The sequence below is a fragment of the Carcharhinus amblyrhynchos genome, chromosome 6 (genome assembly GCF_965287045.1).
Source record: "Carcharhinus amblyrhynchos chromosome 6, sCarAmb.v2.hapA, whole genome shotgun sequence".
NCBI lineage: Eukaryota > Metazoa > Chordata > Chondrichthyes > Carcharhiniformes > Carcharhinidae > Carcharhinus > Carcharhinus amblyrhynchos.
In genome coordinates this window covers 68,954,980-69,092,116 of record NC_137329.1, presented here as the reverse complement: position 1 = coordinate 69,092,116, position 137,137 = coordinate 68,954,980, and the positions used below count along the sequence as shown (strand labels likewise).

General features: G+C 43.3%; 2 protein-coding genes across 4 annotated transcripts; both read left to right on the top strand.

The window, feature by feature from the left end:
- Window positions 1-19,074: 19,074 nt before the first annotated feature.
- On the top strand, window positions 19,075-106,679 carry ddx11 (DEAD/H (Asp-Glu-Ala-Asp/His) box helicase 11). Of its 3 annotated transcripts, none has more exons than XM_080190595.1 (27): window positions 19,075-19,170; window positions 20,019-20,162; window positions 27,084-27,326; window positions 29,090-29,176; window positions 34,994-35,151; window positions 36,529-36,571; window positions 37,361-37,468; window positions 39,694-39,781; window positions 42,811-43,022; window positions 45,383-45,535; window positions 49,457-49,503; window positions 55,546-55,625; window positions 56,381-56,425; window positions 58,606-58,673; window positions 60,648-60,686; window positions 62,401-62,530; window positions 63,466-63,600; window positions 67,658-67,770; window positions 74,218-74,290; window positions 77,901-78,004; window positions 82,051-82,200; window positions 85,973-86,041; window positions 92,169-92,269; window positions 98,985-99,069; window positions 102,269-102,344; window positions 102,930-103,084; window positions 103,313-106,679. In XM_080190595.1, the coding sequence occupies exons 2-27, from the start codon at window positions 20,022-20,024 to the stop codon at window positions 103,352-103,354; spliced, it is 2,745 nt and encodes a 914-aa protein (XP_080046721.1). In that variant the 5' UTR covers window positions 19,075-19,170; window positions 20,019-20,021; the 3' UTR covers window positions 103,355-106,679. The 3 variants fall into 3 exon arrangements, with proteins under 3 accessions (XP_080046721.1, XP_080046723.1, XP_080046722.1); XM_080190596.1 differs by lacking the exon at window positions 19,075-19,170 and adding an exon at window positions 19,194-19,230; XM_080190597.1 differs by lacking the exon at window positions 82,051-82,200.
- Window positions 106,680-125,012: 18,333 nt separating this feature from the next.
- LOC145344352 (polycystin family receptor for egg jelly-like) lies at window positions 125,013-132,803 on the top strand. The gene has a single exon (XM_080191481.1). The coding sequence runs from the start codon at window positions 125,013-125,015 to the stop codon at window positions 132,801-132,803; it is 7,791 nt and encodes a 2,596-aa protein (XP_080047607.1).
- Window positions 132,804-137,137: the final 4,334 nt, after the last annotated feature.

Sequence of the window (137,137 nt, the reverse complement as noted above, 5' to 3'; positions counted from 1 at the left end):
GTCAGTCATGAATGCTGTGTCTGAATATCTTTCGAGCACTGACATCAGACCTGAGTCGAGGGAAATCTTTTCAGTACAGATTAGACTGTGAGACAAACCACAAAACACAAAGGGCCTATATTTTCCAGACTTTAGAAGAATGAATGGTGATCTCCATGAAACATACAAGATCCTGAAAGAGAATGCTGGATAAACTCAACAGGTCTGGCAGCATCTGTGAAGAGAAAAACAGAGTAAATGTTTTCAAGTCCATTTACCGTTCTACAGAACTGAATAGGAATAGAAATGTGATGAATTATATATTTTGAGGGGGAGGGCAGCATGCAAAATAGAAAGGTAGGGACAGGTCAGAGCTAAGGAGAGATTGACAAGATATCAAGGGCATGAAACATGTTAATGGTGTCATTTGGGACTGAAAAGTTTTAATAGTGGCAAAGATAGGATAGCAGAACTTGTAGGTAGGAGAATAGAGGGCAGTGCTCAGTGGGTGCAAACCCTCCCTGTGGGGGAGGGGATAGTGGGGGACAAGCCAGCAGAACCAAATAACAAAAAACAATATGAACTTGAAATGTTAACAGTGTTTCTCAGATGTCACCAGGCCAACCTATTTTATCCAGCATTTTCTGTTTATATTTCAGATTTCCAGTATCACAGTTTTTTGTTTCTATTTAAGACTCCAAAAAATCATGACAAGTACACAGAAGCCAGAATTGTCCGGTTGTGCCAAAATTCGATGGACTTTTGGCTAGCCCTCCGGAAGATCCCATCACAGCGGGGAAGAAAATCCCAGCCAAGGAGGTTGCTCCCCCTGGCTGGGGATTTTAGAACAGGGGGGGCACAGTCTCAGGATAAAGGGGTTGATTATTGAAATGAGGGAAAAAAGAATTGTGAATCTTTGGAATTCTTTAGCCCAGAGAGGTATGGATGCTCCATCGTTGAGTTTACTTAAGGATGGAGTCTCCCAGGGAATCAAAGGAAATGGGTAGCAGGTAGGAAGGAGGAGTTGAAGTCAAAAATCAACCATGATCAAATTGAATGTGGAGCAGGTTTCTCTGGGTGTGGCCTACTCTTGCTTCTATTTCTTATGTTCTTAAGTAAGCTGGGAAATTTTAATTGCTAATGCGCCCTTGTGTAAGGTTAAACTAAGCTCCATGGTTTGAACAGATGAAGCTCCTCTTGGAAAGAAAGGGCCAATGTTCAGGATTGGAGTCTTCTCATTAACAAATTCACATACAGATACTCAGACATCCCTCAGTGAAATAGAATAACTGAGCAATATTCCTGTGGTGGATGAGGACACCACTGTGACTGATGTTCTCCCTTCCTGAAAGTGCAGATATTGTTAGGATCTGAGAGCAAAGATCCTGTATCTTTCACAAATCATCTTTATACGCATGTAAAGCAAGAGAACAGCTTACATTTAGAAAAAAATTATAACATTTTTACGTTAAAGAAAGAGATAGGAAACTGAAGATGGGGAAAGAAATGGTAAAGAGAAGGAGGAATGGGCGGGTGGAATTCCTGAGGGTGGGACAAAGGCAGCTGAAGGCTCTCTTATCTCTGGCAGAAGAATGGCTGAGAGATTCTCAGTGGGCCAAAGGGCAGGTGAAGAAATGTAATGCTAGAGGAAGTTGCGGTGAGGTCATGGATCATTTCTAGACAAAATTGCTGAAATATAAATTCAATATGTTGGCGGATGGGGAAGCAAAGGAAATCAGGTCAGTGAGATGGGCAAACAGAACCTAGTTCAAGAGACAGTATGGGTAGCAGAGTTGAGAATGAATCAGTGATTATAGCCATAAACCTCCTCCCACAATATGGTCAGGGTGCCAGATACTTCCTGTGTGGCAGCAATTTCTTCCAAGCTAGAATATGCTGCTTCTCTACCAAATGCTGATCACATTGAACACCTCTGTTCTGTGGCTCATAGCTTTGTATAATTCAATACCTCTTTCCCTCGCTCAGATATTTCTATCGTTAGCCTTTAAGTAAATTTTAAGGAAATTCAGAGCGAACTTGAAGCACAAGATCATATCTTTCTGTTTTCCAATATCTATCCTTAACATTGATTTTCACCACTTCAGATTTCAATACTGGGTGCTGGTCATGTAAGGTGAATGTGCCAGCATTTTCAAGTGGGTGGGCAAAAATAGACCAGATATAAACACCCTGTACTTCCCCACAAGTCTTTCTGAGCTCACCAAGTTTCCAGAATGAGAGATTTCCACCACAATCAGTGAGATGTTTTTCTTATTATTATTGAATTGATTAATTTAGCAATTTCTGCATTCAAGTTCTGTTTTAATAACACAACGTTTGCCCAGATTGATGGCATATCCTTGGGATCAACACTCGGTCCAGCGCTCATAATATGTTTGTTGATTCCCTCAAGAAATGCATTTTTGGTGGAGTGTGCCCTAATATCCTATCCTGTGCATATTTTGTATATGTAGAGGATACGTTTGTAATCTTTGACCCTGTGGCCAAATGTAAGGCTACATCCCATGCTGAAATTCACCTTAGAGGTGGAACTGATACCCTACCTTTCCTTGACATGCCACTTGAGAAATCCATGAAAGTGTCTCCCCTATTATCTACTACAAATCTACCTGCACTGGTCAATATGCACATTGAGATTTGTATAGCTCCACATGCTATAAGAATGCCCTCATTGGCAATCTTGTAAATACTGCCTGAGCCACTTGTTTATCTTACAAGCTCAATGCAGAAATAAAGAAGCATCCAAAGACTTGATGCAGGAAACCGTGACTGTCACTGTCTCCAACTCGCCCCATGTGGAGTCAAACTCAAGTTCTTCCATCTCTCTCCTTCAAATCCACCCAGAATTACACGCATCTACAGCAGACAACATTCCTCGGGCTACTGTTCTCACTGTATCCTGAGAGCCACAGTCAGTGTTGTGCACCACCAAATACACATACTCAACATCTCTCTCCAGCAGCACTGACTCACCCTTTCTCAAAGCTGTCCTTTTCTCTACTTTCATTCCATTATTCATCTCATCTGATTCCTTAACAAGAAATTTATTCTCTTTCTTTTGGGAGTTAAGGAATGCAACTCCAACAACACATCCATACTATCAGCAGATCAGAAATCCCAAGGCATATTGTGAAGTCAGACAAAACCCCAACAATTTTTGTTTTTTGGCATAAATGTGAGAATATGATGCTTCACTCCAGGCATGATTCTACTGACAAACTCGGAAGATTTTTTATAAAAACAAGCCTTATTTATAACACAGTTTGAATATACCTGAAACAAAATGTAACAATTTAACTTCTGACTGTTGAACAATTTTTGAACATGCAAAGAAACAAATTCTTAACTTCTAACTTTACGGGCGCCTGGTGGTTAACACTGTTGCCTCATAACGCCAGGATTCCAGGTTCAATTCCAGCCTCGGGTCACGACCTGTGTGGGATTTGCACATTCACCCTGTGTCTGTGTGGGTTCCCTCTTGGTGCTCCAGTTTCCACCCACAGCCCAAAAGTAAGCAGGTTAAGTTGATTGGCCATTTTAAATTGATCCTAATGTCAGGGGGATTAGCAGGGCAAATGCGTGGGGTTACGGGAGTGTAAAGCCAGAGAGGGATTGTGGTCGGTACAGACTTGATGGGCTGAATGGCCTCCTTCTGTACTGTAGGGATTCTAACTTGTTACTGGCCAGTTCCACTTAAGCAAAATTTATCTTACAGACTTAAAAATAATTAGAAAATCCAGGCATACTTGCTTTGACTTGGGTTAACAGCACTGGAGCTTATAGAAAGCTTCTGGAGAGACTGCAAGAGAGAGAGGGACTCTTCTGTTTGCCAGCTGCAGGCAGTTAAACGAAAATGAGACAATTTTTCCCTATGAACCAAGCCCCCCTTTTTTAGTAAAACGTGACTCTGTCCCTGTATACCCAACTCACCGTATTATTTAAAAAAAAACTCCTTTAAGATTTCTGCTAAATAGACATGTCAATGGCTAAAATAATTAATCATCCTGCTCTCTCAGCATCTGCTGCATTCTTGCCACACGAACTGACAACTGGTGACAAATCACTGCCTTTTAAAGCAGTAGCCCTTAAACATCAAATGTATTAGTAGCATAGTATCATCGCAATAGCAGCACCAGTCCAGGATCCTCCACCTATTCCCATCTCTTAGACCCGGTGCATGTTGTGCCCATCCCCTTTCTACATCCTGTTTGCCATCTGTTTTTCTTTACCACTGTTTCCCCTTCCCCTATCCCACCACACAAGGGCTATCAGTTATCTGTTCCACATTGTCCTTTTTCACTCTGCTTACCTTTGTTTTGCCATTTACACATTCTGATTTCTTAATGTGCCACTGTCAGAACCCTTCTTAGCCATGATGAGCACCAGTTACAATTCATTTGTCTTACTGTCTATAACACCTTGGTTAATCTCTCCTGTCTCCACCAACCAATGGTTCTCAAACCAACCTCTACTGCTCTTCCCCGAGACCCCCAAACAGTATAAATTTCACCTTATTTCTAGTTCTCTTTAGCTCTGACAAAGGGTCATCTAAGCAGGAAACATTAGCTCTATTCTCTGTCAGAGCATTTTCCAGCATTTTCTGCTTTAGTTTCAAATTCCAGCATCCACAGTAATTTTCTTTTATCTTAAGTTTATTCTAGTATTGTGCAAACTTTCAAATTGACCAAAGCCACCACTTTCAGACCTGAAAAGTGCCTGGACTATCTTGACTGCCCTGGAAAGGCACGGTAGCACAGTGGTTAGCACTGCTGCTTCACTGCTCCAGGGACCTGGATTCGATTCCCGGCTCGGGTCACTGACTGTGTGGAGTTTGCACATTCTCCTCATGTCTGCATGGGTTTCCTCCGAGTGCTCCGGTTTCCTCCCACAGTCCAAAGATGTGCAGGTTAGGATGATTGGCCATGATAAAATTGCCCTTAGTGTCCTGAGATATATAGGTTAGAGGAATTAGCAGGTGAAATATGTAGGGATATGGGGGTAGGACCTGGGTGGGATTGTGTTCGGTGTAGACTCGATGGCCAAAGGGCCTCTTTCTGCACTGTAGGGTTCTATGGTATTGAAAAAAATGTGGACAATAGGTTAAGCAAGTTGCTCTACATTACTACTAAGCATTAGCTATGAGTAGTATTTTCTACTAACAGGGTGTTACCACCCATCCAATAAGATATTCTCCTTACCACATAATTGAACAACTTCATGTATGAATTTCAGTAGTGGGGCAATGCCAGGTAAATGGCTGATCAAATCAAACAGCATGTTCTACAGGTGCTTGTAATAGGCAGAATACAGACTGTACCACACTCAAACAGCCCATGCTTGGAAAACCCAAAATATTGCAGATGCAATTCCACAATTGGATAGCACTCACGGAACAATTCTGAATGTGCTAATAGCTAAAGTAAAAACAATTTAAGATTATAAATTGAGTTTCGAATGTGGCCTATTTGCACTTGCCTGATGTGACATAAGAGGCCTTTTCTCTGCAAACAAAAGGAAGATATCCAAGCCTTGCACCTTTTTTGAATTATCTGGGAGCTCATAGTTCTCTTTTGCTTTCTTCATGGTAACATTTTGGTGAATCAGAGTTGACTTACCAATGAATCAACATGGTCTTGTCCAGTGATATAACTGGTTATGATTGTTTGAAACTTGGCATTCTAGTGTTTGTCCTAATGAGTGCAAGATAAAAAAACTTCAGCAACATGTTTCTCTTTTCAACAATATTCAAGATGTTTAATTTTGACAAAGAGAATTAAACAATGTGTTAATTCATTAGCCATTGAGGGAAACAAACTACTGTTAGCATGTTAATTACCATTAATCTAGGTAGAAATATACTTTGGATTTTAAAAACACAGAGGTAAACTCTCTGTGGAAAAATAGTCAAGGAAACCCACAGCTTTACTGAAACTTACCATATGCAGAATATGGTGCCCAGCCAACTAACCGAGCACAGAGAGGAACAAGGGGCTGGACTCATGACCTACTGAATCCCGCTTTCAGGGGTTCACCTAGGACCATAAGACATAGGAGCAGAATTAGGCCACTTGGCCCATCGAGTCTGCTCCACCATTCAATCAAGGCTGATATTTCTTTCATCCCCATTCTCCTGCCTTTTCCCCATAATCCCTGATCCTTTTATTAATCAAGAACCTATCTATCTCTTTCTTAAAGACACTGAATGACCTGGCCTTCACAGCCTTCTGCGGCAAAGAGTTCCACAGATTCACCATTCTCTGACTGAAGAAATTCCTCCTCATCTCTGTTTTAAAGGATCATCCCTTCAGCCTTTGATTCTAGTTATTCCTACCACTGGAAACATCCTCTCCACATCCACTCTGTCCAAGCCTCGCAGTATCCTGTAAGTTTCAATAACGTGCCCTCTCATTCTTCTAAACTCCAACGAATACAGACCCTCAACGACAAGCTCTTCATGTCAGGGATCATACTTGTGAACCTCCTCTGGACTCTTTTGAAGGCCAGCACATCCTTCCTTATTTATGGGGTCCAAAACTTCTCACAATATTTACAATACTGTAAAACGATCAGCCCTAACTTTCATCTCCTGTTGGGCTGTAACCCCACACATTTACCGTAGCTTACACACCTAACCAATACATTGTTTGAAACTAAGGGGCAATTTAGCAAAGCTAATCCACTTAACCTGCAGTTATCTGGTTAGATCCTCTATTATTCTACTAGTTGCAAGGGTTCTTAAGGATATGGCTTCAGGGAATCAGATGGATATATCAACGATGGTGAGCAAATATTGATTTGCATTTTGTCTTCCCGCCAACAGCCCGACACAATGGATTAGGACCTTGTGAAAAGATTCTTTAAATGCTGGAGTAGAGAGCATTTCGATTATTGCTCGCTGTTTCCCTATTCCCTTCAGGAGAACAGTGACCACGACACCACACAATCCTGCCACAGCAATCTCTGCAAGACGTGTCGGATCATCGACACTGATGCCATTATCTCATATGGGAACACCATCCACCAGGTACATACCCTTGTGACTCGGCCAACATTGTCTACCTGATATGCTGCAGGAAAGGATGTCCTGAGGCATGACACATTGGGGAGACCATGCAGATGTTATGACAACGGATGAATGAACACCACTCAACAATCACCAGACAGGAATGTTCTCTTCATGTCGGGGAACACTTCAGCAGTCACGGGCATTCAGCCTCTGATCTTCAGATAAGCATTCTCCAAGGCGGCCTTCACAACACATGATAACGTAGAATCACCGAGCAAAAACTACAGCCAAGTTTTGCACACACCAGGTTGGCCTCAACCAGGATCTTGGGTTTATGGCACACTATCTGTAACCCCCATGACTTGCCTGGACTTGCAAAATCTCACTAACTATCCTGGCTTGAGACAATTCACACCTCTTTAATCTGTGCTTAACCCTCTCTCCACTCCCATTGTCTCTACCTGTAAAGACTTGATTACCTGTAAAGACTCGCATTCCAACCATTAACTTGTAAGCTGAGTCATGTCTACGTATGCCCTGTTTGTGAACACAACTCTTCACTCACCTGAAGACGAAGCAACACTCCAAAAGCTTCTGCTACCAAATAAACCTGTTGGACTTTAACCTGGTGTTGTGAGACTTCTTACTGTCCCTATCACCTGACAGAGGTAACAATATTGACAAAAGGTGACTATATAAGAACATAAGAAATAGGAGCAGGAGTAGGCCAACTAGCCCTTCGAGCCTGCCCCGCCATTCAATAAGATCATGGCTGATCTGTCATGGCTCAGTTCCACATTCCCGCCCTCTCCCCATAACCCTTAATCCCCTCTCTCATCAAAAACCCATCAACCCGCGTCTTAAAAATATTTAGCGAGGCAGCCTCCACCACTTCAATGGGCAGAGAATTCCAGAGATTCACCACCCTTTGAGTGAAGAAGTTCCTCCTCAACTCTGTTCTAAACCACCCCCCCCTTTATCTTGAGGCTATGCCCCCTAGTCCTACTATCCTTTCTGAGCGGGAAGAGTCTCTCCACCTCTATCCTATCCATCCCATTCATCATCTTATACGTCTCAATGAGATCTCCCCTCATTCTTCTAAACTCTAACGAGTACAAGCCTAATCTATTCAGCCTCTCCTCATAGCTCAACCCCCTCAACTCCGGCATCAGCCTAGTAAACCTCCTTTGCACTCCCTCCAAGGCCAAAATATCCTTGCGTAAGTACAGCGCCCAAAACTGCACACAGTACTCCAGCTGCGGCCTCACCAATGCCCTATACAGCCGCAGCAAGACCTCCCTACTTCTATATTCAATCCCCCTCGCGATGAAGGCCAGCATCCCATTCGCCTACCTGACCACCTGCTGCACCTGCAAGCTGGGTTTTTGCGACTCATGCACAAGGACCCCGAGGTCCCTCTGCACCGTCGCCTGCTGCAGTTTTTCTCCACGTAAGTAATAATCCTTCCTACCATTATTCCTACCAAAGTGAACCACCTCACACTTGCCAACATTAAATTCCATTTGCCATTTCCTGGCCCATTCGCCCAGCCTATCTAGATCCTTCTGTAGACTCTCCCCACCCTCCGCACAATTTGCGTTTCCACCAATTTTGGTGTCATCAGCAAATTTCGACACCCTACACTCGGTTCCCTCCTCCAGATCATCTATATAAATGGTAAATAGCTGAGGCCCCAGCACCGACCCCTGGGGCACTCCACTAGTCACCATCCGCCAATCCGAATAGCACCCATTGACCCCCACTCTCTGCCTCCTATTTGACAACCAGTCCTCTATCCACGCTAACACCCTACCCCCAACTCCATGCCCCCTGACCTTCTGCAATAACCTCTTGTGAGACACCTTGTCAAACGCCTTCTGAAAATCAAGAAAGACCACATCCACCGGCTCTCCTCTATCCACCGCCCTAGACACATTCTCATAGAACTCCAGTAAATTTGTCAGACACGACTTCCCTTTAACGAAACCGTGCTGCGTCTGCTCTATCAAGCAGTTCCCCTCAAGATGCCTCGCTATTTCCTCCTTGATGACGGATTCTAACATTTTACCTACAACAGACGTTAAACTAACAGGCCTATAATTCCCCGCCTTTTGCCTGGCACCCTTCTTAAACAACGGTGTAACATTAGCCGTTTTCCAATCTTCCGGCACTTCCCCAGAATCCAGCGACGTCTGGAAAATAACCACCAAGGCATCCACTATCACCTCCGCCATTTCTTTCAGGACCCACGGATGCATTCCATCCGGTCCTGGGGACTTGTCCACAATCAGCCCCTCCAGTCTGTCGAGCACCACCTCTCTAGTAACAGTAATGTCATCGAGACCCTCCAGTCCTACCACCTTTCCATCTCTAACACCCGGCAAATTATTCACGTCCTCCTCCGTGAAGACCGAAACAAAAAAGTTATTCAAGACCTCAGCCATATCCCCATCCCCTACCACTAAGTCCCCCTTCTCATCCTCTAAGGGACCAATGTTCACCCTAGCCAGCCTCTTCCTTTTTATATATTTATAAAAACTCTTGCTATCCTTTTTTATTTTAAGCGCTAGCCCAGCTTCATAGTTTCTCCTACCCTTCTTTGTCAACTTCTTTGTCAATCTTTGTTGACATTTAAACCTCTCCCAATCCTCTTCTCGCCCACTACTCTTAGCTACTCTAAACGCCTCCGCTTTTAATTTAACACTTTCCTTCACCTCCTTCGTTATCCATGGCTTATTACCTCTCCTCCTACGGTCCTTTTTGACCATCGGAATAAATTTCTGCTGAGCACCAAGAAAGATCTCCTTAAAATCCTTCACTGCTCCTCAGCAGACCTACCTTCCAACGCGCTCCCCCAGTCCACATTCGCCAATTCTTCTCTCATCCTACCGTACTCTCCTCTGTTCAAACAAAGGACGCGTGTCTGGGAACCCACTTTCTCTTCCTCCATCTGCACCAGAAACTCCACCATACAATGATCACTCTCCCCAAGAGGATCTTTCACCGCAAGTTTTCTAATTCTACCTGCCTCATTACATAGCACCAGATCCAAGATAGCTCGCTCCCTCGTCGGCTCCAACACACGCTGTTCCAGGAAACTATCCCGGCAGCATTCCAAGAACTCCTCCTCGAGCCCACCGCATCCAACATGGGTCGACCAATCAATATGCAGATTGAAATCCCCCATAACTACGGCCGTCCCATTCCTGCACGCCGCACTTATTTGCGCGTTAACAGCCCGCCCCACCTCCAGATCATTATTGGGGGGCCTATAGACGACACCCACCAATGTCTTCCTCCCTTTGCTGTTCCTAATCTCTACCCACAACGATTCCACGTTCTGCTCCTTGGCTCCAATATCATCCCTTGCTACCACCCTGATGCTATCTTCAATCAGCAGAGCTACGCCCCCCCACTTTTCCCTCCTGCCTATCCTTCCTAAACACTTGATCCCCCTGGACATTCAGCTCCTAGTCCCATCTTTGTGTACTCTGGGCCAATAAAACTGTCTTTGGATTTTGTCTTAGGATTTCTTTATTCCGATTTGTCCCCTTAATGGAATGTCATGAAATACCCTCAGAACCTTTTTCACGTACTCGGAAAGTAATACAATTTTGTGTACTTCTGTCCATTGGCCTCTGCACTAACACGTGGTGAGTCACTTTCACACTAATACATGGTAACATTCAACATGCACTGAGTTTCCAATGCTGAGTTAGCTATCTAATAGAGATTTTTAAAATTTATTTATCCAATTCAATCAAATCAAATCCAATTCAGAGTCTCAACAAGTGAGACATTCCCATATGGAGTTACTCTAATTTACCCGAAAGCTAGTGAGTTTACTATCAAATAAATCGATTAGTCTCAACAAGTGAGACATTCCCATATGGAGTTACTCTAATTTTCAGACACTCTGCAGCAATTCAATCAACCTCTGAAGTAAACACATCAGTCTCTTTCTCTGTGTCTGCCTCATTCTCATTTAGCTTGCTGTAAATGGTATTTAATAATTTGATCCCACTGGCCTCATTCTGGGTTCACAACTCCTCCCACTCTTGTCTTAACTGATGAGCCTGTGATCGCCTCACTTTTCAATTCGGAAATGCCTCTGGATGGTCAATTTGGAATTTCTCTGTGGCTGGATTTGCTACCAGCTGTTCGGCTAGAGTGGGCATCACTAGCATCTGTGATCCTGCTATATCATTCTCTAGAATGAATTGAGTGTCTGAAATAGGCAAGGTTTCCACCACGCCTCATGACTTCCCCTAAGTTCAAGCTACTTTTTAAAACTCAATTTTACTAAAGGAATTTCACCCATTTCCATCTGAATGTTGCTGACCAGTATCTTTTCCTTCATCCTTTCTGGACAACAAACATCTTGATCCCAGAGACTAAATTGCACTTCTATCTCACAAAATTTTCTAGTCTTTTCGGTGCAAGTACACATGTCTGCCACCTGCTGGTCACTGTCCCTGTACAGATACACACAGTTTGGTCCCTATGATCTGCCCTTCCCCTTGTGCACTAATCCAACTGACTTGACTTGTTCTCTAGTGTCAAAACTAATTTTTCCCTGTTCTGAGATTGAGAACACCAACGAAGTGACTGTTTAATCTCCAGCACTGTGCTTTTGTGGGCCCAGTTTATTACAATGAAATCATCTAACTTTTTACATCTTTCTGGCCTCTACAGTAGACTCAGCTTTATTTTGAGGTGAGGCCTCACTGATATTTCTGACCTTACTTGCCTGACTGTATTTTCTCGCAGCTACCCACTTAAATGTTTCTCCGATTTAAAAAAGGGTCTAAAGAAAGGCTTTGGTTTATGGACCAGCTCAAAGTTTCCTGCAAGCTCCACAACTTGTCTAGAAGTTCTAACTTTCTGTTCCTCAACTTGAGTTTGAATCATTGTAGGTAATTAATCTTTAAATTCCTCCAACTGAATTATCTCTCTAAGGGCTTCTGAGATTTCTGCTATTTATAATGCATGTATCCATCTATCAAATAACTTTGTTTAGCCTTTTCAAATTCAATGCAACTCTGTCCAAACCGTTTTCTTACAGCTCAAAACTTTTGTCTGTAAGCCTGTTGTATGAAGAAAGGGAAATGCTGTCAAAGCTGTTTAGTATGTGCTCGATAGCATCTCTTTTTCAGCAGTACACAGGATCTATATTGCTAAACAACTATAAATAGAAGCTCTCTGCTTCAAATTTCTAAACATTAAATTCCATCGAGTGTGTTCAAGTGCAGTTTTCTCAATTCTTATCACAATTTACCATGATCTCCCCAACAAATTTGTTGTTTGCAAACTTAGATTTCTGTTCCCTTCATTTGTAAGTCCAGATCTTGGATATACAAATGAGAGTAGCTGCAGAACTGATTGTGTGAAATTGCTTTTCGACAAAGTGACATTGAGTATACTTTGCCATTATTTCATTGGCTGAAAAAAGTGGTTTTGCAATGTCTGTGGGGTGTGGAGACGCAAGAGAAAAACTAGCCTTTCTTTTAAAACCCCAACAGATATATCTTTCAATCTGAAAGAAAACATTATTGCACCTTCTGTGTTCCACCTCCCTGGCATGCCCCTGTTCATTTGAACATTTTCCTTTAATGTCATATGTCATCTTTACCACAAGACCACAATATGTGGCACCTTGGCAAATACATTTTTGAAAATAAATATGCCACATCCGCTGCATTTTCTTTAAGTATTCTTTGTTATTGTTATAACAAATTCTGAATGAGTAAATGTCAGATTTGGTTTAGTAATATCACAGTCACTTCACAGAGTCATTGAGGTTTATAGCATAGAAACAGGCCCTCCGGCCCAACTTGTCTATGCAGCCCTGTTTCAAACCTCTAAGCTAGTCCAATTGTCTGCATTTGACCCATATCCTCTGTAGCCATCTTACCCATGTAACTGTCTAAATGCCTTTTAAAAGACAAAATTATACCCACAGCTACTAATACCTGTCATAGCTTGTTCCACTCACCACCCTCTGCGTGAAAAAAATTGCCCCTCTGAACCCTTTTGTATCTCTCCCCTCTCACCTTAAACCTATGCCCTCTAGTTTTAGACTCCCCTACCTTTGGGAAAAGATATTGAATATCTACTTTGTCTATGCCTCTCATTATTTTACAGACTTCTATAAGATCACCCCTCAGCCTTCTACACTCCAGAGAGAAAGGTCCTAGTCTATCCAGCCTTTCCTTATAACTCAAATCATCAAGTCCCAGTAGCATCCTAGTAAATCTTTTCTGCACTCTTTCTAATTTAATAATATTCTTTCTATAATAGGGTGACCAGAACTGTACACAATATTCCAAATGTGGCCTTACCAATGTCTTGTATAACTTCAACGAGACGTTCTAGCTCCTGTATTCAATGTTGTGACCAATGAAACCAAGCATGCTGAATGCCTTCTTCACCACTCTGTCCACCTGTGACTCCACTTTTAAGGAGCTATGAACCTGTACCCCTAGATCTCTTTGTTCTGTAACTCTCCCCAACGCCTTACCATTAACTAGTCCTGCCCTGGTCCAATCTACCAAAATGCATCACTTCGCATTTATCTAATGCGGCACGGTAGCACAGTGGTTAGCTGCTTCACAGCTCCAGGGACCTGGGTTCAATTCCTGGCTTGGGTCACTGTCTGTGTGGAGTTTGCACATTCTCCTCATGTCTGCGTGGGTTTTCTCAGGGTGCTCCGGTTTCCTCCCACAGTCCAAAGATGTGCGGGTTAGGTTGATTGGCCATGCTAAAATTGCCCCTTAGTGTCCTGAGATGCGTAGGTTAGAGGGATTAGTGGGTAAAATATGTAGGGATATGGGGGTGGGGCCTGGGTGGGATTGTGGTCAGTGCAGACTCGAAGGGCCGAACTGCCTCTTTCTGTACTGTAGGGTTTCTATGATTTCTATGACAAACTCCATTTGCCATTCGTCAGCCCACTAGCCCAATTGACAAAGATCCCGTTGAAATCCAAGATAACCTTCGTCACTGTCCACTATGCCACCGATCTTGGTGTCATCTGCAAAATTACTATCCATGCCTACTAAATTCTCATCCAAATCATTAATATAAATGACAAATAACAGTGGAACTAGCACTAATCCCTGAGGCACACTGCTGGTCACAGGCCTCCAGTTTGAAAACCCTCTATAACTACCCTCTGGCTTCTGTCATCAAGTCAATTTTGAATCCATTCAGCTACCTCACCCTGGATCCCGTGAGATTTAACGCTTTGCAACAATCTACGATGCGGTTCCTTGTCAAAGGCCTTGCTAAAGTCCATGTAGACAACATCAACTGCGCTGCCCTCATCTACGTTCTTGGTTACCCCTTCAAAAACCTCAAACAAATTTGTGAGACATGATTTTCCACTCACAAAGCCATGCTGACTGTCCCTAATCAATCCTTGTTGTCCCTAATCAGTCCTAAATGCCTGTTGATCCTATCTCTCAAGATACCTTCCAACAACTTACCTACCACAGATATGAGACTCACTGGTCTGTAATTCTCAGGCTTTTCCCTGCAGCCCTTTTTAAACAAAGGCACATTTTCCACTGTCCAATCTTCAGGCATCTCACCTGTGACTATCAATGCTTCAAATATCTCTGCTAGGGGACCTGCAATTTTCTCCCTAGCCTCCCACAAAGTCCTAGGATACAGAGTACCCTTCGTCGTCCAGTACTTCCCCAAAGTGGAGAAACTATGACATCTCCTTCAGAGTCTTCAACATGTCATTGATGAAGATGAACATCTCACCAAGGCCATCCCCACACTCCCACTTTTTGCCTTCAAACAACTGCACAACCTCAAACAGACCATTGTTCACAGCAAACTGGTGTTGTCAGAGTTTTTACACAGCAAACTACCCAGCCTTCAGGAGCACAGTGACCACAACACCACACAACCCTGCCACAGCAAACTCTGTGAGACATGTCGGATCATCAACACGGATGCCATCATCTCACATGAGAACACCAACCACCAGGTAAACGGCACATACTCTTGAAACTCAGCCAACATTGTCTACCTGATACACTGAAAGAAATGATGTCCCAAGGCATGGTACATTGGGGAGACCATGCAGACACTACGACAACGGATGAATGAACACCGCTCAACAATCACCAGCCAAGACTGTTCCCTTCCTGTTGGCAAGCACTTCAGCAGTCATGGGCAGTTGGCCTCTGATTTTTGGGTAAACGTTTTCCAAGGCGGCCTTCACGACATATGACAGCGCAGAGTCGCTGAGCAGAAACTGATAGCCAAGTTCCGCACACATGAGGGTGGCCTCAACCGGGATCTTGGGTTCATGTCACACTATCTGTAACCCCCATGACTTGCCTGGGCTTGCAACATCTCAATTACTGTCCTGTCTGGAAACAATACACATCTCTTTAACCTAAGCTTAATGCTATCTCCACTCACATTGTCTGCACCTTTAAGAATTGATCAGCTGTAAAGACATGCATTCTAATCCATTCTGTAAACTGTGTGTGCCTTTATATGTCCTGTTTGTGATCAGAACTCTCCACTCATCTGATGAAGGGGCAAACCCCGAAAGCTAGTGGGTTTACTATCAAATAAACTTGTTGGACTTTAACCAACAAATACAGGTCAACTCCTCATTCACCTTTTCTGTGGAATCTTGCAATGTACAAAATGGATAGCATGTCTGCTGACATGACTACAGTCACCTTACTCCACATCAGTGAAAAGGCTGTTATGAAAAAGAACTATTATAAGAGAGACAGGACAGAGAGCTGGCAGAAATACTAATTATTTTACTATTTGCCAGAGAACAGGTAGACATAACACTGAATGCTGAGATGAGCATGTTTAAAATCCAAAAAAGGCAATGTGCTGAATAAACTGGTCAAACTCAAAAAGAATAAAACCTCTGCATCAGATGGATTGAATTCACATATTTCAGAAGAATCTAGAGAAAGAGTCATTAATAATTCATATTTAATAATTCATGAAACAATGTATAGTACCAGAGGACTGGCAGAGCGCTAGCCTAATTCCAATACTTAGGAAGGGGATAGGATATCTGGGGATTTAAGGACTGTTCAGGTTCACATTGGTGATAGGAAAGATAATAGAATCCCTACTAAAGGAGAGAATAGGAGAACATTTTGAAGCAAAAAAACTAATAATAGTCAACATGGAGCTCAAAAGAGAAAATCCTGATTGATCAACCTTATGAATTTTTTGAATAGGTAACAAAGAGAGTTGACAATGGTAATGTAGATGCAATGTATCTGGATTTTCCAAAATACACCATAATAGATTAATGAATAAAATCATAGAATGTGAAGATAGGAGACACGTGACAAAATTAATAGTGTGGGACACGAGAACTGAGCTCTGAAGGAGGTTGTCCAGGGGACCAAGAAAATTAGACATCAGTAGTTGCACCTCCCTGTGAACTAGCTGTATATATGAAATAGGCAGCGCAGTCAAAAGATGGATGTTTCACTATAATCTATCATCAGGACATAGCTGAATGTCCTTGCTAACAGCACCAAAACTGTAATAATGACACAATTAAGTGACCCTTGTCTGAACGGACATTCTATCCAACTATCACCAAAGATTATGACATTATCAATGGGACACAATTAAATAACTATTGAATTGGGCCCATCTCTTTGTATCATATGTAAATAAATTTACCAATGTGCATGACTAGAAACAATTATCTTTACTAGAAGTTGTAAGACACGCCCTATAAAAATGGTTGACTGTACACAATAGAGAAGAGCAGACTGAATAAGCCTTGGGAATTCTCCAGTTCTCTCCTTGTCGATAAGAAGACAATAAAGGATCCATCACTCATGAACGCTGCGTCTGAATATCTTTTTAGCTCTGATAACTGTAAGCTGGCTTCAAGGTAGAAAGCAGAGAATGTGAAGTACACCAAATTGGGAAGAAGTGGGATGCTCATTGATAGCAATGAATTACAGGAGGACATTAATAAGCTTGCAGAATGGATAAGTAATTTCAAAATTAAGTTCAGCACAGATAAATGTGAGGTTGTACATTTTGGTAGGAATAGGAAAGTCACTTATTAACTGAAAAGTATAAGTCTAGATGGGGTAGAGGAACACAGAGGGATCTCTGAATACAAAATACATCCATTATTAAGATAAAAAGCACAACATTGTGGATGCTGGAATCTGAAACAAAAACAGAAAATGCTGAAAAATCTCAGGTCTGACAGAATCTGTGGAGAGAGAATGTTGTCTCTATTTTTTTCTCCACAGATGCTGTCAGATCTACTGAGATTTTCCAGCATTTTCTGTTTTTGGTTTCAATCACTAAGAGGAGCACCATAGGTTAACAATGTCATAAAAAAAAACTAGGCTTTATCTCTAGAGGGATAGGATTTGAAAGTCAGAAAGTGAAGTGAACCCTGCATCAAATTTTGATTACAGCATTGTTGTTAGGAAACAAATTGCACCCTGGTTATGGATATCCACTTTCAATAAAATACAACAGAGACCCCACAGCCAGGAACAAATCTACCAAAAACACTGTAAAGCTAGAATCAGCAAATAGAAAACACACAGACACTGAAAGTGAACATCTAGTAACTACAGTATTCAAACCATCAAAGACCAGGGAGTGATATTCATAATCCATAGATAGGGACTACAGCAACACCCACTGTTTCCATGAACACTGCCCACATGATCCACCAGTGAGTGAAAAAAATTATCTACAGAATAAAGAATGCTCATCGGATGAGAACATGGAGGTCCAACTTCAAATACTCTAGGTTGAATATTAATGTATCTTTGGAGCCCTTTTGATTCAGGCTGCAAGGACAATTATCAGTTTCAGTAGGTCAGTAAGGTGTGACCTGTACTACTGTACCTGGCCTAATCATTTCCCAATAAACCTGAATGTGTGAACTAGCACCACTACATGAGGCCAGACCATCTCCAGATCAAAACTTGAGAATGTACACTATTGTATTAACCAAAACGGTTGCAAGAGGTGTAAAGTGTGTAAACCCTACAGGAATATACAAATAATTAGGAGTTTTTGGCACTTGGGGAAGCATCAGAGTAAGACCAGAGTGAGAAAATGCTGGAAAATCTCAGGTCTGGCAGTAAGGAGAGAAAACAGCTGACAGTGAGTCCAGATGACCCTTTGACAAAGCTAAAAAGGCACAGAAAGTGGAAGATATTTACACTACAGGGTGAGGGAATGAAAGATGAGTCATAGCCACAGAAACCAGAGAAAAACACTGCTAATGGCTGTCCACAGACAGAATAAAGGGTGAGAATGGCCAAAAACCTGTATTGCCTTCCTACTAGTGTAATAAAGCTAACTTGATTGCAGAACCATGGTTCTGGGTGTGAAGTGAATTTTGCTTCTTTCATTCCCACCAACAGCACATACACCCCATTACCACTGGTTGCTCCAGTTCATAGAATCATTGAAACCTTATAGTGCAGAAAGAGGCCATTTGGCTCATCAAGTCTGCACCAACTACAATCCCACCCAGGCCCTATCCCTATATATTTACCTGCTAATCCCTCTAATCTACGCATCTCAGGACCAAAAGGCAACTTTTTTTAGCATTGCCAATCAACCTAACCCGCATGTCTTTCGGACTGTGGGAGGAAACCCTGCAAACATGGGGACAATATACAAACTCCACACACAGTAAAAAGTCTGACAACACAAACTTTCCACACAAGCACTGACCCAAACCATAAATTGAACCCAGGTCCCTGGCGCTGTGACGCAGCAGCGCTGAGCTACCGTGCCGCCCGTCTCACCATCCCACTGCCATTGGCTGCTCCAGAAAATCCTCTCACTGCCATTGGTTGCTGCCTGTGGCAGAAGTGTGTTCTGATTGGCTACTTGTCTGGACTATTCCGATTGGCTAATCTTGAAAAGGCGAACTATGATTGGTCAATTGTAATGAGGCGGGCTCTCTGTCCTAACGATGATTGGTTTCGGGACGGAAGATGTGATTGGTTCCTTCCCACCCTGCCGGCCGCTGATTGGTCAGGCGTTACTATCACTCACCCTGAGGAAGCCCCGCCTCTGTCGCGCGCTCTTTGAAGCAGCGGAGCCAGGCCCAAGCCGGGACCTCGAGTAATCTATCAACCGACCCAGGTCCGGCACACAGCAAGGTGAGCTACTGCTGACGGCCTGTGTCCTCGGGTTGACACAATAATACGCTCTGCTGACAGGTCAGGAGGGAAGAGACACCCCTTCTTCATTGGTGGATCTCAGTATTGAGGAGTGGATCACTTTGGGGTGAAATTCATTGAATGGATCTCCGTATTAAGGAGCAGATCTCATTGGGATGGATAATATTGAGGATGCATTTGATCGAGTAGAACGACTTGTGAAAGCTGGATCTCTTCGTTGATGGTACAGTTGAAGAAGTGGATCTCTACAGGAACAGCCATTATTGAAGGGTCGATCCAATGATTTGGATCTCCTTATTGATTGGCTGAATTTCCCTTTGAAAGGAGGATCTCCTTCATGATAGGCTGGATCTCCTTATAGAAACATAGCAACTAGAAGCCAGAATAAGCCATTTGGTGCTTCGAGCCTGCTCCACCATTCATCTTGATCATGGCTGATTATCAAATTCAATATCCTGATCGCCCTTCCTCCCATATCGCTTGATCCCGTTCATCCCAATAGCTATATCTAATTTATTCTTGAAATCAGACGTTTTGGCCTCAACTACATTCAGTTATTGATTGGCTGGATCTTGAGGGGCTGGATCGCCTTGTGAGGAATGGGTCACCTTATTGGGGATAAATCTGCTTAATGAAGGGTAGATCACATGGGATGAATCTGCTGCTTAATGCAAGGATCAATTAATTTATTTCATGACTTATTGTGTGTGATTTGAACTTGCAAATGTAACTAATCCAGAGCCATTACCAGCGAGCCATTGTCACCAAACTTAAGTTGGCAATTGTCATTTAACAGTTACTGCACAGTCTGTCTATCTCCCTTATAGAATATGGCTGAAGAAAAGTTGCAAGCTTCCTCTCGATTTCCATTTCCCTTTAAACCCTACTCTATTCAGGAGGAATTCATGACTGCATTATACAATGTGCTTGAAGCTGGGAAGATTGGAATATTTGAGAGTCCCACTGGAACGGTATGTTTCAATTTTATGTCAATTACAGATAAGGTTATCTCTAATCACTTGTGTTGTTTTCTGCATTTATCTCTCTTGCCTCTCCCAGTGGGGCATCATGTTGGTATAGTAGTTAGCATTGCTGCCTTACAGAAACAGGGATCCGGATTCAATTCCAGCCTTAGGTGACTGTCTTGTGTGGAGCACATCCCTTTGGGTGCTCTGGTTTCCTCCCACAGTCCAGTAACGTGCAGGTTAGGTTGATTGGTCAAGTTAAATTGATGCTTAGGCCGCGATCTTATCATTTCGTTCTGTCGGCCGATGGGTGCAATGAACCGGTAAGATCATGCGAGACATGAAATCAGGCGCAAACTGGATATCTGGTGAGTTTGTAACATTTAATCCACATAAATATAGGATTTAAATATTACAAGTGAGCTTGGGTCAGAATCGCCTGGGCTCACTTGCCTCAATCTGGAAGACTAACCAGCATGTCTTCCAGATTGTGGGAGGAAACCGGAGCACCAGGAGGAAACCCATGCAGATACCAGGAGATTGTGCAGACTCCACACAGACAGTGACCCAAGTCGGGAATCAAACCCAGGTCCCTGGAGCTGTGAGGTCACCATGACATGTCTCCTTGATGGGGATCATATATGATCCTCACCGTCAAGAACCTTAGGACCATGGGGTCATTGTGGGGGTTGCTCCTTGGGCAGTGCCAAGGGGGTGAGGCTGAGGGGGCAGGGCCAACTGGATGAGATGTCAATCAAGTGAGGTGCTTTGTCTTGGATTGTGTCGAGCTTCTTGAGCTGCACTCATCCAGGCACGTGGAGAGTATTCCATCACACTCCTGACGTTTGTCTTGTAAATGGTATACAGGGTTGGAGGAATCAGCAGATGAGTTACTCTGCTGAATTCCCTGTCTCTATCCTGCTCTTGTAGCCACTATTTTAGTCATTGGTCCAGTTAACCCCATGATGTTGATAATGGTAGATTCAGCATTGATAATACAGTTAAACATCAAGAGATATCTAGATTTATTATTGGAGATAGTCATTGCCTGGCATTTACCACTTGTCAGCCAAAAAGTTAAAGTTTATTTCATTATTAGTACATGTAAGGCTTACATTAACGCCAGTAAAATCACTGTGAAATTCCTCTTAAAAGAGGCCACACTCTGGTGTCTGTTCAGGTCAATGCACCTAACCAGCATGTCTTCCAGATTGTGGGAGGAAACCTGAGCACCAGGAGCAAACCCATGCAGATACCAGGAGATTGTGCAGACTCTACACAGACAGTGACCCAAGTCGGGAATCAAACCCAGGTCCCTGGAGCTGTGAGGCAGCTGTGCTAACCACTGTGCTACCCACGTGATATAGCGTCATTGAGCTTTATAGTACAGAAAGATGTGCTTATTGTGTCTCTGTCAGCCATTAAAAACACTTATCTATTTTAATCCTATGTTGCAGCACTTGATCTATAGCCTTGTATGCTGTGGCATTAGTGCTCATCTAAATGCTTCTTGATTGTTATGATTTCCACCTCTACCGATCTTTCAAGACAGTGAGTTCCAGATTCCCGTCAGCTTCTGAGTGAAAAATATTTTCCTCGAATCCTCTCTGAATCTCCTGTTTCTTACTTTAAGGGTTGCACAGTGGCAAAAGTGTTCACACTGCTGCTTCACAGTGGCAGGGACCCAGGTTCAATTCCAGCCTTGGGTGACTGTGTGGTGTTTGCACATTCTTTCCGTGTCTGTATGGGTTTCTTCTGGGTGCTCCACTTTCCTCCCGCAGTTCAAAGATGTGTAGGTTAGAGGGATTAGCTATCTAAGTGGTAAAATGTGGGATAGGGTGGGGGTACAATACTCTGTCAGAGAGTCTGTGTAGATTCAGTGGGCCAAATGGCCTCCTTATGCATTGTAGTGATTCTATGATTAAATCTCTGCCTATTCTCCCTGGTTATTGGCCCTCTACTAATGGGGAAAAGTTTCTTCTGATCTAGCCTAACTATGTCCCTAATAATTTCGTACCCTTCAATCGCTCCTCTTTGCTCCAAGAAAAGCAACCCCAGCCTAACTGTCTTCTCTTCAAAGCTGAAATGCTCCAGCCCAGGCTACACACAAGACACGAGCTGTGGCTTAACAAGCGTTTTATACAGTTCCATCATAACTTCCCTGCTTTTATATTCCATTTCTGGGCTAATAAAGGCAGGTGTTCCTTTTGCATTTTTACCACCTATCTACCTATCCGATCTATGGACAAGTTCTCTCTGGTTCTCTGTACTTCCTAGAATCTCACCTTTTCTCCTTGCTATTTACCACGTCATCAATTTTCATGTCACCTTTGAAATTACTGATCATATCCCCCCACATTCATGTCTAGATCTTTAATGTACACTACAAACTTCAAGGGACTTGGCACCGATCGCTGCGGAACATCACTGGACACAGTCACAAAAACAACCTCCTCCCTTTGCCTCCTACTCCTAAACCAATCTTAGATCCAATTTGCCGAATTGCCCTGGATCCCATGGATTCTTCCCTTCTTGATCAGTCTCCTATGCGGGACCTTGTCAAAGGTCTTAATGAAGTCCATGTAGACTACATTAACTGCACTGCCGTCATCTACACATGTCATCACCTCCTTGAAAAATTCAGTCAAATTTGTAAAACATTATTTCCCCCTGACAAAGCCATGCTGATTATTCCTGTTTTATCCTGCCTATCCAAGTGGACATTAATTCTGTCCCTCTGAATATTTTCCAATAATTTCCCTACCCCTGAAGTTAGACTCACTGATCTGTAATTATCTGGTTTATCCCTACTTCCCTTCTTGAATAGTGGTACCCCATTAGCTGCCCTCCAGTCCTCTGACACATCTCCTGTGGCCAGCGAGTTTTTGAAAATTAGCTACAGATCTCCTGCAGTCTCCTCCCTTGTCTCACACGTTGAACATAAAAAAACTACAGCACAAACAGGCCCTTTGGCCCACAAGTTGCCTATACAGCAGCCAAGGATCCATCTTGCCTGGGCCTGCGGATTTATCCATTTTTAAACCTAGTAAAGCTGTTAATACTTCCTCCCTCTTGATGCTAATCTGTTGAATTATATCACAGCCTGATTTCTACACCCACATTGCCCTTCTCCATATTGAACACTATATTTAATTAATATTTAATACTATATTTATTAATACTATATTTAATTAATACCACTCCTAGGTTTTCTGACTCTACACACAAATTGCCTTTGGTCCTTAGAGGGCCGTACTGTTTCCTTGGTTACCCTCTTGCTCTTAATATACTTATAAAACACCATAGGATTTTTTCTTTACCTGCCGGTGTTTTGTCTTGCCCTTTCGTCATTCTTCCATTTTGTTTTTAAGCACCTTCTGCACTGTCTATATTCCTCTAAGGCATCCACTGATTTGAGGCCTGTTTATCTAACATGAGCCTTCTTTTTCTCCTTATCCAATCCTGCGCATCCCTTTACATCAAGGGTTCTCTGGACTTTTTGGTGTTACCCTTTACCTTTCCAGGGACTATGTTGACCCTGTGAACTCTCTCTTTCATTTTTGAATGACTCCCATTGCTCTGATGTGGATTTTCCTACAAGTAGCTGCTCCCACTTTGTGACCATAGAATCATAAAATCATAGAAACTCTGCAGTGCAGAAAGAGGTCATCTGGCCCATCGAGTCTACATCGTCCACATACCAACCCAGGCCTTACCCCAATATCCCTGTACATTTACCCGCTAATCCCTCTAACATATGCACCTTAGTAAGGGGCACTTTAAGAACAGTAAGGGACAATTTTAGCATGGCCAATCAGCCTAACCTATACATCTTTGGACCAGATCCTGTATTATCCTATTAAAATCAGCTTGCCCCAATTTAAAGTGTCTCTCACTCTCTCTCCCCCCCCACAAACCCACCACCACACACACACACACACACACACACAGTCCAAAGATGTGCAGGTTGGTGCATTGGCCATAAATTCTCCTGATGTGGAGATAGTGGCATTGGACTGGGGTAAACACAGTAAGAAGTCTCACAACACCAAGTTATGAGACTACATAAATTCTCCCCCGCTGTAGCCGAACAGACGCCACAGTGTGGCAACTAAGGGATTTTCATAGTAACTTGCACTGTGAATGTTAGCCTATTTAGAACATAGAACAGTACAGCACAAACAGGCCCTTCGGCCCACAAGTTGTGCCGATCATATCCATACCTTCCAGGCCATAGACCTACCTGTAACTCTCAATCCCATTAAATCCCATATACTCATCCAGAAGTCTCTTAAAAAACCCCAGCGAGTTTGCCTCTACCACCACCGACGGCAGCTGATTCCACTCACTCACCACCCTCTGAGTGAAAAACTTACCCCTGACATCTCCTCTGTACCTGCTCCCCAGCACCTTAAGCCTGTGTCCTCTCGTAGCAACCATTTCAGCCCTGGGAAATAGCCTCCAAGAATCCACTCTATCTATACCTCTCAACATTTTATAAACCTCTATCAGGTCGCCTCTCAACCTTTGTCTCTCCAGGGAGAAGAGACCTAGCTCCCTCAACCTAGCTTCATAAGGCATGCCTCCCAATCCAGGCAACATCCTTGTAAATTTCCTCTGCACCCTCTCAGTAGCTTCCACATCCTTCCTGTAGTGAGGCGACCAGAACTGTGCACAGTACTCCAAGTGGGGTCTGACAAGCGTCTTACAAAGTTGCAGCATTACCTCCCAACTCCTAAATTCAATCCCTCGATTAATGAAGGCTAGCACGCCATACGTTTTCTTGACCACATTCTCCACCTGCGAGGCCGATTTAAGAGTCCTATGGACCCGGACCCCAAGATCCTTCTGCTCTTCAACACTACTAAGACTCCTGCGCTTGATAGTGTACTCGTTCATCTCATTGGTCCTGCCAAAATGGACCACTACACGTTTATCCGCGTTGAAGTCCATCTGCCACTTCTCTGCCCAGCCTTGCATCCTATCTATGTCACGCTGCAACTTCTGACATCCCTCCAGACTATCCACAACACGACCAACCTTCGTGTCGTCGGCGAACTTACTAACCCATCCCTCTACTTCCTCATCCAGGTCATTTATGAAACTAATAAATAAAATAAATTTTAAAAATATTATTACTCTTTTATTTTTACACTTGAGATTTGTTTACATATCTGCTCTTCTACCTCTTCCAGACTCTCTAGTTGCCTATATACAGTCCCAGCAAAGTGCTTGTCTCTTTTTTGTTTTTAGGTTCTACCCTTATGAGAAAGGTTGAGGAGCCTGCTAAGATGTCGTCCTTTCTCGTTGCAGAATTGACTCCTTGATCAATACTGCAACACCACCTCCTCTTTCACGCCCCCCTGCCCCAACCCCCCCCCCCAATCCCAAGCTTGTCTGAAGATTTAAAATCCAGAATATTGAGCTGTCAGTCCTACCTCTCCCTCAACCATGCAGACAGTAATATCAGACTTGCATGTTTTAATCAACAGCCTCAGTTGATCAGCCTTACTCATAAGACTCTTTGCATTAAAATAAATGCCACCCCAGCCATGCCATAATCGCTTGTGCCTTAACATGTCTCTCTTTGTCACTTTCCCAAGAAATGGACCCAGAGATCCAGGAAACTAAAGCCCTCCCTCCTGTATCATCTGTTCAGCCATGCATTTGTCTGCTATACCCTATTCCTATATTAACTAGCACCAGCACGGGGAGTCATGCAGAGATTACAACCTTTAAGGTCCTACTTTTCAATTTGCTACCTAGCTCCCTAAATTCTTCTTGCAGAATGTCATCCCTCTTTTTACCTATGCCATTGTCACCAAAATTAGCCACAACCTGAGAGTCTTCACCCTCCCTCTTCAGAATGCCCTGTAGCTGTTCAGTGACCTTGGCATCAGGGAGGCAACAGACCATCCTGGAGTCATGTCTGCAGCCGCAGAAATGCCTGTCTGCAGCCTTCACTAATAAGTTTCTTATCACCATTGCTCTTCCATTCTCACTCCTTCCTCCTTGTGCTGCTTAGCCACCCACAGTGCTGTGAACCTAGCTCTGGCTTCACTCCCAAAGGAAGAGCCACCATTTTCCATCAAAGAAAAACAGTTCTTGTGTGAGATGTACTCTGGGGTGTTCCTGACTACCCCCTCCTCTGACTGATAGTCACCCATTCTGCAGGGGTGGGGGGGGGGATGGTGGTGGTGCGGTGGCGGCGCCGTGTCAAAGATCCTGCTATACACGAACCTCACGAATGTGCCTCAACCCGATGCTCAAGCTCCGAAACCTGGCTTTTAAGCTGGTCAAACTGGTGGCATTTCCAGCAAATATGATCATCCAAAATGCAAGGAGTGTGGAAGAATTCCCACATGCAGCAAGCCATGCAAAACAAGGGAATGAGCTCTCCAGTCTTGTCTTTATTTAAAACACACTTACCTAAGTTTATGCCAAATAGAAAAGCCAAAGCCTGAATGCCTTCTAAGTCCCCCTTCACGTTGACAGGGGCTGCTTACTCAACACTGCAATTATCAGTGAACATCCCTACCTCTGATCTTCTGTTTATGGCAAAGTTAGCTTGAATTAAGGACCAAAAAAAAGCAAGTCTTAGTTAATGATTGAAATAAGACCAGTTTCGCGATCGGCCACAGAGTCTTGTGGTTGCTAAACTTTATTTAGGAGCTTGCATTTATAAGTGTAGACATAGGAATATATAATGGGAGAAAAGTTGAGACAGGTGTAATATATTACTGATATCCCTCACCACTATTCACAGGTATGTTGGATTGTTTGCTGTTTTATAAGAGTAGAATGGAATATTTTACTGCAATCTGGGTCCATTTAAAGTCTAATTGTTGGTCAAGCTGTTTGGAGTTTAGATGCTCAGTCAAGCAACTTTGCAAATGCCCTGAATTACAACTGCCCTCACTTCCTCAGGGGAAGTCGCTGAGTCTCATCTGCGGAGCACTTACTTGGCTCAGAGACTTTGAAGAAAAGAAAAAACTGGAAGCGGCTCAGCTTTTAGAAGATCATGCACCACAGCAAGGGATATCCCAGGATCTCCAGAATTCTACAGCTGTTAACAGCAAGGAGTCAGAAGCTAAGGCCTCAGGTGAACTAGACTGGATTACTGAATTTGTGCAGAAGAAGGCTGAGCGGGATCTGGTCGATAAGTTAAAGGTCAGTTGAGTCAAAATTTTGAGGTGGGATCATTTGATGACCTTTAATTGCTAATGCCATCCATGCAATTTGCATTTCCCAACTTAACAAACCTAATTTAAAAAAATAGTGGGGCTTTTTAAAAAATAACTTCATGGAATGTGGGCATTTGTTGCCTATCCCTAATTGCCCTTGAACTAAGTGATTTGCTAGGCCATTTGAGTCAATCACATTGCTGTGGGTCTGGAGTCACATGTAGGCCAGACCAGGTAGGGATGGCAGATTACAGAAAATGCTGGAAAATCTCAGCAGGTCTGACAGCTCTCTCTGTGGAGAGAGAATAGAGACAGTGTTTCAAGTCTGGCTGATCCTTTGTCAGAGCTTTAACTTCAGCTGCGATGAAGGTTCTCCAGACTCAAAACCGTTAGCATCTGTGGAGAGAGAACAGAGCTGTCAGACCTGCTGAAATTTTCCAGCATTTTCTGTTTTTGTTTCAGATTCCAGCATCTACAGTATTTTTCTTTTATATATGGGTATAAGATTTCCTTCTCTAAAGGGCATGATTGACTCATTTTGGTGTTCTTTTGTGTGCCAAACAAGTAAACAAACTCAAATTAACTTAAGGACAAATTAAAAAGGGCAGCCCCCCAAAAAGGAAGGGGGGGATGGCCCGAACAAAAAACAAAGTCGAAAGGAAACTTAAAACATTAAATCAAAATGTGATTGTCGGGGTCTATAATGCACCCCAGCCCCTGCAGTGCCCAGTGGGCAGGGAAGGCATCAACTGCGCCTGTGGACATGACTTAGATGGGTTTTTACAACAATAGTTTCATGGTCTTCATTAGAATTTTTTCTTGAATTCAAATTTTACCATTTGCTATGGTGCAATTCGAATCCTAGTCTCTGGATTCTAATCCAGTGACAACACCACTGCTGTTTGGTCCTCGAAGTCTGTCTTATGGATATAGGTATTCTGGTGGATTGAGGAATATCAATCGGTGAAGAATCCAGTAAAGACAGGAGATGGGAACAGGGGTTTCAACAAGAAGCACAACAACTGTTCTAACGATACGATGTTCAGAACTTTATCAGATGCCTTGGAGGAAATCAAATTGAAAAGATTCAAATATCACGGAGAAAGAAACTGATGATTATAAGAGTGGGTTTGGCACCTTATGGTTAGGTAAGGCTGAATGATTAATAGAAGTCACTGACCTGAGGACACTTGGGGCATGGGGTAGAAGAAAGAGAGGAAGAACAACCCATGTCTGCATGGGTTTCCTCTGGGTGCTCCGATTTCCTCCCACGGTTTGAAAGACGTGCTGGTTTGGTGCATTGACCGGAAGAGGCGACGGACTGTGGTGACTAGGGGAATTTCAGTCGTTTCATTGCAATGTTAATATAAGCCTTACTAGTGACTAATAAATAAACTTTTGAATAACTCTTCCACAATATTTTAAAGTGCAGATATTATCCTTCAGTAGCTCCTTGCTGAGGACCAAGGTGAATAGAATCCCTGTCTCAATTAGTTTGAACGAGACAGCCCATGAACAAAAATTTGGACTTTTCCCACTTTTTATAATTACATTTCTTCTGAACATTGTGGAGAGGAGTTATGAGTTTGACTTGCCTGGAAACAAACAATTTACTTATTCTGTGAACTGTTGTAGGGGCTATGGATTAGTTCCCTGCAATTTGAAGTATATGAGAGGGTGAACAAATTGCTATCTTCAGTCAGAGCTTATCCTGAAAGCATGTGGATATCTCCAAACTTACTTTTATAGGATGAAGAATTGAAAAGAAAGAAGAGAGAAGAACGTTTGGAGCAAATACGTAACAATGTGCAGCTTAAATATGCTTCAAAACGCAAGGTACATATTCTTTAAGCTAGAGGTGTGGAAGGAAGTGTTTGGATTTGTAGAGATGGAAGTGCTGTGTGTTGAAATGCTATTTTCATTCGCAACATTGCTTATGAGGGTTTGGTTGAAGAAGATCCTTTGTCCTCTCTACTGCCTTCCCATTGCACCATCTTGTTTTTCCTTTGCTGAAGTCAGTATGATATACTTACCCATCCTCAATTGTGTAGTCTGTTTTTACTGTAGCAAAAGAAAACATTGCATTTCTAGAGTGCCTTTCATAACCAACAAAATACTTTTAGATATGTAGGAAACTCGACAATCACTTTACATATAGGTTCCGCAAACACACACAGATAATAACCAATTTATTTTTCAGTGGTCTTAATCAATACTGATTGAGATATTGACAAAACCTCATTGCTGTGCTCGTTACACAGGTAGCTAGGGTCTTGATATTTCCCATTCTGTAATATTTCCTGTACATCCTATCACTCTGATAGGTAGCAATTCTCCATTTCAGCCTCCCTGCCATTTTGAAATTATTGTTTTGGGACTTCTTTAATTTCGGATTAAGAGAAGGCTGGAGGGGGTATAGAATTTGTGATGTGTTCTGAATTCTCCTGACAGTAAACATGGCTGGTTTGTTTGTTAAAGATTTAAGAGGAGCTCAGGTTATTTTACTGGGAAGACCATGCAAGGTACTTATGTTGTGGTCAATGCTGGAAGCATCGGTGCTAAAAGTGGATAAACTGTTTGTCTTCCAAGTCCAAGAAGATGTTGAGAATCACAGATTGTGTCTGGTTCTACTTCAAACAGGCTATTCAATTCCACGATAGGAATAGAATTGAAGTCTAAATTGGTGGCATGGTGGCACAGTGGTTAGCATTGCTGCCTCACAGCACCAGGGACCCAGGTTCAATTCTGGCCTCGGGCCACTATCTGTGAAGATTCCCCTTTTGTCTGCGTGAGTTTCCTCCAGATGCTTTGGTTTCCTCCCACACGCCAAAGATGTGCGGGTTAGGTTGATGGGCCATGCTAAATTGCCCCTTGGTGTCAGTGACATTATTGGGATAAATATGTGGGGTAATGGCGCTATGGCCAGGGGGATTATGGTCAGTGCAGACTCAATGGGCCACATAGCCTCCTTCTGCACTGTAGGGACTCTGTGATGACTCATCAGCCTTTCTACCTAGATACAAGGCTCATGTGACTACCTCTTGTAGCCACCGTATTTATACGGATAGTCCAATTGAATTTTTGGTCAATGGTAACTCCTAGGTTGTTGATAGTGGCGGGTTCAGCGATGGTAGTGCATTAAGTGTCAAGGGGCAATGGTTAAATCCTCTCTTGCTGGAAATGAACATACCTGGCATGAATGTTAATTGCTACCAATATCCAAGCTTGGATATTGTCCAGGACTTGCTGTACATGAACTGTCTCAGTATCTGAAGAGTCAGTAATGATGCTGAACATTGTGCAGTCATCTGCAAACATCCCCACTGCTGACCTTATGTTGGAAGGAAGATCACTGATGAAGCAGCTGAAGATGGTTGAGCCTAAGACACTATCCTGAGGAACTCTTTCTGTGATGTCCTAGAGCTGAGATGATTGATCCCCAACCATCACAACCATCTTCCTTTGTGGTAGTATTAATCCAACCAGTTTTACTCTTGATTCCCATTGACTCCAGTTTTGTTAGCCTTTGTTAATGTCATATTTCACCAACTGCTTCCTTGATGTCAAAGATTGTTACTCAAGATCGCCTCACCTCTGGAGTTTAGCCCTTTTGTCCATGTTTGAACCAAGGCTGTGTGAGGTCAGTAACTGAGTGTTCCTAAGTGATGGAACCCAAACTGACCATCAATGAGCAGGTAGGTTATTGCTGAATGGATGCTGCTCGAGATTGCGATTGATGACCCTTTCAATCATTTTACTGATGATAGAAAGTAGACTGATGGGGTGGTAATTGGTTGGGTTGGATTTATCCTGTCTTTTGTGTACAGGACATACCTGGACAATTTTTCATGTTGTCAGATAGTTGTCAATGTTGTAGCTGTACTGGAACAGCTTGGCTAGCGGCACGGCAAGTTCTGGTGTACAAATCTTCGGGACTATTTGTCATAAACGCCAGAAACTTAAGGCAAAATTTGGAAATCTGAGGAAAAGGCAAAATTAAGACTTTTGTGGAATTCAGTGGAGAGGAAGAAATGATTTTTGATATTAGGTGGAAGCTTGATCAAGATTTTGAAGACTTTAGAAGGCTTTTGTTCACAGTGGGTATAGATCAGAACGTAAGAGTTGTATATTTGAAGTAGTACTAGCTCCATTTTTGTCTGACAAAGGGGCCAGAAAAGATAGTTTTTCTTAGAGACATGAGGTTGAGGTACAGGGCTGACTCTAACACACATGTTAGCAGAAGAGGTGAATTTCTCTACAGAGAAAAAAACGGTATTGTTTACCTATTCCACTGTATAGAACACATTTAAACTGTGCTTTCGTTTGTGATTCTGTTATTGTAGGGTTGGTATCCAAATTTTATTTTGGAAAAGGATTTCATAGGAGACCATGTGTTGCCTCCAGACACTTCCATAAAATCCTTTATAATTGTGGAAGAGGGTGTTTTTTGGCATGATTAATGGATTTTGGAAAATGTATGCCTGTCTCTGAGTCAGTTGTTAAGAGCAGTAGTTTAACTTGAGCTGCCCAGAGAGTCAAATGCTCAGACTCTGAGATTGCAAAGACATTAAAACCTGGTGCTGACAATAAAGGGTTAATAACACCTGGAAATGATCAAACTTGCCTGCAGGCTCCGAGCCGCAGCTGCAAGTATGGTCGATGAACAATATGCAAGACTATGAAAAAGAAAGCCTTACATGATTTATATAACGCTTTTCATGAGCACTGAACATCTCAAAGCAACATACAGCTAAAGATGTACTTTTAGAGTACAGTCACTGTTGTAATGTGGGAAACATGGTGGGCAATGTGCGCACAGCAAGCTCCCACAAGCAATCATCAATAATGATCAGATGTTTTTTGTTTGATGTTGATTGAGGGATAAATATTGGCTGGGACACCAGGGAGAGCTTTGCTGTTCTTCAAAATAGTGCTATGGGATCTTTCTCTCCATGCCGCAGGCCGATGTGGCTTCAGTTTAACATTACCTGACAGTTCAGTGCTCCTTCAATCCTGCAGGTTGTTTCATTTAAAGTATGGGATAAGGAGAGAAGTATTTTCATTCTTCATTTCAGACTTGGTGACCAGACTTGCTCTTTCTACAATAATATGTAATGAGAACAAAGGAGTTATTATAAACAAAATCATGGGGAATGCTTAGAGACTGAACTTGGAACATTGCTGTACTTTCTAATGGAAGTCCCTGATCCTGCATCAACACTGGAACATCTAGATAACAAGGATACCTATGTTAGACTCCTATTTATTGACTACAGCTCAGCTTTTAGCACCATTATTCCTATGAAACTCATCTCCAAACTCCATGGCCTGGGCCTCAGCTTCTCCCTTTGCGACTGGATCCTGAACTTTCTAACTCACAGACCACAAGCATTAAGATAGGCAACAACGCCTCCTCCATGATCATCCTCAACACTAGTACCCAACAAGGCTGTGTTCTCAACCCCATACTATACTCCTTATACACTTATAACTGGTGGCCAAGTTGCCCTCCAACTCGCTTTTCAAGTTTGCTGACGACACCACCTTTAGTGGGTCGGATCTCAAATGATGACGAGACAGAGTATAGGAATAAGATAGAGAATCTAGTGAACTGGTGAGGCGACAATAAACTCTCCCTCAGTGTCAACAAAATGAGGAAGATTGTCATCGACTTCAGGAAGCATAGTGGAGAACATGCCCCTGTCTACACCAATGGGAGCAAAGTAGAAATGGTCGAGGGCTTCAGGTTTTTAGGTTGCCAGATTACCAACAACCTGTCCTGGTCCCCCCATGCTGACACTATAGTTAAGAAAGCCCACCAACACTTCTACTTTCTTAGAAGACTAAGGAAATTTGGCATGTCAGCTACGACTCACCAGCTTTTACAGATGCACCATAGAAAGCATTTTTCTGGTTGTATCACAGCTTTGTATGGCTCCTATTCTGCCCAAGACCACAAGAAACTACAAAAGGTTGTGAATGTAGCCCAATCCATCACGCAAACTAGCCTCCCATCCATTGACTCTGTCTACACTTCCCGCCGCCTCGGCAAAGCAGCTAGCATAATCAGGGATCCCACGTGTCCTGGACATTCTTTTTTCCATCTTCTGTTGGGAAAAAGATACAAAAGTCTGAGGTCACATACCAACCGATTCAAGAGTAGCTTCTTCCTTGCTGCCATCAGACTTTTGAATGGACCTACCTTGCATTATGTTGATTGTTCTCTGCACACTAACTAAAACTGTAACACTAGGGCAGCATGGTGGCACAGTGGTTAGCACTGCGCCAGGGACCCGGGTTCATTCCCAGCTTGGGTCACTGTCTGTGTGGTGTTTGCAGGTTCTCTCTGTGTCTGCTTAAGTATCCTCCGGGTGCTGCTGTTTCCTCCCACACTCCAAAGATGTGCAGGTTATGTGGATTGACTATGTTAAATTGCCCTTTAGTGTCAGGGGGGCTAGCTGAGGTAAATGCATGGGGTCTGGGGATAGGGCCTCAGTGGGATTGTGGTTGGTGCAGGCCTGATGGGCCGAATGGCCTCCTTATGCACTATAGGGATTCTATGACTACATTCTACACTCTGGTTTCCTTCTCTATGAATGGTACACTTTGTCTGTACAGTGCACAAGAAACAATACTTTTCACTGTATGTTAATGCATGTGATAATAAATCAAATGATGAGCTTGGAGACCTGTGTTAAAGTATGAACATCAAGGTCATGAACACTGCAGCTGAGAATGGAGTTTGAAAGGAATCCTGCGGTGATTGATGGAATGCTGCATAAGAAGGGCATAAGAAAAGGTTACCTTGCAGACTTGAAAGGAATGCTGGAGAGAAAGGAAATCAATAAACTTGGATGAATGGGTGGATAAAAGGCATCAAGTGTCAAAACACATGTAGATGAAACTGGTAGATTTAGGGAAGGGGTGTCCCACTTTGTACAGAATATCAAAGTCTCTGACAACTCTTTTGAAATATTGGTAAATATAAACTCTAATTTTATTTAGGGAGAATATATTAACTGTATGTCAGTAGTGGACACTACCTGGAGATTTATTTGAGCCCCTATGATTAGGAACAGACTGAAACAGTGTGGTTGTTGTGATAGGAGATTCTTGTTTGTGATATATACTCCTGTAAATAAAAACTTGTAGAAGTATGCTAAAGATTGGCGCTGGTTATGGTTCTGTCCTTTACCAACTGGCTTACTGAATTATAACACTGCTCTCGGCTCTCTGAATCTAATGTTCTGAACATTATTGTTACCCTCTGCACAGTAACAACTTGACTACTCCATTAGCTGTGGGCCTTGCAGCCAGTTTTCGGTACATAGTTCAGCAGCATTAAGATGTTGCAGGGGCGTAAGTACAAGAGAGGAGAGAATGGCTTCTGTGCATTGAAAGAAAAACCCATTGGCCAGAATTTTGCTGTACGCCTGCCCCGATTCCAGGGGCGGGTGAGGTTCAGAGAACGGCATTCTCTGTTGGCTTTGGGCAGGATCGTACGAACCTCAGACAGACACGCTGGTAAAATTTCACCCATTGTCTCCACACACAGTACCTAGCACTTCGTCTGCTCTGTGGGATATGCTAAATATTTTCCCTCTGACAAGACATTGCCAGAATATTCTCCATTTAACCTGTGCTTGTTTGCAGCGAGACGAGGATGATGATACTGAACGTCTCATTCAGTTGAGTGGAGAAGTGGTGACTCCTGAGCAGGCGTCGAGTGCAGACATTCTGGACAGGGAGGACGAGAGCTTCATTCTGGCAGATTATGAGAGCGATGATGAAAAGAAACCGAAGGGTTCCAAGTATGTGAAGTTCTGGTGTTATCTCTTTCAGGGAAAGACAATATACGTTTATCTAGCACCTTTCATGACCTCAGGATGTCTCTGAAAAGTGCTTTACAGTTAATTTTGAAGTGTACTCAAGTGGTGAAAAGTGATAACCCATGTGTTCGCTGCTACTTATGGGATATTGCAATGTACTAATGTTTTAAGGTTGACTGATAAATATTAGTCACTGTACTGGGAGGAATCCCCTGCTCTTCAGATACTCTTAGTTTTTTTTTTACATCCACCTGAGCAAGCAGCTGGACTGTCAGTCTGGATAACACGAGTGAGATCTACAACTTCCTGACTTGGGCAGAAGTTCAGTCACTGAATCGCAGCTAGGATAGTTGATCTCGATGCTGCTGAACTTTTCAGCTCAGAGGGGAAGGGAGGGGGGTACGTGTTACTCCTGTTGCTCTGAACAAAAAAACTTGAATTCAATGATGACAGTGTTGCAACATTAGTAAGTACACTGGCCTAAATTTTAAACTTAGAACACTGGGGAAAGCTGTGAGCAAAGCACCAATAAAAATGGTGATACAAAGCTGCATGCTTGAGAAGATCCCAGTTTCAATCCTTGGTTGTGTTCAGTTAACTAATCTCAGCCAGGCTGCATCTGAAGCTACAACTGACTGTCCTGCCTGTGGGTGAGAGAAGAATGAGGAGCCCAGGTACCTATTTCTGATCTCTATCCCATAAGCTGGATAATACTGGATCGTCTATTGCAGATATTGGTCATGAGCAGATTATCCTTGTGTAAAAATGGCCATCTCTGCGAAAGCATGGGTTGGCTGCCCATCTCCCTGGAACATATCCATGCAAAGAGATGCATTTTGAGAAAAGGTAGAATCATAGAACTCTACAGTGCAGAAAGAGGCCCTTCGGCCCATCGAGTCTGCACCGAACACAATCCCACCCAGGCCCTACCCCCATATCCCAACACATTATACCCACTAATCCCTCTAACCTACGCATCCCTAGACACTAAGGGGCAATTTTATCATGGCCAATCATCCTAACCTGCACATCTTTGGACTGTGGGAGGAAACCCATGCAGACACGAGGAGAATGTGCAAACTCCACACAGACAGTGACCCGAGACAGGAATCGAACCCAGGACCCTGGAGCTGTGAAGCAACAGTGCTGACCACTATGCTACCATGCTGCCCAGCAAACCAGAAAGCAAACCAGAAGAAAACTGGGAGACTAGAGAGTAAAATTGTGCGGAGTGGAATAGCTTAGTCCACAATAAGGGAATTAGGGAAGCCTGTGGGGAACTGCTGTGTTGCCCAGTGTAAATGGAGATTTCTACGATGTTTTATGAGTGCTTCATCCCTTTTTTCTACTCTTTTCTAGCCTGTCCGATGAGGATGATTTGGAGGAAGAGCACGTTACAAAGGTTTGGAGCACAAATTTTGCTTAATCCAGTTGTTTTAGTGATTTGTGCCCAATGTGGATCGTCACAAAGGACTCCCTGCGCTGGAGTCTTATAACAAGTTCCAGTGATCAATTTGAAATCATTTGCTTGAGCCACTTGAATTCAAATAGTTTCAGTAGTTACTAACACACTAAATCTACAAAAGTAGGTCTTGCATTTAAATACAGTTGCTCATTTTCCTTTTTATGTAGAAAGTAAATGGGTACTTGGTATTAGGATCGGGCTATAATTAATTGAGAGGTTAGGGTAAAATTGGTAGGTATATTTAATTACTTTTAGAGGACGGGAGCTTTTGGATGAGTCTGATTCTGTTATTACTGGATACCTCCAACCAACAGACATGGTCAAAAGCTGATTATTATTTGTTAACCCACCCGACCCTCCCGTACATTTGAGGCCAGTTGTAGCATCCTGACTATTTCTGTTATTGAGATCAGCTAACTCAACAGGAGACTGGGAATTTAACTTCTATATCTTTTAGTCAAGAGGGCTTTGTACCCGGTGAAGTATCCCACCATCTCATAGCAAGTACCTGGACATGTGGATTTTAGAAAATAATTTATTAGTGGGGTGAGTTTTATCTTTGTCCCCATAGAGAATGAGGCTGTCCCACTGTGGTGCTAACTCATCTCCTCAGACACGGTCAGGTGCAAGGTAATTGGGTGAGATTATGCTGCAATGAACCAAGAGATTTGGGTGTGAGCACCCTTGTGAGTTTGAGCTGACCTCACTCAATCTCTCTCTTCCCAGATTTACTACTGCAGCCGTACACACTCCCAGCTTGCTCAGTTCATACATGAGGTTCAGAAAAGTCCATTCGGCAAAGAGATCCGACTGGTGTCGCTTGGCTCTCGGCAGGTATGTAACGAAAGGAGTGAATCAAGAATCCAAATGCTGTAGTGATTGTTTGGTGTCTTTAAAACATGTTACTGCATCATATCCAGACTGGAAATTATACAAGGCTGCTCCTGGTGGGTCAGTTTTGCTTTTTATTTTAAATGGAAGGCATGGTGGTACAGTGGTTAGCATTGCTGCCTCACAGGGCCAGGGACCTGGGTTCAATTCCCTGCTTGGGTCACTGTCTGTGTGGAGTTTGCATGTTCTCCCTGTGTCTGTGTGGGTTTCCTCCCACAGTCTGATAGTCATCTGGTTAGTTGCATTGACCCAAACAGGCGCAGGAGTGTGGCGACTAGAGGAATTTCACAGTAACTTCATTGCAGTGTTAATGTAAGCCTTACTTGTGAGTAATAAATAAACTCTAATTTGTTTTAATTATGAGGCCAAGTTGAAAGGCAGAAGACCGGAGTACAGGACGCTGCCAGGGCTGAGAATAGTAGAAGAATGGGATAAATCAGGCAGTAGTGTGTTAATGTTGGTGGTGATTGAGGAAGGATGGGAAAACCCAGGGATTCCACAATTTCATTGATATTGAGATGCTGGAAAAGGGACATTTGAGTTTGAGGTGATTCTGCGAGGCTTGAATTGAGTAGTTAAATACTGTTTGCTGCTTGAGAGCAACAAGAATCTTAAGTTGAGAGGAGAATGAATAAAGCCATATTGATCAACATTGTCCATGCCATCTCTTCATGTTTTCACCTTGACTCTCACTCTCTCTTTCCTGGTTAAGGGTGGTACTAAAAATGGGAAATGTGGTGAATCTCCATGCAGAAACAAAAAAATCCAGGAATTTTTTTGTGCTGCTTTTGTAATGGAGCTGGCATTTTCTAGGGTACGGATTACAGAAACCCAGCAACCTGTTCCATGGATGGTATCGCAGCTAAAACTCAAGCCTCACTTAACCTGATGCAAAGCATACGGGGGTGGGTGGGTGGGGGAGGGGTGGGGTGGGTGAGTGGGTCAGTGGTTAGTGTCGCTGCCTCAGTCACAGGGACCGGGGGTTTGATTCCCAGCTTGGGTCACTTTCTATGCAGTTTCCACCATCTCCCAGTGTCTGCATGGGATTCCTCTGGGTGCTCCAGTTTCCTCCCAGAGTCCAAAAGACATGCTGGTTAGGTGCATTGGCCATGCTAAATTCTCCCACACTATACCCAAAAGGGGCTGAATGTGGCAACTAGAGGATTTTCACAGTAACCTCATTGCTGATGTAAGCCCACCTGTGACACTAGTAAATAAACTTAAACATGTAATTTCCAGCTGGCATCGTTGGCTATAATTTGTATGACCATACAAATTAGGATCGGGTGTTGGCTGATCATCATCATGGCTGATCTGATGTGGTATTAGCGCTGCTGCCTCACAGTGCCAGGGACCCAGGTTCAATTCCCAGCTTGGGTCACTGTCTATGTGGAGTTTGCATGTTCTCCCATCCTTCCTCAATCACCACCAACCTTTAAAATCAACAACATCAATGTTCTCCCCGTATCTGCGAGGGTTTCCTCCGGGTGCTGCGGTTTCCTGCCACAGGCACCGGAGTGCGGGATTTTCAGACTAGGGAATTTTCACAGTAACTTGATTGCAATGTTAATGTGAGGCTATTTGTAACATTAAAAGATAAACATTAAAAAATTCCTGCCTATCCCCTTTAACTCCCTTATCAATCAGGAGCCTATCTAACTCAACCTTAAAACCTTAATGATCGAGCCTCCACTTCTCGCTTGAAAACAGAATTCCACACACGAATGACACCCAAGAGAAAATATTTCCCCTCCTCTCCGGCTTAAATGGGAGAACTTATTTTTAAATGCTTTTCCCTCATTCAAATCTATCTGAATAGAGATGAAGTAAAGAGCAGGAATCCTAAATGGGGTGTACATTGCTTCCCTGCTCCCTAACAATGGGGGAGCTGAGACCAGTTGCAGCAGAGAACCTAGACAAAAGTTGAAGCTGGCCCACTGACCGACTGAGCATCGCCTTATCAGAGCAGGCTTTGTTGAAACACTAAATTCCTATATTTTTGAATAAACTCTGCCATACCATGTTTTGCTACTGTGCGCAAGTAGTGTTTCGGAATTCTCGCATGTGAACTCCAGTTGGTGATGATGAATGTGTAAAAATAACAAGATAAGAGAACATGCACCTTTTTATTTTTTGGTTCTTCCTTCACTCTTCCCCTCATCCTGAAGAACATGTGTGTAAATGATGAGGTGAGGCGTCTCAGGTCACTCCAGATGATGAATGATAGGTGCCTGGAAATGCAGAAGAACAAACACGGTGAGCGGAACCTGTATTTTTTTCCTTTTTAAAAACCTGTGTGTTGTCTTTCAGTCTGATCTTGAAGCAAAAATTTTCCGCTCTCGGAAAAGCAGTTGTTTCTAGCGATTTATTTTAGGTTTCATCTCTGCCTTAGATTTATAAAATGAGTACTAATCTGTTTCTATCCTGCTCCTCCTGACAGATTTTTCTGTCTCCTTTCAGTATATTCTTTTGGACATCTGAACTCTCCTCTCTTGTCTCTCCTTAGCTGCAGATGCACACTCTGTCCCACGTTCCCTTTGTCCTCCTTGTTCAAGCAAAGACTTGGAGGAATCCATTGGATAAGAAAAGGTCGCTCGAAGCTATTGAGTTCATTCAAAAATTCAGATGTCCCTTACTTTGTTTTCTTTTGTATCTCACCACCTCTCCACAATGTTATTAAGTTCCTATTGCATTTGATGACATTTTGGGCTGGACTTTACAGTGGTGTGTTCTATGCTGTTTGTTGGGTTTCAGAGAGTTGGCTTATTTTACCCATCTTATTCTTGGTGCAATCTTTTTGGATGTTGCTTCTCTTTGAGGCTGCTCCTGATTGCTGCCAGTTGCACCATCTGAGACATTGCTGGGAATCGAACAGGTCAGCAGTTTTCCATTAATGTGTTCCTTTTCCGAGCATGGTGTTTTTATAAGTTCAGGAGCTTTAACTGTGTAAATTCACTTTATCTAGTAGTGCTTAATGCCATGATGTGGAGATGCCAGTGTTGGACTGGGATAAGCACAGTTTATCTGGTAGCAAAAGCCACTATTTTGCTACCAAATAAGCCTGTTGGACTTCAACCTGGTGTTGTGAGACTTCTTACTGAGTTGGGCATTATGTGATGGGTTTGTCAACAACAACAACAAATATTTATAAGGCACCTTTAATGGAATAAAACATCCCATACTTCATAGGAACATTATGAACCAAAATGTGACAAAGCGACACAGGGAGAAATCAGATCAGATGACCAAAAACTTATTTAAAGACATAGGTTTTAAAGAGCCTCTTAAAGAGGAGAGCGAGGTATAGAGACAGAGTGGTGTAGAGAGTGAATTTCAGAGCTTCAGGCCTAGGCAGCTGAAAACCTGGCTACCAATGGTGGAATAATTAAGATCAGAGATGCTAAAGAGATTAAGAATTAGTGCAGATACCTCAGAGGATTGTGGGTGAAGTAGATTACAAAGATAAGGACGAACATGGTCAGGAACGAATTGGAAACAAGAGTGAGAACTTTAAAATTAAGATGTTGCAGACAGGGGGCCAATAAAGGTCCACAAGTATGGAGGCAGTAATTGAATGAACTTGATGCAAGTTTTAAGCCAATTTTGTTTAAACAGCCAAGTTTTTAGCTGACCTCAGGTTTACAGTATGTGGGGCAGAACAACCAAGAGCACGTTGGAATAGTCAAGTCTAGCGGTAACAACGTATCAATGAGATTTTCAGCCAAAGATGAGCCGAGGTGGATGAAATTGGGTGATGTTACAGAGGTGGAAGTAGACGGTCATAGAGATGGTACAAGTATGTGGTTATTCTACAACCTTCCATGTGATGTGGTTACTGAGCAACCTGGATGGACTTTTAAAGATCTGCTAACAGCTTGGAAATCAAACCTGAAATCTGGTTTACGTTCTTTCGATGCCATGCTAGGCATATTTACACTCGCATGGAGCTCATCTCCATTAAACAGAAAGAGAGGGGGGAAAAAGCTTTAAATCCAGGAGGTGCGATAAAAGTGGAATGCAGTGATTAGAAATACACAAAGAAGGATGCTCACTGTGTGAGGGGAAAAAAGGCATTTTCTGTGCTTGGATTTATTGTCTGACTAATCAAAGTGTAGTCCAATAGGGGGCAGCAATGCCACACATCCCACAATAACTGATTTTTCTACTGTCCTGTCCGGGGAGGGAGATTTGTCAGAACCACGTTGTCGAAGGTGGGTATGGTGTGTGGTGAGCAGGTAGTGAGAGATATACTGGCATCTCAGGCTCCTGCAGTAGGTCACTTCCTTTATATATGTACATCTGCCTGGCATTGTGACCAGATGACCATGTCAGAACCTCTGTTATATCCTCATCATGCTGAGAATCGTGTAACCATGATTTTGTCCTTGCCTGACATCCACATATCAATGTTCTTTGGCAGGTCTCGGGTGTAGGGTCGAAACCAGCCCAAGGGTGCTGAGGCCAATGTCCCACCACAACCTGCTGCTGAAATTAGCTGACTCAAAATGACAGTGGGCATGAACTTTGACTTTCTTGTCTGACTAATGGTCCCCTGTTCTATATCGGGCAGTGCTAAAGTTTAACTAAAGGTATTAGTAGATATGGTGCAAAGGTGTTTGGGGTTTGGTTGCACATCCTTCAGTGAAGAGATGCAGTGAAGAGACTTGAGGGGTAAACTGCCTGACTTGCATTCCTATGTTAACAGTGGCCATGGAAAGAATGTTTGATGGAGTTCAATGGGTTGATAATCGTCCCAAGAATCCTTTCAATCCTTTAACCACTCTTTCCCCCCACCCCACCCTCATTACTGTGCCAAAAAAGGTTAAATTAAACAGCGTGACTGCAAAGACAGGCCTTAAAAGAGTAGAAAGAGAGAAATTCTAGCATTTATCTGGCATCTCTGATGACTAGCAAGTCCTAAAGTGCTTCATGGCCAGCTAAATACTGAAGTGTAGTCAATTTAAGATAGGGAATGTGACAGCCCATTTCGAAACACTAAAGTTCTACAAACAGCAGCAAGGTAAATCACTACGTAATACATTACAAATATTCAGGGGTCTTTTTATGGCAACGACTTTGTGTGTGTTTTTATACAGACAATATTGATGACGATAATTCCCCTTATTTTTTGTAAGCTCAGGTTTGTTTTATGTAATGGGAATTCTAATTCATTGAACATTGCAAGAGACACGGAGACCATGACCATTGGCTCCAACAAGCTTTGAGCAGTAGATACGTGGTCAGACAGAAGTGAGAGCTGACATTCAAGTTATATTTTCTAAAAGCTGAAAGAAAGCACAGCGGGGATGAGAAGAAGAGTCCAAAGCGGAAACGCAAGAGTCGAGTGACTTGCCCATTCTACAGCCACCAGCAGATGCAGTTTCTGCGTGATGAGTTGCTGGTGGAGGTGAAGGACATTGAACAGATGGTGTTGCTGGGGAAGGAGATGAAGGCATGTCCGTACTATGCCAGTCGCTATGCCATTCCACCAGCCCAGGTAAGAAGGAGGTTCACCTTGTCATGAGTATTTGATAACAAAATTCAAACCCACATAGTTAAAAGTATGTTCTCGGGTTGTTCTCACACTTGGAGTATTGTGCGCAGTTTTAGTGTCCTTATCTGTGGAAGGATACCCTTGCTATAGAGGGAGTTTAGAGGGAAGACTTATCTTATTTTAAGACTTATCTAGATAGCCACATGAACAGACTGGGAATAGAGGGATACAAACGAATGGTCCAGTTGGGCCCATGAGCGGCGCAGGCTTAGAGGGCCGAAGGGCCTGTTCCTGTGCCGTATTGTTCTTTGTTTCTTTGGAACGTTTACCAGACTGATTCCTGGGGTAGCAGGTTTATCATATGAGGAGAGACTAAGTCGGTTAGGATTACATTCACTGGAGTTTAGAAGAGTGAGAGGGGATCTCAAAGAAACTTATAAAATTCCAGCAGGGTAGATTCAGAAAGAAAATTCCCAATGGTGGGGGAATCCACAACTAGGGGTCATAAGTTGAAGGGGTAAACCTTTTAGGACTGAGGTAAAGAAAAAATTTTTCGCCCCGAGTTCGGTAAATGTGTGGAATTCACTACCACAGAATGTAGTTGGGGCCAAAATATTGTCTGATTTCAAGAAGAAATTAAATATAGCTTAGGGGACTAAAGAGATTGAGGGTACAGGTGCCAGAATGTGGCGACTAGGGGATTTTCACAGTAACTTTATTACGATGTTAATGTGAGCCTCCTTGCAACAAATAAATAAATTTTAAAACTTCAGAAAATATGGGGGAAAGGAAGGATCAGGATATTGATTTCAATGATCAGCCAAAATGAATGATGGAGGACCGAATGGCCTACTTCTGCTTCTAATTTCTATGTTTGAGCCATTGGAACAATTGGCATTTATTACCCATCCTTATGAAAGTTGTGATGGGTTTTCTGCTTGAACCCAGTGCACTCTGTGTGGTGAAGGTATACCCACAATGCTATTAGACAGGGAGTTACTTATCCTGACCCAGGAACAACGAAGGACCAGTGATACATGTCCAAATTGGGGTGGTGTGTGAACTGCTTTGAGCTGTTGAGCTTCAAGTGCTGAAGCACCTGCACTATTTTGGTTAATATTGAGTATTCCATCTCATTGTTGACTTGAACTCTTAGCTGGTGGAGAGCTTTGAAGGATCAGGAGGTGAACCACTCATCAGAGAATCCATCTTCTGGCCTGATCCCTCCTTTAGTCTATCTCACTCAACTCAGTGCTGGTTGTGGGGAGAGTTTGTCTACTTTTGGATGTGCAGAAAGGTGAGTTGGTGAGGATGAGGTTAGGTAGTTTACTTCCTCATGTTGGTTCTTCATTGCCTACCACACACCTTGTCTGCCTGATTTTTATAACTTGGCTGGACTGGTCTGTTGTACTGAACCAGTTATTGATAAAATACTTTGTAGTATCTCACCCAGAACACATTTTGTGCCACCCTCAATGCTTCTTTCAATCATTATCCAATATTGTGAAGTAACATGTCATCAGTTGATGAGAGAGACGTGTAGGAAATATCAACAATATCTTTTCTAATCTTAATGTATCTGAAACCATGAGGCTTCAATTTTGAGCACTTCCAGGACCATTCCCACTAGCTCTGATGAAGGGTCATCCAGACTCGAAACATTGGCTGTATTCTCTCTTCATAGATGCTGTCAGACCTGCTAAGGTTTTCCAGTATTTTCTGTTTTGTTTCCATTCTCACCTAGCTGTATGTGATATCTGGTTGCTGTTGCTCAACAGTTGTTTCTCATAGAAACATGGAAGATAGGAGCAGAATTAGACCATTTGTCCTTTGAACCTACCCCGCCATTCGATATGATCTTGACTGGTCCTCTTGTCTCAATGCCACACTCCCCACCTTCTCTCTATACCTCTTGACACCTTCAGAGTCTAGAAGTCTACCTTTTTCCTTCTTAAATATATCCAGTGATTTTTGTCTCCATAGTCTTCTGTGGTAGATAATTCCACAAGTTCGCCACCCTTTGAGTGAAGAAATTTCTCCTCATCTTAGTTCTAAATGGGCTACCCTGTATCCTGCACTGTGATTCCTTGTTCTAGAACCCCTCCCAGCCAGAGGAAACAACATCCCTGCATCCCGGGTCTCCAATGCTGTCAGAATTCTATGTTGCAATGAGATCCCTCCTCGTTCTTCTAAGTTCCAGTGAATATAGGCCCAGCCGACCCAATCTCTCAATTTTGGTGTTTTATGAAGTTATGAAATGACTGTTGGGTCACAGGGACCTTGACTAGTTGAAGTGTGCAGTGAATGAACACTGTCTCTCTCTCTCTCTCATGAATTTCCTTGGTTCTATTTACTCCTGACAGCTGGTGGTGATGCCGTACCAGACGCTGCTTCATAGCTCGACCAGGCTGGCATCTGGCATCAAACTGAAGGGACAGGTATTGGTGATTGACGAGGCGCACAACCTGATCGATACCATCACTGGCATCCACAGCTACAAGGTGACAGGAGCACAGGTGCGTACCACCTCAGTGAAGCTAGGGTTTTGTCATTTAGAATCAGTGTATGACCCAGCACAGTAGTCCGTTTGTCCCAATGTACCTGTGCTGATTTTAGTGTAGCTCTGCGATCAATCCCAATCCACAGTCATTCCCCAAATTCCTACATATTTTTAATATTAGAAATAGGAGCAAGAGTGAGATGTACAACCCCTTCAGCCTCTTGTTATATTCAGAACCACAGCTGAACTGTGATCCAAACTTAATTTCCTAACTGATCCCCACATTCCCTTAAGAGTCCAAATTACATATTATTGCTGTCTTGAATATACTCATTAACTAAGCATTCACAGTTCTTTGAAAATTCCAAAGAATTATAACCTTCTAAATGAAGGAATTTATTCTCCATCCTGAATGGTCAACTGTCAATCCTGAGACTTTGCCCCTTAATTTTAGGTTCTCCAGCCAGGAGGACTGCTTCTCAACATCTACCATAGGAAGCCCTTTCAAAATCTTCCTTGCTTCAATGACACCACCACTTCTGAACTCCACAGAGCATAGGGCCATTGTGCTGAATCTTTCCTCATAGAATCACCCTCCCATCTCAATCCAATGCACCCGCTTCTCTAAGGCAAACATGTCTTCGTTGAGTATGAAGATCAAAACCACATTGTACCACATTACCAAAGCCCAGCACAATTGCGGTGAGACCTACAATGCTACAGTGTCCAAGTGAAACCCAACACAAACTGGATGAACAGCATCTCAGCTTCTGATTCAGTACTTTATAGCCTTCTGGACTCAACACAGAGTTCAACAGCTTCAGATCATCAGTGCTGCCCATTTTGATGATGCCCCCACCCACAAGTGCCAGTCTGTTCTCATGTATTTTTCTTTCAGACTGACTTCTCCCCTCTAACTTATCCATTATGGGGCGGCATGGTGGCACAGTGGTTAGCACTGCTTCCTTACAGCACCAGGGACCCAGGTTTGATTCCCGGCTTGGGTTACTGTCTGTGTGGAATTTACACATTCTCCCTGTGTTTGCGTGGATTTCCTCTGGGTGCTCCAGTTTCCTCCCACAGGAAAGATGTGTGGGTTAGGTGAATTGGCCATGCTAAATTCACCCGAACAGGTGCCAGTGGCGACTAGGAGATCTTTTTACAGTAACTTCATTACAGTGTGAATATAAGCCTACTTATGACAAATAAACTTTAGTTTTGACTCTTTTAACTTTATCCCTGACTTTCTCTATTGTTTCACATGCCAATTTTTTTTTCTCTCAACACTATTTTTCTCTTTTCAACACTAAACTGCATCACATTTCCACTTCTCAGTTCCAAAATAGAGTCATATTGGACTTGAAACATTAACTCTGTTTCTCCGTCGATGGGTACTGCCAGACCTTTTGAGTTTTTCCATTTTTTACTTGCTTTTTTTCTGGTTGTTTTCTGTTTTTTATTTTAGATTTCTAGCATCCAGAGTATTTTGCTTTTATTTTTGAGGTTATGCTGAACAGGAATCAGACACAAGTTCGGCTTCAGCTGGAGTACTGTGTCCATTATGGGGTACCACACTTTAGGAAGGATGTGAAGGCATTAGAGAGAGAGAGAGAGCAGAAAAGTTTCCTAGAAATGGTTCCAGGATTGAGGAACTTCAGATATGGAGTTCAGGTTTTGTGACCTGAGCCAACAGGGGAAGGTCTTAGCTTTCTGAGCTATTGATGTGGCAGGATCTGGAATTAAAATTCATTAAATACTGGAGCCTTTTAAAGAAGTGATGTGAATAATTGGCAGCTATTTAAAACCAAATTGTAGTTGGGTATGGCAAACTTGTGTTTTAACGTTTATAGATTGTAGAGAATAGAGAAATCACGCTTTTTAAAATGTTCATTCATTCATGGGTTCTGAGCTGGTTCAGCTCACAAAAAACCTAAGCTGATGGGATATCAACAGCTATGGGAAGGGATAGAGAGCGTGATTAGGGTGGGTGAAATATTAAGGGTGGAGAGTGATGAGGAGTTAGGGTAGGATGACGAAAATAAATAATTTGAGCTGCCTTCTTTGGTGAGCTGCCTTTTGAACTACTGCAGCCCGTGTTGTGTAGGTCTGCCCACAGACTTGTTAGGCACAGATTCCAGGACTTTGACTCAGTAATGATGAAGGCACAGTGATATATTTCCAAGTCAGGGTGGTGTGGTACTAGGAGGGGAACTGGCAGCTTCCCATGTTGCCATGTTCTTTGAGTTGGTAAAGGTCATGGGTTGTAGTGGCACTGTCGAAGAATTTGACAAGTTGCTGCAGTGCATCTTTTGCATGATACACAACAAATGTGGTACATTAATAGAGGAAGTAATGTTTAAGGTGATGATGCCGAACAAGTGGACTGTTTAGTCCTGCATGGTGTCAAACTTGTTGGATAACATTCAGGCCTGTACAGATATGTGGCAAGTACTATTCATACCAATAGTAGGTATTGACTAACTGCAAAAAGAGAGTTCAATCACCTCAATTTGATACTCAGTAGCACTAACATCACTTAATAACTTAATAACTACTCACTTCATGAGTAGTGAATCAAATTGGTTTAAGACTGCTTTCTGTGATACTGGGACTTCGAGGCAGCTAAGATGGATGATAAACTCGCCACTTCTGGCTGAAGGTATTTTCAACTGCTTCAGCCTTTTCTTTTGTGTTGGATGTGCTGTCATTGTCACTGATAAAGGGGATATTTATGAACTTCTTCTTCAGCACCACTGTGCAATCACCTTTGCTGTGTTTGTCTTGTCATTGGGACGGAAACATACCCAGGGATGGTGATGGAGTAGTCTGGGATTACAGTTCAGTATAATGCTTGTCAGAATATGGAGAATGAGAAGATTGAATCTTTGGGTTTAAATTCTTACATATTGTAGGGAATGAGGTTATTCCAATCTTTGGCTTTAAAACACAATGAGGAGGCAGAGCACATGAGTAGAAGAGATTTCAGAGGTTCACTGACCATAGATAGCATCATTAAGTTAGAGGAGAGCAGGTGTGGGGCCTCGGACAGCTCATCTGAAAAATAGCATCTGAGTACTACGCTGGGGGTGTCCGCCTAAATTATACACTTAAATCTCTCGAGCGGGGCTTGAACCCACAACCTTCTAAGGTGAGAATGCCATGGTTTGGCTGACACCTAATGATCAGTTCCCCTTTCTTTAACCTAGATTTATTACAGTACAGAAGGAGGCTATTTGGCCCATCAAGTCTGTACCGACCACAATCCCACCTAGGCCCTACTCCCGTAACCCTCATTTACCCTGCTAATCCCCCGATACTAGGGTCAATTTAACATGGCCAATGCACCTAACCCACATATCTTTGGACCGTGGAGGAAACCCATGCAGACACAGGGAGAAAGTGCAAAATCCACACAGACTGTGACCTGAAGCCAGATCAAACCGGGTCCCTGGCCCTTTGAGGCTGTAGTGCTAACTACTGTGCCACCATGCTGCCTTTGTACCCTGTCCAGGAGATTTTTGCTTTCAATTTGTATTTGGTTTCTAGAAGGGACAAAGCTTTAAATTGAGGGGTGATAATTATAGGACGGATGTCAGAGGTAGGTTCTTTACTCAGAGGGTGGTAGGGGTGTGGAATGCCCTGCCTGCAGCAGTTGTGGACTCGCCAATTTTAAGGGTGTTCAAATGGTCATAGGCTAGGCATATGGGTAACATTGGAATAGTTTAAGTTAGAGAGTCATTAGATTCATTCCACTGGTCAACTCAACATCGAGGGCCGAAAGGCGTGTACTGCGCTGTAATGTTCTATGTTCTAGATGTGTTTTGCTTGTAAAAGTGCCACTGTGAAGGAGTTGGGTAAATAGGAGTATTGTATAGGAATCTCTGGTCCTCAAGATGAGAAGTGAGCTTCTTCATGCTTTGTTGTGTTCTCTTCTCAGTTGTGTTGCGCTCACTCTCAGCTTTCACAGTACATGGAGCGGTACAGGTAAGATCTAGTTCTCCCTTTGCGAAGCACGGTTCCATCTTCTCTATTATGGCCTGTGTATGGTGAAGGATCAGTGATTTGATTTGGACCTTGGTCTCTGCTAAGTTGGCTGACCACCTCAACTGGCCTTTTCTTGTGCAGAGAGTAGAAAGAAACAAAGCAAATCAGCCTGAAAGAGAGGCATTGGATGCTTATTTAAACCTGAGCAATCAACTCTTCATGAACTCTTGAGTTCAAAACCCATCACGACAGCTATTCGACTAATGAAATTCAATTATTGATGGAGTAAGTATGGAAAGGAGACTATACTGCATTGACATCGACAGTGTTTAATTGGGCATTTGATTCTGGAGAGAATTCGGTGCAGAGGGCCAAGGAGTTGTTCTTCTCTCCATCTCCAATAGTTAGAGAATGTTTTTCCTTGTTTCCAGGTTACGTGAGTGCAACTTCTATTTTGTTTATGCAAATTATTAACTAATTGACCAATTAAATAAGTATGGTTGGACAGAAATGGCAGGGTTGGTGGGGTGCAGCATGTGGGGAAACTGGCATACAAGGCAACACTGGATAACCATATCTGCAGAGAGCGTCTGCAGCTTGGACAACTTTGGCTCCAAGTTGCTGAGCTGAGTCTGAGTTCTGGATGTTGCAGGACGTCAGAGAGGGGGAAGCGTTGTCTTTTTACAAGAGACAGTCACACTACCTGCATTAGACAAACCCTTAGGTCAGGGATAGGAGGGTGTGACTACGAGTCAGGTATAGGAAACAGCATGTAATCTTGGAGGAGCCCCCACCCCTGGCTTTGTCCAACAGACATGAGGTGTTGTTACCGATCTGGGTGAGAAGAACTGAAAGGTGGATGAGTGGACTGATACAAGATGAAAGATGCCATTCAAATGGGGGTATAGTCGGAGGGGAATAGATACAGTTCTCTGCAGTCATGGCCAGGATCTCCAAAGATCATGCTACCTACCTGGTGCCAGGGTTGACGATATCTCCTCGCAGCTGAAGAGGAATGTGGAGTGTGACAGGGAAATCCAGTCATTGTGCGTACTGACTGCATAAAACCAAAAATGAGGTTTTGCTCAGAGAATTTGAGGAGTGTGGGACTGAATTAAAACGCAGAACATCAAAGATAATCATCTCTGGTTTGTCACCCGAATTGAATGCAAATTGGCCTGGGTCAGACAGATTAGAGAATTAAATGGTGACTGAAAGAGTGGTATGGGAAGAAGGGATTTTGTTTCATGGGGCATGAGCACGAGTACTTGAGGAAGAGGTGAGCTATTCCATTGGGATGAGCTGCATTTAAACCAGGCTGGGACCAGTGCCCTGGCCAACCATTTAACCAGAGATTTAAATGAAAATCATACATCAGAGAATAAAGGCTTAAAGTTTACTTATTAGTGTCACATGTAGACTTACAATAACATTACGATGAAGTCACTATGAAATCCCCTATTTGCCGCACTGCAGCGCCTGTTCAGGTAGACTGAAGGCGAATTCAATATGGGCAATGCATCTAACCTGCACATCTTTTGGACTGTGGGAGGAATCTGGAGCAACCGGAAGAATCCCATGCAGACAAAGAGAGAACGCACAAACTCTGCAGAGATGGTGACCCAAGCTGGGATTTGAATCCGGTCTCTGGTGCTGTGAGGCAGTAGTGCTAACCACGGTGTCATTGTGCTGCCTTAGGGTATTGCAAGGAATAAATGTGAAAAAACTCAGTGGAAGTTTCTTTATCGTAATGCACAAAGCATTTGCAGTACAATAGACTAGTGGCACAAATGGAGGTAAATGTTTTAAATTTAATTGTCATTACAGAGACGTGGTTGCATGGTGATCAGGGATGGGCAATAAATATTCCAGAGTACATAATATTTTGTAAAGGACAGATAGAATGTCAAAGGAGGAGGAGTAGCCCTGATAGAGAAAGAGGTCATAAGCGCATTAGTGTTAAAGAATCTGGCCCCACAGGATCATGAAGTAGAATCAGTTTGGGTGGAAATTGGGAATAACAAGAATTAGAAAACACGGTGGGATAATTTATAAACTCCCTGACAGCAGTTTTATTATTGGACAGAGTACTAAACGAGATATTGGAGCGTGTAACGAACATAGAACATAGAACATTACAGCGCAGAACAGGCCCTTCGGCCCACGATGTTGCGCCGACCAGTTACAAAAACAATGACCCACTAGCCTATACCAATCCCTTTTCGTCCATAAACCTATCCAGAGATCTCTTAAACGCCCCCAAACTAGACGCATTTACAACTGCAGCAGGCAGGGCATTCCAATCCCTCACCACCCGCTGGGTAAAGAACCTACCCCTGACATCCGTCCTGTAGCTACCCCCCCTTAATTTAAAGCCATGCCCCCTCGTGCTAGCTTTCTCCATCCGAGGAAAAAGGCTATCACTATCCACCCTATCTAAACCTCTAATCAATATATATGTTTCAATAAGATCCCCTCTTAGCCGCCTTCTTTCCAACGAAAACAACCCTAGATCCCTCAGTCTCTCCTCATAGGACCTCCCCACCATACCAGGCAACATCCTAGTAAACCTCCTCTGCACCCTCTCCAACGCCTCCACATAACATAACATAACATAACGAAGGCAATATAATAATCATGAAGGACTTTAAACCGTCATTATAGACTGGGATGATCAAATTGCCAACAAATTGATTAGTTTATAGATATTTTCATGACAGTTTCTGGAGCAATATGTTCCACACAAAAAGGTTTAAGGTATTCTTGGAACTAACTAGCAATAAAGCTGTCTTGGATCTAGTATGGTAAAACGAAATAGGGTTAATTAGTAGTAGACGAGTGATTATGATACCATTGAATTCCATGTTACGTTTGAAATTGACACACTCCAAATGCAAACAAAAATGTTAAACAGAGCTTTGTAGCTGGCTATGATGGGAGAACTGGCTATGGTTAATTGGGTAAATAGACTAAAAAAGTCATGGAGGCAAATAAACTTTGGGAAACATTTAAAGAAATAATCCAAAATCTTCAAAAAATGGATTCCACTGAAAAATAAAAACTCAGCAAGAAAGACCCACCCATCCTTTACTCAGGAAGTTAAGGATAGTATTAGATTGAAAAAAGAGACTTACAATGTTGGAAAAACAGCAGCAAATCAGGATTAGGAGTGTTTTAGAAACCAGCAGAGGATCAACCAAAAAGTTGATTTTAAAAAGGGGGAAAATAGAACATGAGTAAACTAACTTGAGATATATAAATAGATTGTCAAGGCTTTTATTAGTATATAAAAAAAAAGTAGATATAGTAAATGTTGGTATTTAACAAGTGGAGGCTGGGAGAAACTATCATGGGGAATGAGGAAGTGGAGCAAATATTTTGTGTCTGGCCTTCAAAAGTAGAAGACGCAGGTTTCATTTCAGAAATAGACAGTAACTTAGAGCTTAAAAAGAATGACGAAATGAGAAAAGATATTGATGAAAATTAAGGAGCTAAAATCAACTTTTTGGATAGGCTCTGCTGGTCCAGCTATCCAACTTTACCCAACTATCCTGGAAAAAATCTCCATTACATTTGTTAATCAGGACTTCCCTTTAGTAGAACAATGTTGACTTGGATACACTTAAATATGGTGTTAAGTCTCCCTTGACAGGCAATTCAAGAATTTTCCCAATTTCCTTTCTTTCTTGAAAAGAGTGCAACAATTCCCAACTTCTAATCTAATGGGACTATTCTCTAATCTAATGGGACTATTCTCAAATGTAAGGAATTTTAAAAAATCATGGCTGACCTCCATTATTCCTGCAGCTATCTCTTAAAATCCAAGGGCGTAGGCCATCAGGTTCCAGTGACCTGTCAGATTTTTGCTGCCTGCATAATTGCATGTAGGGAAGGAGAAGATTGTGATGAAGGTGCTAAGCTTGCCAAAGGGAGGAGCAAACCTCTCAGTGCCACGAGTCAGCTGGGTATATCCAGCCCTTGAATTCCCCCGCAGCCGGCTTCCCCCTCGTGTAATTAGACCTCCCCTCCCACAGGCCCCACTCCTTTGGCATTTCCCCTGGCACACTGGTCATGCCCAAGTGGCTGTGCCAGGGTGTCTGGTGGCCATTGCCAAGGTGTCTGATGGGAACTGCCCATTGGGCACTGGTCATGCCCCCGGCCACCCAAGACTTCAATGGCCTCTGAGCCCCCGGCATGGCCATTGTGCCCGTGATTTACGCACCATGCGTAAAGACTAGAAGATCCCATGCACCGGGAGGCGAAAAGGCTACGCATATTTAAATGCTATTTTAAGTATTTTAATCCACCTCATGTCCTTTCAGGTTTATGCCATTGGAAATGGACTAGGATGATCGCAAACTGTTTGGTGCCAGTCGTGAAGCTGGTTTTTAGGCCTGCATACTATTTTCCAGGAACATTGCCAGGCCCAGCGAATTGGGAAAATCATCTCTCGGGCTGAACAACTGAATCCATGGCCTGTAACGCACAGCAGTAACTTTGTCATTGGCAGAGAGGCCATTGGCTACTTGGCTGAGGTTCCGGTGAAAGAAAGTAGAGATAATTAGTGTGTGGCAGGCGACTCCAGAACAAAGCGTTCGTGACATGGCTGCCTGAAAGATAAGCTGATGTAGAATCCTCGTGGGTGCCGCAGCCACAGTCCACTTCCTCTCCAGATGGCTCAGTTGTTTGGTCCTTGAACTGTGAGAGGAACTTGGCACTCCACTTCCAGTCTGAGACCACTCCCTGTGATTCTTGTACTTCATAGATAGAGTGTGGGTGTGACACATGCAAGGGCAGATGATGTGGATGTGTTGATAAGGGGGGAAGGGTCATGCTTAAGGTGCAGGGTTAAAATGATTGCCGGGGGGGAGGGGGGCGGTGCGAGGGAGAAGAAATGGACCTGGAGAAGATGTTGTTTTGGAGAGTTGATGCAGTCGATGGGCTGAATGTCCTCCTCCTGCACTGTAGGGATTCTTTGGGATTTAATTCCCTAGTATAAGTAATGAGGGAAGCTGTGGATGGGATGAGGAAGCACACTCCAAAGGAGATGAGGCCAGATGGAGATGTGAAGAAGCGTGTGAGATTTGTGCCTTAGTTGAGCTCATTCATCCTCTTTCTTCACTGGGTGCCTGTTGTCTCTATGCACTGACCACTGCTGGTGTGTCAGTGCCTGAACTCTTCAGTTCTTTAATAGGAGTTTGATATCTCATAGCAATGTTGGCATTGGGACCATACCTCTGCATCAACATCCTATTTGTAACTGGGACATGTGTTGCCTTTTCTAAAGGATTCCTGCACCTCACCAGGTGGCCACTGTTCAGAGGTATGTCCTTTTATATTTTTGACCTGATTTTGCTTATTCTTTTCTTGGGTGGCCTCCGCCTCCCAAGATGGATTGGTAAGCTTGCTGGGTATTCTGAGACCAGAACAAAAGTGGAGGACATCACATCAGACCTCGACTGCATCCAAAAAGTGTTCCAAAGAGGCAGCGGTGAATTTCGGGCTGCCACCTTCCCTTTGTTTCCAGAGCAATATCTTCAGTCTTGGGCTGTTGACTTTGGTTTGTGGCTGTGCTTTAGTGCCAGGACTGAGGAAACTGGGCAGTAAGTCAGAGACCACTTGCTTGCAATCTGGCCTGTTTCCCATGTGTGCATATTTAATATGATAGGAAGTGATGATATGGTGGGAATATCTGTCACTGTGGCCGATGGGTAAAACACATTTTTCACACCCTGCCTTGCTCTGAGGGGACAATCCCATTATTAGCTTCCAGTTTGCTTCTATTTTCTGTCCATTTTCATTTCCATTTCCTGAGCACTTTGCCTGGACTTATTCACTCAGTATTTTACCCCCAAACGCCATGACCTTATAAGTATTTACTCCTTTCATTCATTTCATAATACTTATCCCTTTAATATTTGTACGTTTTTATCAATCTGGATCTTGTTGTAACCAGTGAAACTAACTTCTTACATCATGGGCACTGTGCAGAGTTAAAATGGTTTTGTGGCTCTGATTACATGTTTTTCTTTTGATGAACAGAAGCAGACTGAAAGCAAAAAATCTGATGTATATCAAACAGATCCTTTACATCCTTGTTAATCTTCTCCAAGTTTTAGGAGGTGAGCATTGTTTGTGCTTTTCTTTAGTTTAATCATTTCTTTTCTGTCAGAGCTGTGCTCATCAGTGTGAGAGGTGTTGGGGAATGGAACATTTTTTTTCCCATTTCGGTCGCCCAGACTAATTATTTAAGATAGTGGGGGCAGATTGAGTGCACTTGATCACAGTGCAAAGTTCCCTGTATGCTGTCTCTTCAAACACTCCCAGGACAGGTACAGCACGTAATTAGACACAGAGTAAAGCTCACTGTACACTCTTCCTATCAAACACTCCCAGCAAAAGGTTAGATACAGAGTAAAATTTCCTCTATACAGTGCTATGTACATGCCTCAACCCAGAAGATGACTCCATTCTTCAGCGCCTACCACTCTAGGGACCTTATGTTCAGGAAATCCGAAATAAAAGCAGAAAATTCTGGAAATACTCAACTTTTCTGTTTATGAAAATAAAGTTGGTGTTTCAGGTCTGTGATCTTTCATTAGAACTGAGAAAAGTTAAAATAGAGTATGGTTTGAGCCCTGGTTAGTGCCTAATGCCAGACAATGTAGTCATGTTATCCTGTGACCACCAGGTATGGGATTGAGGCTGTCCAAACTAATTTCACTTGGGGCCTTCCAGTCAGCAGAGAAAGCAGATCTTTATCTCATCAGTCTGAATTGAACCCAGTGTCCCCGCCAGTGAATCATCGGATTCCAGTCTTTGTAGTTTTTTTATTGTTTGTATTTTCTTGGTGGGCTTGATTTCTTTTCTTTTCCAGGAAAAGTTGGACAAAATCCGAACACACAGAAGATTTTTCAGGGAGGTAGGTGACCAGTCAGACTTTCACACTTTGGAATGTTTTAAGCTGCTTACTTTGAATATATAGACAGCCCTCTCTTCACTCTCTATCCACTGTCTTGGACCCGCTCGTTTTTTGGTAGTGTAGGAGCCAGACTGGATACCAGTAGAATGATTATAAATGGGAACAACCATTTTCTAGGAAGTAAAAGTATATTTTGGCTCGCTGGTGTACTTGTGAGTGGAGGATGTTCTGATGTAGGCATTTTAGAACTAGGTGTGAACTGGGGGATATGTGTATTGGAGAAGTAACATAATCCATTGACTTGTTGAAGGGGATGGGAACTTTACCTGACTTGTGGTGCTGTTGGATGCGTAAGTGGCCCTTTTTGTTTAAGGCATCACTGCTCCTGGCCGATTGCTCTTTTCAGAAGTGCTTTGGTGTTGTACAGAGCCTTGGTTAAGTTCCATCTGGAATAAGCTTCATAGCGCCAGGGACCCGGTTCGATTCCCGGCTTGAGTCACCGTCTGTGTGGAGTTTGCACATTCTCCCGATGTCTGCATGGGTTTCCTCCGGGTACTCCAATTTCCTCCCATAATCCAAAGATGTGCAGGTTAGGTTGATTGGCCATGCTAAATTGCCCCTTAATGTCAGAGGTTTAGCAGGGTAAATGCATGGGATTACGGGGATACGGCCTGGATGGGATTATGGTCAGTGCAGACTCGATGGGTCGAATGACCTCGTTCTGCACTGTAGGATTCTATAACTGCTCAGACCTGAACACTGCACCTTGGAAAGATTATCTTAGCCTTGGAAATAGGTGCTGCCAGATTCACCACATGACATAAGAAATAGGAAATAGAAATAGGAGCAGGAGTAGGCCAACTAGCCCTTCGAGCCTGCCCCGCCATTCAATAAGATCATGGCTGATCTGTCATGGCTCAGTTCCACATTCCCGCCCTCTCCCCATAACCCTTAATCCCCCCTCTTATCAAAAACCCATCAACCCGCGTCTTAAAAATATTTAGCGAGGTAGCCTCCACCACTTCAACGGGCAGAGAATTCCAGAGATTCACCACCCTTTGAGTGAAGAAGTTCCTCCTCAACTCCGTTCTAAACCGCCTCCCCTTTATCTTGAGGCTGTGCCCCCTAGTCCTACTATCCTTTCTGAGCAGGAAGAGTCTCTCCACCTCTATCCTATCCATCCCATTCATCATCTTATACGTCTCAATGAGATCTCCCCTCATTCTTCTAAACTCTAACGAGTACAAGCCTAATTTATTCAGCCTCTCCTCATAGCTCAACCCCCTCAACTCTGGCATCAGCCTAGTAAACCTCCTCTGCACCCCCTCCAAGGCCAAAACATCCTTGCGTAAGTACGGCGCCCAAAACTGCACACAGTACTCCAGCTGTGGCCTCACCAATGCCCTATACAGCCGCAGCAAGACCTCCCTACTTTTATATTCAATCCCCCTCGCGATGAAGGCCAGCATCCCATTCGCCTTCCTGACCACCTGCTGCACCTGCAAGCTGGGTTTTTGCGACTCATGCACAAGGACCCCGAGGTCCCTCTGCACCGTCGCCTGCTGCAGTTTTTCTCCACGTAAGTAATAATCCTTCCTACCATTATTCCTACCAAAGTGGACCACCTCGCACTTGCAGACACCAGGGCTAAAGGGGTTAAGTTGCAAGGATTGATTGCATAAACTTGACTTGTTTTCCCTTCAATTTAGAAGCTTCAGAGATGCCCTAATTGTGGTGTTTAAAATAATTGAAGGATTCAGTAGGCTGGACAGAGAGAAACTATTTTCTCCGTTTGAGTAATCCAAAGTATAGGGCTATTATTATAAGATTAGGAACAAAATGAGGAAGCACTTTATCTGTACAGTTCCATTGCAGAAGATAATGGAACACTGAACTTTCTTCCCCCAACATAGAGACAGTTAGAACTTTCAGGACTGAGATTGATAGATTTTTTTAAAGTAGGGATATTACGGGGAATGGAGCAATGAAATTGAGGTACAGCTCCATTTCATTTTCAGTGTGGAGCTTTTCTTTATTTTTGGCGTACACAGCCAACCCTTGGCAATGCTAATTATATATATATATAACATACAATGTAATCTGTATAATTACTTTGCTTTTTTTTTCAAAAAATACGCGGACCTTAAATCTCATTGTACTTTTGTCCTTACTTCCTGAAGGAACTGAGTTGCAGTCTATCAACGACTTCTGCTTCCGTGCGCAGTTTGACAATATCAACCTATTCAAAGTAAGTAGTTTTTAAGTTTTTAGTACAGTGTGGAGGACCCGTTAAGGTTCTGTGCTGCCCCCCACCACCCCCCCATATTTACTGCTCCTGATGCTGTTAACATTTCTATTCCAAGAGTGATCTGGCTGAGACTGGGCACTGATGCTGGCACTCTGTGGGTTTCAATATATGGCGGCAGTAGGCCTTTTTGCCCACTTCTCCAAAAGCACCTTTCAACATCCTGCTGAGAAGATGTCAGTAAAGATCTGGCACTGCCCATATATGGGATGGGCTGGGTGGATCAACTAATTTTTTTTTGTCCATCAACTTGTACTTTTGTGAATATACCTTGTCTCTCACTATCACAAAGCTGGACTTTCTCTCCCACCAAACTCCACTCTAAAGGACTCAATTATCCATGCACCCAAGCTCTCATGGGAATGATGACTAGTATTGCAAAGCCTACAAATTTAGAGAGCTGTGGAAGCAAATTCATTTGTAACTTTTGAAAGGGAATTGACTGTAGATTTGAAGAGTTGGAAAGTAAATACCTAAGGGGATAGATCACAGGAAATGAACTAATCGAAAAGTTTTTTCAGGGAGCTAGCATCATCACAATGGGCCAAATGACCTCTTCCTTGTGCTGTAAGATTTTGTAATTCTAAGTTGTCAGTCCCTTGGTTGAGGAAGGAAAGAATAGTTTTGCTGGTGACATTGATTGTATTCTAAATGTGGTTAGGGCTGAGATCTCAGCACCAACTGCACATCATGGAAGCCTTCTTCTGCAGAAATTGCAGATGTATGGGATTGAGGGTGATTTAGGAAATTGGATTAGGAATTGGCTGGCGGATAGGAGACACAAGGTAGTGGTTGATGGTAAGTATTCGACATGGAGTTCAGTTACGAGTGGTGTGCCTCAGGGATCTGTTTTGGGGCCACTGCTGTTTGTAATTTTTATAAATGATCTGGATGAGGATATAGCTGGGTGGATTAGTAAATTTGCTGATGACACCAAAGTCGGAGGTGTGGTAGATAGTGAGGAAGGGTGTCTTAGTCTACAGGGAGACTTGGTCAAGTTTGCAGAGCTGGGCTGAGAGGTGGAGGATGGAGTTTAATGCGGAAAAGTGTGAGGTAATTCACTTTGCCAGGAATAATGGATGTGTAGAGTATAGGGCTAACGGTAGGACTCTGAATAGTGTGGATGAACAGAGGGATCTAGGTGTATGTGTACATAGATCCCTGAAAGTTGGGAATCAAGTAGATAGGGTTGTTAGGAAGGCATACGATGTCTTGGCGTTTATTGGTAGGGGGATTGAATTTAAGAGCCGCAGCGTCATGTTGCAACTGTACAAAACTCTGGTGCGTCCGCACTTGGAGTATTGTGTGCAGTTCTGGTCCCCACATTATAGGAAGGATCTGGAGGCTTTGGAGAGGGTGCAGAGGAGGTTTACCAGGATGTTGCCTGGTATGGAGAGGAGGCCCTATGAGGAGAGACTGAGGGATTTGAGGTTGTTTTCATTAGAAAGAAGGCGGCTGCAAGGGGACCTTATTGAAACATATGATGATCAGAGGTTTGGATAGGGTGGACAGTGATAGCCTTTTTCCTCGGATGGAGAAAGCTAGCACGAGGGGGCATAGCTTTAAATTAAGGTGTGGTAGTTGTAGGACGGATGTCAGGGGTAGGTTCTTTACCCAGAAGGTGGTAAGGGATTGGAATGCCCTGCCTGCTGCAGTTGTGGATGCGCCTAGTTTGGGGGCGTTTAAGAGATCCGTGGATAGGTTTATGGATGGAAAGGGTTTGGTTTAGGTTAGAGGGTCATTGTTTTTTAACTGGTCGGCGCAACATCGTGGGCCGGAGGGCCTGTTCTGCGCTGTAATGTTCTATGTTCTATCATTCCCCACCTCTTGCTTCTATATCACTGACTTATTGTGAATGGCAAGTGGCTGGTTATGTGTTTATTCAATTTACACTCTCATTCTCTCTCTTTAAACCAGGTGCAGCGTTACTATGTGAAGAGTATGCTCAGTCAAAAGGTAAGAATCTGATGATTTCTGCAATATTAGAATTTGGAATGGATTTTTTTTTTAACCCCTCTCGTTCTGTCAAGGTCTGAGCAGAAATGCACGGCACACCACCCTTGGAATATTGTACTTTTTCCCTGCGCTATACTAGCTCGTCTTTGGATGTTGGCCGGATGTTTGATGGGTTTGAGCAGTATCAGCTAGCCCTGCTGGGAAAGGGCTACAGTACAGAAAGGCTCCCCATCTGGCAAAATATGGTGAATCTCACACCGCAAATCATGAGTACGGCTGTTATGAACATGGGGGCAAATATTACATTGTTTATGTGGGATCACATTTTGAGGTTAAAGATGTTGTTGTTTGGGTTGGCATAGAAAGAAATTTACTCTGTCGAGATTTGTGTACCTATCCTGCATGTGTCTGATGGGAGAGTGTGGGGGTGAGGGGGTCACTTTGTATTCAGTAAATTTCTACAAAAAAGCTCAAGGTTTGAAATACAAATGACGCGTTACAGTTTATTTAAACATGGACCAAAATAGAGAGAAAACTGAAAAGAAGGATACAATGTTGTCTAAAAGATTTTTTTATTTCTGCGTAATCTCCTGTCAATTAATAACGGCATCACAATTAAATGGCATTATTTTCCCTCTGGTTGGGGAATGATCTGCAGTTAGTGCTGAGATCTCATCTTCAGGCACCATTTAGAACACAATTGACTGTTCCGGAAAAAAACGACTTTCCTTCTGCACCCAAAGTGGCCAACACCTTTAGAATTAATATAATCTTCACTCTTGGGAAGCGTAGAATGAAAACTCAGGTTGTGAATATAAACAGATTCCAGCTTCAGGGAGCCAGTGCAGTTTATGCTGAAACAAGTCAGTGGAGATGGAAAGCCTTGCTGAATGCTAAATCCATAAACAGTTTTCCTGCTTTGGGCCTTACAGATCTTTCATTGGCTATATTTTACTTTGGTAGGTCATTCAGAGAAAGTGAACAAAGGCTATCTGAAGTTTTGCAGTCCTTAAAGTCCATGTGAGCCTGATCACTGGAGAGACTATTTTGCAAAGGCTGAAAAGGCTGGCCTAACCTCCAGTGATCCACAGGTCTCAGTTTGTGAATCATTGCATTCCAGACTGGTGATTTGCATTGCATGATCCTCATTGTCAGACACAACACAGCAAGAACTGCCATTCAGTAAACTTTGGAAAAACACTTTCTCCCTTTAATGGACATCTCTGTGTTTAGAAAAGAAACAGAACTGCCAGATCAGATGTCCTGCCTCGAATTGTGAGCAACACTTATAAGTCATGTATTGTGAGATAAATTTATGTGGGACCAGTTTGTGTATTTAACTTGTTCTGAATGTGGTTGCCATTATTTCGAGGGAACTTTAGGTTGCATTGGTCCCATGTTGTACCTACATATGCAGTCACTCACTTTTCCTATATAAGTTGAACTTTCTAGTAACTATTATAGGGTCAGTGAGCACCTGTTGAAGAGAGAGTACATATTAGAAACTAACAGGTACTGCCAGTTCTCTAAACCTTTGTATGCATTACAATAAATGTTGCTCTGTATGTGAAAAGCTTTGAGATGGCTGTGAAAGGATTATGGGTGTTCATTTTTTTAAATACCAACCTTGTTTCTTTATCTCCAGTAATGATTTCTTTTTACATGTACCATTGTTTATACCACAGATATTTTACTGGCTCCCTTCATTCCACAGCTCTTTGGGTTTGTGGAGAAATACCAAGTTGCAGCCTCACAACCAAATGACACACTGAATCAGAAAGGATCCAAAACAGCAGCTCTTGAGAATTTTCTTCAGAAACTGAATGAGAAACCTATTGGACAAGGTGTGTGCCTGCTTATGGTGTTTTGTCTCCCGGTGAGCTATCCGTTAACTTGGGTCTAGCTGCCGTTGACAATTCATAAGTTTGCTTCGTTGCCATTGACAATACATAAACCATGAGTGGCTCCTTTTGTAAATGAACTTGAGATTAGTTGAAAGTGGAACATGTTGTCTGGTTGAGCCAGGATAAAGTTGTGTAGAATTGGTGTTAAATCAAGCCTAAAGACTATCTGTTCACTCATTAATAAAACTGGCTGTTACAATCTATCAATGATTGCATGGCCTTGATAGAAACTTTGATGATGCCACCTTATCCCTTGCGGAAGATTCAGCCTAGCTATGCCTACTACTACCAGTACCCCTGTGGCAGTGCAGCCTATACGCCCAAACCACACATTGGTCCGTCTCCCACTATTTCTTTAGCACCTTCTGCTGTGAGCAGCTCACCTTGATCCATCTGCTCTATCCTCTCATTTAAGATTCTCCCTCTCACAATGCCCCCCTACTCAATCTTCCCAATTACAAAAAAGACCATCTTTGATCACTTGTTTACCATTCCCATCTCTTCCCAACCTTATTTCTTTCTGTGTCTGGCCCTGGAATAAAACACTGTCTACTAATTATTACAGTTGCACTATCAAATTCCCAAAAGTCTAGTCTTTGGCCTCCATTTACCATTATATTTCTGCAACTACTAGAGCCTGTCGGAATGACCTGTGTGCTAGTTAGTATCTTCAGAACAGCAGTAGAGCAAACTGGAGAAAAAAGTCAGATTGGCCCAGTGAAAGGCAAGAAGGATTAGAAGAGAAGAACAAAATTGATACGATTGGGGTTTATCTTGTACAATATTGCAATAAGTTTCTGAATTTGCTATCTGCCCAAAGATATTAAAGTTCCTGTTTTATATTTTACCAACTTTTGACTTTGTTTGTTTTGCAGTTGCACCCCATGAGCAGGGAGAGAACCTAGAAAAGGAGCAGCCTGTCATGGCATCACCAATGATGCAGGTTGAGGGGTTTCTCTTTGCACTTACAAGCACCAATCAGGATGGGAGAGTGGTTATTCAGCGACAAGGTGGGGATGAGTGCCATGTAAAAATTCCACATCTTTTATCGTTTGGCTTATTATTAATAAGATGAACAAAATGGGCAGGTTATCTGCTTTTTGCTGCTTGCTCACCTTCTACTCAATTCACTCCACCCCTGCTGTATTTGGAACTTATCCTGTTGACTGTCCCTCCACAAAATTGAATCTCCCAATATCATAGCTCAGCAGGTGGCCTCCAAGTCAGACGGTTGTTCGTTTAAGTCCAACTCCAAGACTGGAGCCAATAATCCAGGCTGTACCGAGGGAGCGGTGCATTATTGGAAGAGCTTTTTTTCAGATGAGATGTTAAACTGAGGTCTCTTCAGATGCATGTGAAAGACCCCATGACAGTATTTTGAAGAAGAGCAGGGGCATTATCTCAGGTGTCCCAACCAATATTTTGTCTCTCAGTCGTCACAAAAAACAGATTACCTGGTCATAATTGTACTGTTGTTTGTGCGAGTTTGCAGTATTCATGTTGGCAGCTGCATTTCAGATTTGTAATGGTGGCTACACTTCAAAAGTGCTTCTTTGGCTGCAAAGTGTGCTTTGATCCCACGCCAGATCCCAAAGTTACTGGTTAGTCTGGTTAACGACCAATAACATTTTGCTTAAAGTAGGCAAAGTGGCAGATTCAAGATGTTTGCTAACTAATAGAATAAAGCCACAGAATTCCATGGGTTTTGAATAAACAAAAATAAACTTCATTGTATAAGATCTGGAAAATAAAACAATTTATACTCTAACATTGAAGGTTAATATGAGGTAGATATGAATTAATAGTCAAACTATGGCCCAACACACCACAGTAAGCACCAGCATGAAGTACTCGTTAAGTATTCTAGCCTTGCCAGTATCTCTAAACATATAATCACCCCCTGTGTCTCCAATACCTTATCCCTCTTAATTACAGTCCAGTAGAAGATCTTTTGGATTAATTGCAGTTCTATTCCCACCTGCTCTCTCTGACTGTTTTATTGTCCTTTGTTTGTTGGTATTAGCAGCCTCTCTCTCTCTCTCTCTCTCCCCCCGTGGTCTGTTATCATATCTCCTTTGCTAAAGTTGCCTTGAAAAAATTCTCATTGGTACCAAACACTTGTTCCTTGTCAAAAGTTCTTCTTGGATTTCAAAACTGCTACTTTATTTACGGAGGCTGTTCTAATGTTTCCCACAGCCCTGGGAAAAGTTTCTCATCCAATGGTGGATCATTTTCTCACTCCAATCTTTCTCTGTTTTGTTTTGTTCTCTTTTTTTCTCTCTCTCTGTCTCCTCACTTACATTAATGCTGCTATAATTGTTGGTTCTCTGCTTCCATTAATTATTGATTACAACATTTTTATCTCATGTTCCCTTTCTCCTCCCTGCACCCCACTTTGTTGAAATATTCTCTCTTTCTTTCTCTTTAGTACTTCAAACATGTGCAGCTCCCCACTTCCTTCTTCCCACAATCCACAGGCTTTCAAAGATATACTTGGTATTCCTATGTTATGAGAGTTTTGCTATCTATTTTTCTATTGTTATTCATCACACAGGTATGGGTGGCATGGTGGCACAGTGGTTAGCACTGCTGCCTCACAGCACCAGGGACCCAGGTTCACTTTTGGCTTTGGGTGATTGCCTGTTTGTTTGGCGTTTGCACGTCCTCCCTGTGTCTGCATGGGTTTCCTCTGGATGCTCCAGTTTCTTCCCACACTCCAAAGATATGCAGGTTAGGTTGATTGGCCCTGCGAAATTGGATCTAGTGTCGGGAGATTAGCAAGGTAAGCATGTGGGTTTACAGGGATAGGGCCTGGGTCGGTGCAGACCCAATGGGCCAAATGACCACCTTCTTCACAGACTTTGTGGTTTCTAATGATGCTTCTTAGTATGAGTGCCAGAAGGATGCAGTGGTTAAATGTTTCTGCTACTATGCATTAATCATTCTATTGAAGAATGTGGGGAATTAGTGTGCACTTTCCTTCTGGTGAGTTCATGGATTCATTCATAACTGGGGGGATTGTGCACGGTATATTCAAACACTGGGTCTGGGAAGCTAAATGGCACTTTGTTGTGCTCTCATATTTTCATCGTCCCACTTTCTTGTTAAAGGCACCGTCTTTTCCACGAGATGTTAAATTGAGGCCTACATGCTCACTCAGTTAGATGTAAGAGTCATCCTGGCACTGTTTTGAAGAGCAGGGGGCATCCTATGTCCTGACCAACATTTATCAATCAACACCCAAAACAGATTATCTGGCCATTATCTCATGAAAGAATGGGACTGACTGGATTGCGCTGTAGAGAGTAGCATCAACTTAATGAGCCAAATAGTCTTTTATGTCACAGTGACCTGCTGTTCGTGGGACCTTGCTGTGAACTAATTAGTTGTGTTGCCTACATTGCAACAATGGTTGCACTTCAAAAGTAAATAATTGGCTGTAAAGCACTGAGGTGATGAGAAGTATATAAAAATGTAAAAGTATTGACCCTGTGAGGCCATGTTACGTTTTAGGGATATTTGTCATCTTGGTCAACACTACAATACTTTGGTCAACTCTCACATGAGGTTAGGCGGTAAGTGCTGGCAAGCTTTTGTATTACTTGGTCTGTTCCCATCGAGAAAGTATTTTCCATCGAGGCTCAGAAGGTCAAGAAGCCACCATCCTCTTCCCACCCACTTAAGAACATAAGAACATAAGAAATAGGAGCAGGAGTAGGCCATCTGGCCCTTCGAGCCTGCCCCGCCATTCAATAAGATCATGGCTGATCTGTCGTGGCTCAGTTCCACTTTCCGGCCCTCTCCCCATAACCCTTAATCCCCTCTCTTATCAAAAACCCATCAACCCGCTTCTTGATAATATTTAGCGAGGCAGCCTCCACCACTTCAACGGGTAGAGAATTCCAGAGATTCACCACCCTTTGAGTGAAGAAGTTCCTCCTCAACTCCGTTCTAAAACGCCCCCCCCTTTATCTTGAGGCTGTGCCCCCTAGTCCTACTGTCTTTTTTTGAGCGGGAAGAGTCTCTCCACCTCTATCCTATCCATCCCATTCATCATCTTATACGCCTCAATGAGATCTCCCCTCATTCTTCTAAACTCCAACGAGTACAAGCCTCGTTTATTCAGCCTCTCCTCATAGCTCAACCCCCTCATCTCCGGTATCAGCCTAGTAAACCTCCTCTGCACTCCCTCCAAGGCCAAAATATCTTTGCGCAGGTGCGCTGCCCAATCTGTGTTAATTGTAGTACCTCAATTGTAACATTGACTGGGAATTCCATCTATAGTTTGTTCAGGTCAGTACCTCTTGCCTCTGAGCCAAAAGGTCAAACATTCCAGAATCACATGCATGGTTTGAGGATAGTCTAGACTTGAACTCTAGCACAGGATTAAGGGAGTATTGCCTTATTATTTAGATGGCCTTTGTCTGTTCACAAATTCACTGACATGATGTGGAGAAGAGAGTCCCGGTGTTTTAGCCAGCAATTCTACCTAAACCAGTATGGCCAACAACAGTTCAACTGGTCATTCAGCTTGCTGCATGGGGATAGGCATTTGCCTGTCTTCACACTTGTCGACATACTTCAGTAACCCATTCAACGTGGAACATTTGCCTGCGCTTCTTAAATTCATGTCTTTCAAGTTTTTCTTAATGGCCGGGTGACCTATGTTTCTCCAAGATTTGCTTTTCCAATTTTGCACTCCTTTATGGTAACAAGGACAAGAAAAGAATGGCCAAGCTCATCAGGACTGAAGATGGTTGAGAAAGATCCCAGTGGTGGCAGACTGACTTCACAAGGGCAGACCTGGACCGAATTGCTGGTCAGGTTGCAGCTGCAAGCAAGAAACACTGAATGTGTGTGTCGTATTTTGGAGAACAATAAAAGCCATTAGTTCTAAAAAAAAACCAGGTCCATCGATACCTGAAAAAAAAGCTAAATCAATGTGTTGGGTTGGGTCTCTTTAACAGAACTGAATAACAAGCATTGAGAAACAAGCCTTGAACTGATCGGTACAAAGTATTGTCTTGAGCTTGGCTTATGCTAAATCTTGACTCTGCTGCCCTGCAGGTACAGTGTCTCAGAGCAGCATGAAGTTTCTACTGTTGAATCCAGCAGTCCACTTTGCTGAGGTAGTGAAGGAATGTCGAGCAGTGGTCATCGCTGGAGGCACAATGCAGCCGGTAAGGGATTCTTAGTGTTATGTGACAATGTTTTAAGTTGGAAAGAGACCAATACAGAGTGATGCCTGCTTCAAAATTGTACATGTCTTTGTGCATGTGAGGACATCAAGAGAAGTTATCATCAAGTTTGTAGTGCAGTCCAGGGCACACATGAAATACCGGTGGAAGTGCCTGTGGAGCCTTCTCAAGGGCAAATGCTGGTCTTGCCTGTGGCATTCACGTTCCATGAAGAAAACAAAAAAAATCCTAGTACCTTCAAAAAGGGAAGGGTTATGATGTTGTGTACTGCTGTCTCTCAATCTTCCCACTGTCCTATCACATAAAAATAAAACCCTTTGAAACCAGCGTGCAAATCCTTTTGGATATTGGACCAAATGGCTGCTTTCTGCACTGTAGGGATTCTATGATTCTTCCATGATTCCACCCAGAATATACTGTCTGTCCTATTCAAGTCAAACTAAGCTTCAAAGAACTTTAATAGGCCCAGTGAGTTCTATGATTCTGTGTTTTTTGTTAACATTAGATCCGATTCCCGCAATAACCGCTGCAGGAATCTGATCATTCACCAATATAAATTCAATGACTTGTAATTTGTCTATGCTATGTCTTATCCTAAATGATTTGTATAGGTTCCCATTCTACTTTAAAATCTTCATCCTCCTCAAATGCCTTCAAATTTTCACCCCTTGCGTGACCTTTGCTGCCCCATCAAGTTTCTTTCAGTGCTGTCCTATTCCTCATCCCATCACCCCCCCCCCAAACCATGTTGCATTGCTTTCTTGATGTGTATATTTCTACTTTTGTCTTTGACAACACCGCGTTGTCAGATATAATGGTGTTCTGGTGTCTCTCCAAGCTGATCCTAGCAATTTGCAGCTTGCTCTGGCTCTGAGTTAAACTTCTGATTTAATGACCTGTGTAACAGTGAAAGAAGGACTTCTACCTCTATACCCAAGTACATTGACCCACTGAGACATCCAAGAAAAGAGTTGTTGGAATTTCCTTTATCTGTGGGTATTGTAAAAAATATAAGGAAGGTTGTTTTTCACTGACACTAGCTGCAGCTGAAAGGGCAGAGATTGGTGTCTGGGAGGTATTCTGGAGAGTGAGAGCCAGCTATTTGGACAGCGATAGTTTACTTGAACCAAGAAAGAGCAGATTCAAACACCTCCAGTGAGTGGAAGCCTAACCTCATTCCTATAATCAGTGGACTGTTTTCCACCTCAGGGTTATAACTTCAAATCTGGATTGTATTGAGAATAGCCAAAAGAAACAACAGTCATGGACTCCATCTGGAAAATGCCAACTACCTTATGACAGCTTAACTGGAAAGATATATACAGAACAATTTGAAACAGGAATGATTCCAGTCTCTGTCACTGAATCTTTGTAGAGGATCAGAACGCACAGTAGAAAACATCAATAAGGACATAAGAAATAGGAGCAGGAGTAGGCCATCTAGCCCCTCGAGCCTGCCCCGCCATTCAGTAAGATCATGGCTGATCTGACGTGGCTCAGTTCCACTTTCCTGCCTTCTCCCCATAACCCTTAACCCCCTTGCCTATCAAAAACCTATCTACCTGCGTCTTAAATATATTTAGCGAGGCAGCCTCCACCACTTCAACGGGCAGAGAATTCCAGAGATTCACCACCCTTTGAGTGAAGAAGTTCCTCCTCAACTCTGTTCTAAACTGCACCCCCCCCTTATCTTGAGGCTGTGCCCTTTAGTCCTACTGTCCTTTCTGAGCGGGAAGAGCCTCTCCACCTCTATCCTATCCAACCCATTCATCATTTTATACATCTCAATGAGATCTCCCCTCATTCTTCTAAACTCTAACGAGTACAAGCCTAGTTTATTCAGCCTCTCCTCCATAGCTCAATCCCCTCAACTCCGGTATCAGCCTAGTGAACCTCCTCTGCACTCACTCCAAGGCCAAAATATCCTTGCGTAAGTGCGGCAACCAAAACTGCACACGGTACTCCAGCTGCGGCCTCACCAGTGCCCTGTACAGTTGCAGCAAGACCTCCCTACTTTTATATTCAATCCCCCTCACTATGAAGGCCAGCATCCCATTTGCCTTCCTGTCTACCTGCTGCACCTGCATGCTGGGTTTTTGCGACTCATGCACAAGGACCCCGAGGTCCCTCTGCACCGTTGCCTGCTGCAGTTTTTCGCCATGTAAGTAGTAGTCCTTCCTACCATTATTCCTACCAAAGTGGACAACTTCACACTTGCCAACATTAAATTCCATTTGCCAGTTCCTGGCCCTTTCGCCCAGCCTATCTAGATCCCTCTGCAGACTTTCCACACCCTCCGCACAATTTGCCGTTCCACCAATCTTGGTGTCATCAGCAAATTTCGACACCATACACTCGGTTCCCTCCTCCAGATCATCTATATAAATGGTAAATAGCTGAGGCCCCAGCACCGATCCCTGGGGCACTCCACTAGTCGCCAACCGCCAATCCGAATAGCACCCATTGACCCCCACTCTCTGCATCCTATTTGACAGCCAATCCCCTATCCACGCTAACACCCTACCCCCAACTCCATGCCCCCTAACCTTCTGTAACAATCTCTTGTGCGGCACCTTATCAAACGCCTTCTGAAAATCAAGAAACACCACATCCACCGTTTCTCCTCTATCCACCGCACAAGACACATCCTCCATATTGCAAATATTGCAAAGAGTGGGAAAGGCAACAGGATATAATGAAAATTATAGCTTGGTAACAAAAAAGTTGAGTTTTAGAAACCATCTGAGGAGCATAGGAGGAAAGGCAAGCTGAGGGAGATGAGGATTTTCACAGTATTGAAGTGTTGCTAAAGGGAGGGGTAATGTCACTGGACAAGTAAGCCAGAGGGCTACTGTAGTAATTCGGCCAAATGCCATTTCCTGTAACCAACGCCCTTTATGATGCACTGAAGGAAAAGGCTGCTCCTACAGTCAAGTTGTCTTCATCTCAGAACCACAAGAACAGGTTTAAACCAAGCAGAGAATGTTTTCCAGAGGGAGTGTCTAAGGGTAACCGATGTGGGTTCCTCCTCAGGCTCTGCTTCAGCCCAGAGACTGAATTCTTCAGCTTTCATCTCTGAATCTGTACCCTCATTATCCAGAGTGGCCAATGCAAAGTCAGCTTTGAGTTGAGGGCTGACTCTGACAGTGGCTATTAGATAAGATTGGATTGTTTTGGATCTAGGCTTTAATCTATGTTTCAGGCTCTGGCAAGGTCTCCAAAAAGTCAGAATCATCACAACCTTCTAATCAAACCATAGCTCAGGTTTGATTCCAGCCTTGGTGACGGTCTATGTGGAGTTTACATGTTGTCCCCATAACTGTGAGTGTTTCCTCTGGATGCTCCTGTTTCCTCCCACATTGCAATGATATGCACATTTGGTTGATTGGTCATGCTAAATTGCCCCTTATATGTTAGGGGGATTAGCCATGGTAAAATGCATGGGGTTATGGGGTGGGGTGGGCCTGGGTAAGATGCTCTAGAACATAGAACATTACAGCGCAGTAGAGGCCCTTCGGCGCTCAATGTTGCACTGACCAGTGGAACCAATCTAATGACCCTCTAACCTAAACTATTCCAATGTTATCCATATGCCTATCCACAGTCCATTTGAATGCCCTTAAAGTTGGCGAGTCCACAACTGCTGCAGGCAGGGCATTCCACGACCTTACTACCCTCTGAGTAAAGAAAGAGCTGGTGCAGACTTGACGGGCCAGGTGGCCTCTCTGCACAATAGGGATTCTATGATATTCATAGGCCACCAATAACGAGCAGAGTTGATGGAGGAATTACCTTGTCTTCTTTGAATAGACCAGTAGGGTTTATGGTCGCTAACTATAGAACACTGTTGATGTTGCAGGTATTGATGGAACTTGTTCACACAAAATACCACCGCCAACCTTTCCTTCTTGGTTTGAGAATACCCTTGTTCCGCATCCAAAAGGATCTTGGAGGCTTTTCTGTCGCATCTTTCTGATAGCACTAAACCAACCCCAAGCAGGGAAGTTTAAACTAAGTTCTTTCTTAGGTTTGAAATGAACCAAAAAATTGGATGATAGTAACTGATATTTAACTTTAGAAAAAGCTTCTGCCTGTGGAGCTTCCTAGAACCATCTTTGGTATTTTCATAGCAGAGCATGCAAGGGGGCCAGTATAGAAGCCAAATTCAGGATAATTTTCCATAATAATTGACTAACTCCAGGAAAGATTTTAACTGTATGGTATTCCTTGGGGTTAGTGTTTCCATGATGGCCTTTACCTTATCCTCTGCTGGATGTAACCCCTTGCCATTTACTCAGTAGTTTAAATAGTTACTTCAGCCGCTTGGAAAACCCATTTCTCCCTCTTCAAGCAAACTCTGGAAAATCTCAGCAAGACTTCTTCCAGTTTGGTCAGGTGTTTCTGTTCTGAACCTTGCCAACCAAGATATCAATTAAGTAATACAGCTACCTTGGATAACCTTAGAATGTTCCCCATAACTCTTTGGAAAATGCACATGCCGATGAGACCTGAAAGAACTCAAGTCCTTTATGTACATTGGTCATTACATGTTTATGGGAGGACTCATTCAATTCAATCTGAAGAAAGGAGTGATTCACATCCAACATGGCAGACATCTTGCCAGCTATTAACTTAGTGAACAAATCTTCTATTGGAGGCATGGGTTACCAGTTGAGTTTGGAGGCCCGATTGACTGTTTCTTTATAGCCTCCAGAAAGATGACCTTGTTTGTTTGGTTTAAGAACAGGGACTACGGGCAGGATCTATTCTGCAAATTGCATGGGCCTTATATCTAGACTTTCAAGGCACCCTAGTTTAGTTTCCGTCTTCTCCAGCGTGGTCTTCCTCTGAAATATCTAGTAGTAGCATCAGGATCAATGGAGATCTTGGCCTCGGCTCCACTTATTTTTCCCAAACCTCTTGAAAAACTCCAGGATGTCTACCAATAACTTCATACAGTATCTTCCATGCTTAGCCTGAAGATCTAGTACCAGTCTCTCCCCATAAGGCTTGGCCGTGCCCCTGTACAACAATGAACAGGAGACAAATTGATTGCTGCCTGGAGGTTACTGGTGCCATTGTACTGCCTTTTTATTTATAAAGGATCCCCCAGGTAGGTGGCTAGTCTGACTTCTTCCAACATCAGGAATTGGATGCTAGATTGGAGGTGCTTATAGATCTGTTCTCTGAAAATGAGACTGCAGTTCCTTTGTCTAGCTCCTGGGATGGACGTTCACTCGTAATTCTTCTACTATCGAGACAACTTTTGTTGTAATAACACAATTCAGTTGTAGCATTTCTGCTTTTGGAAGAGGAGGTGTGGCCTCTGCTTTCATCTTGGGGCAACACACGTTTTGCCTATTCCTGAAACATCATTGTGGCTGTGTCTTTTGACAGTGCTTGTAATATTCTGCATCTGGCAACTGCACCATTCTAGAGAATGTTCTCCAGTACTCTTGGGGCTGTCACTGTCTTTCCTCAACTGTCTGGTGACATTACGGTTCCTATGCCGAAAGTGGGCCTTTAAAACCAGATTTGCACAAGCACTCTCCTTTGAAAACTACTTACACCAAGTCTCTCTAGGTTGGTAGATATTGCTGCCTGATGCCCCTGTAGTTCCTGAGCCCCTTTCTCATTGTTCTCAGTTTTTTTTGTCCAAATTGGATTCTGCTAACAGCTTATTTCTGTGTGGTTAGGTTATTTATGCCATGTATCAGTCTGTCTCACAACATTTCATTTAAGAGACAAAGCAAATTCACAATATGCAGCTAATTTCCTCAACTTGCCAAGAACTCGGATGAATACCTTTTCTCCTTGTCGCCAATGTAGTAATTCAGCCAAACAAGTGTTTCTCAACTCCAAATACCCTTTATTATGCACTTATGAGAAGGGTTGCGCTTGTGATGTATTACAGTCTACACCTTGCGACTACAAGAACGGCCCAGGTAGAATAACAGTTTAAAAAACCCACCTGACATCTTCCCATTAGGCAAGCCTCTGCTCGCTCAGTAAAGCAGCTCACACTCCATGAAGTGAGGGAGATCTACTGATGATCTCCTATTGCCTTTGTGGACATCAGAACATCTCGGCTAATACTTTGGGGGCATGGGTTCAAACCCACCAGGGAAGATGGTGGAATTGCAACTCCATTGATAGATCCGGAGGTGAAGGTAGCATCAGTGATTGTGACCATGACAACTATCATCAAATATTGTAAAAACCCATCTGGTTCACTAACGTCCTTTAGGGAAGGAAGTCTGCTGTCCTTACCTCATCTGGCCCTCTGAAGTAGCAGTTAGGGATGGGCATCAACTGCTGGCCTTGCCAGTGATGGGAGAATAAAGGGGGAGAAAGCCCATCATTCCAATGTAGTGGAGCTGGATGAGCTAATTCACATGATACATATGGTATTTCTGATTCTGCTGCTAGGTAGAAGACTTCAAAGACCAGCTGCTGTTAGCATCGGGGGTCTCTGCAGACAGACTGGCCGAGTTTTCATGTGGTAAGTCCAGGTTGATCTGTGTCATAGGAATGGAATGAGGTGGAGGATAAATGCGTGGCTGAGGGATTGGAGCAGGGGCAGGGATTCAGGTTTCTGGATCATTGGGACCTTTTTTGGGGCAGGTGTGACCTATACAAAAAGGACGGGTTGCACTTGAATCCCAGGGGGACCAATATGCTGGTGGGGAGTTTTGCTAAGGCTACTGGGGAGCGTTTAAACTAGAAAGGTTGGGGGATGGGAATCAAATTGAAGTGACTGGGAAAGAGGAGGTTAGCTCACAAATAGAGAAAGCTTGTCGACAGTGTGAGAGGGAGGACAGGCAGGTGATGGAGAAGGGGAGTGCTCAGACCGAAGGTTTGAGATGTGTCTATTTTAATGCAAGGAGTGTTGTGAACAAAGTGGATGAGCTTAGAGCGTGGATCACTACTTGGAAATGTGATGTGGTGGCCATTACAGAGACTTGGATGACTCAGGGACAGGACTGGTTACTTCAAGTGCCGGCTTCAAATGTTTTAGAAGGGACAGGGAGGGAGGAAAAAGAGATGGGGGAGTGGCACTGTTGATCAGAGGTAGTGTCATGGCTGCAGAAAAGATGGATGCTATGGAGGGATTGTCTGTGGAGTTTCTGTGGGTGGAGGTTAGGAACAGGTCAATAACTTTACTGGGTGTTTTCTATAGGCTGCCCAATAGTAACAGGGATGTTGAGGAGCAGATAGGGAAACAGGTCTTGGAAAGGTGTAATAATAAGAGTTGTTGTGATGGGAGATTTTAATTTCCCAAATATTGATTGGAATCTCCCTGGAGTAAGGCGTTTAAATGGGAGGAGTTTGTTAGGTGTGTTCAGGAAGGTTTCTTGACACAGTATGCAGATAAGCCTATAAGAGGAGAGGCTGTACTTGATTTGGTATTGGGAAATGAACCTGGTTAGGTGTCAGATCTCTCAGTGGGAGAGCATTTTGGAGGTAGAATTATGATCACTATCTCCTTTACAATACCGGTGGAGAGAGATAGGATCTGATAAGTTAGAAAAGTGTTTAATTGGAATAAGGGGAATTATGAGGCTATCGGGCAGGAAATTGGAGGCTTAAATTGGAAAGAGGTTTTCTCAGGGAAATGTATAGAAGAAATGTGGCAAGTTTTCAGGAAAACTTACCCCTGACATCTCCTGGCTTGCCCACAGAAGGCAAAGAGTGGTTATAGATGGGTCATATTCTGCATGGGGGTCGATCACCAGTGGAGTGCCCCAGGGATCTGTTCTGGGACCATTACTCTTTGTGATTTTTTTATAAATCACCTGCATGAGGAAGTGGAGGGATGGGTTGATAAGTTTGCTGATGACACAAAGGTTGGAAATATTATGGATAGTGTAGAGGGATGTCAGAAGTTGCAGCGAGACATTGAAGATGCAAAACTGGGCAGAGAAGTGGCAGATGGAGTTCAACCCAGATAAGTGTGAAGGGGTTCATTTTGGCAGGTCAAATAGGATGGCAGAATATAATATTAGTGGTAGGACTCTTGGCAGTGTGAAAGATCAGAAGGATCTCGGAATCCAAGTTCGTAGGACGCTCAAAGCAGCTGCGCAGGTTGAAGCTGTGGTTAGGAAGGCGTATGGTATACTGGCCTTCATCAATCAAGGAATTGAGTTTAGGAGTCGAGAGATAATGTTGCAGCTATATAGGACTCTGGTCAGACCCCACTTGGAGTACTGTGCTCAGTTCTGGTCGCCTCATTACAGGAAGGATGTGGAAGCTATAGGAAGGGTGCAGAGGAGATTTACAAGGCTGTTGCCTGGATTGGGGAGCATGCTTTATGAGGATAGGTTGAGTGAGCTTGGCCTTTTCTCCTTGGAGAGACGAAGGATGAGGGGTGACCTGACAGAGGTGTATAATATGTTGAGAGGTAATGATCGAGTGATAGTCAGAGGCTTTTTCCCAGGGCTAGAATGGTTGCCACAAGAGGACACAGGTTTAGGGTGTTGAGGAGTAGGTACAGAAGAGATGTCAGGGATACGTTTTTCACTCAGAGGGTGGTGGGTGCGTGGAATGGGCTGCCAGCAACGGTGGTGGAGACGAATTTGATAGGGTCTTTTAAGAGACTTAGATAGTACATGGAACTTGGTAAGTCGAGTCATCTCTAAGGTAGGGACATGTTCGGCACAACTTTGTGGGCCGAAGGGCCTGTATTGTGCTGTAGTTTTTCTATGTTTCTATTCTGTCTCTGGAACAGGGACGGATCTGTGTCACGCTGTCTGTAATGGGGACGGATCTGTGTCACGCTGTCTGTAATGGGGACGGATCTGTGTCACGCTCTCTGTAATGGGGACGGATCTGTGTCACGCTCTTTAAACAGTTGATGTTACACTGGTAATTTGCTGCCTAGTCAGTTGATCTTCCTTTCATTATAAGGCCAAAAGTGGGGACGTTCATTAATGACTGCTCAATGTTTAACACTATTCATAACTCCTCAGTTACTGAAGCAATCTATGAACGAGTATAGCAAGCCCCTGACAATATCCAGGTTTGGCTAACAAAGGGCAAGGAAAATGTGCAACATGCAATCGCTTAGACAATGATTATTTCCAACTAGAGAGGATGTAACCATTGCCTCTTGACATTCCTTTACTGAATTCCCCAACTATCAACATTCCGGGGGTTACAGTTGACCAGAAAATGAACTGAATTAGCCATGTAAGTATTGTGACCACCACAGCAGGTCAAAGGATCAGAATTCTGTGGCAACTAACTCACCTCCTGAGTCCCTCATGTCCACCATCTACAAGGCACTAGGCTGTTTGGTGTGTGTGTGTGTGTGTGTGTGTGTGTGTGTGTGTGTGTGTGTGTGTGTGTGTGTGTGTGTGTGTGTGTGTGTGTGTGTGTGTGTGTGATGGAGTGCAGCTCCAACAACATAAGCTTGACACCATCCAGGGCAAAGGAGCCACTTGAATACTACTCCTTCCACAAATATTCACTCTCCCCACCATCGACAAGCAGTGGCAGCCAGCAAAGCCTACATCCCGTATAATGAATTTTAAAAAGTTGATTAATCCAGACGCTTTGAGCAGCCTTTCTGTATCCTGGTGTACATGTTCTTGACCTGAAACTAACCTGTTTAGAGATTAATTCTGTGCTGATTATGCTGCTGGCTGGAGTTTAATGCCCCTTTTATGTATTGTATGTTTGGAGGAGGCTTGTGCCCTTCTTGTCAAATAGAGTTTTTGAGGGATATGGGTTGGTGGTTGACGCACCCTGAGAGACAGATTATATTTAGAATCAAAGTAACACCCAGTCTCTTGTTCAGGATTCTCACTGTTCTGATTAAATCACATGTCTTGCATCATTGAAATGTGAATTTTATTGTTTTGTATCAATTTTATGGATGAGCAGCACTGTGAAGATGCGTTACGTTTTGAAATTTTGCTTACAGATTTTCTAAGAACTTTAGCTCTGTTTTCTTGTTGACCTTGTCTTCACTACAATTTTGGAGTTGACCTGCCAGCAGTACTAATTGCTGCAAATCTTCAAACAAAGAAAAAATGGGGCAATGGATAACCAGTTTCTTTATATGTTGTTCTTGAGCTCTGTTTGATTGTTCTTTTCCGCTAACCTCTTAGGTCACGTCATTCCACCAGAAAATATTTTGCCCATCATTGTCTGCAGTGGTCCCTCGGGGCAGCAGCTTGAATTCACTTACCAGAAGAGGGACAAGCCACAACTGGTGAGTGTTTCAGTCTGAACACGTTCCTGCTTCTGACTCTAAAATCTGAAATAGATCAGCAGATCTCAATAAAGCATGGATTTTTTCAGTCTGTACTTGCTCAGAAGTTAAATTACTCCAATTCATAAATGCTTGTACATAACCCAATTAAATATATTATTGATTCTTTGTAGACCTTACTCGGTAAGATGAAAAAAAATCCATAAGAAAACAATGCAAAGAAAGGTTATACATACTAGAACAGAACAGACCTTTATGATTTTTGACAGGTGATCAAACAGAAGAAATTATAACTTGCTTGTACCATTCCTCAGTTGTCTTGGAGACCTCCAGTAAAGAGCTAGTGACAAGTCTGCCTCCATCATGGGTATTTATCAATGTTAGAGGCCTTCATCCAGGTGGGCTTAGGTTGTTCCATTACTAGCTAAATGAGCTCTCAGAAATTATTCATTAGATCTCCAGATATTTGTGTAACTGTCCCTGATAATAGAACAGCAGAGTGTTCAACATTACTCCCTTAATCTCATTTGTACACACGACTTGTATGTTTTGTATAGCTTCGTACAAACTGAGTTGCAAGCTTGTTTTAATTAAGCCTAGGAAGGTCAGTTAGTGTTTATCTGATCACAAGTGTCTTCATGTCAGGTTACCTGCTGTTATTTTGTATTAAAGACTTCCATCGGAGAAGAAGATACAAAAGTCTGAAGTCACGTACCAACCGACTCAACAGCTTCTTCCCTGCTGCCATCAGACTTTTGAATGGACTTGCCTCGCATTAAGTTGATCTTTCTCTACACCCTACACTACATTTTGCACTGTCTCATTTTCTTCTCTATGTATGGTATGTTTTGTGTGTATAGTGCGCAAGAAACAATACTTTTCACTGTATACTAATACATATGACAATAATAAATTTAAAAAAAGGCTTTTAAGACTACCTTAAGCATAAAACATATCCAATATAAAAATGTGAATTTAAAGCCAGTTTGTTGATAAAACTAATTGTCAATCCTTTGGTTATATATGTATATAAAAATGTCTTACACTTAATCACCTGTATCTTAGCTGGCATCCAAATATATTGCTATGGTTATGGGAACACATCTTATTTGTAAATGTGCTGTAATTCTGGCAGAGTATGTGTAATTTTGCTGAACTTTACAAAATTGTTGAATATGCAAAGCTTGGTTAGCTAATGCAGTAAATGTGGAATAGAACTAATCTGAAAATGTAACTTTTTTGTGGAAATTAGTCATTTAGGTTCATGTAGCATTGCTGCCTAAGCCTCTGCTATCTGCTGGAATTAGTGCTTGCATATTTTTGCCTAGAGTCATAAAGTCATGGAGTTTTACAGCATGGAAACAAGTTGGGCCTTTGGTCCATGCTGCCCCTTTGTTTTAAACCCTTAAGCTAATCCCAATTGCCCACATTTGGCCTATATCCCTCTCTACCCATCATATCCGTGTAACTATCTAAATGCTTTTTAAAAGATAAAATTGGAGCCGCCTCTACTAATACCTCTGACAGCTTGTTCCAGACACTCACCATCCTGTGTGTGAAAAAATTGCCCCTCTGGACACTTTTATTTGTGTGCTTAAAGCAAGGTGGGAGGAGCATGTTGGGAATCATGGAAAATTTGAATTAAGGAATCACTGGAAACTCTGGGAGCAAAGTATGCTTTTGTTGAAATTGTTTCCACTAGGAGGATTTTGATTTGATTTATTATTGTCACATGTGTTAACATACAGTGAAAAGTATTGTTTCTTGAGCGCTATACAGACAAAACATCCTTTCATAGAGAAGGAAATAAGAGCGTGCAGAATGTAGTCATAGTCATAGCTAGGGTTTAGAGAAAGATCAACTTAATGCAAGGTAAGTCCATTCAAAAGTCTGATAGCAGCAGGGAAGAAGCTGTTCTTAAGTTGGTTGGTAAATGACCTCAGACTTCTGTATCTTTTTCCCCCACAGAAGAAGGTGGAAGAGAGAATGTCCAGTAATTATGCTGGCCGCTTTGCCAAGGCAGCGGAAAGTGTAGACAGTCAATGGAGGAGAGGCTGGAGTGTTGGTAAGCAGAGTACGAAGATATAAGAGTGAGATGAGGAGATTTCATCTTGTGCAGCGAGTTGTTGTGATCTAAGATTGAAAGCAAGATGAAAAACAGATGCAGTGTTAAAAAGGGAACAGGATGAGGTCTAGAAGAAAGACATTTTTGCAGGGCTATGGGGGAAGAGATGGAAAGTGGGACTAATTGGATAGTTCTTTCAAAAGAACTATCTGGCACAGCATGATGGGCTGGATGGTCTCTGTCTGTGCAGCAAGATTATTTTGCTTCAAGCAGTTTCTGTAAAAAAAAAACTAACCACTGCCTGGCTTGATCCTTTTGACCACTTTCAGTTTTGGTGTAAGTTAAGTTTGGGAAACAATTCCAGCTTCAAGATTCCTTTTGCTTGACCAATCCTTGGAACTAGGAAGTGAACTGCTTAACCTGCTTATTTAACCCTTTTAAGTTGTTGAAGCTGTTTGAAGTCTGAAAGATTTTCTTTCAGATGTTTTTGACTAGGTGTTTGCAGAGCCAGAAAAGCCCAGGAATGGAATCTTCATTAATCCGATCTGATGAAGATCATGACCTGAGCCCCAAACTAACCTCACACTATATACTCTAACTAGATTAGCTGGATTGGAATCACAATATTGCAGTGACAGGACATGACCAGCCATGTGGGAGCATTGGGTTGGGGGTGCGGAGTGGCTATAAAGAAAAGTAAGATGGATTATGAGAATAAACTAGCTCAGAATATAAAAAAAGGTAGCAAATGTTTCTACAAATATATAAAACGAAAACATTTGTCCTTTAGAGGACGAGAAGGGGGATGTAATAACTGGAAATGAGAAAATGGCTGAGGCATTGTTGGTCTTCACAGTGGAAGACACAAATAACATGCCAAAAATTGATGACAGGAAGGCAATGCAGGTGAGAACCTAGAAACTATTATTATCATGCAAAGGGTAGTGTTGGGCAAGTTAATGGGGCTAAAGGTAGTCAAGTCTCCTGGTCCTGATGGAATGCATCCCAGGGTACTGAAAGAGATGGTGGGAGAAATAGCAAATGCACTAGTGGTAATTTACCAAAATTCACTGGACTCTGGGGTGGTTCCTGCAGATTGGAAACAGCAAATGTGATGCCACTGTTTAAAGGCAGATAAGTATAGGCTGGTTAGCTTAACTTTTGTAGTAGGTAAAATGCTTGAATCTATCATCAAGGATGAAATAGCGAGACATCTGGATATAAATTGTCCCATTGGTAAGATGCCGCATGGGTTCATGAAGGGCAGGTCATGTTTGACTAATTTGGTAGAATTCTTTTGAGGACATTAATGTACAGTGGACAACGGGGAATCTGAGAATGTGGTGTGTCTGGATTTGGATGTGGTGTATCAGAAGGCATTTGACAACGTGTCTCACCAATGATTGCTGTATAAGATAAAGGTGCACAGTGTTACGGGTAATATATTAACATGGATAGAGGATTGGTTAACTAATAGAAAGCGAAGAGTGGGGGTAAATGGGTGTCTTTCTGATTGGCGATCAGTGAATAGTGGTGTGCCTCATGGATCAGATGGCCTATTCCTGTTCCTAGTTCTTGTGTTCTATGTCACGGTGCGGTGAACCAAGGTATGATGTATTGTGGTGTGGCGGCATGGGACTGTGGCAAGTATCACTGAGGAAGTGAGTCACGTTGTGGTGAGTGTCATGCTGTGACAAGTGTGGGATGTGGTGAGTGTGGCAGTGCCAGGACAAGGCAGGGCATTGGACATTTCAGTTGATGGCAGCATTTTTGAATTTAACTATTTTTCACCTCCAAATATTTTTTCAAAGTTTCTGCTTAAAAATGGATGCCTGCCAAACGAGTCAGCTATGATGTATACAGCTCAGCTTGTTCTAAGGGGTCTGTAATTGCTGTATATCTTCCAGTCCTGTGCAATGCTGATCAATGAAGGAAGCACCATATACTGCTCTGTTTTTAATATTAAATCTTATTTTTGTAGCTGGATGAATGTGGCCGGGTATTGGTCAATCTGTGTAAAGTGGTCCCTGGCGGCATTGTGTGCTTCTTTCCATCATATGAATATGAAAAACAGGTATACACACACTGGGAAAAAACTGGCCTTCTGGCACAGCTAGAGGCCAAAAAAAAGGTAACTTGATTGTTTTATACCTGCATTTTAGCATCTGAGGCGATATCTTAGAACCATTTTCCTTCTCTTTTGATCGGAATTGTGCAGTTTGAAAGCCTTTTGCGGAAAAAAAGTCATTCCTCCCCTCGCATCCTTACTTGCAATTCACTGTGTTTCATTATGGGCAAGTGCACACGCATTCACACTCTCTCATACACACTAATTGGGTTGTTAAATCCTGCTTTGTGCTCATTTCCTGACCAGCTTATATATATCCTGTCTCAGTACAAAGCTGGCACTGTTGCTGTTGATGTGATCATGATGTGTTATCTACAGACTTTCTGAATGTGTTTGGTACTATTGACCATATCACCATCTTACGTTATCTTTCCCCTGTTGGCCAGCTTATGGGGTTCCAATTCAACAGTCTGAACAAGGCCAATGTATCTTCAACAACAACTCCCCCAGTTTCCAGGATCCACCAAGGATCTGTCTTTGACCTCCTCTTTATTTTCTCCTCCACAATATTATTCATTAACGTTAGATTAGCCTCCCAATGTACATTGGTAATCGGAAACTTCCCCTGTTCATTACTTCTCTTACCCCATGACCAAATCCTTGCTTTGTCAGACTGCCCAACCAACATGGATTCGTGAGTAAATCACAGCTTACTGAACGGCTTGGAGACCAAACTCTTCGACTTGAGTTCCTGCCTTAAACTCTGCACCATTCACACTGACTTCATCCTCTTCATAAAACATATTCAGGCTGAGTCAGCTCATCCTACACCTTCCTTGATCTATAACTGGACATCACATGCAACATCTTTTGTCAAGTTTATTTATTAGTGACACAAGTAGGCTTACGTTAACACTACAATGAGGTGAGTGGAAAATCCCCTAGTTGCCACACTCCGGATCCTGCTCAGGTACACCGAGGGAGAATTTAGCATAGCCAATGCACCTGACTTTCAGACTGTGGGAGGAAACCAGAGCACCTGGAGGAAACCCATGCAGGCATGAGGAGGATGTGCTAACTCCACACAGACAGTGCCCCAAACCAGGAATTGAACTTGGGTCCCTGGCAGCAGTACTAACCACTGTGCCCTGTATCCACCACAGGGAAGGTTGATTCAATTCTGAAGTGTTAGTCGTATTGGTCTGTCCTCTGTTGAAACCCTGATCCATTTGTTGTTCTTGACTCAATTCCCTTGATGCCCTGCTGGCTGGTCTCAATGCCTGGAGCCTCTAATAGAACATAGAACATTACAGCGCAGAACAGGCCCTTCGGCCCACGATGTTGCGCCGACCAGTTACAAAATAAGCTCTGACCTGCCCAGATCAAGACTGTTTGTATCATGTCCCACTTACCCAACATCCTACCCTCACTGACCAACACTGACTTCCTGTTTCCCCCCCAAAATTGAATTCAAAATCTCTTCTTTTCCCTCTGTTGACCCATCCCTCACTGTCCTCTCCACCCTCAAGTCTTTGGTCCTTTAACCCTCATCTTTAACGCAACACCACCCATTCAGGAGCCCTCCCCTGCATTGATAATCTGGAATTCTCTTCCTGAACCCCTACTCCCTCCTTCACTTTTTTCACCACTAGAAACTGCGCCAAGGACTATCTTTCAATCTTCCAACCTCTCCCTGTCCTGCCCCCAGTAGCTGCAAATGCAGCCCTTTTACCTATTTCTACTTATTGGATGGAGGTGGAGTGGGGATGGAGGTGGCAATGTGACGATGGGGCAGGGAGGGGTGTGCGAATGTAACTGTAGGAGGAGGGAAGTGTTTCTGGAGAATGAGGGGAGATTTGATTCGGATTGGCGGTTGGTGACTAGTGGAGTGCCCCAGGGGTCAGTGCTGGGGCCTCAGCTATTCACCATTTATATAGATGATCTGGAGGAGGGAACCAAGTGTATGGTGTCGAAATTTGCTGATGACACCAAGATTGGTGGAACGGCAAATTGTGCGGAGGGTGTGGAGAGTCTGCAGAAGGATCTAGATAGGCTGGGCGAATGGGCCAGGAACTGGCAAATGGAATTTAATGTTGGCAAATGTGAGGTTGTCCACTTTGGTAGGAATAATGGTAGGAAGGACTATTACTTGTGTGGCGAAAAGCTGCAGCGTGCGATGGTGCAGAGGGACCTCGGGGTCCTTGTGCATGAGTCGCAAAAACCCAGTCTGCAGGTGCAGCAGGTGGTCAGGAAGGCGAATGGGATGCTGGCCTTCATAGCGAGGGGGATTGAATATAAAAGTAGGGAGGTCTTGCTGCAGCTGTATAGGGCATTGGTGAGGCCGCAGCTGGAGTACTGCGTGCAGTTTTGGTCGCCGCACTTACGCAAGGATATTTTGGCCTTGGAGGGTGTGCAGAGGAGGTTTACTAGGCTGATGCCGGAGTTGAGGGGGTTGAACTATGAGGAGAGGCTGAATAAACTAGGCTTGTACTCGTTAGAGTTTAGAAGAATGAGGGGAGATCTCATTGAGACATATAAGATGTTGAATGGGATGGATAGGATAGAGGTGGAGAGACTCTTCCCACTCAGAAAGGACAGTAGGACTAGAGGGCACAGCCTCAAGATAAAGGGGGGCGCGGTTTAGAACGGAGTTGAGGAGGAACTTCTTCACTCAAAGGGTGGTGAATCTCTGGAATTCTCTGCCCGTTGAAGTGGTGGAGGCTGCCTTGCTAAATATATTTAAGACATGGGTTGATAGGTTTTTGATAGGCAAGGGGATTAAGGGTTATGGGGAGAGGGTGGGGGTGTGGAACTGAGCCACGACAGATCAGCCATGATCTTATTGAATGGCGGGGCAGGCTCGAGGGGCTAGATGGCCTACTCCGGCTCCTATTTCTTATGTTCTTATGATAGAGGTGTATAAGATTTTGATGGGTATAGATAGAGTGAATGCAAGCAGGCTTTTTCCACTGAGGCTAGGGAAGAAAAAACCCAGAGGGCATGGGTTAAGGGTGAAAGAAAAGTTTAAAGGGAATATTGGGGGGGGCTTCTTCGCGCAGAGAGTGGTGGGAGTGTGGAATGAGCTGCCGGATAAAGTGGTAAATGCGGGGTCACTTTTAACAAAAACTTAAATGGCTCAGGAGGATGTTGCCGGGACTTGAGAAGCTGAGTTACAGAGAGAGATTGAATAGGTTAGGACTTTATTCCCTGGAGCGTAGAAGAATGAGGGGAGATTTGGTAGAGGTGTATAAGATTTTGATGGGTGTAGATAGAGTGAATGCAAGCATGCATTTTCCACTGAGGCTAGGGGAGAAAAAAAAGGACATGGGTTAAGGGTGAAAGGAGAAAAGTTTAAAGGGAATATTGGGGAGGGGGGGTTGGTGCTTATTCACGCAGAGAGTGGTGGGAGTGTGGAATGAGCTTCTGGATAAAGAGGTAAAAGTGGGGTCACTTTAACATTCATGGATGAGAGGGGTGTGGAGGGATTTGTTTCAAGTGCAGGTCAGTGGGACTAGGCAAAAGATGGTTCAGCACAGACAAGAAAGGCCAAAAGGCCTGTTTCTGAGCTGTAAATTGTCTATGGTTCTACCACCCATCCTGCCCCTAGGCCTAATCTGAATTTGACTCCTGTTGTTCTGTTTGTTCCTACACCCTGCCTGCAATCTGCTGAGTGAATTACTTCTCTTTTTAATGCCAGAAGATCACTGGATGAATGTTGGACTTCATAGGTGATTTCTGTATTTCTGTCTGCATAGCATGCAAGAAGCAATACTTTTCACTTTTCAAGTGACAATAAATCAAATCAAACCTAAATTTCTTCTATTTGATGCCATAGATTTTCCAGGAGCCTAAAAAAGCCAATCAAGTGGAGCAGGTGCTGTCTGAATATTCCAGGTGTGTCCAGGTATGTAACATAAGAACATAAGAAATAGGAGCAGGAGTAGGCCATCCAGCCCTTCGAGCCTGCCCCGCCATTCAATAAGATCATGGCTGATCTGTCACTGCTCAGTTCCACTTTCCCGCCCTCTCCCCATAACCCTTAATCCCCTCTCCTATCAAAAACCCATCAACCCGCGTCTTAAAAATATTTAGCGAGGCAGCCTCCACCACTTCAACGGGCAGAGAATTCCAGAGATTCACCACCCTTTGAGTGAAGAAGTTCCTCCTCAACTCCGTTCTAAACCGCCCCCCTTTTATCTTGAGGCTGTGCCCCCTAGTCCTATTGTCTTTTTTGAGCGGGAAGAGTCTTTCCACCTCTATCCTATCCATCCCATTCATCATCTTATACGTCTCAATGAGATCTCCTCTCATTCTTCTAAACTCTAACGACTACAAGCCCAGTTTATTCAGCCTCTCCTCATAGCTCAACCCCCTCAACTCCGGTATCAGCCTAGTAAACCTCCTCTGCACTCCCTCCAAGGCCAAAATATCTTTGCGCAGGTGCGGCGCCCAAAAATGCACACAGTACTCCAGTTGCGGCCTCACCAATGCCCTATACAGCTGCAGCAAGACCTCCCTACTTTTATATTCAATCCCCTTCGCTATGAAGGCCAGCATCCCATTCGCCTTCCTGACCACCTGCTGCACCTGCAAGCTGGGTTTTTGCGACTCATGCACAAGGACCCCGAGGTCCCTCTGCACCGTCGCCTGCTGCAGTTTTTCGCCCCGTAAGTAATAGTCCTTCCTACCATTTTTCCTACCAAAGTGGACCACCTCACACTTGCCAACATTAAATTCCATTTGCCGTTTCCTGGCCCATTCGCCCAGCCTATCTAGATCCTTCTGCAGACTCTCCACACCCTCCGCACAATTTGCCGTTCCCCCAAACTTGGTGTCATCAGCAAATTTCGACACTCTACACTCGGTTCCCTCCTCCAGATCATCTATATAAATGGTAAAAAGCTGAGGCCCCAGCACCGACCCCTGGGGCACTCCACTAGTCACCATCCGCCAATCCGAATAGCACCCGTTGACCCCCACTCTCTGCCTCCTATTTGACAACCAATCCTCTATCCACGCTAACACCCTACCCCCAACTCCATGTCCCTCGACCTTCTGCAATAACCTCTTGTGAGGCACTTTGTCAAACGCCTTCTGAAAATCTAGAAAGACCACATCCACCGGCTCTCCTCTATCCACCGCCCTAGACACATCCTCATAGAACTCCAGTAAATTTGTCAGACATGACTTCCCTTTAACGAAACCATGCTGCGTCTGCTCTATCAAGCAATTCCCTTCAAGATGCCTCGCTATTTCCTCCTTAAGGACAGATTCTAACATTTTACCTACCACAGACGTTAAACTAACCGGCCTATAATTCCCCGCCTTTTGCCTGGCACCCTTCTTCAACAACGGTGTAACATTAGCCGTTTTCCAATCATCCGGCACTTCCCCGGAATCCAGCGACGTTTGGAAAATAACCACCAAGGCATCCACTATCACCTCCGCCATTTCTTTCAGAACCCTCAGATGCATTCCATCCGGTCCTGGGGACTTGTCCACAATCAGCCCCTCCAGTCTGTCGAGCACCGCCTTTCTAGTAACAGTAATGTCATTAAGACCCTCCAGTCCTACCACCTTTCTATCGCTAACACCCGGCAAATTATTCACGTCCTCCTCCGTGAAGACAGAAACAAAAAAGTTATTCAATACCTTAGCCATATCCCCATCCCCTACCACTAGGTCCCCTTTCTCATCCTCTAAAGGACCAACATTCACCCTAGCCAGCCTCTTCCTTTTTATATATTTATAAAAACTCTTGCTATCCTTTTTTATATTAAGCGCTAGCCCAGCTTCATAGTTTCTCCTACCCTTCTTTATCAACTTCTTTGTCAATCTTTGTTGACATTTAAACCTCTCCCAATCAGCGAATGTTGTCCCATTGTTTAAGAAGGGGAGCAGAGACTTCCCTGGGAATTACAGACCAGTGAGTCTTACTTCTGTAGTGGGCAAGGTTTTAGAAAGAATTATTAGGGATAGGATTTATAGTTATTTGGAGAGTAATGAATTGATTAGAGATAGTCAGCATGGTTTTGTAGCGGGAAGGTCGTGCCTTACTAACCTTATTGAGTTCTTTGAGAAGGTGACCAAAGAGGTGGATAGGGGTAAGGCAGTAGATGTGGTATATATGGATTTTAGTAAGGCGTTTGATAAGGTTCACCATGGTATGCTTCTGCAGAAAATGCAGATGTATGGGATTGGGGGTAATTTAGGTACTTGGATCAGGAATTGGTTAGCAGATAGGAGACAGAGGGTGGTGGTTGATGGTAATTATTCATCATGGAGTTCGGTTACGAGTGGTGTGCCTCAGGGATCTGTTTTGGGGCCACTGCTGTTTGTAATCTTTATTAATGATCTGGATGAGGGTATAGTTGGGTGGATTAGTAAGTTTGCTGATGACACCAAAGTCGGAGGTGTGGTAGATTGTGAGGAAGGGTGTCGAAGTTTGCAGGGTGACTTGGACAGGTTGCAGAGCTGGGCCGTGAGGTGGCGGATGGAGTTTAATGCGGAGAAGTGTGAGGTAATCCATTTCGGTAGGAATAACAGATGTGTTGAGTATAGGGCTAACGGGAGGACTTTGAATAGAGTGGAGGAGCAGAGGGATCTAGGTGTATGTGTACATAGATCCCTGAAAGTTGGGAATCAAGTAGATAAGGTTGTTAAGAAGGCGTACGGTGTCTTGGCGTTTATTGGTAGGGGGATTGAATTTAGGAGTCGCAGCGTCATGTTGCAACTGTACACAACTCTGGTGCGGCCGCACTTGGAGTACTGTGTGCAGTTCTGGTCCCCACATTACAGGAAGGATGTGGAGGCTTTGGAGAGGGTGCAGAGGAGGTTTACCAGGATGTTGCCTGGTATGCAGTGGAGGTCCTATGAGGAGAGACTGAGGGATTTGGGGTTGTTTTCACTGGAAAGAAGGCGGCTAAGAGGGGATCTTATAGAAACATATAAGATGATCAGAGGTTTAGATAGGGTGGATGGTGATAGCCTGTTTCCTCGGATGGAGAAATCTAGCACGAGGGGGCATGGCTTTAAATTAAGGGGGGGTAGTTATAGGACGGATGTCAGGGGCAGGTTCTTTACCCAGAGGGTGGTGAGGGACTGGAATGCCCTGCCTGCTGCAGTTGTAAATGCGCCTAGTTTGGGGGCGTTTAAGAGATTGGTGGATAGGTTTATGGACGAAAAGGGATTGGTTTAGATTAGTGGGTCAATGTTTTTTTTTAAAAAAATAAGACTGGTCGGCGCAACATTGTGGGCCGAAGGGCCTGTTCCGCGCTGTAATGTTCTATGTTCTATGTTCTAATCCTCTTCTCGCCCACTACTCTTAGCTACTCAAAATTCCTCCGCTTTTAGTTTAACACTTTCCTTCACCTCCTTTGTTATCCACGGCTTATTACCTCTCCTCCTACTATCCTTTTTGACCATCGGAATAAATTTCCGTTGAGCACCAAGAAACATCTCCTTAAAGATCCTCCACTGCTCCTCAACAGACCCTCCCTCCAACGCGCTCTCCCAGTCCACATTCGCCAATTCTTCTCTCATCCTACCGTATTTCCCTCTATTCAAACAAAGGACGCATGTCCGGGAACCCACTTTCTCCTCCTCCATCTGCACCAGAAACTCCACCATACAATGATCACTCTCCCCAAGAGGATCCTTCACCACAAGGTCCCTAATTCTACCCGCTTCATTACATAGCACCAGATCCAAGATAGCTCGCTCTCTCGTCGGCTCCAATACACACTGTTCGAGGAAACTATCCCGGCAGCATTCCAAGAACTCTTCATCGAGCCCCCCACGTCCAACATGGGTCGACCAATCAATATGCAGATTGAAATCCCCCATAACTACGGCCGTCCCATTCCTGCACACCGCACTTATTTGCGCGTTAACAGCCCGCCCCATCTCCAGATCATTATTCGGGGGCCTATAGACGACACCCACCAGCGTCTTCCTCCCTTTGCTGTTCCTAATCTCCACCCACAACGATTCCACCCTCTGCTCCTTGGCTCCAGTATCATCCCTTGCTACCACCGTGATGCTATCCTTAATCAGTAGAGCTACGCCCCCGCCTTTTCCCTCCCTTTTCAGGGAGTGCCTGAAAACTGTCAACGTCTTAATTGTCAGTGAAATTGAATGGGGTGTCAGACCATTTTTTGAACAGAGGGTGGAGTAAAACAGCCTGAGTTACTGAGTTTAAAATCACCTCTTGCATAAGATTTGTTGCACTTCAGATAGTTCAGTAGTTCAGTGTTGGATTATAGTGGCTGAAGCTAGGCATTGGCTACAGTATGTGTGAAGTTGGTAGATGGGTGCACATTAGAACTGTACTTCCAACCATTAGAAATGGGCAATAAATGCTGTTGTGCCTACACCCCATGGAAGAATGTTTTTTTTAAAAAAGTCCTGGACTACAGAGCAGGGAAATAGCCTAGAGACCCATTTCTGATTTCAACCGACCAGTTCCTGTTGGGTGAGGACAAGGTTTGGTCAGCACTATTGCTGTCAGGATTGAGTAGCCTGGGTAAAGTACCAGTGGACTGATTTGTATCCCAGGGAGAGTCAACATCTTCAGACAAAGAACATGGGTTATTAAAGAACATCTCAGGCATAGTTAGAGGTGCTTGAGGTGATAACATAGAACACTACAGCACAAACAGGCCCTTTGGCCCACACGTTGCGCCAATCACATGCGTACCTACCAGGCTGTAGAACTGTCTGTAACTCCCAATCCTATTAAGTTCCATGTACTCATCCAGAAGTCTTTTAAAAGACCCCAGCGAGTTCACCTCTACCACCACCGATGGCAGCCAATTCCACTCACTCACCACCCTCTGAGCGAAAAACTTACCCCTAACATCTCCTCTGTACTTGCTTCCCAGCACCTAAAACCTGTGTCCTCTCGTAGCAACCATTTCAGCCCTGGGAACTAGCCTCCGAGAATCCACCCTATCTATTCCTCTCAACATTTTATAAACCTCTATCAGGTCGCCTCTTAACCTTCGTCTCTCCAGGGAGAAGAGACCTAGCTCCCTCAACCTATCTTCATAAGGCATGCCTCCCAATCCAGGCAACATCCTTTTAAGTATCCTCTGCACCCTCTCAATAGCTTCCACATCCTTCCTGTAGTGAGGCGACCAGAACTGCGCACAGTACTCCAAGTGGGGTCTGACAAGAGTCTTATAAAGTTGCAGCGTTACCTCCTGACTCCTAAGCTCAATCCCTCGATTAATGAAGGCCAGTACACCATACACCTTCTTGACCACATCCTCCACCCGATTTAAGAATCCTATGGACCCAGACCCCAAGATCCTTCTGCTCCTCAACACTGCTAAGACTCCTACCCTTGATATTGCACTCCTTCATCCCACTGGTCCTGCCAAAATGGACCACTACACATTTATCCGCGTTGAAGTCCATCTGCCACTTCTCTGCCCAGTCTTGCATCCTATCTGTGTCATGCTGCAACTTCTGACATCTCTCCAGACTATCCACCTCACCACCAACCTTCATATCATCGGCGAACTTACTAACCCATCCCTCCACTTCCTCATCCAGGTCATTTATGAAAATGACAAACAGCAAGGGTCCTAGAACAGATCCCTGGGGCACTCCACTGGTGACCGACCTCCATGCAGGAAAAGACCCATCCACAACCACTCTCTGCCTTCTGCAGGCAAGCCATTTCTGGATCCACAAGGCCAAAGCCCCTTGGATCCCATGCCCTCTCACCTTCTCAAGAAGTCTTGCATGGGGGACCTTATCAAACGCCTTGCTGAAGTCCATGTAAACCACATCCACCGCTCTTCCTTCATCAATGTGTTCAGTCACATTTTCAAAGAACTCAACTAGGCTCGTAAGTCACGTCCTGCCCTTGACAAAGCTACTTTCAAGCTTTAATATGATTGGGTAGGAACACAGACTAAGAAGAAGTTTATTGATTTGTTTTGTTAGTGAAAGGAAGGCGAACCTCAAAGTTGAATTTCAGAACTTTGGCCGCGGTAGTTACTTTATTTTCTGGTGACCTACAGCATTCAAGTCGATCGCCAAGCCTGGTCACTGGGGGTCTGCTCTTCTCTGTGGTTGGGGGAAAGATGAGCGAGGGCATCAACTTCTCGGATGACCTGGGCAGGTAGGAATTAATAATCTGATTGCTCCACAGTTCCTATCGCTCAATTTTGTTTTTTTTTCCCTCCAAACTTAAGAAATGTTAGTGATCCAATATTGGATTTTGTTTCCCCCTCCTTGGAATGAAGTCCGGGCTCCAAAATCTGTCTTCCAAGATTAACCATTGTGGGATCCAATAAAAATGCTAGTTAATGAAACAATAGATTCATAGAATTTCCATCAATCTTGAGTATCTGAACCTGTCAGTCTGAACCTGGGGGAAAGAACTCGAGAATGAGTCAAGAGATTATGACCACTGTTCATGTCAAAATCAATACCTACATGGACTGCTAAGGGCTGAAGGCCTGTTACCCTACATTTTCATTGTAACCTCAAGCAAGGTGTTAAGCAGCTTGGGGTTACAGGTTGCTCCCTCCTGCTGTGTGACCAGCAGGGTTTTTATGATGGCGAAGCTCTCTCACCTATGATGAAGACCATGGCTTCAAAGCTTGTATAAACCAAATGGGCTCAACCTGCTGTCTCCCCCTACCCACAGACTTTTCACCTGCCCCTCTCCCATGGCTACTAGACACATGTGAGGAAAGAAGCCATTTGATCAAGGAGGTGGTTGTTGCCAAATTGGTTCTGTACTTACCCAGTAACCACAGTAACTGCAGCAGGCGACGGTGCAGAGGGACCTCGGGGTCCTTGTGCATGAGTCACAAAAACCCAGCCTGCAGGTGCAGCAGGTGGTCAGGAAGGCTAATGGGATGCTGGCCTTCATAGCGAGGGGGATTGAATATAAAAGTAGGGGGGTCTTGCTGCGGCTGTATAGGGCATTGGTGAGGCTGCAGCTGGAGTACTGTGTGCAGTTTTGGGCGCCGTACTTACGCAAGGATATTTTGGCCTTGGAGGGAGTGCAGAGGATGCCGGAGTTGAAGGGGTTGAGCTATGAGGAGAGGCTGAATAAACTAGGATTGTACTCGTTAGAATTTAGAAGAATGAGGGGAGATCTCATTGAGACATATAAGATGATGAATGGGATGGATAGGATAGAGGTGGAGAGACTCTTCCCACTCAGAAAGGACAATAGGACTAGGGGGCACAGCCTCAAGATAAAGGGGGGGCGGTTTAGAACGGAGTTGAGGAAGAACTTCTTCACTCAGAGTGGTGAATCTCTGGAATTCTCTGCCCGTTGAAGTGGTGGAGGCTACCTCGCTAAATATTTTTAAGACGCGGGTTGATGGGTTTTTGATAAGAGAGGGGATTAAGGGTTATGGGGAGAGGGCGGGAATGTGGAACTGAGCCACGACAGATCAGCCATGATCTTATTGAATGGCGGGGCAGGCTTGAGGGGCTAGATGGCCTACTCCTGCTCCTATTTCTTATGTTCTTATACATTTTGTAGCAGAACTTACTGCATGTGATCAAGTCCATCAAAACCTGGGTGGCGAAAAGCTGCAGCAGGCGACGGTGCAGAGGGACCTCGGGGTCCTTGTGCATGAGTCGCAAAAACCCAGCCTGCAGGTGCAGCAGGTGGTCAGGAAGGCTAATGGGATGCTGACCTTCATAGCGAGGGGGATTGAATATAAAAGTAGGGAGGTCTTGCTGCGGCTGTATAGGGCATTGGTGAGGCCGCAGCTTGAGTACTGTGTGCAGTTTTGGTCGCCGTACTTAAGCAAGGATATTTTGGCCTTGGAGGGAGTGCAGAGCAGGTTCACTAGGCTGATACCGGAGTTGAGGGGGTTGAGCTATGAGGAGAGGCTGAATAAACTAGGCTTGTACTCGTTAGAGTTTAGAAGAATGAGGGGAGATCTCATTGAGACGTATAAGATGATGAATGGGATGGATAGGATAGAGGTGGAGAGACTCTTCCCGCTCAGAAAGGACAGTAGGACTAGGGGGCACAGCCTCAAGATAAAGGGGGGGAGGTTTAGAACGGAGTTGAGGAGGAACTTCTTCACTCAAAGGGTGGTGAATCTCTGGAATTCTCTGCCCGTTGAGGTGGTGGAGGCTGCCTTGCTAAATATTTTTAAGACGCGGGTTGATGGGTTTTTGATAAGCGAGGGGATTAAGGGTTATGGGGAGAGGGCGGGAATGTGGAACTGAGCCACGACAGATCAGCCATGATCTTATTGAATGGCGGAGCAGGCTCGAAGGGCTAGATGGCCTACTCCTGCTCCTATTTCTTATGTTCTTATTATCAACCCGCAGTTTCAACAATTTGCTCATTACCAATTTTCTGGTGATTGTAAATTTCTTGAATTCCCCCTCCCTTCAATTTCTTAATTTACAGCAATTGCTGGGATATTACTTGTGTTCTCTGTAGTGAAGGCCAGTGTTTAATTCATCTGTCTTCTCCTTCCATTATTAATTCCACTATCTAAATGATCAGTACTTATTTTTGTTAATAATTTTCTTCTTAGTGATTCCTTTTTAAATATCTCTCTTGAAGCTTTCTCTTGAACTCTGCTTTTTTTTCCATCATTATCAATCTTTTAGTCATTCTTTGCTTTTTTATATTCTGTCCAATCTTATGACCTGCCACCCACCTTTACAAAATGATATGCTTCTTCTTGGAAGTGTGAGACCATCTGTAACTTTTTTAGTTAACCATGGATAGTGGATGGCTCCCATTGGAATTTTTATTATTTGTTGGGACATATCTACCCTGTGTATTTGGAAATTGCCCCTTCAGTATCTGCCACTGCGTCTCTACTGACCAATTCTTTAACCAAATTTGGTAGTCCTGCTTTCTTAAGTTTAAAATACTAATCTTGGACTCTCTCTTCACTCCCTTTAAAATAAATGTCAAATTCAATCATATTATGATTGCCTCTACCTAGGGGCCCCTTCACAATGAGATCAACGATTAATCCTATCTTGTTGCACATTGCAAGTCTAGCCTGCTCTCTGGTTGCCTGCAGAATGTGCTGTTCCAAGAAACTGTTCCAAAAACATTCTACGTTCAAGCTAATTTTGATATCTGATTTTTCCAGTCCACGTGTAGATTAAAAACTCTTATGATTATCACTATACTTTGCTGACAAGCTCCCATATCTCTTCCTCTCTACTCTGTCCTACTGTGTAGTTACAATTAGGGGACTTGTACACTTCACAAGTGACTTCTTGACTGTATTGTTTCTCATCTCTATCCAAGCTGCTTCTACGTCCTGCTTTCATGAACTTAGGTCATCCCTGTCTATTGCACAAATATCAGCGATTAACAGAGCCACCCTTGCACCTTTTCTTAGCTTCCCGACCTTCCTAAATGTCATGCAGCCTTCAACATTCAGTTCCGAATCTATGTAATCCTGCAGTCATATCTCTGCAATCAGGTTGTACTCAATTAATTATATTTGCACAACCACTTTGTTTTGTTTTGAATGCTGTGTGCATGTAGAGCTTTTAGTTCTGTTATTTTATTGTTTTTTGTAACCTCTAGCCTTGTCTACTGGTTTATTCTTTGATTACTCTCTATGTTTTCCTATCACCTTCCGTTTATCATTTCCCACATAATGCTTTTCTCCCTTGCCTTGCCTCTGCTCTTTGTTTTGCCACATTTCCCAATTTGATCCCTTGCCCAGTATTTAATTTAAAACCCTCTTCCGTCTACAAGGTGCACCGCAGAAACTCAGCAAGCCTTCTTCCACAGCATCTTCCAAACCACGACCACTACCATCTAGAAGGACAAGAGCAGCAGATACCTGGGAACACCACCACCCGGAGGTTCCCCTCCTGGTCACTTGAAAATACATCACCATTTCTTCACTGTTGCTGGGTCAAAACCCTGGAATATTCTCCCTAACAGCACAGTGGGTGTACCTATACCTCAGGGACTGGAATGGTTCAAGAAGGCAGCTCACCATGACCTTCTCAAGGGGCAATTGGGGATGGGCAAGAAATGTTGGCTTAACCAGCGCTGATCACATCCCATGAAATCTCTTTTTAAGAAGCATTGTAACATAAGGTTATTTTTATTGTGAAGGTTTAATATTGTGGTGTTCTTGTTCAATAGTGTACACCATTAATAGTCCCAGATGACCATAGGCAGCTCTCCTCTTTAAGGGGGAGAGCTAATTAGTGAGACTTAATTGATTGGGCGGCATGGTAGCACAGTGGTTAGCACTGCTGCTTCACAGCTCCAAGGTCCTGGGTTCGACGCTCAGGTCACTGTCTGTGTGGAGTTTGCACATTCTCCTCATGTCTGCGTGGGTTTCTTCTGGGTTCTCCGGTTTCCTCCCACAGTCCAAAGATGTGCGGGTTAGGTTGATTGGCCATGCTAAAAAATTGCCCCTTAGTGTCCAGGTTGTGGAGATTAGAGGGATTAGTGGGTATAATATGTGGGGATATGGGGGTAGGGCCTGGGTGGGATTGTGTTCGGTGCAGACCCGATGGGCCGAAGGGCCTCTTTCTGCACTGTAGGGTTCTATCGTTAACCTGAGGATCACCACACCTCGGGTGAGGGGCAAGGTTGAGAAGTGCATCACAAACCAACCGTTCTGTCAACTGAGCTAACCGACCCCATTCATTATCTGTGCACGGTTGCACAGTGGTTAGCACTGCTGCCTCACAGCACCAGAGACTCTCGTTCGATTCCCAGCTTGGGTCACTGTCTGTGTGGTGTCTGCACATTCTTACCATGTCTGTGGGGGTTTCCACTCAGTGCCCCGGTTCCCTCCCACAGTCCAAATGATGTGCAGATTGGGTGAATTGGCCATGCTAACTTCTCCCTCAGTGTACCCAAACAGATGTTGGAGTGTGGCGACTCGGGGATTTTTGCAGTAACTTCAATAGAGTGTTAATGTAAGTCTACTTGTGACACTAATAAATAAACTTTTAAAAAAACCATGAGAACTCAGATCTCATATTCCCAGCTTTCCTACTGAAGTTCCACTCTCTCTCTTCATCTGCCCCTCCAATCCACTAACTCTCCAACTGATTGCTCCTTTCTAGCCCCCAACCCTTCTGTTGAAACCTGAGATTAGTGAGTAAAAATGTAGAGGGGAGCAGAAAGTTGTAACAGGGCATAAACAAGTATTAATTGATATTAGCCATGGCAGGTAAGTATTTATTTGTGTGGACGTGTGAAGTCTACCACTTTGGAGCTAAGGAAACTAGAATATTTTCTAACTTCTGAGAAGTCAAAGATTGTGGAGGAGCAAAGATTTAGGAGTTCCAAAATCACTGTGATTGAGTGGAAGTTTCAAAATAATGAAACACCCTTAATGGAACGTTAACCTTTGCCTCAAGAGAACTTGAATCGGAAAGATTGAAAATTATGCTAGTTTTATAAAGCACTGGCTTGTCTCCCATGTAGGAGGGCTGCATTCAGTACTGGCATGATAGGAAGGATATATTAGCCTTGGAGGGGCTGCAGTGCAAATACACCTGAGCGATACCCGGGCTAGAAGGGTTAAATTATGAGGACAGGTTGCAGAGGCTAGGTTTATGTTCCCTTGAATACAGAAGATTAAGGGTGATCTAATTGATGAATTTAAAATTATTTTAAAATTGATGAACCAGACAGAGGGGAAGCTAGTTGTTTTGGTGGACAGATTCAGAATATGGGAGTTAGACCTGGACCATTCCAGGGAGTTCAAGGAAGGATACTGGTCATGTGCCTGCCAAAATACCAGGGGTCTATTGAAATTAAACTGTGGTTGATAAATCTGTGTTAATTGATATCAAAGTAAAGGTAGGTAGATAGAGGTAGGACACAGATAAGCTTGGTCTAGCTGAATGGTAGAACAAACTCAAGGGGCTGAATAGCTTCTTTCCATGTTCTCTGCCCTTAGCACCCAGCTGTCTGCCTGATGTCTGTGTCTCCCTAGCCTGTCCAGAGATTATTCATGAAATTTCTCATTGAGCAAATCTTTTAACTGATTTAAATAAATGTCCTTTGGTCCCACTGATCTGACTTGCCCTCAAGGAAAATTCTGAGTTCACTTGACCATTTAGCCATTTCTTATCCCTTGTTGTGTGTCTTTGCTTCAGACTAACTGACGCCTCTGAAATCCCCTTTACGCTTGGAAAAGTTCTTGTTGCTATTTGTCAGTACACAGTCTGGTTCTAATGTGGCCTGATCAGAGTTCAGTGGTGGAGAAAAATCTAACTAATGCCTCACCATGTCTAGGCATAACTCCAGAAACAGTTTATCAAGTGACTGCACAGTTCACTGCCAGAGTACAATTCTTTGCATTTATTATCAGGAAATATCATTGGTATTTGTTCATTTGCATTGCAATAATAACTTGTATTTGTATAGCACCTTTAGTGTAGGCACTTCATAAGAGCATTATCGGACAAAATTTGGTACTGTGACTTAGAGTTACTGGGAGAGACAATAGAAACACCAAGATCTTGAAGGCTGAAGGAGGCTAACAGATAGTTAGGGGTAAGATCAAAGACAGATTTAAAAATGAGGATGAGAATTTTTACATTGCATCTTTGCCAATGAACACGAGGGAAGTTTTTGGGTGAGATTTGATACTTAAATGATCTAAGATTTGAAATGCATCCTTTATCATGATGCATCATTACGACCTTCTGAAGGGGCAATTGGGGATGGGCCTTGGTGTGGTCTCGCTACCAATTCAGAAAACTCACATGGTTTCAGCATCCAAAGTCATTAATGTAGATTAGAAACATCCAATCTTGGCTCGCTGGAATGTTATCTGAACTGTACCTGCCTTTGAAGCAATTTTTATTTCTACCCTCACAAGAGTGTTGTATTACAGGTGTGTTATAATGGTCGGAATGCCCTTCCCCAATATGAAGTCACCGGAGCTGCTGGAGAAGATGGCTTATTTGGATAAGATCCTGGTATGTTGTGGCTGGGTCTGAGCACAAATTCTTTTATCACTCAGGAGTTGGGAGTACTTGTTTATAGTTTCTCAGGTGCAGTGTGGGAACCCATACTGGATCCAACAACAGTACATCATCCAAAATCACCACTCTTTGTTTTGTGTGTGGTATTCATATTGCTGAATAGCACGTGGTTCAGAATGACTGCAACAGCATGGGTTTTATTCCCATTCCAGCTGAGGAAAACTTGGAGCCTGAATCCTTGTCTGCTCCTGATGGTGAAAGGCAATGAAGCATTTCAGGAACGCAGCTTAGGATGACGTTTCAGCAGACAAACAGCCGAGGACCGGCCTTCAGGCAGAGCACACATGATGATATTTATTTTGTCTCGTTAACTTGTGTTTTCAGTTTGAAATGTGGGCCCATGATCCTCTGAAAGCGAACCTCAAACACGACTGAGCGTCTGTCCCCACATTGAAACTGTTGCACAATTTACTTTGAGTTAAATTTGTTTTGAAATTTTAACACTCAATATAAATATATATATTCCTTTCTACTACCCCCACTCCTAAAGATGCTGACCCCTGCACCCCCAAAGGTGCTAGCTCTCTTCCCTCCCTCCTCTCCCTCAAAGGTGCTGGCTCTCTTTCCCTCCCCCGAAAGTGCTGACTAGTTCTCTCTCTCCTTCCCCTGAAAGTGCTGACTCTCTCCCCCTCCCCTGAAGGTGCTGACTCTCTCTCCCCCTCCCCTGAAGGTGCTGACTCTCTCTCCCCCTCCCCTGAAGGTGCTGACTCTCTCTCCCCCTCCCCTGAAGGTGCTGACTCTCTCCCCCCCTCCCCTGAAGGCCACAATTAGGCCACTTAGTCCACCAAGTCTGTTTCACCATTCAATCATGGCTGATACTTTTCTCATTCCCATTCTCCTGCCTTTTCCTCATAATCCCTGATCCCCTTATTAATTAAGAACCTATCTATCTCTGTCTTAAAGACATTCAATGACCTGGCCTCTTCAGCCTTCTGCGGCAAAGAGTTCCACAGATTCACCCACTCTCTGGCTGAAGAAATTCCTCCTCATCTCTGGTTTGAAGGATCATCCCTTCAGCCTGAGGTTGTGCCCTCTGGTTCTAGTTTGTCCTACCAGTGGAAAATCCTCTCCACTTTCACTCTGTCCAGGCCTCGCAAGTATCCTGTAAGTTTCAATAAGATCTCCCACTCATTCTTTTAAACTCCAACAAGGACAAAACCAGAGTCCTCAACCCGTTCCTCATACGATAAGCTCTTCATTCCAGGGATCATTCTTGTGAACCTCCTCTGGACCTTTCCAAGGCCAGCATATCCTTCCTTAGATACGGGGCCCAAAACTGCTCATGGTACTCTAAATGGGATTTGACCAGAGCCTTATACAGCCTCTGAAGTACATCCCTGCTCTTGTATTCGAGCCCTCTCGACATGAATGCTAACATTGCATTTGCCTTCCTAAGTGCTGACTTGAACCTGCATGTTAACCTTAAGAGAATCTTGAATAAGGACTTCCAAGTCTCTTTGTTTTCTGATTTCCTCAGCATTTCTCCATTTAGAAAATAGTCTGTGTCTCCATTCCTCCTTCCAAAGTGCTTAACCTCACACTTTTCCATATTGTATTCCATCGGCCACTTCTTGCCCACTCTCCTAACCTGCCCAAATCCTCCTGTGTGCCCCCCGCTTCTTCAATACTACCTGTCCCTCTACATATCTTTGTATTATCATCTGCAAACTTAGCAGTAATTCAAGACGCTGACTCTCCTTCCCTGAAGGTGCTGACTCTCGCTCTCTCTTTTTCTCTTCTCCCTCCCCTGAAGGTGTTGACTCTTTCCCCTTCCTAGGTTTAGGGTTCTGCTTAGTTTCTGCTGATATTGATTTTTTGACTGTTTGATTCCTGACAAAATCTTTGTGGTCAGTATAACATTTGGTGAACAACAGTCTCCCATCATGTCACCTTTCAGCTGTTTCTAACCAGGATTAAAATCTAGTTCAATGCCATTGTTATCATACCATGGCAAGCAAAGATTTAAATTTGTAATCTGTCAATAAGAGTATCAATGTAAATCAAGCAAATCCCATTGTAAGTGTATCCATATTGTAAGGATTAAGAAACTGAATGAGCTATTTAATGGGCGATGCTTTCTGCGGGGTGATGGCCAACACAGTAGCACAGTGTTTAGCACTGCTGCCTTACAGCACCACAGACCTGGGTTCAGTTCCAACTTTGAGTGACCCTGAAGTTTGTACGTTCTCCCCATGCCTGCATGCATTTCATCCGGTGCTTTGGTTTTTCCCACAGACCAAAAATCTGTAGATTAGATGGATTGACCATGATAAAATTGCCACTTAGTGTCCCAATATGTGTAAATTAGGGGCAATAGCGGGGTAAATACTTGGGGTTAAAGAGATAGGTTGTGGGTAAGATACTCTGTCGGAGTGTTGGTACAGACTTGATGGGCCAATTGGCCTGCTTCTGCACTTAGGGACTCTATGATTCTGTGGTTTTCAACCCACCCTCACAAATTTGAACCAAGAAGGGGATTGTCACTTTCAGCCTCTTTACCTTTGGTTCCAGATAATAGCACCTTTGCATCCTCCACCATAGACTGAACATATCTACTTATTTATTTATTAGTACTACAAGTGGGCTTATGTTAACACAGCAATTAAGTTACTGTGAAAATTCCCCAGTCACCCCACTCCGGCACCTGCTCAAGGACATGGAATTTAGCAGGGCCAATCCACTTAACCTGTACATCTTTCAGACTGTGGGAAGAAACCAGAGCACTGGAGGAAATGCACTCAGATGTGGGAAGAACATGCAAATTCTGCACAGACAGTGACCCAAGCTGGTAATCAAACCCTGGTGCTGTGAGGCAGCAATGCTAACCACTGTGCCACCCTAGTAGCCACTTGCCTTCTATTTAAAACATGGATGAGGTTTAAGTTGATACTTGTAATGTGACCTAGAACTAGGGTGTGGTTTGCAATGTGGTTTGTAATGTAATCTAAACAGGTGGGGGATTGTAATGTGGCCTAAACTGGAGGTGTTTGAAATGTGGTTCCAAATGGGGCTATGGACTGTAATGTGGTCTAGTCTGGGGAGCAGAAGGTGACAGCTGTAGTTTGTAATGTGGAATGGAATTGTGAAGAAATAAATGGTATCTTCCTTGTTCATTTTTATTTTAATTCTGCAGCCAAAGACTGATGGGAATAGTCCAGGAAAACTACTTGTGGAAAATCTCTGCATGAAAGCTGTAAATCAGTCTATAGGTAGGTGACTGTATAACATGGACACTGAGCAAGGATAACCAAGTTATCTACTACAATGTATCAGATAGCACTGGGAGGGTCACAGAATGATGGCAATATTCAGGTTCACAAGCCTAATCATTGTGACACCTGCATTACCCACAACAGTCTGGACTCCCATCCCCACATTGTTGCCTTTAGGATCCCCCAAGGATTTATCCTTGGTTTCCTTCTTCACTTGTGGGGCAGCAACAACATCAGCCAACATGGGTCAGTCTCCATGTGTGCATCAATAGCACTTGGCTCTATCAGTTCATCACTATCTCAACCCCTTCGCTGCCCCTGTGCAGTCTGACAGTTTCTTTGACTTGGCCTTCGAAGAACCATGATTACCTCCAGCTAAACGTCGAGAAGACTGAATCTACTGACTTTTGACCCTTCGGTCAATCTCACAATCCTTTATTTTGGTTGGCAACCTATTGAAATGATTTACTGGCTTTAAAGAAGCATCTGAGGTTTGTGTTGCCTCATTTTTCCCAGAGGCTGTCATTTGAAATGAAACCATGAGTGAGCATTCCTGTTCTTCATGCAATGTGCTGTTTCCAGGGCGAGCCATTCGTCACCGAGAGGACTATGCTACTATTGTGCTACTGGATCATCGCTACACTCGGCCCAGCATTCTTAGCAAGTTACCAACTTGGATTAGAGGACAAACACGTGCAGAAGCTTCTTTTGGACCCGTCCTTAAAGCCATTGGAAAGGTGGGTTAACTGAGATGTTACATTTAGCAGCAGTCAGCCTGTGTAGATACCATAGAGATAAGTAGCTGAGGTTATTATTACCAATGTACAGTTCAGTAAATGAATAATGTAACTCATTGGTTTCAAAAATTATGTCTCCTTAATGCAATCACTTGATTGGAGGAAGAGTCCAGATTAGTATTACATTAAATATTTAACAAGTCTCCCTGATTTATTTTTGTCTTGCAGTTCTTCAGAGACAAGAAGACCTGTGGCGATGCTATAAAGTAGCTGAAAGTGAACATTGCTATGTTAACAAGAGGTTTTACTCATGAATTTTAGCTGCTTCAAGCCATTTCATCAGTTACAAAGGCCTTTCCCAGTTGTATAAAATGAAGTAAAGTTGATTCTAATCTTTTTTTTTACTACTGATGGCTTCCTTGTGACTGTTTGATATTTATTAGTTGAGTATTCATTCGTACTTGTGCAAAATGTTTGCATTTTCTTTGCTGAATCTCTCAAAAATTAAAGATACAGATGCCTTGTTTGTGTGGTAATCCTATCTCCTAGCCTCTGAAGGATTATGCCGTTCAGGTATAGCATGAGGTAACTGGCTATCTGTCCAAATCCTAATGGAGAAAGCATGTGGGCAAAGCCGACAGAGTCCAGGAGCAAGAGAGGCCAAAAGGTCTAACACCTGCTGCCATTTCCTATAATCTTGTGCTTCTCTTACCCCTCAGATGTTGTAGGAGCTATTCTGAAATTGTCTGTCTTGATTTCAGATTTCCAGCAGTCTACGTTTCCCTAGGTAATTCAACTCTTTGTACCAAAACTCAGCAATTTCCACCAGCCTGGGCAGTTGCACAATTTGCACACATTCCCAACAAACCACTCAGTCATCAAATACTCTTTGACCTAGCCAAAGCAACACACAGTAGTTGTTGGAAGTCAGAAACCAAAAGAGAAAATGCTGGAAACACAGCAGTGTTGCCTCACCCCACTGACGTGTGATTAAAGAACAGCTTATTCTAACCATTTAAAAGAGGGAGGACAATAGGCACCTGACACATTGCTCAGAATATCATTTGATCCAACCATTGTAAGGTCAGCAATTGATTCCAGAGCACACAACATCATTAATATTCCCGAGTTCAGACAATGCTGACACTATCAAGTTCAGGAAATGCACAGCGCTGACATTGAGTTACAAGAGTATACAGCATTACCAGTATGTAGATCAAAAAATACTCAAAGCAAGGGAAGTGGAGTTCAGAGAATAGCACAAGTGCTATCAAATTAAGGTCACCCATAGCACTGGCATTGTTAAGTGACCACATATAGCTAACATTGGAATTCAAATAATATGTTAAAATTTCTAAGTCAACATAACTGTGGTAAAGACCATTTTCCCCAGTTTTTCAGTTAGTGTTTATACTACACAAGAATTACTTTCCTTTTCTTTCCATCCCCCTATATCAGCCTTTCAATATTCCCTTTCCGCTCATGGACTCATCTAATTTCATTTTAAAAGCCTCCAAGCCATTTGCCTCATCTACACTCTGTGGCAATGAATCACTGAGTAAAGAAATGTCTCCTTATTTGCCTGTTTAGATTTATTAGTGATTATTTGGTATTTATGACCCACCTAGTTTTGGATTTTCCTACACTTTCCTACAATCCCTCCACACCTAACTTGTGTATCTATTCAGAATTTTAAAAATTCTATAAAATGTCTCTGTCTTCTCTCTTCTAAAGAGAAGACAAAGTCTCAACCTTGTTCTTGACATCTGTAATCGCTTTGAAAATTACTTTCAAAGATGGTATAAGAACAAACTTTCTCCTTATGGCATGGAGACCAGAACCATGCACAGTAGTCTTCTGATCAGAGTTCTTTATAAATTTAACATAACTTCACTACTTCAGAATTAAATATCCTTAGAAACAATTCCCCGTGCTTTGTTAGCATGTTTAATTGCTTTGTCTTCATCGTGTAGCTATCCATGCACCACCCCTACCTCCACCTGTCCAGTTTGCTATCTAAAAAATTTTGCCATTGAGTTACTTTTTCTTAAATCTAAATTATTAATGCAAATGATCATTAATCATGGCCCCAACACTAATACTTGTGAAAAACTGGTTACTACCTTCTTCCTGAGTAACTCAGCTGTAACTCTCTGATTCCTATATTTGTTACTCAGTCAATTAATTGACACTTGTCAGCATCGTGGCACAGTGGGGGCGGCATGCTGGCACAGTAGTTGGCATTGCTGCCTCACAGTGTGATGTGGATAACACAAATCATGACTGCTGTCGGGGGCGGCATGCTGGCACAGTAGTTAGCACTGCTGCCTCACAGTGTGTGATGTGGATAACACAAGTCATGACTACTGTCGATACCAGAAACTGCTGGCTCCATGTGGAGAGAACCTCCAAGAAGATTGCACACAGCCTCACAGTGCCAGGGACCTGGGTTCAATTCCAGCCTTGGGTCACTGTCTGTGTGAAGTTTGCACATTCTCCCCATGTCTATGCGGGTTTCCTCTGGTGCTCCAATTTCCTCCCACAGTCAAAATTGTATGAATTAGGTGGATTGGCCATGGAAAATTGACCCTAGTGTCAGGGATTAGCAGGGTAAATATGTGGGGTTACAGGAATAGGGTCTGGGTGGGATGGTGGTCAGTGCAAGCTCGATGGGCCAAATGGCCTCTTTCTGCACTGTAGGGATTCTAGGATTCTTGTCTCCACACATCTGACTCTTTGTCAATTGACTGTGCAGGATCTGTTCAAAGAACCTTTGAAGATGCAATCATTTGGTATCTGTGGCATTACCCATGTCTACACTTGCTGTTACCTCTCCAAAGAATTCTCTCTGATTGCTTAAGCATAATTTGGCCTTTTGAAATGTATCCTGATTATTTTAAAGTTTACTTTCTGTTTCCAGACTTTGTTCTATCATCTTTTTAGTATAGATTCCAGAACCTTTTCTGTCACTGACATTTACAGTTCCCAGGTTTTGCTTTATTTCCTTTTTGTAAACGAGAACATTAGCTATTTGCCAGTCCTTTGGTACTACCTTTTCTCCTGTTGTACACGTTGGAGCCTCTGCTTTCTCCTCCCTAGTTTCCTTAAATGTGTGTGGGCTTTTTTCCTCTTTTAGTTTAGTTAGTCAGTTATTTTCTCCCTTTGCACACCAACTTTATTAATATTCTTTTCAAGAATATTATTTTGTAATTTTTTTCAGTAAAAAGGGATTTTCAGAGTAAACGAAGAACAAAGAAAATTACAGCAAAAGAACAGGCCTTCTGGCCCTCCAAGCCTGCACCGACCATGCTGCCCAACTGAACTAAAACCCCCTACCCTTCTGGGAAGCATTTCCCTCTATTCCCACCCTATTCATGTACTTGTCAAGACACCCCTTAAAAGTACCATATCTGCTTCCACAACCTCCCCTGGCAGCAAGTTCCAGGCACCCACTACCCACTGTGTAAAAAACTTGCAGTGTGAATGTAAGCCTACTTGTGACTAATAAATAAACTTTACTTTATTAAATATTTATTCAATTCATTTACTATTTCTCTGTTATTACTTGTGAGTTTATCTTGTGCATGCTTTAGTTGTCCGAGATCCTGATTAATTTTCATGTTGTCATTTGTGTGTCTGTGGAATACTTGATTATTTCTTTTGAAACGTTCTAATTTTTTTAGACAAAGCTTACTTTTTTTTGCATTTCCCTTCACTCCTCCATTGCTATTTAGCTATGTGTCAGTTTTCTTAGATTTATTTTTCCCTTTAGTTCAATATTCATCCATAATTTAACTTATATATTGTAGCTTTTAGTGGAATACACATCTTCTGAACTCTACTAGTCGCCCTTTTAAAAATTCCTCTGTGATAGAACTCTTTGTTTTTAATGATTCGGATTACCACCTTTACTTCCATCCTCATTTCTTCAGTTTGATCTTTTCCAATATATCTTTGCCTGCTTACGACACTCTTGATCCTAATCGTGACTTTACTATGTTGTGACCTTTACTATGTTTCCCACTCAGAGTTCTCCTATCCTCCTTAATTATTCATTACAAGATTATTCATTAATTTATTATATTAATTATTAATTACAAGATTATTCATTAATTATATTAATTATTCATTGCAAGATCCAACAGTGATTCTTGTTGAACTTGTATGAGAGTTAAGTTCTATATACCATTTAAAGACTCAGTTCCCTTTACTTCTTTCTTCACTTCTTCCTACCAGTTTATATGAGATAGATGAAATCTCCCAAGATTTTTATTGCCAAAACTGATAACCAAGTTCCACATGCATGAGAACAGCCTCAACCAGGATTTTGGGTTCATGCCACACTACTTGTAACCCCCACCATACTTTGTTTGCAAAACTCACTAACTGACTTGGCTTGAGACAACTCGCACCTCTCTAACCTGTGATTATCCTTCTCTCCATTCACATTGTCCATACCTATAAAGACTTGATTACTGGTAAAGGCTCGCGTTCCAACAATTCTTCACATTTCAATCTATAATTATCTTGCAATTATCTCTTTGCCTATATCTGCCATGTTTGTGAACCTACCTCCACTCACCTAATGAAGAAACAGAAAGTCCATTCCTGACTCTGACTAAGTGCCTTTCCAATTATTCACACTGGCTTCCTCACTGGGTAATCAAATTTGTTTCACTCATCCAAATCATGAATACAAATTGTGAATAGCTGGGCTTAAGCACTGAGCCCTGTGGGACCCCACTAGTCACTGCCTGCCACTCTGAAAAAGACCCATTTAGTTCTACTCTGCTTCCTGTCAGTTAACCAATTTTTTGGGATCTTGGGAGATTTCATCTATCTCATATAAACTGGTAGGAAGAAGTGAAGAAAGGAGTAAAGGGAACTGAGTCTTTAAATGGTATATAGAGCTTAACTCTCATACAAGTTCAACAAGAATCACTGTTGGATCTTTCAATGAATGATTAATATAATTAATTAATAATCTTGTAATTAATAATTAATGAATAATCTTGTAATGAATAATTAAGGAGGATAGGAGAACTCTGAGTGGGAAACATAGTAAAGGTCACAACACAGTAAAGTCACGATTGGGATCAAGTGTCGTAAGCAGGCAAAGATATATTGGAAAAGATCAAACTGAAGAAACGAGGATGGAACTAAAGGTGTAATCCGAATCATTAAAAACAGTTCTATCACAGAGGAATTTTTAAAAGGGCAACTAGTAGTGTTCAGGAAATGTGTATTCCACTAAAGCTACAATATATAAGTTAAATTATGGATGAATATTGAACTAAAGGGAAAAATAAAGCTAAGAAAACTGACACATAGCTAAATAGCAATGGAGGAGTGAAGGGAAATGCAAAAAAAAGTAAGCTTTGTGTAAAAAAAAAAATTAGAATTTTCAATCCATGCCAATATGTTATCCCCAATCCCATGTGCTTTAATTTTACACACTAACATCATATGTGGAATTTCATCAGAAGCTTTCTGAAAATACAAAAAGGCCACATCCACTGGTTCAGCCTTATCTCTTCTCCTAATTACATCCTCAAAACACTCCAGTAGGTTTCTCAAACAGGATTTCCCTTTCCTAAATCCATATTGACTGTCTAATCCCATTGACATTCTCTAAATGCCCTGTCATCATATTCTTTAAAATAGATTCCAGCATTTTCCTACTACTGACTTTAGGTTAACTGATCTATAATTCCCCCTTTTCTCCCTCCCCTTTTTAAAACAGCAGAGTTATATTTGCCACCTTATCAGCCTGCTGTTTCAATGTCTATAGCATTTTGGAAGATGGCCACCTGTTAAGCACCCTGGGATGTAGATTGTCAGGTCCTTGAGGTTTATCAGCTGTCAGTCCCACTAATTTCTCTAATCTTAAGTAATACTAATTTCCTTAATTCTTCCTTCTCACTAGACTTTTGGTTACTTATCATTTCTGGGAAGTTTTTTGTGTGTTTCCTCTGTAATTTTTCTGCAATTTTCTTGTTCTATATCATAAATTAGAACAAAGAACAACACAGCACGGGAAACAGGCCCTTCGGCCCAACGAGCCCGCGCCGCCATCCCACTGTCTCAGTGACCTATTCATGATTTTAGTGTACGCCTAATGTGCGAGGATCAGGGAGGTCCAATTTAGGGACAATTTAGTACCCAATCAATCAGCCTAAAAGCACATCTTTGGGATGTGGGAGGAAACCAGAGTACCCGGAGGAAACCCATGCAACCACGGGGAGAACGTGCAAACTCCCACAGACACAGGCCCAAATCCATGTGTCCGCACAGCAACAGAGATCGTCTCTGAGCTGTCATGTTGCCCTCGAGATGGTCCAGTTTAAGCACACTAACGACATGAAGCAATAGGCAACTCCCAAAGCAACGTCCAAGAGCAGCCCACTACAACCTGCCGCATGCATGCCCCTTGCTGGACTTAAATGCCTGTGGAGACAAAAAAATTCATTATTAAACAGGCAAAGACTGTAACATTCCTGAGGCAAAAACGTAATCCCAAGCCTACAATGTTTAGTAAGGCCTGCTATATCCCCCTATATGTAGCCCGCTCATGTGGCTGTCTGAGTGACTCTTAAACAACCCTAGCGTGCCTGCTTCCACCACCTTACTCGGCAGTGCATTCCACACCCCCACTACCCTTTGCGTGAAAAACTGCCCTCTAATATTTGTCTTATACCTAGCCCCCCTCACCCTAAGCCCGTGACCCCTCGTTCTATCCATTTCTAATAGCAGAAAAAGCTTACCACCATTTACTCTATCTATCCCCTTCATAATCTTATAAACCTCTATTAGATCCCCCCTCAGCCGACGTCTCTCAAGGGAAAACAGCCCAAGTTCGTTCAATCTTTCCTCGTAAGACAGCCCTTCCATACCAGGCAGCATCCTGGTAAATCTCCTCTGCACTCTCTCCAGGATCTCTACATCCTTCCGGTAGTACGGCGACCAGAACTGGACGCAGTACTCCAAGTGAGGCCTAACCAACGTTCTATACAACTGCAACATCAGACTCCTACTCTTATATTCTATACCTCTTCCTATGAAGGCTAACATACCATACTCTTGTTTCTCTTGTTTCAGACTGTAAGAGTCCTACGTTTGTCTTCACTAATATTTTTATATGCTTATAAAAGCTTTCACAGTCTGCTTGTATGTTACTTACAAGCTTACTCTCATACTCTATTTTCCCCTTTTAATGAATCTCTTGACTTTCATTTGCTGAATTCTAATGACAAAGTGTTTCTTAATGAAGTCCAGTATTTTAGATTTAAATTAGGACCTGTGCATTCTTAATATATATCATTAATTTTTCAGAGACAAATTAGTCAGTCTGTGAAATTAAGTCTAAATTTCTCAATGAAATAACTGTTTCTAAAACATAAATGGATTTGCATTTTTCACAGAAAGAAGAGCATAAAAGTTTACACCAGCACCTCACAAATGGGAGAATGGGCAGGACAAAGGAAAAGATGCTGTTGGGCAACAACAAGAAAATTTAATTTTATAAGATGAACATCATGGGCTGGATTTTTGCCATTAGGGGGGAAGTTTGATTCAGAAAATTTCCCAAATGGACAAATCCATCTCCACATAAAGCTTAGCCTAACATTCATAAATAGAGTATCCGGGAACTGTATCAACAGAAACAGATGTCTAGTAGTCTGTTTCTCTACTAACCTCATTATGAACGATTGGCTGAAACCCAGGATTCACTAGTGGATTTGTACATCAGGGGTGTATTTAGGCAGGTTAAAGTGCTTGGCTTTGGTTGAGTGATACCTTCATACAATTATAAAAAGTTATTACTTCTTTGATCTGTTTTAAAGGTCTGCATGTTTTCTTTGGATAAAATTAAGAGCTATGAAGTGAAATGCCTTTTGTTCAAACTATATTGATTCTGTCTGACAGTTTTATAGGGTTGTAAGAACAATGGTTGATTTCAATGCAGATTTCTGACTGGGTGTTTTCTTCATCAGCATTTCAGGAATTGCTATTGTTACTATATAGCTCTGTTTCTGTACATAATGCATTCTGAGTGAATGGGCATAGAGGGAAAATATTTCTGACCTCTTAAATTTATCTTTCGGAATCTCTCTAAATTCAGACTATGGATTATAATTCCACTGATAGGCTGTGGCCTGACCCCATGAACATTGTGTATGGGTATGAGATGCCTATTTCCCCTAGTTGCATCTGACCAGCTTGGGACTGGAAGTTATGAGCCCACTGCCCACACCCTGATCCAGCACTGGTGAAAATTTCTGGCACTGGGAATAGGATTGGGAATCTCTGAATCACATTCTACCTACCATTTGTAAAGGGCTCCAGAGTCAAACAGACCAACATTATATCACACAATAACTAGTCTTTCCAAACAGAGAACCATTCACTGTCTCACACATATGGCTGCAACCCAAAGCAAATTCAGTTGTTTGCAAGGAAATAGAGTTGAATGTTTTATCATTGTTGCCAAGAATTTGGTTTAATCTTTCTCCATCACAAATAATTCCTGTAAAAAATTTTCCATTTCTTGACTTATGCAGCGGACACACATTGGAAATTTCCCCACCACCCTGTTTGCCATTGAATCCTCATTTGGATGCTTTTACAGTTTCCAGATTTTATCATATTCTCGAAGTTATTTCACTGTTTACTAAAGGAGATTTTGTTTTTTTAACAGACCATGATGCATATATTCATCAGTTGTTCATCAAAGCTGATAAACCTCCAAGGCCTGATAATTCACAGATTGATAAGGTTCAAAATTATAGTGAAAAGATGGATTTAAATCATAACTCACTAAAATTAAAGAGCAAATTCATCTCTTAACAGGAGGTTCAAAGAGGGACTGTGTGTTCATAGTGATGGACATGCAAGGGTTAAAATGTGATGGACAAATATTTATCTGCCAGGGCCATTGGGCTCCAGACCTCATTACATCCTAACCTAGACATGGACAACCAGACTGAACTCCACAGGTGAAATTGGAATCACTGCCCTTTACATCAAGGTTGTATTTGACTGAGAAGAGCATCAAGGAACCTTAACAAAATGAAAATTAATGGGAATCAGAAAGAAATTTCCAATCTCATTAAAGTCACATCTAGCACAAAGGAAGATGGTTGTGGTGGCTGGAGGCCAATGATCTCAGCTCCAGGACATTGACACAAGTGTTCCTCAGAGGAGTGTCCTAGGCTTGACCATCTTCATTGATGATCTTCATTAATGAAGATGATTGCTTCATTAATGACTTTCACTCCATCATAAGATTGTTGATGATTACACAGAATGCAGTACTATTTGTGACTTCTCACTTACTGAAGTAATCCCTGTCCTCATGTAGCAAGGACCGAAAAACATTCAGGCTTGGGCTGATAAATGGCAGATAGTAGTCATGTTACACAAGTGCCAAGCAATTACCATCTCCAACAAGACAGAATCCAGCCCTCCCCCACTGCCATTCTGCAACATTGCAACCATCAACATTCTGAGAGTTACCATTGGCCATAAGCTGAATTGGACCATCATAAAAATAGTGTAGCTACAAGAGCAGATCAGACACTGGGAATATCATGGTTAGCAACTTGCTTCCTGACTCCCCAAAGCCTGTTCACCCTTTGCAAGGCACAAATCAGGAACCTGGATGAGTCCAGCTCCAACAACACAAGACTGCTTAACACAATTCAGAATAAAGCAGACCCTTGATTTATACACCATCTCCATCTTAAACACTCACACCCTTCATCACAGGCGAATAGTGGCCGCCGTATGTATCATCCACAAGATGCACTGCAGGTTCTTTCAATAGCCCTTTCGAAACCCATGACCACTACTTTCTAGGAGGACAAAGGCAGCAGATACCTTCCTGACTTGGAAATATATCACCATTCCTTCATTGTCACTGGATCAAAATCCTGGAATTCTTTCCTTAGCAGCACTGTGGGTATACTTGTACCTCAGAGCCTGCAGTGATTCAAGAAGGCAGTTCACAACCACCTTCTCAAGAGCAATTACAAATAGGCAATCGATGCAGGGCTAGCCAGTCAAGCCCACGTTCCTTAAGTAAATAAGAAAATTAAAACATGACTGCCAAGTGGATGACACTATCTTTAATATATTGTGGAAAGCTAGAATATTTGTCTATTTGGGTCCTAACATCCGTGTCTTTGTCTCAATCACGTCATTGAATTCAAAAGTGCTAAGATATGTTGGTGAGACTACATTAGGTCACAAGTAAACATTCATCAACAAGTAAACATTGGGATAGGCATGAACCTCAGGTCAGTAGTTTTAGCTGGGGGAAGGGTAATTATGAGGCTATTAGGAGAGAATTAGGAAGCATAGGTTGGACTAGGAGATTACAGGGACTGGGAACGTCCGAAATGTGGAATTTTTTCAAGGAACAGCTACTGCGGGTCTGCAATAGGTATGTCCCTGTCAGGCAAGGAGGATTTGGTAGGGCTAGGGAACCGTGGTGTACTAAAAAAGTTGATTCGTTGGTTAGGAAGAAAAAGGAGGCTTATGTTCGGATGAGGCTTGAGGGCTCAGGTAGTGCATTAGAAAGCTTTAGATTGGCTAGGAGGGAGTTGAAGAGGGAGTTAAGAAGGGCTAAAAGAGGACATGAGATGACTTTGGCTGATAGGATTAAGGAGAATCCTAAGGCGTTCTATAGGTATGTCAAGAACAGAAGGTTGGTTCGGGCAAGATTAGGGCCAGTTACAGACAGTAGAGGGAAGTTGTGTGTGGAACCGAAAGAGATTGGAGAGGCATTGAACCAATATTTCTCTTCGGTGTTCACGCAGGGGGACATGAATGTAGCTGTGGAGAACACTGGGGTGCAGGGGTGTAAAATAGAAAGTATTGCAGTTGAAACCGGGGATGTGCTGGATATTCTAGAGGGCTTGAAAATAGATAAGTCCCCTGGTCCGGATGGGATTTACCCTAGGATTCTCTGGGAGGCTAGAGAGGTGATTGCAGAGCCTCTGGCTCTGATCTTCAGGTCATCATTGGTCTCTGGTATAGTACCGGAAGATTGGAGGACAGCGAATGTTGTCCCATTGTTTAAGAAGGGGAACAGAGACTTCCCTGGGAATTATAGACCGGTGAGTCTTACTTCTGTTGTGGGCAAGGTTTTAGAAAGAATTATTAGGGATAGGATTTATAGTTATTTGGAGAGTAATGAATTGATTAGAGACAGCATGGTTTTGTAGCAGGTAGGTCGTGCCTTACTAACCTTATTGAGTTCTTTGAGAAAGTGACCAAAGAGGTGGATAGGAGTAAGGCAGTTGACGTGGTATATATGGATTTTAGTAAGGCGTTTGATAAGGTTCACCATGGTGGGCTTCTGCAGAAAATGCAGATGTATGGGATTGGGGGTAATCTAGGTACTTGGATCAGGAATTGGCTGGCAGATAGGAGACAGAGGGTCGTGGTTGATGGTGAATATTCGTCATGGAGTTCGGTTACGAGCGGTGTGCCTCAGGGATCAGTTTTGGGGCCACTGCTGTTTGTAATTTTTATTAATGATCTGGATGAGGGTATAGTTGGGTGGATTAGTAAGTTTGCTGATGACACCAAAGTCGGTGGTGTGGTAGATTGTGAGGAAGGGTGTCATAGTTTGCAGGGTGACTTAGACAGGTTGCAGAGCTGGGCTGCGAGGTGGCGGATGGAGTTTAATGCGGAGAAGTGTGAGGTAATTCATTTCGGTAGGAGTAACAGATGTGTTCAGAATAGGGCTAACAGGAGGACTTTGAATAGTGTGGAGGAGCAGAGGGATCTAGGTGTATGTGTACATAGATCCCTGAAAGTTGGGAATCAAGTAGATAAGGTTGTTAAGAAGGCATACGGTGTCTTGGCGTTTATTGGTAGGGGGATTGAATTTAGGAGTCGCAGCGTCATGTTGCAACTGTACACAACTCTGGTGCGGCCGCACTTGGAGTACTGTGTGCAGTTCTGGTCCCCACATTACAGGAAGGACGTGGAGGCTTTGGAGAGGGTGCAGAGGAGGTTTACCAGGATGTTGCCTGGTATGGAGGGGAGGTCCTATGAGGAGAGGCTGAGGGATTTGGGGTTGTTTTCGCTGGAAAGAAGGAGGCTAAGAGGGGATCTTATTGAAACATATAAGATGATTAGAGGTTTAGATAGGGTGGATAGTGATAGCCTTTTTCCTCGGATGGAGAATGCTAGCACGAGGGGGCATGGCTTTAAATTAAGGGGTGGTAGTTATAGGACGGATGTCAGGGGTAGGTTCTTTACCCAGAGGGTGGTGAGGGATTGGAATGCCCTGCCTGCTGCGGTTGTAAATGCACCTAGTTTGGGGGCATTTAAGAGATCTGTGGATAGGTTTATGGACGAAAAGGGATTGGTTTAGTTTAGTGGGTCAGTGTTTTTTTATATAAAAAACTGGTCGGCGCAACATCGTGGGCCGAAGGGCCTGTTCTGCGCTGTAATGTTCTATGTTCTATGTTCATATAATTGTACAGCACAAGAAGAAGCCATTCTGCCTATCATGACTATTCCTGCTCTTTGAAAGAGCTATCCAATTAGTCCCACATCCATTTCATTCCCCATAGCTCTGCAAGTATTCTCTCCTTCCAACGTACTTTCATTTTCTTGCTTTTGAATACTAAAGCTAAAAAGATCAATTTCTTAACACCCATTCACTTACTGAGAATTAAAATCAAGTCCATGTAAAACCTTTCTGTTATAACTCGTACAACTAGCACCTCATGTAATTGAAGTTGATCAGTCTTAAGCTAGTTCACAGTCAGTTGTATTATCACCGCAGAGAACAACAAGACAATATACCCTTGGTAGAAATGCTGTATGAATCTGAAGTTAGCAGCCTTCACTTCTTGGATTTTTCCAGAACTTTTTTCTTTCAGAGTTGTTGTGCAACATCAGCAAATAATAGAGAATTATAAATGAGGTTTTTAGTCAGGAGTAAATGTCAATGACCATAAATAATGGGTTACATGTCAGAACATTCTCCCACTGTCAAACAGTCCCTAGTTGAAATGTGTGCTTCATGAAGGCAATGGGTTTGACGGCATCAGAATGTCACATTGTACCAGTCAGAAGGCGCCCAAGGGATATTATTTAAGCAATTAAAATAATTCATTGTATGAAAGTTCTTGTGGTGGCAGGTAATATAGTCACAAGGCAGAACCACAGAAATTCCTGCATCATGAGAACTATTCCCTTTGCAAAATATCCATGTAGCCTGGATTTTGTCAGGGTCACGATGATGATACTGTCAACCCTCACCCTCATTGTTTCTGCCAAGCTGACAGCAACTTGTCAAGCCCACACACTTTGTGGAAGTTCAAAAGCTGTTTCCTGATGAGGCTCTTTGTTGATGTGCCCTGTGCCTGTAATTAAAAAATCAATGGGCTGATGAGAAATTGTGTTTTAGGCTGTTACTCTTGCTTAAAAACATATCGGAACCATATAGAATTATTTCTGTTTTTTAATGGCATTCTAAGTTTATAATTCTGTTGAATTCCTACTGACCTAATTTTGTCTTTGTGAAATGTTGAATGTGAGGTCATCATTTTGGAAGGGCTAACACAGATAGGAAAAATACAGTAAAAGGCAGAACCCTTAGGAGTATTGATAGCCAAAGGGATCTGGGTGTACAGGTACTCAGGTCACTAAAAGTGACAATGCAGGTGGAAAAGGTAGCCAAGAAGGCATATGGCATGCTTGCCTTCATCGGCCGGGGATTGAGTTTAAAAATTGGAAGTCATGTTGTCGCTTTATAGAACAGTAGTGAGACTGCACTTGGAATATAGCGTTCAATTCTGGTCGCCACACAACCAAAAGGATGTGGAGGCTTTGGAGAGGGTACAGAAAAGATTTACCAGGATGTTGCCTGGTATGGAGGGCATTAGCTATGAGGAGAGGTTGGAGAAACTTGGTTTGTTCTCACTGAAGTGACGGAGGTTGAGGGGACACCTGATAGAAGTCAAAGACAGAGTGGATAGTCAGAAGCTTTTTCCCTGGGTGGAAGAGTCAATTACTAGGGGACATAGGTTTAAGGTGCAAGGGGTAGGTTTTAAAAGAGATGTACGGGGCAGATTTTTTACGCAGAGAGTGGTGGGTGCCTGGAACTCATTGCCGGAGGAGGTAGTGGAAGCGGATATTGTAGTGACTTTTAAGGGGCGACTTGACAAGTACATGAATGAGATGGGAATAGAGGGATATAGTCCCCAGAAGCGTAGAGGGTTTTAGTTAAGTCGGGCAGCATGGTCAGTGCAGGCTTGGAGGGCCAAAGGGCCTGTTCTGTAATTTTCTTTGTTCTTTGTGTGAATTTGTTACTTTCTCCATTCTGGTAAAAAATTCCACAGATTTTCAAAATAGTTACATGTTGTTTAAAGTTTATGATAATCCGGCTTTTATCTTAGTGCGTCTGGCATATGAAAAGGTGATGCAGCATGATGGCACAGCAGTTAGCATTGCTGACTACAGCACCAGGGATCTGGGTTCAATTCTAGTTTTGGGTGACTGGAGAATTTTCACTTTCTTCCCATGTCTGCGTGGGTTTCCTCCGGCTATTCCGATTTCCTCCCACAGTTCAAAGATGTGCAGGTTAGGCGGATTGGCCATGCTAAAATTGCCCCTTAGTGTCAGGAATTAACAGGGTAAATGTGCAAGGTTGCAGGTATAGGACCTCAGTGGCATTGTTGTTGGTGCAGTTTCAGTTGGCCGAATGCTTCCTTCTAGACTGTAGGGATTCTATGAAGGATGCTTTTACATATGAAGAGCAAGCAGACGTAGGCCATTCAACCTCTCAAGCATTTTCCACCATTTATAAGATTACCTCAAATCTGCATCATTCCTACCCCTAATAACCTTTCACCCTTACCAATACCTTAAAAATATTCAAAGATTCTGCTTCCACTGCCTTTTGAGGAAGAGATTCCAAAGGCTCACCACCCTCTGAGGGAAAAAAATTTCACCTCATCTTCATTTTAAATGAGTGACCTTTAGTTTTGAACAGTGACCCCTAATTCTAGATTCTCCCACAAGAGGAAACATTCTCTCCACATCCATACTGTCAATACCCCTCAGAATCTTATACGTTTTAATCAAGCCACCTCTCACTCTTCTAAACTCCAGAGGATACAAGCCCAGCCTAGCCAAACTTTCCTCATAAGACAACTTGTCCATTTCAAATATTAGTCTAGTAAATGTGTATATTTTTCCTTAAATAAGGTGACCAGTACTGTACACAATATTCTAAATGTGGTCTCACTACCGTTCTGTATAACTGAAGCATAACCTCCCTCCTTTTGTAACCAATTCCCCTTACAATAAATTATAGCCATTCTATTAGCTTTCCTAATTACCTGCTGTAATTGCATACTAACCTTTTGTTACTCATGCACTAAGTTACTCAGATCCCTTTGTACCTCAGAGCTGTGCAATCTCTCACCTTTATGATAATGTAGAATTATAGAATTTTACTGCCCATCGTCGATCCTAAAAGAGCTACCCAATTAGTTCCATTCCCCTGCTCTATTTCAGTAGCCGTCTAAATTAATCACTTTCAAAAATGTATCCAGCTCTATTTTGAAACCTCCAATGAATCCATCTCCACTGTTCTCCCAGGGAGGGCATTCCAAATCCCAACAACTCTCTGAGTAAAGAAGTTTCTCCATTGTTTAAGAAGGGGAACAGAGACTTTGCCGGGAATTATAGACCGGTGAGTCTTACTTCTGTTGTGGGCAAGGTTTTAGAAAAAATTATTAGGGATAGGATTTATAGTTATTTGGAGTGTAATGAATTGATTAGAAATAGTCAGCATGGTTTTGTAGCGGGTAGGTCGTGCCTTACTAACCTTATTGAGTTTTTTGAGAAGGTGACCAAAGAGGTGGATGGGGGTAAGGCAGTTGACGTGGTATACATGGATTTTAGTAAGGCGTTCGATAAGGTTCACCATGGTAGGCTTCTGCAGAAAATGCAGATGTATGGGATTGTGGGTAATCTAGGAAGTTGGATCAGGAATTGGCTATCAGATAGGAGACAGAGGGTGGTGGTGGATGGTAAATATTCATCATGGAGTTCGGTTACGAGTGGTGTGCCTCAGGGATCTGTTTTGGGGCCACTGTTGTTTGTAATTTTTATTAATGATCTGGATGAGGGTATAGTTGGGTGGATTAGTAAATTTGCTGATGACACCAAAGTTGGAGGTGTGGTAGATTGTGAGGAAGGGTGTCATAGTCTGCAGGGAGACTTAGATAGGTTGCAGAGCTGGGCCGAGAGGTGGCGGATGGAATTTAATGCGGAGAAGTGTGAGGTAATTCACTTTGGTAGGAGCAACAGATGTGTCGAGTATAGGGCTAACGGGAGGACTTTGAATAGTGTGGATGAACAGAGGGATCTAGGTGTGTGTGTACATAGATCCCTGAAAGTTGGGAATCAAGTAGATAAGGTTGTCAAGAAGGCGTACGGTGTCTTGGCGTTTATTGGTAGGGGGATTGAATTTAGGAGTCGCAGTGTAATGTTGCAACTGTACACTACTCTGGTGCGGCCGCACTTGGAGTACTGTGTGCAGTTCTGGTCCCCGCATTACAAGAAGGATGTGGAGGCGTTGGAGAGGGTGCAGAGGAGGTTTACTAGGATGTTGCCTGGTATGGTGGGGAGGTCCTATGAGGAGAGACTGAGGGATCTAGGGTTGTTTTCGTTGGAAAGAAGGCGGCTAAGAGGGGATCTTATTGAAACATATAAGATGATTAGAGGTTTAGATAGGGTGGATAGTGATAGCCTTTTTCCTCGGATGGAGAAAGCTAGCACGAGGGGGCATGGCTTTAAATTAAGGGGGGGTAGCTACAGGACGGATGTCAGGGGTAGGTTCTTTACCCAGCGGGTGGTGAGGGATTGGAATGCCCTGCCTGCTGCAGTTGTAAATGCGTCTAGTTTGGGGGCGTTTAAGAGATCTCTGGATAGGTTTATGGACGAAAAGGGATTGGTATAGGCTAGTGGGTCATTGTTTTTGTAACTGGTCGGCGCAACATCGTGGGCCGAAGGGCCTGTTCTGCGCTGTAATGTTCTATGTTCTATGTTCTATGTTCCTCATCTCACTCCTAGTTCTCTTGCTGACAATCTTGAAATTATGACCCCTAGTAACTGACATTCCAATGAGTAGAAACAGAATATCCTTCTTTATCAAAATTATTCATAATTTTGAACACCTCAGTAAGATCACCTTATTCCAAGAAGAATAAGCCCAATTTCTCTAATCTTTCTAATCTTTCCTCATATCTAAAATTCCTCATTCTTGGTGTCATCCAATTCATTTATATAAATTGTAAATAGTTGAGTTCCTAGTACTGTGGCACACCACTCATTACAACTTGCCAACCTGAAAAAAAACCATCCATGCTTACTCTCTACTCCCTGTTAGCCAGCCAATCTTCTATCCATGCCAATAGCCCCAACAACATGAGCTTTTATTTTCCGAACAACCTTCAACCAACAACGTCTGCTGATTCCCTTTCACCCATAACATTCCAATAAGTTAGTTAAATATGCTTTCATTTTCACAAAACCATATTGACTCTGCCTGATTGCCTTGAACAAATGCAAATGCTTTGATGTAACATCCTTAATAAGATTCTATCGTTTCCTTATGACAGATGTTAAACTTTTTGAATAAAGGAGTTACATTTGTTATTTGCTAATTTAGGAAATTTTGGAAAATTAGAACCAATGCATCAAGTATCTCACATGCCACTTCTTTAAAGGCACTGATGAGGTCAATCAGGACCGTCTCTTGTCAGTCCACAGCTCCAACAATTTACTCAGTACCACTTCTCTGGTGATTTCCCACAAGAGGAAACACCACTGTCGCTGGAAGTCTGGAGGTTGCCTTGACTTGCTGCCAGATTCAGTCCTGTTGTCAGGAAAGATGAATTTGACACCAGAGGTATTTGTGGGCAATTTTCTTTAAGACCAGGGATGAATGGCTATAAAATCCAAGCCATAGATTTGCTGTACATCCAACTAAGATATAAATGAATGAATTTCAAGTTTTGTTGTTTTCTGAAATATGAGTAACTTATTGGGGCATTGATAGACTGTAGCAAATGCAGCTTAATGCAATCACCCTTTTTTTCCACGGGGTATAGCTGTCGCTGGCTGGGCCAACATTTATTGTCCATTCCTAATTGCCCTTGAACTGAGCGGTTTGCTAGACCATTTCAGAGAGCAGTTGAACGTCAACCATACTGCTGTGGGTCTGAAGCCACATGTAGGCCAGCAGATTTCCTTCCCTAAAGGACATGGGGTTTTACAACAATCAATGATAATTTCATGGTCACCATTAAGTTTTCAATTCCAGATCTTACTAACTGAATTTTAATTTCATGAATAGTCATGGTAGGAATTGAACCCATGTCCAGCATTGACAAGGGTCTCTGGATTACTAGCTCAGTGACATTACCACTACACAGGTGTGTCCTCCTAAGGAAGATAGCTTGGACTACTTCTTTAAATAGTGAAATGCTCATAGAAATCCTGCAGTACAGAAAGAGGCTATTCAGCCCATTGAGTCTGCACCAACCACAATCCCACCCAGGCCCTACCCCCATATCCCTATATATTTTACCCACTAATCCCTCTAACCTACACATCTCAGGATACTAAGGGGCAGTTTTTAGCATGGCCAGTCGACCTAACCCACACATCTTTGGACTGTGGGAGGAAACCCACGCAGACAGTGACCCAAGCCGGGAATTGAACCCAGGTCCTTGGAGCTGTGAAGCAGCAGTGCTAACCACTGTGCTACCGTGCTGCCCAAAAGCTGTGAGCACATAGAGACATTGGAGGTTAAAGTGCAGTAAATTACTAAAAGTTAGTGGGCAGGTACAAAAAACAGTTAATAAGACTAATAGAATGTAAACCTTTGCCTTATGGAAGCTTGGATTCTAAAGGGTGAAATTTATGCTGCAGTTATAACTGCCCTGGACAGATGCCATCAAGAAAGATATTTTTGTTGGAGGGGTGATGCAGGTTTATCAAATTGATCCTAAGGGGTGATTGATAAGGACAGGTCTCATAGACCTGACATTCATTTCTTTCAATTTAGAAAGTCAAATATAAATCTAATTTGGGTATTTGAGATGGTTAAAGAGGTTGGTACAATAGAAATTAGGAGAGGAACTATTTCCTCTGTTGGGAACAGTCCATCATAAGGGAGCATAACATTAAAATGATGCTCAAGGGTGATGTCAGGAAAAATGTCTTCACACCATGAGTTGTAGGGATCCAGAATTTCTCCCTGGAAAACTGAAAGCTCAGTAGTCAATTGAAAATGTCAAAAACTGAAGATTTTTATTATGGCTGTAAACAGGGACATGCTATCGAATCTTTTCATCTTGCACTCATCAGAATAGATGCAAAAATACCAAATCTCAAAGTGAACAACAGTTTATACTGCATGAGAAGAGAATACTGATTAGTTGGCAAGAACCAACACCTCCACCAATCAGTATGGTTTTGCACACACAAACACACACACACACACACACAAACACTCTTCTTAGCTCCTCTTAGCTCTGATGAAGGGCCAACCAGGCTTGAAACGTTGTCTCTAGTCTCTCTCCACAGGTGCTGTCAGGTCTGCTGAGTTTTTAACAGCATTTTCTGTTTTTCTTTCAGATTCCAGAACCTGCAGTAATTTGCTTTTATAAGTGGTTGTTTAGAGTGTGCGTCAGTCAGTGTGTGTTTTTGGGTTCATGTGTGTTTTTCTAAGTGTCAGTCTTTCAGGGTGACCTTTTCTCTGCATGTTTTCCTACACCAGGTTGAAGTCCAACATGTTTATTTGGAATCACGAGCTTTCAGAGTGACTCACCTGAGGAAGGAGCAATGTTCCGAAAGCTCATTATTCCAAATAAATCTCTTGAATTTTAACCTGGTGTTGAGAGACTACTTACTGTGTCCACCCCAGTCCAATGCTGGCATCTCCACCTCATGTTTTTCTAACTATGGAACATCGAGGGTAGGTTTTGTGTGTGTGTGTTTGTTTGTTGACGAGCATTGGTTTGTTTGGTGCCTCACAAGAGGTTATTGCAGAAGGTCAGGAGGCATGGAGTTGGGGGTAGGGTGTTAGCGTGGATGGGGGATTGGCTGTCAAATAGGAGGCAGAGAGTGGGGGTCAATGGGTGCTATTCGGATTGGTGGTTGGTGACTAGTGGAGTGCCCCAGGGGTCGGTGCTGGGGCCTCAGCTATTTACCATTTATATAGATGATCTGGAGGAGAGAACCGAGTGTATGGTGTCAAAATTTGCTGATGACACCAAGATTGGTGGAACGGCAAATTGTGCGGAGGGTGTGGAGAGTCTGCAGAAGGATCAAGATAGGCTGGGCGAATGGGCCAGGAGCTGGCAAATGGAATTTAATGTTGGCAAATGTGAAGTTGTCCACTTTGGTAGGAAGGACTATTACTTACATGGTGAAAAACTGCAGCATGCGACGGTGCAGAGGGACCTCGGGGTCCTTGTGCATGAGTCACAAAAACCCAGCCTGCAGGTGCAGCAGGTGGTCAGGAAGGCAAATGGGATGCTGGCCTTCATAGCGAGGGGGATTGAATATAAAAGTAGGGAGGTCTTGCTGCAGCTGTATAGGGCACTGGTGAGGCCGCAGCTGGAGTACTGTGTGCAGTTTTGGTCGCCGCACTTACGCAAGGATATTTTGGCCTTGGAGGGGGTGCAGAGGAGGTTTACTAGGCTGATACCGGAGTTGAGGGGGTTGAACTATGAGGAGAGGCTGAATAAACTAGGCTTGTACTCGTTAGAGTTTAGAAGAATGAGGGGAGATCTCATTGAGGCATACAAGATGATGAATGGGATGGATAGGATAGAGGTGGAGAGGCTCTTCCCGCTCAGAAAGGACAGTAGGACTAGAGGGCACAGCCTCAAGATAAAGGGGGGACGGTTTAGAATGGAGTTGAGGAGGAACTTCTTCACTCAAAGGGTGGTGAATCTCTGGAATTCTCTGCCCGTTGAAGTGGTGGAGGCTGCCTTGCTAAATATATTTAAGACACGGGTTGATAGGTTTTTGATAGGCAAGGGGATTAAGGGTTATGGGGAGAGGGCGGGAATGTGGAACTGAGACACGACAGATCATCCATGATCTTATTGAATGGTGGGGCAGGCTCGAGGGGCTAGATGGCCTACTCCTGCTCCTATTTCTTATGTTTCTTATGTGTTTTTTTGAAGTGTGCATTTTTCTAAGTATTTGTTTTTGGTGTGAGTTTTGAGTGTGTGTTGGTGAGCTTGAGTGTTTGTCAGTGTGTATTTTTGGGATGAGTTGTGTGTGTACTTGAGTGTGTGTGTTTATGTGAGTGTGTGTGTATATTTGTGTGTGTGTGAGAGTATGTGTGCATGTCTGTGAGAGAGTGAGTGTGTTTGTGTGTGTGAGAGAGTGTGTGTATGAGTGAGAGTGTGTGTGTGTGTGTGTGTGAGCATGTGTGTGAGTCTTTCTGTGTGTATGAGTGTTTCTCAGTGTGTGTTTTTGGGGTGAGTTGTGTGTGTGTGTGAGAGAGAGAGTGTATGAGTTTCTCAGTGTGTGTTTTTGGGGTGAGTTGTGTGTGTGTGTGTGTGCGTGCGAATATGTGTGTGAGTATTTCTCTGTGTATGTGTGAGTTTTAGTATTTCCCAGTGTGTTTTCAGAATGAGGTGTGTGTGTGTGACGGTGTGTGAGTATGTGTTTTCAGAGTGAATATTTCCCCAGCTCTGATCTCTCCAGGGGCTGGCCCGGCTCTTGTCAGGAGAATGATCTCCACTCCCTCCGGGAGTTCCAGCCTGGATTCCGGGATTGTGGTGTCACAGTGTCCGCTGGGCTGCCCTGCTCTGACGGTTCCCTTCAAACTCTTACCGGTTATTGAATAACGGCCTGTCGGGCTGCGATGTTGTTTCTGTGGCTGTGCTCTGAGCTAGTGGCCACTCTGGCCCTCCCAGCCCCACCTGTACAACTGGAACGTCAGTTTGGAGTGAGGCACAGCCAGGACTCCGAGGTGAGGTATACCTGCCTGTGGCAGCGCTCAACAGAACTGTCATACCGACCCCCACCTAACACTGACACCAGGAGACCAGCCCCCAGCCTCTCCTGGTTCATCAACCAGCAACTGGTGGCCACCAGCACACAGTGGGCAGGGCAACAGAACCTGGGGAGAGTGGCTGCCGATTCATCCATCACCCTAAGGTACAGTTCACACACCTGTCCCACCTGCCAATACCAGAATGTGACCATATTTGTGACCAAGCTGAGGGTAAAGTTCTTTGCTCTCCATCCCCACCAAACGCCAGTCATCTTTCAGGACCTGGAGTTGGCCTGGTGTGCCAATCTAAACAGTTTAGTGTGGAGCTATGCACTGAGCTGCCCAGGTGGCACCCCACACTCTGCCACAGTAGCTGGTAGTCAGGTAGCACAGATCAGCAGTGGAAGCTACCCGGCAGGCATGGAGGCGGAATGTGCTCAGGATTTTCATTATGTGTTCAAGGTGCAGTATCCTCTGGTCGGCAATTACATCTGTGAGCTGGATCTGATTAATGGTACCCTCGACACTCTCAATGTCACCCTGGATGTGAAGCCCTTGATGTTGCACCTCCTCAGCACCCAGTCAGCCACCATTCAGCAAAGGGTGAAATTGGTCCTTTCCTGGCAGCTGAGGACCAGGAATGGCTTCCTCACCTATCAGCTGGGTGCCAGGTCAAAGGGTCAGATTGCCTGGAACTCGAGCTATCACCTCAATGGCATTGAGAGTAACCTCTGCCCCTGCACCTGGCCCCAGCAGAATGAATGCATCACACAGTTGCTGCTGAAGGTGGGCCATATAAGCATCCCGGCTTCCACAGCCACCATCACATTTCACAAGGGCATCCTGCAGTTCACAAAACGTGTCAAGGTCATCAAACTGATGCCCGTCGCCTCTCTGTCAGGGACAGCCTTCCATTATATCAGCTCGGATAACCAGCTCTACTACTCAAAGTCAGACACTCCAACTGGCAGTCATCGCCACTTTGTTCTTCTCCAGGCACCTGAGATTTACCACCTTTTCCAAATAGATTACACCAGCTCCAATGATTATATTCTCACCATCCAACTCTACTTAAACCTAAATGGAACTATTTACAATTCCTTAGAGGACTTGGATGTCAGCCTCTCTATGTTTAATAGTGGTCCTGTTGATGTGGGTCTCCCGGTTAATTTAGTTTTGTTTATTCCCCTGCAACACCCTGCCATGCAGTGTGCCTGGACTTTTGAGCTGACCAATGGCACTCTGGTCAAGTTTGGTTACAGACAGAAGGTCGCAAATGCACCAAGCTACATCCCAGCAGTGCAGCTGCCCTTCAACCCGAACCAATACTCAGGCTTCCTGGCTCGAGTGACTTGCTTGGCAGCTGGTGAGATAATGTACCATCTTAAGGCAAGTGTGGGCATTTATAGCACTGCTGTGGTGGACTCCAGGGTGTTCTGTAACCTGCCTCGTTGCCAACTGCCCTTACCCACCATCGAGCACCCACCTCCTCCCGACACCATCATCCACACCACCAAGGGCTCCTCTCTCAGCGTTTACGGGGACTCGGGGCTGCGCTGTGATACTATTCTATCAGTGACTATCTCCTGGAAGGTTTATGAAATTGTAAGTATTAATGCCCAACCCAACTGGAACCAGAGTGTCCCTCTCCCATCTAACGTTCAGACTAGCACAGACACCCTGCATCTTCCTGCCTTTAGCCTGGACTATGGTTTCTATCTGTTTATTTTCAATGTCACCATGTCTACCTCAGATCCCAATCTGCCATTTCTCAACAACTCAAATCAAGTGGTGGTGGAGGTGACAAAGAGTGAGCTGGTAGCCTTGATTGCCGGAGGCTCTTATAGGACTGTGGGGTTGGAGGACACCGTCACAATGAATGCTTCAATGAGCGCTGATCCTGACTCGCCCAATCCACACCTTGGACTGAACTTTTCTTGGTATTGTACAATGAAATTCTCCGACTACAGCACCATGACACTCTCCAAAAATAACTACTGCCATCCTGGGAACCCTGATCTGAAATGGAACTCTGCAGTATCTGAAACATTAGTTATCCCTCCACACATGTTGACAATCAAAAAGAACTTCTATTTCCGCCTGGTCATCCAGAAAGACACAAGGAGCAGTTACTTTGACCAAACCATCTCTGTGTATTCAGGCTTTCTGCCGGAGTTGTTAATAGCTTGCATTGAGAACTGCCAGAGAACACTTGTACCAACAGAACGCCTCATCCTTCATGGGAGTTGCCCCAATTGTGTGAACTCCAGTGAGCTCCAATACCACTGGAGACTGCTTTCAGAGAGCGCTGTTTCTGAAATCATTGTTGACTGGGCAACTGATAGCTCCACAGGGAACGCTTTGTCTTACATGTCACTGAACCCCATGGCCTTGATACACCTGTCTGAAGGATGGTACAATTTTGAACTGAGAGTAACTGTTCCCAGCGGTGCCCACAGCCTCAGCCGATACCATTTCTACATCAATTCCCCTCCGAAGAGGGGCCGCTGTGTTATAACTCCAAAAGAAGGTTTGGCCCTTCAGACTAAATTCACAGTGACATGTTTGAATTTTAAGGACAATGATCGCCCCCTCAGTTATAAGGTGATTGCAAAAACCTTCTACCCAACTGGCAGTATTGACAGTCTGAAGAACAACCTTCTGGGCACAATTGTATATTTTGGATTCAATCCCAAGTCTCCACCATTCCATCTGCCAGTGGGCAACAAGTGGGGCCATCACCTCTTGATTATCATTGTCCAAGTCTTTGATAGGCATGGTGCATACATACAGGTAAACTTGAGGGCCAAAGTGTACAACCTGCCAGTGGATCTGAGCCAAAAGACACTGGTGGATCAGCTGTCGGGTTTTGTTGAAGGACCAAATGCACCTTTGACAATCTTGCTGCATGAGACAGACTACCTGGAAGCAAACCAGCTGCTCTATGAAGTTGCCGCAGAGATAAATGTTAACATTTTCACGGCCGAGGAGAAGGTCAAGGTCAGTGAGTTCCGTGAATCTCTTGTCAATGCCTCCACCAGCATTCCAGTCACATCCGCGAAGTTAATTAATCAAATATCAGCCACAATCTTCGAAGCAGCACAAAAACCAGACGAGATCAACCAAGAAACCCAAAACCTGGCTGCCAGAAAGCTGCTGGAACTGACTTCTGTCCTGCTGAACTACACCGATGAAGACTTGATTTCTTCAGAAAGCACGGAGCAGTTGTCATGCAGCATTCTAACTGCAGCCTCCAATACGATGACTGCCTTTTCTACTCAGTTCCCAAGCCAAGGCTCAGAAAAGGGCATTGCACTAACCACAGACCAAAAGAAGGTGGTAGCCAACATCTTCCCCACTTTGAAAGCATTAACAGATGCAGTGTCTCACAGTAAAGTCCCAGGACAAAAAGATACCTTGCTGCAGACCAGGCAATGGGAAATAACTGTGAAAAAAGCAGTGAAAGGCAAACTTGAGGAATCCTACGCTTCTGACCCAGATTGCACCAATTGCATTTACCCGACATTGGGTAACTCTGGCGGAGCTACTCAGGTAGTGTCCTCTGTATTTTACAAGTATGAAGAGAATCCTTTGCCCTGGCTTGGGAAGTCATCACACATAGCTACAGATGTCATTAGTTTCACCATGACCATCCAGGATCACAATGGAAGCATTCACAACTTGATCCCCAACAAAATGGACTCATTTATGGTCAGGAAGGACATTGTGTCCGCACAGCCCGTAAAATTAGCCCTGCACCCCAGAAGACGTGATGTGATCATAGGCAGGTTCACAGTGGCAATGAACTCCATTCCCGCTCGAGAAGTCTTACTCCAGCTACTGGTAGACCAGCTAGATCTCATCTTCATTGTTACCATCTATTCGGGGAAGGGTACTCATAACATAAGCCAGAAACACACAGTTCCAGGATGCATTCCAAGTCAACCTCTAAACAAAGGCCACCATATTCAGGACCCTTACATCATCAGGATCCCAACCAACCTCTTCCAGAATGCAATGGATCCAGGCAGTAGCAGCCGATACATCACTGTGGCTGTGGAGACAGAGTACCCGACACCTCAGCTGATTATTCAGGCTGGCCTCAAGATTTCTGTTTTTATTGCGAGCTGTCTGACGTTCCAAGGCAATTCAGACACTTGGCATTCTTCATTCTGCACAACAGGTCCTCTTACAACCAGCAAGAAGGTGCACTGTATCTGTACGAGTTTTGGCAACCAGACCATCAAGCGGGATCTGAACATGAGGATGCTCTGGTTCCTGACCGGCAGTGTTCTGGTGTTGCCCAATATCATCGACGTGCTGGAAATTGGAGAACTGATTCATACCCTGCCGACAAATCCGGTGACTCTGATCACCGTTCTGATAATTTTTTTCATCTACTTCATACTGCTGTGGTGGTCATGGAGAAAACGAGAAAGGGACAAGAAAAAGATCATCATTCTTCCTGACAATGACCCCTGTGATACTGCTTGCTACCTGGTAACCTTTTACACAGGGGGCCGTTTTGATGCTGGGACAACTGCAGATGTTTTTATGACCTTGACCGGGACATTGGTGGAGAGTGAAGTTCACCTTCTCCATCAACCAGACCATAAAATCTTTAGAAGAAATAGTGTCGACACCTTTCTACTCACTACCAAGGATGAACTCGGGGAGCTTTTGTTCATCCAGGTCTGGCACAATAATGTGGGACCCTCTCCTTCCTGGTACCTCAGCAGGGTGAAAGTGCAAAACGTGCTAACCAAGCAGGTCTGGCATTTCTTCTGTCGTAAGTGGCTGAGTACCATGAAAGGAGTTGGTCTGTTACACAGAATATTCCCTGTCACTGACTCTGATGCTGTGCTGAGAAGAAGAGATGTCTTCTTAATTGAAACAGCCACAAAGATTGAGAGGGATCACTTATGGTTCTCTGTCTTTGCCTATGATGTTGACCAGTCCTTCACCAGAATCCAGAGACTGACCTGCTGTTTGACCATGCTGTTGTCCAGCCTGCTGCTTAGCCTTATGCTATTTCAAAAAAACCAACTGGAAAACTATTTGCAGAGACTGCTGAGATCTTTGGTGATTGGGGTAGAGAGTGCATTTGTGATGGTGCCAGTGGAAATATTAATATCCAATCTGTTTATATATGCACAGAAGAAAGACACATCTTTAACAGTAACAGAAGAAGGCCAAGGACTTGAACCAAATCAAGGAACCAAAGACCATTTACCTGAGCACCCTGATAAGAAGTCAAATAACTTCAGGGAGAGGTTGAAGAACTGGTATCAGATGGACGAACAAGCCACTGAGGCTGAAGGAAATCCCAAGGAAGTGGCAGTGACACCAGACGATGACCGTTATAATTTTCTGTCCTATATCGCGGGTTTGGACAACATCAAGAGTCCCTCGACTAAAGGAAAAGATAACAGCATCATCCCAGAGTCTGAGGCAAATAAAATTAGCAGCGAGAAGAATATTGAGAAAACAGATGGAAGGAAGAAAACACATGCATTAAAACTCAAACCAATGACATGGCCTCATCAAAATAGACCAGCAAAATACAAGCGGGCTCCAGGAAGACCTGCCAAGCCCTCCAAAAACAAAGGCCCAAGCAAGTCATACCACAGGTTGTCTCGTTGTCTATTGTACTTTGTTTGGGGTCTTATGTGTCTCTTGTCAGCCATTTCAGCATTCTTCATAGTGTTGTATGGACTTTCTTATGGTATGGAAACCTCCTGGCTCTGGCTCATGGCCTCTATCATTTCTTTCATCCATGGTGTCTTTCTGTTGCAACCTCTGAAGATCATGCTCTTTGCTGCTCTCTCTGCCTTAAGACGTAGACGTCCCCGGGATCTAGACTGGTCCACAGGGATTCAGGCAATGGAAATTAGCACAGATAATCTTCCGAAGAATTATCCTGACTGTCTCCAGTCAGAGACTCAGATTAGGAAGCCGTACAGACCGCTTGAGGGTGATGAACTAATATTAGCTAAGAAAAAAGGGTTCATCCGACGTCAGGCTTTTGTGTTTTGCAAGGGATTCCTGTTACATATTGTTTTCCTTATACTCTTCCTCTACTTGGTCTGCTTCTCAGACTACAAGAATGCTTACTTTTACAACAACATCATTTGGAAAAAGATGTCTGCAAACCTGCAGCAGATTAAAACTGTCCAGGAGTTCTACACCTGGATGGATCTCACTTTCCTGCCCCTGATTCATGAGAACGAGGATCCAGCCTTTCTGTCTGACACCAGTTCCATAATCCTGGGCTTGCCAAGGATGCGCCAGATGAGGTCAAAACTAGCAGCGGTAGACTGTTTTAAGATGTCCAAAATCTTGTCAACCTATCTGGGCAAGCATCGTTGCCAACCCTTGTTTGATGTTAATAAAGAAGACACCAGGAATTACAATGGCTCCTGGCAGAAGCCAGTTGGAAGTGTGCCAGTAAGCCACCCATTAAATTACACAGGGTGGATATATGAAGATGTAGATTTCCCTTGGCTGTATCACTCACGTGGGGAATATTATGTGTATCCACTGGGGGGTTACTCCCTCTACTTCTCCCCAGCCAATTTGCAAAGTTCAAGAATGAGATTACGGACCCTGCAGAATGCAAGCTGGGTTGACAGGAGCACCTGGGCTATCATAATTGAAACCACCATTTATAATGCAAACGTTGATTTATTTAGTACTATCTCCCTGATTTTGGAGACCGCCCCTCTTGGTGTGATCAACAAGAAATTGATAGTGAAACCCTTCACCCTCAGGCTCTTTGAAAAAGGTGAAACAAACTGGATCTCCTTCAGTGTTCTCATCATCATCCTGTTCATCCTGTTTGCCATGGATGAGTGTCATAAGATAAAACAGAAAGGTTACAGGTATTTCCAGAGACTCAGGAACATTCTCAGCTTGGTGATGATCGTGCTGCTGTTGGTTACCATAGTCCTCTATGTGGCCAAGTTTATCTTGACACAGGAAGTACTGGAGTTCTATAAGAAAAACCCAAACACCTTCACTGCTTTTCATGTTGTTGCTGCCTTGGATCAACAACTCAGGTTCAATGTTACATTTGTCATTTTTGTTGCAATTCTGAGGCTGCTCAGATACGCACGGTTCCTATATCATGTGCGCTTAGCTCAAAAAGCCATTTTTGTAAGCTTTCCTACTATGTGCTCCCTAGCTATAATAATGGCAATATACTCCTTTGTTTTTATATCTTTCGGCTACCTGGTGTTTGGTCAACTTGACAATAATTTCAATTCCATGGTCCATGCAACCCAGACTGTTGTAGCCTATCATATAGGAGACTTTAAAGGCACGGAGTTTCCCTTCAACAGGGTAATTGGTGGTATCTATCTGGCATCCTTTCTCTTCATTATGCAATGTGTTCTGATAAATCTCTTTGAGTCACTGGTCATTCTGTCTTATGGAGACATGAGACAGGTTGTCCATGAGAAGCCATCCAAGGAGGCAGAGATAGCTAACTTTGTAGTGCAGGAATGCAGGCGAATCTGGTATGCACTGTGGAAAAAAACACCTCCAGGCGATGGGGAAAAGTTGATGACAATTTTGTTTTATGGACAAGGTTCTGAACGCACCTATGGGTTAAAGCATAGGAAAATTCAAGGAAAAAGAATGAACTACCTAGTTATCTAATTACTAATACTTCCCAGTCATCTGACAATCAGATCTATTGGTTAGAAACTTTCAAAAGGATTGTAATCCTCAAAGAGAAGGAGAGGTGGGCAGGGCATTACATTCGGTATAAAGTTGTTGCCCAAAGTGTGATTTATTATCAATCAGATTTTGAGCTTTTTTCCCATTGCATTCATTACAAGCTTCCATGGAAGACTGAATCTTGAACAATTATATGTGTAGTGCATGGTTGAGTCCGTTCAGATTTACTGATTAATTGCTGAAAGTGCAATGTATCATTCACTGGAGATGATATTAAATACCATGACATTCTCAAATCTGTTCCAAAGGTCGAAGAGCACCACAGTCAGATCAATGTGTCCAGGTTAAAAGAAGAAGCCAGACTTGTTTAGGTTCATTAATATATATCAGAAGTGAAATGATGCAGCTTCAAACTTTTGTCCAGTTTTCCCATAAAAGATGGTATAGCCTCAAATACTCATCATGGCATATTATCCCTTGCTATATTAATCCTCTGTATCATGACATTTATCATCACAATTCTCCTCACGCAAAGAAAAAAAAGTCAAAACTTCAACACAAATTTATTACACTACATTTTTTGGTCCTCTCTGTTGTTTAAAACCAAGTCCATATTCTCCTTAAGTTCTCCTTAAAATGCTGAATTCTCATTCTTGGTAATGTCCCGATACACTCTCTAGGTGATAAATCATCACGGTACTCTATACTCTCTATATCCTGATCAATTAAACTAAACACTCCCTATTTCCTCAAAAATCATCATTCCATGCAGATACAAGGAGAATGTGCAAACTCCACACAGACTGTCACCCAAATACAGAATTGAACCTAGGTGCCTGCCACCTGTGAGGCAGGAGAGCTAACCATTGTGTCACCATACCAAGGATGATTGTTGTCCTCTATAAATTCTTATAGAGTTTACGGAGGGCAATAAGTCTTACAACTCTTATCAGCTTGTCCATCCATCCATCTTTCCATTCATGCCTCTATCCATCCATCCATTCTCAATCCTGTTCTGTGTCTCCACTTAATATCTAACTGTTGGTGATATTAGTGTCTGTGTGGGCTTCCTCTGGGTGCTCCAGTTTCTTCTCACAGTCCAAAGACGTGTAGCTCAGTTGATTGGCCATGTTAAATTGCCCCTTAGTGTCTCAAGATGAGTAGGTTAGGGGAGTTAGTCAGGTAAATATATGGGGTTATAGGAAAGGCCCTGGGTGGGATCCCCTGTCAGAGAGTTGATGCAGGCTGATTGGACCAAATGGCCTCTTCCTGCACTGTAGGAATTCTATGATTCTACAATATACCCCATGGAATATATACCATCTAATGAATATACCCTGAGTTCTAAGATTGTGATATACATTGCCATCATAAATATAGATAGTAGACAAATGTACAGCTGCATGAACAGCCTATGGGGATAACACCACTATCACTCAAGCTTCCCTTGCTAAACAATGTTCAATGCTGTAAAATGGTTCTGTGATGACCTGAATTGTGAATTTATGTTTCTTCAATGTCTGTTCTGCTCATGAAGCAAATATCAGATCCTCGTAAAATAGCTCAATGTTATACTCTATATATTTTATAATTAAACATTTAAAACAATAACAATTAGTGTAAGCTGATCTGTCCGGGAGTTGGGTACCAGGATGAGAGAATACCGGGGAAAAGTAACATGCACAAAGAACTGGGAGAGAAGATGAGAGCAAAGAATATTCAGAAATGGGAGGGAGGCACTAGGGACAAATGTGGTCATCTAAGGAAGGGAAGGAAGTTCTGAACTATGCACAAGAGGACTTATTAGCGTTCCTCCAGGTTAATGAGCATAGCGGCCATCCTGGTTCTAATCCTAGGGAATGAAGAGCGACAAACGGAGCATGTTTCATTGTGGAGAAAGTGACCTTGGCAAAGTGACCGAAAAAGCATGAGGTTTAGAATAGTTACAGCAAAGGACTTTATCATTAACTTACTTCAATGGAGGTGGAATAACTTCAATGAATTGAAAAGGAATCTGACCTAACTAGATTGGAAAGGCATGATTTAAATGACGTGGGACCTGCAGACACATGCCCAAGAGACAGAAAGAAAAGGTATCAAAAACGAGAGGTCCCAGGATTACCAAAGATAGCAAAGGGGCTAAAGTAAACAGGAAAAGGAGATTTATGACAAGTGTAAGTATAAAGATACTCATTCACTAGTCTAGGGAAAACACAACTCTTTTATTAACAGACTAAAACTATGTAGAGGCTACAATCAGCTCCCAAGATGGCTCTGAGTCCAGAAGCCAGCATATATCCCGCTCCCCGCACACCCCCCCCCACCTCTCCAATCAGAGCTCTGCACTTGCCAAGGTGATTCCCCCTCCCCAACTCCCCAATTGGTTCCCTGGATTATGTGACCCTTTCTCTACAGATTAATCCTTAAAAAGACACTCACCACATCCCTCCCCCTCTAAGTCCCTTTAATTAAATGTCAATGCTCAATTTATATAGTTCCAGCTATTTAAACATTTACAAAATGAATTTAGTCAATTATAGATCCAATCTTTTAGGGGGTTTCTGAATCCTTGTGGAGCAATGTAACTCCTCTGGGATGCTTGCATAGGATTGTTATCAGCTGAAACCAATGACAGATATATCTTCAGGCACAGGCTGCTCAGTTCCATCTGTGTCCATGGAGACATCAACTGTGCCTGCCATAGGATGGCCAGGTACTTGAGTGCTAAAACAGTTGGCAACATTTCCCGATGGCAATATACTGATTGCAGGTTCCCACCCTAACTAGTGAACAGTGCCATTTTCTGTGCTCTGTAACTCTTGTGCATCCTTTTCAGGCTTTCTATTGCCTACACTATCTCCACTGTTTAAAATTTATATCAAACTCTGCAAGTAATGTCCATTGAATTGCTTTGTTACTCAATGGGAAGATTAATCTGTAGTATATCATTCAAGCTGGCTCCAAAATCACAACACTCCGATATCTGTTTCAATTTAGTAATGTAAGTCGCAATTGTTTCAGCTGGGGCCTTGAATTAAACATGAACCTCAGGAGTATAATTGATTATTTCAGCTGGAAACGTCAATTCCACAAATTTACTGAATAGAACATAGAACATAGAACATTACAGCGCGGAACAGGCCCTTCGGCCCACAATGTTGCGCCGACCAGTCTTATTTTTAAAAAAAAACATTGACCCACTAATCTAAACCACTCCCTTTTCGTCCATAAACCTATCCACCAATCTCTTAAACGCCCCCAAACTAGGCGCATTTACAACTGCAGCAGGCAGGGCATTCCAGTCCCTCAATGATTTGGAGTTGGTCATACTTGGGACTAAGACTGTGAATCAGATTATAAATTTGGGTTCCACATGCACTCAGGAGAATGCTTCACCTCCTCCCCTATTTCACTTGGAGGTAATACCCAAGGTGTTCTACATATTGTGTCTAGTCTTCTTCAAAGGACTGAAATCCATCCAAAGATTAGTAAGTATTCTTTTCTCAATTTCACTCAAATGTAAACTGGAAAATCAGTCTGAGGATTTCTTTTTTATCTCTGTTGTCAAATGTAAAGATGCTCGGTCACCAGTTTATGGAAAACACAACTCGTTTATGTACCATCTCCTGGCTGCAATCAGCTCCTGGGATGGCTCTGAGTCCAGAAATCCAGGCTTGACAGAGTGATCCTTAGAAGGACACACTGCCTTAGAGCACCTCTAGGTATAGGGAGAGAAAGAGAATGAGACTAGATTGTCTTAGAAAGCCTTTTACAAACAGATAAATAGTAAAATGGCTGTCAAAGGAAGGGTTAGGCTAATCAGGAAATAAAAGGACCTCTGGCAGAGGCAGAGGACATGACTAAAGTTCAAACCTTCAAAATGTACCATCCACTGTGTTCCAGTAGATACTGGGGAATATGCTACTTGGTAGATGCAGGGAAAACCCCCAGGGTTTACAGTGAGTTGAATTGTGAGATGATTCATTAGCACCATTGTCTGGGAGAGGCTGGGCTCATCGTGAGAATGCGATCATCTGGAATTTTCATTCAAATCTCCTGTGCTGCATGGAAATTTGCTCAAATATTTGCTCTAGCTCTTGTAGCTATAGATTTAGAGCAACTGGTAACTGCCTCACTGTGTCCATTTTTGGGCAATTCACCAATACCTCACATGTAGCCTTGGGCAAACAGAGCTCAAACTTGTCCTTCATGGATCAACATCATATCACAATCCCAAATGGAAATCCAGTTGCTCCACTGGCAGGGACTCTCTAATTACTGCAAGAAATTGTATTTGGTTATTTATTCTTGGC

Bases quoted from the DNA above. Each gene is read 5' to 3' on its own strand.
- LOC145344352 (XM_080191481.1), top strand. From the start codon at position 125,013: ATGTTGTTTCTGTGGCTGTGCTCTGAGCTAGTGGCCACTCTGGCCCTC.
- ddx11 (XM_080190595.1), top strand. From the start codon at position 20,022: ATGGCTGAAGAAAAGTTGCAAGCTTCCTCTCGATTTCCATTTCCCTTT. The intron at 45,536-49,456 runs GTGCGTACCACC...TTCTCTTCTCAG, and splicing joins ACAAGGTGACAGGAGCACAG to TTGTGTTGCGCTCACTCTCA. The intron at 58,674-60,647 runs GTAAGTAGTTTT...TCTTTAAACCAG, and splicing joins ACAATATCAACCTATTCAAA to GTGCAGCGTTACTATGTGAA.